Raw genomic sequence first — 144,179 nt, 5'->3', positions numbered from 1 at the left:
TTCAAAATTTCTCTTAGACTTAACTTAGTTCAGGTAGAAAACGGTCTTCAATTTAAAAAATCACAATTCATTGTCAGTTTGTCCCCTGAGAAACCCTACTGTAAGACCGTTAGGACTGGGGCTAATTTTCCATCTCTTGGTCACTTGGAATGTGCAGGGCTGAGGAGAAAAGAATAATAATAAGGGATCCAAGAATCATCTTCTTTTTTATAAGAGTTAGAACTTAGACATAGTTCATAGCCAGCTCTGAGTGGATATCTCCTTGAGGCTGCTCATTAAAATCACCAGACCAATTCAGCTCCGCGGGGGTGGGATAACAACCCCCAGCACAGGGAGTTGCTAGTGACACATCTTTTATATTATCTTCCCGAGAACTTAGCCAAGAGGCTGAGAAGCACTTTCACGCACACTATTTTATTTAATCCTAACTACCTGTTTATGAAGAAGGGTTGAGCCTACGTTGTTTGAAAAGGAAGATGGCAGAATAAATGGAGACCCGCACAGAGAAGAGAGCTGCCGCCCCCAATCTTGTAGGGAACCAGCTCAGAAATCCACGCAGTCAGATGGCAGAGCCCAAGCTTTTCCATAATTAGATTTTTTTTAAGTAGAAAATTCAGTGTATGAAGTTTAAAGAATCAAAGAGTTCACCCAGCCTCAGAACTGAAATGATCAGTCTACCTGTCCCCCTAGGACCAGCCCACAAGCTCTCTAGTCTCCTTATTCTCAAGGCTTTATATGCTTTTATTTTTCCATATTTCCATGTTTATTCCTGGTTTTTTTTTTTTTTTTAGAATGCACCTTTGAGTTGTCCGTGGAAGCACCGGAGCTTGCTCTCTGCCAAGGGGCTGAGGGCCTTGTGTCCGCGGCTCTCGCTGCTTCTCTGGACCCCACACCGTCCCACATCCCATTTCCCCTGAGCCACATGGTAGCTCGCCACATAATTCCATTCTCCTTTCTTAGCTCTCTTCTTTTTTCAAAGTAGTGATAGCTGTTATCTCTCTAGGAGTAATAATGATAGGTTTCTTTCTTTGTTTTAATTTCTAAGGAAGAGGTTTATTCTTGAATCTTTGCATAGTTTCTTCTTCTTTCTCTGTTTGTCGACCCTGGAATCTGCCCTCCACAGCTGAGACCTTCCTCAGACATCCGGCGATCCTTGGCTGTTGGCTCCCAAGTGTCGGTGGGGTCCTGAAACTAGCCCTGGGAAACATGCATGGGCAAGGCTTTGTCTGCACTGGCTGTGATCTCGATAAGACGCTCTGCTGAAACCACATCCATGGAATGAAGGCTAGGAATTCTTCAGCTCATGTTTCAGCCAAGTGACCTCCCCGCCACTGGGTCTGATATTGGTCCACCAGTCTGCTTACCCTCGGTTCTGTCCTCTCTAGAGAATAGCCCTCCAGTCGTTCCTAGTGGGGCGGCTCCAGGACACTCTCCCAGCTGTGCAGACTCAGGGAGGGTCCCTGTGATGTCAATGCTTTGTAAAAAGACCTGCAGCCCATTGTGTCCTTTTTAATAGGAGCCCTGGTGGTGTACTGGGTTACATGCTGGCCTTCTAACCTCAAAGCCAGCAGCTCGCAACCACCACCAGCCACTCCGTGAGAGAAAGCTGAAGCTTTCTACTCCTACAAAGATTGAGAGTCTTGAAAGCCCACAGGGACAGTGATTACGAGTCAGAATGGACTCACTGGCAGTGAGTTGGTGTTTGTTGGAACTCTTCCAAAGGCAGTTTGTGCTAGCAATTCCTCAGGCTCTTCAAGGTTCTGAAAGCCCACCTGGTTAGTCTTCAACTTGCCTCTGATTTATTAGGGCCAATAAAGGCAGTTATTGTTTTAGTGACACACACACACATTAAAAAATTTATTTTCCCCTGTTCCCAATGCCTTTCTTCTCATGACTCCATGTGCTTATGGAAGCAGTCGAGTGAGCATGTCAAAGAGGCATCCAAGCCCTTAATCAACACCTACATTAAAAAGATAGACAATCGGCTACCCACACGCTACTGACTAATGGATAATATATGTCCCAGCACTTTCACAATCCTGTTTCATTGGCTTCCCACACGCTTGCTGGCGAGGTCATGAGTCCTTCATACATGCATTAATTAGAGAAGGACGACAGGGACCATAAGCAAGGGACTGAGCCAGGGCCATGACGACTAACTACCCCTGTGCCATGTCCACATTTCATACTGTGTCCTGGGCTAGGTTGAGAGGACATGTGAGAGCAGGAAGGATGATGGGCTTGGCTCCAGCAGAGATTATGGGAAACCTTGCTTCTGCTTATCACCTGGACTTAAATTTCAGGTTCAGTGCCTGCGTCTGAGAAATACAAGAGGGAAGCCTGGGATAAAGCTCTTCTATTCTGCCCTTGCTTTTCTTTATCTGCTCCTGTGGTTAAGGCTGCTTCACCGTTGGAGCAGATAAAGGTAGAGATGACCACATGGGTAGCTACAAAGGACAACAAAAGGCAGGGCCATTCCCAGGCACTGGGACAATGAGTCAAGCTGAACATTGTTCCCAGGCTGGAGAGCCATACTGTTTTGACATTGAAACTGGCCCACAGAATAGCATTGGGAAGTCCAGTGAACCGCACTCCACAGGGAGTTCAGTGGCCCAGCTCACTGGGAAAATCCTTGAGATCCCACGTGCCCTGGAACTCCTTGCAATTCCTGGAGCCAGGTCACATAGTTTTAAATTATTTTTGCAATTGATCTTTTGCAGGGGGAACAAGTACACATGCCCACTGTGGCTCTCTAATTGATTTAGCCACATCAATAAAATCTGACTTTTTAGTTCAGACAGCAGAACTAAACTCAACAATAAAACGAAAGCCTAGCCAGTGCACTGGACACGCAGAGGCAGAAAGAGAGGTGCATCGAAGGAACGGGAGATGTGGCTCAATGAGCAATTACTACCTGGCCTTGCCGCTTCCTTGTCCAGCTGTCAGAGAACATCTCGTGCTTTAAAAGCACGCCCTAGGGACTATTTTCCGGAGCTATGTCTTGGGGAAGAAACCCTTTTATTTTGTTTCTCTCTGGTGTCTTAGCACCCACTAGACCAGTGTATGCTCCCTCGCTGGATCAAAAGCAGGGAGTGTGAGTTTATGTGTGTGCAAGAAATATGTAGAAAAACAGGAAACAAACTCACTGCCATGGAGCTGATGCCAACTCCAGTGACCCCAGGTCACCCTAGAACTGTCCCTGTGAGTTCCCTGGACCCTAACTCTGTATGGGAGTAGAACCGGAAACCCAAACTCACGGCTATCAAGTTGATGCCGACTCATAGCGGCCCTGTAGGACCCGGGGGAAGCTGCCCAAGTGAGTTTCTGAGACGGTGGCTCTTTATGGGAGTAGAAAGCCCTGTCTTTCTCCCATGGAGCAGCTGGTGGTTTCAAACTGACGACCTTGAAGATCGCACCCCAATACGTGACGACAGTGCCACGAAGATGCCGAAATATAGAAAACCACTGGCCAATCCAACAATGCTTGCATGTACAATGCGGTAACATGGATTCTGTTCATTAGATAGTGCCACCGCCATCACTAGCAATTCCAAAATCATTTCACCACCATTCACAGAAACCCAGTGCACTCAAACTAAGACTCATTTCCCCCTCTCCCACCTCCGAAACCCCCCTGGTCTCACAGCGTTTGCCCATTTCATATAAGGGAGATCATGCAATGTTTGTCCTTTGGGGACTGACTAACTTCACTCAGCATAATATTTCCCTGATATCGAGGCATGTGTCAGGATTTCATCGCTCTTTGGGGTTGAGTAGTAGTCACATGCATGTAGCACCTGTTGTATCTACATCCATCTTTTGATGGACATTTTGGTTGTTCCCACCTTTTGGCTATTGTGAATAATGCTGAAATGTACATTGGTGCCCAGAATCTGTTATGCATTGAATTGCATTCCCTAAAATATGTTATCAATTTATTTTGTTATGTTAATGAAATTAATTTTGTTAATGAAATAAGAATAATCCAGGGTGTGTCTTAAGTCAATCTCTCTTTTTTTTCTTAAAGTCAATCTCTTTTGAGATACAAGAGGTTAAACAAGCAAGTGAGAAAAGCAGAGATGTGGGAAGAGAGCGGCCCAGTCACATGAAGGCCACTCAGGAGCACAAACTCAGAAGACAAGGACCCTTCTCGAAAGCCAACAAAGAGACAAGACTCTCTTGAGAGGAGGGACACTTCCAAGCTTCTAACCTGTGAAAACAAATTCTCTGTGTTAAAACCACTCTCTAGTGTATCCCAAGGTCCAAGGACGTTTTGCCAGAGTTTTTGTTGTTAGGTTCCGTCACTCTGACTCTTAGTGATCCAGCTTCCACAGAACGAGACGCTGTCAGTCCTGGGCGGTCCTCACAGTTTTACTTATGTCTGGGTCCATCAATGCAGCCGCTGTGGTGATCCAGCTTGTTGAAGGCCCTCCTCTTTTTCGCTGCCTCTCCACTTTACCAAGCACGATATCCTCCTCCAAGAACTGGTTTCTCCCAAAAATATGTCAAAAATACATGAGATGAAGTCTTGTCATCTTTGCTTTTAAGAAGCATTCTGGCTGTACTTCTGTTCCAAGATATTACAGAAGGTCAATGTTGTACCCAAGGCCAACTGATTTAATCACATGTGAACTACTCCACAAGAACAACTAGTGTCTCATCAAGTCACTGGTACCCATTCCCTTGATAAGGCGACCCACAAAGTTAACCTTCACACAAGTCAAACTAAAATACTCATACTCTGCTTCTAGCAATAGCGTGCACGGGCAGAAGGGAGAGGGAAAAATCTCTTCCTGGCTGTTTAAAACCAGAGACATATTTTTCTACCACAGTTCTGGTGACCAAAATCCAAAGTCAGTATCACTAGCAGAAACAACAGTGTTAGTAACGACACACTTCCTTGAAGGAAAAGGTTCTTATTTGGGGTGGGAAGGAACACACAGAATACTGATGCCTCTCTCCAACGGTCCTCCCCTTCATCCATCAGCATCTACCCTGGTATAATCACTGAGGTGACGGTGCCTGACTTTTTTTTTTAATGATTTGACCACTTTGGCCATTATATAGATGACCTCATTGACCTGGCACATAATTATTTATTATTGGTTGTAAAATGTTCCCTAAAGATACCGAGTGATGATCTGTGGATTCTAAAAACAGTCTCTGGTAAGAGAGGTGGTTAAACCAAGGATTCTGAGATGGGGAGATTGCGCTGATGCACTCACGAGTGGCCCTTTAAGAGGGAGACAGAGGAGACATGACATCAGGAAGAGAAGCAGTGATGTGTCTGCAGAGACAGAGGTGGAGGGATGTGACATCAAGCCAAGGAACACCAACATTCACCAAAAGCGAAGAGGCCAGGGATGGAATCTTTCCTAGAGCCGCAGAGGAAGTGTGGCCTTCCTGACACAGTCATTGCAGCTCATGAAACTGATTTTGGCCTCTGGCCACCAGAACGGCGATAGGAAAAAAAATGTCTGTGGTTTTACACAATCAAGTGTGGCATAATTTGTTACTCAGAAAACTAATGTGGAAGTCTCAGGAAAAAAAACCCTTCCCTACCCACTCTCATGATCCAAATTCTACCTTACAAAACTGGCTAGACCAGAGGATGTACACTGGTACAGCTAGGAACTGGAAACACAGGGAATCCAGGGCAGATGATCGGTTCAGGACCAGTGGAGAGAGTGGCGATACTGGGAGGGTGGAGGGAAGGGGGATAAAAAGGGGGAACTGATTACAAGGATCTACATATAACCTCCTCCCTGGGGGATGGACAACAGAAAAGTGGGTGGAGACATCGGACAGTGTAAAACATGACAAAATCATAATGATTTATAAGTTATCAAGGGTTCACGAGGGAGGGGGAGTGACGAGCTGATACCAAGGGTTCAAGTAGAAAGCAAATGTTTTGAGAATGATGATGGCAACGAATGTACAAATGTGCTTGACACAATGGATGGATTGTAAGAAGTGTTGTCCAAGCCCCCAATAAAAGGATTTAACAATAAATAAATGACCCAAGATATTCAGGCCTGCATCATGGCGCCAACTCAGAGTCATAGTGTCCCTAAAGGAGACACCCCAGATGGTCAATCGCCACAGGGGCAGACAGTCTGATCTCCGTCCCTCCAAGTGGCTGATGGGTTTCAACGGCCAACCTTCAAGTTTGAAGCCTAGTGCCTAACCCACCCACAGCACCACCAGTTAAAAATAAGCAGAAGAAAATACATTTGAAATCCTATGTTTAAGGAAAGCTTTCAAAAATTCCTGATGCCTTTGACTGGGGCCATTTATCTCCCTTGAAGAATCGTAATGATATAGTTGACTTTTGACCTAGACAGACCAGCTTTGGCATGATTCGACTGTTGGTGTGTGCCCGTTCTCTGCAGTTACTGTTGTCTCGAAACGTGCCACCTGGAGACTTTTCAAGAGGCCTCAGTCACTTGTTAGCTTCCGAAAATCTTTGTCATCATCTTTATTGGAAAACTCTTCTAAAGAGTCCAATTCTCATGTGGGTCCCTGATCCACTCATGCTTCTAAAGAATAGCTGTCTAGACATGTTCGTCTCTTTCCTTAGAGATTTTGTCCTATCTTCCCCCCTACCCTTCAGGGGATTTTCCATAGATAACAGGGAGCCAATAGCCAGGCGCTCTCCCTGGGGAAGGAGGACTCCTTGTTCTAGATAACAGAGGAGATTGGGCTCCTTTGATGGTGGAAGGGCTCCCCATTCTAGCTTCCTCTTTATTGATTCATGAATCATAGGACGACAGAGCTGTACTAGAACTAAGATTTGCATGCCAACCCCTCGAGTTTGCAGACGAGGCCCCTGAGAACTACTGGGTGCATGGGGTGTCTTAGCTTCCTAGTGCTACTTTACCAGAAACCTGGGTCTCCTAGTAGTCCCCGAGGTCAAAAGTTCAAATCAGGCAGTCATTCATGTGGATGTCTTCCTTCTTAGTAGCCTGAGGCATTCCGTGGTTCCTTGTCCTGTAGGCATTCTTCATATGCTATCTGTCTAACCCCTGTGTTTGTGTCTGTGAGTCAGACATGACTCAATGATAGTGAATTGTGTTTGTGCTCAGTGACCTTTTGGCACAGAAGAGAAGCACCTTGGAGGTTTCTGAGGCTATGAATCTTCGTGGCAGCATAAAGTCTCAGCTCTCTCCCATGCAGCCCCTGAAGAGTTTCAACCACGGACATTGTAATTAGCAGCCCAAGATGTAACCATAAGGCCACCAGGGTCAATACGAGTGGCCTCCACTTGATGGCAGTGCATTTGAGTGTGCTCCATTCTGGTCCTTTTTTCAATTCAAAGGGCCTTAGGGTGAGGACCACCCTACACTGGTGTGATAGTTAAGGTTTATTGCGCCAACCTAGCCGATAAATACATGTGGGATTAATTGAAGGGCCGAGAGAGAAATGGCTCAGTGAGCCTAGCCTTTCTTGTTCTCTGGTCTCTTGATTTGTGAGGGTCAGACCAGTGTGCAGCTGCCTTCTAGTTCTCTGCCTCAGCTGGCAAGGCTCACTTCCTGTAAGACATCCCCGAGGAGAAGCCGCATGGACCTACCCTGATGCAGCCCTGGGTGCTGGAGAAGCCACATGAAGACCCCTGCCAGAGCTGAGATGCTTACACGCTCACTGATTTGGCTTTCCTCCTGCAGTTGGCATCATTGTGTGTTTTGTGAGATTGAGGAGGACGTTGTAGATTGGTGTTGGACATATGGGCTAATGTTGGGCTTATGGGCTTGGGATTGCATTCTTAATGTACACTTACCCTTTATATAAAACTCTTTTATGTACATACGGATTTCTGTGGATTTGTTTCTCTAGTCAACCCAGACTAACACAACTGGTACGACCATATAACAAAAGAACCCACTCTTTTCAAACAAGAGAACATCCACAGGTATATATGCCTACGAATTCAGCACATAAACTTCATTGCTTTTGTTGTCAGATATTTCAACTCATAAACACACTATGTACAAAAGATTGAAACACTGACCCATACTCACAATTGTTGTTAGGGGACACAATTCAGTCTATAACACAAGGTTAGTGGCTAAGTCACTTTAGGGCCCTCCTAGGTCTCTGCTTACTACACTCAGAAACCCTGTTTTAAACACATTATAAACATGGCTTGAGACTAGCATCTGACTTCATAAATGAGAAGGAGAATCTAACTCCAGCCATCCATCAGCTCCGTGCACTACCTCCAGCCTTCAGCCTCCAACCTCCTTCACCAGCTCTGACACCAGGCATCTCTCCTACAGCACTGTACTTAGAGTTACACTCAATCATTCATTGCAAGGGGCATACAGAACTCACAGACTAGACGCACAATTGTGGGGTATATCAGGAGAGTAAACAGGTTGCAATTTGGGATCAGTCGTGCTGAGGACATAGGTCTTTAAGTTAGTACAGACTCTTCTTATCCACGCCTACAAGCATGACTGCCTCTGGCCCTGGTCTTTCTGTCAAATGGTCCTTTGGCCTCTGCAACCTCTTGGACAAGGTTACAAAGCCCAGTACTTTAGCACTGCCAGTAAATGCACAACAGGGCATACCACTTGTGTTAGTCTGGGTAGACTAGAGAAACAAATTCATAGGCACTCATATGTGTATAAGAAAGAGCTTCATCACTGGGGGAGTGCAGCGGAACAGCAAGGGAATGGAGCGGCAAGGTCCCCAGGGAATGCTGAAGGTGGACTTTGGGGCCAGGGCGTGGTGCCCAACAGACTGGACTGGAAAACACTCCTAAAGGCCAACAAATGATCCTTGAACTAACTACAAGCTTTTCTTTCCTGTTGTGTTTTGTTTTGTTCTTTGTCAGTGGTTTGTTGTTGTTGTATATTTTTGCTTGGTTTTGCTCTATCTTGTTTTTGTGCATGTTATTGTCTCTGCAGGCCTCTCTAAATAAGATAGGCCAGATGAACAATCTGGAGGAGAAAACAATGGGACCAACAGTTCTGGGGGGACATGGGAGAGGGGAGGTGGGGGGAAAGGAAGTGGTGTTGACAAACCCAGAGACAAGGTAACAACAAGTGATCCAAATCGGTGGTGAGGTGGGTGTGAGAGACCTGGTAGGGCATGATCAAGGGTAATCTAACGAAGAGGTATTACTGAAACCCAGCTGGGGATGGAGCATGATAGTGGGACAGGAGGAAAGTCAAGGGAAATAGAGAAAAGAGCTAGAAGCAAAGGGCATTTATAGAGGTCTAGATAAAGACATGTACATATGCAAATATATTTATATATGAGTATGGGGAAATAGATCTATGTGCCTATATTTATAGGTTTAGTATTAAGGTAGTAGAGGGACATTGGGCCTCCACTTATGTACTCCCTCAATTCAAGCATACTTTCTTCTATTAAATTGGCATTCTATGATGCTCACCCTCTCAAGATAACCCCTGAAGACAAAGCGGGTGAATAAGCAAATGTGGTGAAGAAAGCTGATGGTGCCCAATTATCAAAAGATATAGCATCTGGGTTCTTAAAGGCTTGAAGATAAACAAGTGGCCATCTAGCTCAGAAGCAACAAAGCCCACATGGAAGAACACACCAGCCTGTGTGATCACGAGGTGCTGAAGGGATCAGTGATCCGGCATCAAAGAACAAAAAATCATATCATTGTATGCTTACCTCCATGATACAATTGCTGAAGACAAATGAGTGCATAAGCAAATGTGGTGAAGAAAGCTGATGGTGCCCAGCTATCAAAAGATACAGTGTCTGGGGTCTTAAAGGCTTGAAGGTAAACGAGCGGCCATCTAGCTCAGAAGCAACAAAGCCCACATGGAAGAAGCACACCAGCCTGTGCGATCACGAGGTGTTGAAGGGATCAGATATCAGGCATCATCAGAACAAAAAAAAATCTTACCATAGTGAATGAGGTGGGTAGTGCAGAGTGGAGACCCAAAGCCCATTTGTAGGCCACTGGATATGCCCTTACAGAAGGGTCTCAGGGAGGAGACAAGCCAGTCAGGGTGCGATGTAGCAACGATGAAAAATACAACTTCCCTCTAGTTCTTAAATGTTTCCTCCCCCACCCCCCACTATCATGATCCCAATTCTACCTTGCAACTCTGCTAGACCAGAGGATGTACACTGGTACAGATAGGAACTGGAAATGGAATCCAGGGCAATGATACCTTCAGGACCAGTGGTGTGAGTGGCGATACTGGGAGGGTGGAGGGAGGGTGGGTTGGAAAGGGGGAACCAATTACAAGGATCTACATATGACTTCCTCCCTGGGGGACAGACAACAGAAAAGTGGGTCAAGGGAGACGGTGGACAGGTCAATATATGACAAAATAATAATTTATAAATTATCAAGGGCTCATGAGGGAGGGGGAGTGGGGAGGGAGGGGAAAATGAGAACCGGATGCCAAGGGCTTAAGTGAAAAGCAGATGTTTTGAGAATGATGAGGGCAATGAATGTACAGATGTGCTTTATACAATTGACGTATGTATGGATTGTGAAAAGAGTTGTATGAGCCCCTAATAAAATGATTAAAAAGAAAGAGCTTTATATACAGGAACAATTGAATATTGAGAAAACATCCCAGGGCAGATCAAGTCCATAAGTCTTGTATTAGCCCAAATGTCCAATACAAATCTATACATTCCTCTTCAAACTCACAAAACACATGCAATGACCCTGAATTCAGGAAGATCAGAGGCCAGTGAGTGGGAAGTCTTGTGGACCCAGTGGCAGTGTAAGCATATCAGCGCTAGCAGGGATCTCCATTAGGCTTCTCTAGCTCAGGACTCTGGCTGCATCAGGGTCGCTTCATGTCGCTTCTCATCAGAAATGTCTCGCAGGGAGTGAGCCAAGAGAGAGTGTGTGTCTCCTACCTCCAGAAATTCTTTGAACCTCCAAATGAGGTCATTAATCTACCACATGATTGGCAGGCTAAACTCTGCCTCTTCACTCTTAATCCTCTCAAATTGACAACGTATTATATAACTACCACACCACTCTACCAGGAGCTTCAAACCTGAAAGTACTCAGCTCTAGCTCTGTAGGCCAGCAAATGCAACACTCCAATTAAGTGCCTGAGAGCTCCTCATTCCACAGGCAAGTCTCCTGCTTGAAGGCACTCAGCTTTACTCTCTCCCTGGAACAGGAAGCCCACCGCTCTGTCTCATGCTCCAGCTCTTGGTTCGGCTGCTGCTGCTGCTGCTGCATCCCTGCCACTTCTCAGATCAGACAGTGGTGTGTCCCTGGATCGAGGTTCAATGAGCAGGGATTTCAGAGTCTACAAGACATACTTCACTTCTGGCTCTTCTTCCTGATGGTAGTAAGATTTGCCCTTGCTGCTTCTGCGATGGCTCATTTCATACACAGCATAACGGCAATACCGACCAGTCCCCACAATAACGTTGAACATTTTTACAATCACAATCAACCCTGTTGACTATCACTCTCTACTGAACCATCAAATCCTGTGAGTACCTCCTCACACTTTCTCTTACCCAGATCCACCAGGAAAAAGAGGAAATATATCCAAGCTGTATGTTCCAGTATGTTGTATGGTGGGAATTAAAATCATCATTGCTAAAAGAGCTGTATCAAGCAAATTACTGCAAGACACACACTTCTTCACTCTGTACCCGCCCTGTCTATTTTTCTCACTTACAAGGAAGAAGGGATGCCTGGATTTAGGAGCTTTATTTTCTGATCTCATAAACAATGATTGGGCATCTGCATGTTAGACCTCCAGCTACATGCTAGACTCCTGCCCAATGGAACACCATCTATGTCACTTAGGTCCCTTTTCAAGCAAGACTCGCATGGATTTCTACTGTAGATAAAAGATAAAAGCCAAAATACTGCGGGCATAGGAGAAATCTGGGAAGAAGGATGCTGGGGGAGGTGGAAGGCAGGAGAAGCCCTACAAACTCAGTAGTTCCCATCCTCGTGACAGTTGCTGAGAGGCCTCCAGGGACTTAAAAACTCAACTTGAGAAACACCACCTTAGAGCAGAGCCCAGCTGGTGAGTACAGATGTTATGGACCTGCTATTTTCTTTCTAATCTTGCCTTTGCTGCCTTCAAGTTTTGGACTCTTATTTAAATTACTTGATCCTTCTATGTTTCAATGTGCCCATTAATAAAATGAGGATAACACCCAGCTCTAGTAGCACCTGGCGTTGTGTTTGTCGCAAAGGTTAATGAGTTCATTCACGTAGAATGCTTACAGCAGTGCCTTACATAGAGTAAGCACGTGGAAGGTCAGGTAGTATATGAATTTGTGACTCACCAGCTTTCAACCAACTTTTCACTCTTAGGTGAACGATGTCAACAGAAAATACTTAAAGGTTTAAGAAAATCCACTCAATTTCAAAGCACTTGTATGCACATAGACTGAAGGAATAGAACTGAGAGTCCAGACACACATCTATGGCTAGTGGATTCTTGACAAAGGTGCTAAGTCTTTCCAAAGGAGAGAGAAGAGTCTTTTCATTAAACGGTACTGGGAAAATTAAGTCTTCATATGCAGAAAAGTGAAACAGAATCTATACCTCACACCACAAACAAAAGCAAATTCAAAATGGATGAAAGACAAGTGAGCAAACTAAAGCCACAATATTCTCAGAGGAAAATGCAGGGGCAATGTTGACAGGTCTAGCTTTCAACTATAGATTATTTAATATAAAACAAAATCACAACAGCAAAACCAAACCCAAACAAATAAATAAATGTGACCACTAATAATTTTAAACTTGTTAATCTTATTAATTAATCTTGTTAAACTTGTTTATCAAAAGACATTACCAAAAAGAATCAAAAAGAGAAACTACTGACAGGGAGAATATTTCTGGAAACCATATATCAAATAAGAACCTAACACCACATTATGATAAAATTTCAGCACCCAGGCAACAAAAAGACTAAGAAACTGATCATGAAATGGGAAAGAAACCTGAATAAATATTTCACAAAAGATGACACTCAAATTGTCAACAACACACATGAAAAAATGCAAATCAAAACACATGATGCAAATCAACGCTAAATGTGATCCCATAACACTCACACTAAAGAGGCTAAGATTAAAAAACAAACACAAAAGAACTCAGAAGCAACAAATGTTGATGGAGATTAGAGGAAAGTAAAATGCTTATCAATTGGAAATGCAAAATGATACAGCTATGGAGGAAAGCGGCACGGAAGTTCTAGGCTGAAAGACTGAAACTAGAGCTATCATTTGAGCCCGCAATTCCACCCCTAAATGTACACCCACGAGACTGAAACTAACTATCAAAAGGGACTTGGACACCAATGTTCATTTTTGCATTATTCACAATAGACAATGATTTGGGTTTACTGGTTTGTAGGTCATGGTTTCATAGAACATTCCAGTAATTGCCCTAATAATATCTTTAGTGCTTTTTCTATAACTTCTAGTTCATTACGTAGTACCTGGGGTGTTGCAAGAGTACAAGCACAATCTAAGGCACAATTGGTCTTTATTCACCTGGAAAACAAAGGAAGAAGGTACAAATCAGGAACAGGAGGAGGATTTGCAACATGTACCTAATTGGCTCCATAAACCACTGCCTCTGTTGCCATGGGATCAGAAGAATCATATGATGCCTGGCTATTATTACTGAACATTTTGATCAAAGATTCGATAGAGAGCTGCTTATCCAAATGGGTTAAATTCAGAAGAAAATTTCAAATTTCCCTGGACTCTAGACTTCCTGGAGCCATGGAGAATGGATAGAACCTTGAAATAATTGCCCTAAAATAGTCTTTAAACCTTAAACCAAAAATATTCCCTGAAATCTTCAAAACACTTTGATAAATGATCACATAATTCTTGCCTTCTCAGTTCAGGGTTGAGCCTCCACAAACGTCGAACACTAATTGCAAAAAGCCTAACCAAGGAGATCAGAAGGGAAACCATCTGGGGTTCATTAGATAGCTGCCACTTCAGGAAAGGTGTGTGACATCCTCTCACCACACTTATTCAACCTGTGTACTGACCAGATCATCTGAGTGGGTGAGCTAGATGAAGAAGAACATGGCAGCAGGATGAGAAGGCTTATAAGCAAGTTCTGATATGAAGATGGTCCAATTTTGCTTGCTGAGAGAGAGGAGGACTTAAGGCAGATGCTGATGAAGATCAGACACCGCAGTTTTCAAAAGCATTACAACTCAATGTAAAGAAAATAAAAATCCTGACCAATATATACCATCATGATAAATGGGGGAAAGATTGAACTTGACAAGAATTTTATCTTGCTTGGATCCACAATCTATGTTCTTGGAAGCAGCTAGTCAAAAAAATTAAACCATGAGTTGCATTGAGTGAATCTGCTGCCCAGGACCTTTTCTGAGTGTTGAGGACAAAGGCTTTCACTTTGAGGACTAAAGTGTGTGTGTGTGTGTGTGTGTGTGTGTGTGTGTGTGTGTGTGTCTGGGTAGAATAGGGAAACAAATTCATAGACACTCATATGTGTATAAGAAAGAGCCTTATAATAAGAAAGCATCCCAGCCCAGTCCAGATCAAGTCTAAAAGTCTAATATTAGCCCATATGTACGATACCAATCTATAAAGACCTCTTCGCTCTCACAAAATACATGCAATGACACCAAATGCAGGAAGATCACAGGCCAGTGGGTGGAAGGTCTTGTGGATCCAGTGGCGATATAAACATCTCAGTGTCAGCAGGGGTCTCCATGTGGCTCCTTCAACTCCAGAGCTCTGGCTCCATTAGCCTCTCTCCTGCTTCCAGTGAGCTATTTATCTCCTTAGCGCCTCCAAATGAGGTCATCGTGCTGCAACCTGATAGCAGGCTAACCTCCACCCCTTCACTCCGAATCATCTCAAAGCGACAATATATTATATAACTACCAGAGTATGCCTGACCAACCCATGGTATTTTCAATTGTCTCATATGCATATGAAAGTTGGACATTGAATAAGATAGACTGAAGAAGAATCAATGCATTTCAATTTCAGTGCTGGCGAAGAATATAAAAGAACCAACAGATCTATCTTGGAAGAAGTATTGGCAGAATAGTCCTTAGACTCGAGGATGATGAGACTGGGTCTCAGGTACTGTAACATGCCGTCAGGAAAGACCAGTGGCTAGACAAGGGGACATTCTGCTGGTAAAGGGGAGGGGCAGCAAAACAAAGGAAGGCCCTCAAGAAGATGAAGTGACCCAGTGGCTGCAACAATGGGCTCAACCTAACAATTGTGAGGATGGCACAGGACCGGGTGGTGTTTCGTTCGGTTGTACATCGGGCCACTGTGAGTTGAAACTGACTCGATGCCTCTGAACAACAACTTCTCTTTGTAAGTCGATAACCAAAAAGTCCCAGGCCAGCGGTCATTTGTTTACCTCCAGAAAGAAAGCTTCCCTACTCGTCCAGTTCTTAGTCAAGATTCAGCAGTAATGTAAGGTCTGAAAGAAAAGCGCTGACTTTGGAGCTGGAGTCGATGGAGGGGTTGTCAAGGAGTGTATGAAAAGGAATCGGAAGAGGGGCAGCTCTGGGCAGCGTGTTCAGGGTGGAAGGCAAAGGTGAAGGCAGCGGACTGCATTCTCTCTCTAAGGACAGCTCTTCTTTCCAGCGCAGCAGGGTGAAAGGCCCTCGGGGACTGCATCCTGGATCGTGGCGACAGATGACCCACTTAGTTTAGTGGCAGGTGCAGCTCAGAGACCGGTGACCACCTGTGCTCTGCAGACCACGCTACCCACCTGGCCCATCAGCACTGACTCCGTCTACAGATCGCGTCTGTAAATCTCCAGGGACTCCAGATCGCGTTCCTAAGGAAGGCTGATACCAGGAAGAAGTGCTTCCTTTGTGGTCCATAGTCTAACCAACAATGCAGCATACGGCAGGCCTTCTTGGACTAGGGAAACTATAAGGAGAGTGGGGTTGGACTAATTGTTTCCAGTTCTTGCCTACGCACTCTAGCATCTGCCTATTCTGCAATGGACGTGTGAGGAGGAGGAAGGCGTGGATCAGCTCCAACCTTCGGTCCTGGTGGAGAATAATACAGTACCTCTAGGAGGAGTGTCACTTTCATATATAAAGGGAGAACACAGGCAGTGGTGGTCAGGGCAAAGCAACAAGAAGGAGGTCCGCCTTCTGCAGACTGGCAAACACTGTACCAGGCATTGGATCTGGTCATCTACCTACACTCTCCAGTTGATCCTCCACAGCGACACCGGTCCTGGAGCACTCAGCCGCAGTTTCTAGGTGAAGAGGCACAGGTTCACTCAGTACAGGATCGTGCAGCTCAGATCCAAAGCCAGGCCTGGTCACTCCAGAGGAAGTGCTCTTGGCACTACCCACGCAGTTCCCAACTGCTGCAATTGAACTGCAGTTGGCAAGCTGGCTGGAAGCACTGGTATTTGGTCACATCCCTCAGAATTCTGAATCAGAAATTCTGAGATGAAACTGGAGAATCTGTCTCAGCAGGAACTTTTGGAAGCCCCTGGTGATATTCAATTTGGTCAAGGACCAGAGCTTCACACCACACTGGGCCTTCATGGTAGCACCAATGACAGATGAGGTGGTGCGATTGCCTGTAACAAGGCCTTGACCTCAGGGAACTCGATCCACCAAATCTGCCCTGACAACAGACACCGCCCCTTTCTGGAAAGGCAAGATCTTGGATACAACCAGTGTGCTTCCCAGGGAGTCACATCTACAGCCTCCCTAAAGATCAGTCTTAATTATCTGTAAATGGACTCAGTTTCTTTACAAATTTCTGTAGCAAGGTCAGCAGTTTGGAGGGAAAAAGAGAAAACTTCCTATTCCTGTAAAGAGTTAGAATCTCAAAAACCCACAAGGGCAGGTCTACCCTGCCCTATAGAATGGACTCCCCTGCAGGACAGGGTAGAATTAACTTGATGACAATGAGTTTAGTTTGAGTTTGGTCGAAATTCCAATCCATGAAGACTCCAAGTTCCTCAGAATAGCACTGTTTTATAGGTTTTCAAGAACTGAAATATTGGAAGTATATACCCAGTGTTTTCTTTCCAAGTATCTCTGAGTGGAGTCAACCATCCACTGGTTAACAGCAAGAAAAAATATTCACTAGTCATTTGTACTGCACAGGTATTCGTGTCTATGTGAGACGAGTGAGATGAAAAAGGAAGACAAAAGAAGAATTGGGACAAGTGAATTGTGGTGTTTGGCGAAGAATATGTAATAGTGTGGACTGCGGAAGAGAAAACAAATCAGTCTTATGGAAAATATAAGCAGTTGCTTCATAAAGCGAGGATGGTGAGTCTTCAGCTCACTGTGCTTGGAATATCATCAGGAATTATCAGTCTCTAGAAAAGAACATCATGTGGGATCAAGTGGAAGGCCAGAGGAAACGAGTGTATCACCCAACGAGATGACACAATACACCCCCCAATGGTCAGGGGGCAGTACTCGGGCAGTAAAAGGAAGTACACAGGGGAAGACACTCTACAATATTAGTGGTTGCTCTTGCATCACGCTATTCCTTCATCTCTCTTCTTCCTGACTTATCAGAGATGACAAGAGCTGTGTGGGGACCTTTTTATTTTCCTTCTGATTTTGTTCTCACTTGTTTAGTCCTGTGCAGAAGTCAAAAGAGCAATAGCTAGAGGGGCTGCTGAAATATTCATCAGTTTAATATTACCTTTGGTAAGAAGGGATAGGTATGGGCTTGCTATGCTTTCTGTTGGGCTCCTCTTAAAATATGGAATGCATCGTGATTGTTTCAAAGAAACAGTTATGTGCCACATCAAGGAATCTGTCAAACCAACTACCACCCAAGGTTCCAGGCATCTCAATGCTAGCAGACCTTGGCCTAGCGCCATACAGCCTCGTTGAGGTTATCTGTCCAACCAGCCACCCATCATCGATGTCTTCCATGGCTAAACCATCTCCCTGTGCAGAAGTTTGGGCAAGAATGAATGAAGGAGCACCTTGCAATAATTTGTGAGCATAAACTGAGCCCAAAGATATCTGAACTGTGGTCTCAGATGGAGCTCTCTCATTTACATACTTCTTTCTTTAATAAAGGTAGTGCTCAGGATCATCAAGTTCTGAAAAATCTCTTGCCCAGGTGTGCCTTCGGTAAGATGATCCAATTCAGACAAGGACAATTCAGACCAGTGCTAGGTAATATTAAGGGCCCATTCCTCTCCTCAAGTCTATACATCAAAGATTAAACAAGAAATGCCCATGACTGTGGAGACCCCAGATGGTCCAAACAGTTAGTACACTCAGCTGCTAACTGGAAGTTTCAAGGTTCCAGCCCCCCACCACACACACACACACACACACACACCACCCCTCCCTCTCCCACCAAGACAGCTCAGGAAAAAATATTGGATGGCCTGCTGCAAAGAAGTCAGCCATTGAAGACCGAATAGAGCAAGGTTCTAACTGACAACACAGGACTACCAACGGGTTGTAATCAACTTGAGGGAGAGTGGTTGGTTGCTGTTGGTCATGTGCATATGGAAGCCCACTGGCCCCTTTTTCATTTATGGGCAAATGATTGATTTGGCTCACCCTTGACTTGCTTCTTGGAGCTGGGGAAGCACACTTGTGGTTGTCCCTACAATTCAGGATGAAGGAGAGCGGTAGGGCTCGGGATCTAAGGAAGATACAGTCCAACCAGTGAGCGACTGCTGATTTCAGGGCATTTCTTCAGCCCACGGATGTCTTCTCTGGCAGTCAGAGCTACATTGTGTACAATTATAAGCATAATTCCTGGTTCAAACTCGTGTTACTTCATATTGCTGTCGATTTAAAGGTACAAGTTAAAGCACGTTAAGCGATTCCATCCTCTGAGAGGTATGGATGTAGGTTTTCAGAATTGAGCACTGATACTATGAATAACATTTTTATTTTTAATTTTTAAAAATATCCTTTAATTCCTGATGCCTTGAAAGCAGTGTGAGATTTCCTCACCAGGACTCATCACATGCTTATGTGCAGGCAAGCAGTGACCTCCTTTCGAACTCAGGCGTTCTGCATACTTGGACGGGGAGCTTCCGAGTCTCAAAGACTCTGCATGATCCAATAGCTTTGAGTGGATTAAGAGGGACTCAAACAAAAGTAGATAATTAGCAATTATACGAGTAGATATCAAACTACTTGAAAGAAACTCCATTGGCTTGGATGGCAAAGTAGAACTCCGATTCAAACTATATCCTTCATACATGTGTAAAATGTGCACATATGTATGACAGCATCCAAGTTGTTTTGTTTTGTTTTTGCTTGACAAAAACAAATTGGTGGAACTCTGACTCAATCTCTATAACTAGGCAGAAGGAGCCCAGGTGGAGCTGTCAGGTAAGCATTCAAGCCCACCATCTGCTCCAAGGGAGAAAGATGAGGGTATCTGCTACTGTAATAATTTACAAACTCTTGGAAACCATATATTAGGTTGCTGTGTCTCAGTTGACTACATGGCAATGGGTTTGCTTTTTGTTTTGTTTTGTTGAAGGAGCTTTTCTACTGCAGGATGGAGCCTCGTAGGCTTTGAGGCCCAGGGCAAAGAGGAAATCAAACGGGCCCAGATTACCCAACAAGTGAGAAAGCCATCCTGAAGAGTCCACAGGCCAGGGCTGGTCTGACACCGGCGTGGCAGTGCAGATAGAATTCTCTTGATGGTAACCACACTGACTCGCCCTGAGAAATGCAAATGACACACAAGCGGCACTCTTCAAGGGCAATGACTAGGTTTCATGGTGGGAAAGAAGGGGCAAATGGCTCAAATTAGCAATCCAAAATAAAGTATCCTGGACACACATAACACGGAGCGCTCTATAGATGGTATATATAGCGGATTAAAACAATTTTAAAAACGTTCCAAGGACTTATAGTCCACAATGTCTCATATAAGCAAAAAGAAAATATAGTACACCCAGCTTCTGAGATTAGACATCAAATGTCCAGAGGGGAAATATAGGTGAAATCAGGGGCTTGGAATGTGGGGATTTGCATCCTGTCACTCTTAACGGTGTGAAAGAACGCTGGATGCCAGTTTTCTATTTAGAAAACGGAGAGGGTAATTACGTGCCCTCCCTGTCTCTCCTTCAGCATCTCACGCTCTGATTCTACTGGCTCTCATTTGCTGCGCTGGTTACAGAATTCTGGAGAAATAGAGAGGCATAGCATTCCTTAGGACAGCTAAGCCATCACCACCAAAAGCATCCATCCAGTTTAGAACAGGGCCAGGGCTACTGACAGCATCCAACACATTGGGCTAGAAAAATATCTGTGATAATTGCCAGGCCTTTGAAAATAAAGCACCATAATGGTATAGCTGGTAGATTTCATCATATGTCTTCACCCACAGGCTGAGGAATACAGGAAGGTGTTTACTCCCTCTTGAATTGCGCATTGACTTTAACCAGGAACATTTTTTTTTGGGGGGGGAGGTATTTCCTCACATCTCTCATCTCTTTACTTCAATGATGTGCCTCAAATTTCTGAACTTCAAAAGTTAATAATCATAACAGAAAAAACAATAAATATAGGAACCAAATGAATTTATCTATCTACCTACCTACCTATCATTTATTGATCTGTCTAATTTGTCAATGTTACTAGCAGGTGGTCAACCTTGTTATTCTTTTTAAAGAACCATTGAATTTTCTTTACCCCTCATTTCTAGTGTTAGTTATTTCTGTTCTATATTATTTCATTTTTCGACTTGCTCTGGTTTCATTTAGTCCCCTCCCTCCTCACCCCTGACAGTATTATTGATTGGTGGTGTTCCTTTTTCTAATGTGCACATTTTGTGCTATACCAAATTGCCCTCGGCACTGCTTTAGTTAAGTACTATGAGTTTTGATGTGCAGCATACTTATTTTAATTCAATTCAAAGTAGTTTCTTAAATTTCCCAGGAAACGTTGTCTTCAAACCATGGGTTATTTAGAAGTTTGTGGTTTAATTCCCAAGCATTTGAGGATTTTTCTACTTTATTTGTGTTACTAATTTCTAGTTTTGTTTTATGCATTCCCCAAGAGCACACACTATTATTTCAACTCTTGCAAATTAGTTTAATAGTATAGTCCAGCGTGTAATCCATTCTCATACCTGGTTGGGGGCACTTGGAACTAATGTATTCTACTCTTACTGGGTGGACATTCCATCACTGTTGATTAGATCTCGTGTTGAATGGTGTTGTTGAGTTCTTTCATATATTTGCCTAATTTTTGCCAAGGTGAACGTTGTTATTAGGTGTCCTTGGGTCAGCCGTGACTCATAGGAGCCCACGGCACAACAGAAGGAAACACTATGGGTGTGTCATCTCCACATCTGTTGTCAGGTTGGAGCCTACTGGTATCAACATGCCAACATGGTATCAATCCACTTCACCGAGGCTCTTCGTTTGTGTGTGCTGGTTTTCTACTTTACCCAGCATCATGTCCTTCCCTAGGGACTGTTTGCTGATAACGTATGTGGACAAAGTCTTACCATCTTCCCTCTAGAGAGAAACACACACAACATGGATTTGTTCATTCATCCACGGTACTGCCCATACTCTTGGCCGACACCATAATTCAAATGCATTATTTTTTCTGGTCTTCCTTATTCATTGTCAAGATTTCACATGCTTTTTCTTCAGTTTTCATAAATTTAGTTATGATCTGTTTGGTTTACCCTGTTTGTCATTCATTCCACTTTTTGATCTGTAGATTTACGTGTCCTGTCACACCTTGGAAGTGTTCAGTCATTACTCCTTTTAGTACATTTTCAACCTCTCCCTCATGCTCTTCTTCCGGGAATTTGATGATATGAACACCAGATCTTTTATCATATTCCCACAAGTCCCAGAGGATTGCTTCATTTATTTTCTCGCTTGTCTTCAGATTTGGTCATCTCTATTTTTCTGTCTTCCAATCCACTCTCCCCTCTACCCCCACATGCCTTCCATTCTGCAACAGAGCCCATGAATTAAGCCTCTAATTTCAGCTTTTGTTTTTACTTTTAATATTTCCATTTGATTCTCGTTGATATCTTCTATTCCTTTGCTGAGTTTTTTCCCCCTTCATATTCTTTCCCCCCCCTTTTTTGAATTTGTCTATTTTTTAATTTGTTTCAAGCATGTTGACTAATTCTCACGGAGGCATTTTTATTATGAATTCTTTAAAAGCTTCATTAGATCATTCCAGCAACCCTGTCCTCCCATTGTTGGATACACTGTTTCATTTTCAATATTATTTTAAGGATTTTTCTTGTTTATTGTTTTGATGAGTGATTATTTTAGTTGAAATATAGACAACTTTTATATTGCTTTATGAGGCCCTGGTAGGAAAATGGGATCCTCTTTATTGTCAGGTGGAGGTAGAAGTTCAAGTTCTCTACTAGTCCTTCATTGAAATCCAGTGTTTCAGAGGCTGTTTATTACTGTTGAGTGTGGGGCAGAGCTCCAGTTTCACACATGGAAACAGAATAAGAATGGCCCCTTAACGTTTGTGTTATCTTGAAAGTCCAGCCCTTGAAAGCCATTCCTCTGAGCCCGCAACAGTGGTCTCCATTGGGCATAAGGTTTATCATTACTGGATTTCTATTTGACCTCGAGCACTACCCCTCTGTGCAGTGTGAAGGCACCCAATTATAAACTGTGGGATTGGAAGTTCCTCACTCAGCCCTGGCTGGTGGTGGCCACGTGCTTTCTGGGGTGGTTGGTTAAACTGATTTTTTTTAAAACATACTGACTTGAGAAAGTCGGGTTCTTTTTGTCTGCTGCAATTGGCATGTCTGCATTGCTGGCTCCTTCAGCTTCTATCCTGGGACAGATGAGGCAAAACCACACCGAGAAGTAGGCAAACAAAGTGGAAGGAATCCATCACCCTTATATTACTCAGGCCCTAAGATATGTGGCCTAGCTGTAATATTATTTTCATCCTTTGCACTCTTCTTATACTTGGATTTCGCAGACGAATGGGAAAAGATAACTATTTTGTTTACTTATCTATTTTTGCAAGTGTAAGTCCCTGTGATCGTTTATTTTTAAACGTATTTAATAATACGTTACTGTGCTCTCAGTGAAAACTTCAAAATGAGGTTCCCATCGAACAAGCTCCACGCAGAAAGTCTAGCGACATTGGTGGCATGTTCACGTGGGAGTTGATGGCCTCACTCCCTCCATTCTGGTTATCCCACTTCCAGTCGTCAAATTTCCCAATGGTTGACCACCTTTGTGAAAACTTGAATTTAAAACTGCTCTGTAAGAAGTCAAACTAAACCATCTCTAAACATTGGGCTTTCATTCATTCACTTACTAAGAACATCATTACTGAATGCCTATCATGTCCAACCCTGAATAGGGCAAACCCGCGCTGCCTCCTGGACATGCCAGTCCAGTAGTGAAGACAGACATTAAGCCAGCCATCAGGACGCTATTCTACTGCAGACAGCGCAGTAAAGATCAGCTGGGCCTCACGGGCCAAAGTCGAGATCGCAGACAGGCATTCATCAGTAAGCGCCTTGTTGGAGATGAGACTACTCGGTCCCATATTTGATCATACTCACTTATGTAAGAAGCAGTTTTCAGCATGGCAAGGCACCGCTGACCATTGTCTAGGAAAAGTAATGTCCACGGAGAAAGCTGCAGACTCAGGGTTTAGGACAGAGCTCTAAGAACCACTCGAAGCATGCAGATGCTCCCCGTGCCCCCTCTCTTATGCCCACCACCCTCTGCCTAGCCGTCGGAACAGCTGGATGTCCCAAGACACCACCCCACACCCTGCCCTGTGATTTCTTCACCCGTATTCTGTGTACCCCGTCCATCACTCCAGTGCCAAATCCAAATGCTTCCATCAGGAATTTGTTCCTTTTCAATATGATCCTGGTCTAAATCACTCCTCTCACTGCCCCCCACCCACCCCCCAAAAAAATCACCACTGGTCTCCTGGCTTTAATTCCAGCCCCTCTGCCCAGCCTTTTCTCATGGCAGCCGTGTGTTCTTTGCAAACCCCAAGCATGAGCACATCCCTGCCTTGCTTTGCAGACCCTGATGCCTCCCCATTCCACCAGGCTAGAGCCAAACGTTCTACCCTGGGGATGAAACCTGCATGCCTTGTCTTCTGTTGCTCTCTCTTTCTCCATCATCCAAGACCACCACCCTCTTTGTCCACGACACCCCGGTCATCACAGCCAGCTTTCTGGTTTTTAAACTCCACCATGCTTGCTCCACCTTCGTGCCTTCCCCTGAAAGGTCCTCCTGCTGACCTCCTGCTCATTCCCGCTCATAGATCTCAGCACCAATATTACTTGATCATTGAATCCAAGATCACTACCACCACCCCACTTACTCTCTATAGAGTCGGCTTCAAAGAAATTATGTTCCCAAAGTGGATGCTCGATAAATGTTGATGAAATGAATGAGTCTAATTGCTGCAGACTATCAGATGAAGAAGAGGCTCCAGTGTCCTTTGAACGAATTCTGAATAGGTAATAGAGAGCAATTTCTACAAGCAAACATTCTGGAAGCTATAGCATGTACTATCTGGAAAGGAAAGGAGAGGTCTTTGCTTAGCCAGTTCAAAAGGAAGGATGCCTGCCACCTTTTCAAACTAACTTCTTATGATGGAAAATTTTAAGAACACACAAAAGTAAAGAGATAGTAAAACACACTCCCATGTACCTGTCACCCAATCTCAAGCCAACTTATAGCCAGTTTTGCTTCACATCCCTCCTCCTTTTGCCCCTGTCCATGACTATTTTGAAGCAATTCTAAATAGCATGCATTTCCATTAGTCTATTAGAAACCCATGTTTACTAAAACAGCCTTATTTACAATGCACAGAGGCACTTTAGTATAAAGTTTAAAATATAGATGTGAATCATCCTGCTTACATTCAAATCTTGATTTTGCCACTTATAAGTTTGCCACTGGATAAGTTACTTAAATTCTGTGCCTCAGTTTCCTCATCTCTAAAAAAAACATCAAACCAGACCCATTTTCATCAAGGTGATTCCCCTAGGACAGAGCAAAGCTGCTGTAGTAGTTGCATAATCTGTTGTCAATTTGAGACTTACTAGTGAAGGGGTAGAGTTTAGCCTGTCAATCATGTCACAGAATGATGACCTCATTTGGAGGCACTAAGGAGATAAAAAGCTTGCTGGAAGCAGGACACATGCTCAGTCCCTGCGAGACATCACTGATGACGAGCCTGATGGAGCCCCCAAGCTGGAGGAGCCACGTGGAGACAACACCAGCACTGAGATGCTTCTACCACCACTGGATCCACAAGACTTTCCAAGCACTGACCTGCGATCTTCCTGCATTCGGCATCATTGCACGTGTTTGTGAGTCAGAAGAGGACTTTATAGCTTGGCATTGAACATATGGGCTAATATCAGACCTATGGCCTTGATCTGAACTGGGCTGGGATGTTTCCTCAATATTCAATTATTCTTGTATATAAAACTCTTTTTTATACTCATATGAGTGCCTATGAATTTTGCTTCTCTCCTCTACCCAGACTAACACAGCTGCCTCCTGGGTTTCCCAAGACTGTAGCTCTTTAGGGAAGTAGGCTGCCGCATCCTTCTCGAGGGGAGTGGCTGCAAGTTGGAGTCTCGCAGTTTCTGGGCAGCAGCAGACTGCTTCACCAGAGCTTCACGCGGGCTCCTTCCTCGTCTGTAACATGGGATAATTAAATGAATAGTGCTACCGCAGTTCCTGGGCCACAGTAAATGGTTAAATGGGGGCAGCTCACAAGGTATGTAGAGAGCTGAAAAATAAATGGGAAGAAATATTGGCATGTATATTGTGTAAAAGCCATGGCAGAAGCTGTTCAAAGTTGGTCTCCCCCTGTTTTCACCTCTCTTTCTCCTGGAAGTGTGGGAGGCTTGGGGTACGAATAACTCCAGAGTGGAGACCAGAATGTCTGAGAGGAAAATATGTGGCAAAGATCTGGCAAGGATTTCCTGAACGGAAAACGAACAGACTGTTTCCTCAGAGAGGCCTATCTGCCATCATGAAATCTAGTATCAAGAACCAAAATTAGCAAAAATCAAAATTAGACTCAAAGTTAGCAAAATCCAAGAGCTGAGTTTTGATTCTGGATTGTATCTTCAGTAGTGATGCTAGAAAACCCACATGGAACAAGCCAAATGCTTCAGGGATCTGAATGACTGGGTAGGTGGGGTGGGAGGACAGGGGGGGGGGGTGCTTTACCAGTAATAACAGCCATGGCCATATAACAGCAGCAGTATCTAGCACCTCATGACCACTCCTTTGTGCCAAGCAGTCTTTCTCAGGACTTTGTATAAATTAACATTTATATCATTTTATTAATAATGATGTGAGTTAACATTGATATATTAGCAACAAAAGCAAACCTGCTGCCTTGCAGTCCATTCCAATGCATGGCAACCTCTAGGAGAGGGTCGAGCTGTCTCCTGGGGTTCCCGCAGCTCTAGGTCTTTACCCAGTGGACTGCCCTCCTTTGCTGACGGAGCTGCTTGTGGTCTCCAGCACCAGTCACAGGGGTGGCAGCCAAGTGTTGGCTCATTGTCCCAGCAGGGCTCTTCCATGTTCACAGCAATAGCAAGTAGATAAAAACAGTAAGCAGCTGACCTATGCTCACCTATTATTATGACTGGCTCTCCAAGAACAGGCTGCTGGGTAACACAACATAGGATGACCACCTCCGATCGCAAAATGGAAGTTGCTCATATCATTATGTAACTGCCAAAGTATGTCATCAGATAACTCCCAAACTGCTGAGACTGGCCCAGCCACGTTAACCCCCAACTTCCCCAGCACAGCCAGGGTGCCTCTCCCCTCACACCTCAGCATTCTTCACTTCTAGACACAAGTCATTAATGTGCTAAATTGTCAGATAGTAGATTTTTATGATTGTCTTAAATTCGAAATGGTGGTTCAGGAGATAGTAAGTGAGAAGAAGATGTATGAACAAACTAGCGTGTTACAGTGTAATGCCATTTTGCAAAGATTATCCAATGGCCCTGGACTTGATTCTGACTCCTAGAGTGCCTGGAGGGTCAGGCAGACCTGCTCCTGTGAGTCTCTGAGGCTGTAACTCTATGGAGGCAGCAGCAACAGCTCACTGTCACTGAGTCAATGCCAACTCATAGTGACTCTGTAGGTCAAGGTAGACCTGCCCCCGCGAGTTCTCAAGACTCCAACTCTTTACCGGAAGTAGAAAGCCCAGTCTTTCCCTTTGGAGCAACTGGTGATTTCACGGTTAGCAGCCAACTTTGTCGCCAGATTACGCAAGGAGTATATAAGGTGGGCTAAATGATTGCGCTTATTTTTTTCAACCAATCTACTACAATTATTAAAACTGAGTAGCTCATGCAATCATTCAAAATGTACAATTACTCTGTCCCGGCAAGCGGAGCGTAGGGTCTCGATTGCGCGCAGTCAGCAGCACGGCGGCGGGCTGTGTGGCACGGATAAAAAGGGACCGCCAACAACTCTGAGCAGGTCTTCGTTGCATGGTGAGACCTCCTCCGGTGTCTGAAGGCACAATGAGCTGCGTGGCGAGGTGATTCGCATTGGGCTGTAATATGCAGGCTCGGCAGTTTAAAACCACCAGCTGCTCCTTGGGAGAAAGACTGAACCTCCTTGTTCCAGAGAGTTCCAGTCCCAGTGGCAGTCCTAGCCTGTCCTCTAGCATCCTTGCGAGTCTGTGTGACTCAATGGGAATGTGCTTGGTTTCTTGGAGGGGCTTGGTGAGGAATCTGAGACCATTTGGGATCAGCCAGAAAGAAGGTCTTGGCTACTGAGCAGCGTTGGTCATGGGTAGGAGGTAGACGGCGGACTGCAGTTATGCAGTGCCTGTGTTACATCTTTAACTCTTCAAAGTACTGCCTTGGGCCCTCCCCTAAGGAAAGCAACTTCACCGAAGTTCCCATCAAGTTGCTTGTGACTTGTGGAAACGCCACGTGGTAGATAAAGCAGAGGCGCGCTCCGCCCCTCTGGGCACACTCCAGCCTTCAGCCTTTCAGCGAGAGTGCTCACCAGTCAGACACCCCGGACCCTGCTCCCATGGAAGGAGGGGCCATTTCCATGGGAAACAAAATGCCACGGTGGCAGGAGGAGGTCTAATCTGGTTCTAAGATTAGAACAGTTCTGATGGAACAAAGATGTGTGTGTGTATGTTCTGGTCATCATCTGAAACACCCACATACAGGGGTCGTATTGTTCAAAGCGAAATTCATTACCCGCCGTCCCAGGCCTGAGCTGCTTTCTCAGAATCCTCTTTGTTTCAGCTTTGCTGACTTATTCAGACTGTTTAAAAGCTGAGTGCATGTAAGAGCCCTAAATCAAGTGATCTGTCTAGAATATTTCCTTTGAGAGAAGTTGCTTTTTTTTTTCATTTTCTCTCCCCCTCCCCCCCTTAAATGAAAGGACTTCAAAGGGCGAATTGCTTTCTTTTCCGTCTAATGGTATACTGGAAAGAAGAGGCAGTCTTTTGAAACTCACGTCTCTCTGAAAGCCAGGGAAAGAAAATGCACACCGTCGTTATCAGCGCCTGCCATCAGAATTATTTAATTTAAAAAAGTATTCAGCTGTCTGAAATTGGGTTATAGAGTCGGCTGCTGTGTATCTCACGGGTGGTATTTCTTGGTGATACGAAGCAGCGTTTCTGAACTGAGACGCAAGCCGGGCTGGGAACAGTGCACACAGAGAGGAGACACCTGCTGGGAGAGAGGAGCGTGTAGTCGGTGGTCCCCTTCAAAGTGGTGAGCAGGGGCAGGCCCAGGAGCAGGATCCCAGTGAAGCACATGTTAGATAGGCCGGCCAGCTGCCTCTCTCCATAGATTGGCTACAGCTATCTCGTGTCGTGCTTGGTGTCGTGCTTACACTTTGGATTGTGACCTGCAAGGTCCTCGGTTCCAAACGACCAGCTGCTCCATGGGAGAAAGCGTGGGCTTTCTACTCCCGTAAACAGGTCGTCTCAAACACTCACCGGGCCAGCTCTACCCTGTCCTATAAAGTTGCTATGGGTCAGCCTCGATTCAATGGCAGTGTGTTTGGCTTTTTAATTTTTTTGGGGGGGGGATGGTGATGGTGGTGTCTTGACGTAGGTATGTTTTTAAGTCTTCCCAGTTAAGAGACCAATTTCTAAGAAACTGTTTGTCTCTTTCCATTTAGACCACTGGCCCAGCTTTCCCCTCTAGTCCTTGTTTTAAAAAGAGTATGTCATCCTTCAATACAGGGGTTCTCAGCTATAAGAATGCTGGCATTTTGGACAGGACCGCTCTTTGTGTTGGGGGTGTTTGGGCACGGAAGCACTCTGACTGGCCTCTCCACACCAGAAGCACGAGCGTCCAGTGGTGACAAACTATTCTCTCAGACGTGACCAAATGTCCTTGAGTGGTGGGGTGGGGGAAGGGTGAGCAAAATTGCCCTTGGTTGAGAAATAGTCCTCTAATAAATCATTGTACCACAAACCGCTGAGAAAAGCCAAAGAGGCAGCTTGAAATGATGGCAATCTTGTCCTTTTTTCTTTTATCCTTCCAAGAAGGAACATGATCTCCAATATTTAAGAAAGAAACAGGCCATTCAAGGCAGAGCCTGTCCCTTTAAGAAGTGTGACAAAGCTCTTCCTTCGTGGTCTAGAAGTGAACAGAAGCTAGTCTCAGGTAGTCCATTTTTAGGAAGAGACACAATTTCCAAAAGAAAGTCAGGCTGTTGCTGGCACATACTCTTCTAAATTTACTTCTAGCAGGTTCAAGTTCTCTGTAGGCCTTGCGCCAGAATACAGCCTTGCGTGTGTGTTTTGCGGGGAGATTCCCCTGGATGAAGACAGGTGGAGAATTAAGCCATCTCTTTCGACTTCTGGGAGACCGGCCTGGTGATGCTGAGCACGAAGGCCCATCTGTCATCACCGCACCTGTAGCTGTGTGTTGCCCCTCCCCCCGCCCCGCCTCCCCCCTACCCTGTTCTAAAACACAGGCTTTCTCCACAGAGCCATATCCCCTTGACATCTAAGGTGAGGGCTTTCCTTGGCTAACACAATGCTTTCTACGGCCACCAGCTGCTATCGCCCAGATTCCAACTCAGCGCAACCCTGTAGGTCAGAGTCGAACGGTGCTGAACAAGGTTTTCAGTGGTCGATGCTTCGAAAAATAGATCACCAGAGGCACCTCTGGGTGCAGTCGAGGCTCCAAACATTTGGGTAGCAGCTTAGAGAGTTACTTGTTTCCACCACCAGACTCCAACACTCGAGGTCCTCCATAAATAGTGGCGATGTGATGAACTCATAAGTCCCTGGGTGTCCCAGAGGGCGTGCCCTTGACTACTTCCCGACATGCTGACCGTTTGAAAGCACCAATGGGGCCACAGGCTGTCACGCTTGGTAAAGGAGCGAGGCAAGAAGGCCTTCCGCCGCGTGGACTGACACCCTGGCTGCATCGATGGACTGAGACACAAGAACCGGCGTGAGGATGGCTCAGGAATGGCAATGTCCCTTCTGTTGCACCCAGGGTCGCTGTGGGTCAGGAACGGACTCGACTACCCCTGCCAACAGCAACAGCAGTGGCCTCACCGCGGGCGGGCTCAGCTGTCTGCTGCCCCAGAGATTCCAGCCAAGGAAAGCTGAAGGTGCAGTTATCTTCTGTAGCCTGTGGGGCCACCATGACTCAGCATGAACTGGAAGGTGATGGGTTTTATATGTAAATTCAGGGTCATTTGTGTTTGAGCACTATTCATTTTTTTTGCTCTAATCAATATTTATTATATTTATGAATAATAAAAAGATAGCACAACGAATAATTTCCTTTTTACGCAAGAAAAGACATTTTTGTAGCCCCAAAGAAATTTTTCTTGGGAAAAAAGAATCAACATTTGTAACCTCCTCATTGCGCAGTTACTGACATCTCAAAGAAACCCAGGGAAATAAAGCAACGGACCACTGGGAAATTCCCATCATTTTGCTGGAAGTCTCAGAAGCAAAGGCTCTGGGAAAGCGTAAATATGACAGTTAATTTCAACAGCTACTGTCAACGACTCCGCGTGTTTCATTAACGCGAGAAGCTGAGCTGGGGCTCCGCAAGCCTGTGACAGAATTAATCAGCCAGGCTTCCTTTCATGATAGTTCCCCCAGGGCATGCTCATAATGGGCCCCCGTTCTACTTCAGATAGGGAATGCCAGACAACAGTTATAACAAGACCCAAGATGGGACATGGTGATGTGCGCTCACGTTGTACAGCAAGCCCTTCTGTATAGTCTGAACCTAAATACGCCACTTAAGCATTTCGTGACACACATGGTCAGTATGGCCCTGCCAGCTCCACCCCGAGGGGAGCTAGCAGGTCTACAGCCCCCTCATCTCCAACTCCTAGGGATAGCGTTACAACTCACCTGCAAGTACCAGGCATGCTTCCAAAAATATTCCTTTTGGAGCATGGGGATTCAAGAATCATACCAGCAATGCTCCAGTTGGTATGCCCTGCAAATGCTAAGAGATCTGAGAGTGGAAGACCGGTATCCGTTATCCTCGTGGGATGTTGCGCCCGTTACAGGGCACGTGGACCGTCCCGTACAGAGTGGGGTGGAAACTGAGACCGCTGGCTGAGAAGCGCTGACACGAGATGCAACCTGAGGGCCCAGTGGGCAGAAGGCAGGACTTTCAAGCAGCAAGAGTTTTACAGACACTGGGTGAACAGTGAACGCACACGTTACAGGAAACGCTCCCCTGAGCTTTAGTCAGCTTGCCACAGGAAAACTCAAGCCAACAAATCAAACATTCCTATTTCTAAAAGACACATCTTACGATCCCTTTATGTTGTGTGTTCCCGTTGGTGTTACGTGCCATCAAGAATTTGATTCATCGGCAACTCAGGTGATGGAGTGGAGCTGCCTCAAAGGGGTTTCTAAGGAGCCTGGTGGTGCAGGGGGCTAAACTGCAGATTCAAACCCCTCAGTCACTCGGGGGGTGGGGGGGAGGGGGGACGAGGCTGTTGGCGGAAAGACTGTGTCTCAGAACCCTAGGGACCACTTCCCCCCTATCTGGAAGGATCGCTCTGAGGATGGCCGTGGGTTTACAGCCAGGTCTTTCTCCAGCTGCAGCACTTGGAACCACGAACCTGTGGAGTAGCAGCTGACACCGAACGGTCGCCCCACCAGAGCCCCCGGGTCCCCAGTGACGTTTAACGCAATTGGCAACATCTCGAGGGTCAGCGCTATGAGCTGGGACAGACCCCATGACGGCTCCATTTGGGTTCTTACCCAAAACAGTACGTGGCAAGGTGCCTTCCTGTGCTTCTCTTTCCCTTTGCCCGGGGAAGCAAGTACACACCACTTGCTGCATACGCTCTCTCTCAAAAAGAATTCACTTCATTCCAAAGTTTGACTGCACATCTCTCTCCCAAGGACCGCTGGTGGGTTTGAACCTCTGAATATTGGTGAGTAGCCAAGCACTGAACGACTGCCACACCAGGCCTCCTCCACAAAGCTGACCGGTGGGCAAGTCCCGGCGCAGGTCACTCTGTCCCACAGGTCACTGGGAGTCAGAACGTGCTCTTCAGCAACGGCGTCTGACTCGACCTTGGAGTTCTCCCATGGTCATCAAATCAATTGTGCTGCTTTTGGGGGGACTTTGTGTGGATATATTGGGGGCCTTCAAAAAGTTCATGGTAAAATGGAAAGAAAAGGTCATGGGGTTTTCCCATGAACTTTCTGAAGCCCTCTCATAGATACCCTTACTTAACATATGTGTGACATTATTTAGTACATGCCACACTCCCACCCCATGCATGAGAAGGTACCTGACTCGAAGGCCTGAAACAGTTATAATTGCATTTTTCCTCGGGGAAAAAAACGTCTCCACATTGTATTGTGTATGCCAAAGCTGAGTCTGTAGCAGTATTGTGTAAAACAAATCAATTCACCAACACCTTCCAGCGTTGCGTTCAGGGGACGAGAGCAATTAAGATTTAGAGCAGGCGCTGCTCCGACTGAGTCTTCATTATAAACCCTGCCGAGCACATTGGAATGCATGGTATAATTCTGAGACACATCTTACTTTAAATGGAAAATTGTTCCCTGGTTTTCTTAATGAGAGCGTCTGAAGAAAATTCAAAGGGTAAATGTTTAGATGCAAAAAATTTCTGTGGCCTTCTGAAGTTTAGGTGCAGCAAGGAATCAGTTCCTTCAAAACACTGTAAATGTATCTCAGTTGTACCATTCTCATCACCAAATTAACAAAGCGGATGTTCATAAAAAATTGGGGGAGATTAGCTCACTATGGTTTACAAGTACCTTCTCCAGTTAGCTCTTTCATAAAAAATTCCAAGGAAAAATAGAACACACACACACACACAAATGTGTGTCTCTGGGCTGTTCCCAGCTCCAGGGAATGCAGGAAGTAACAGAGAAGAGTTAACAGCAGACTGACAAGTTAGGATACTACACAATGGCAGATGAGCTTGTCTCCCTTTGGCCCAATGCATTAGCAGGACAGAAGCACACTCAGGCCTGAGAGACAAGGCTATGCCCCAGGAGGCAGGCCATGGCCAGGAATAAGGTGGACTATCCAGGCCCAAAGTGCCAGCTATTAATTAATATAGAACTTTGATAGCGCATTCTACCCTTCCCCTACATCATTGGTACGAGCATGTGGGAAATGTATCACATTCACACATTCTCAAATATAAATGTAAGATAACAATTCAGATGTTATGGATTGAATGCCCCACCCCCTACACATACTCCCAAAACTGGACCTGTGCCTGTAACCTTTCTTGGAAATAAAGTTTTTGAAGATGTTAAGTCATGGGTCATATTGGAGTATACCCATTCTCAGTGAGTTGATTCCAACTCATAGTGACCCTATATAGGATTTCCTCAGATGGAAATATTTACAGGAGCCAAAAACCTCAACCTTTCCCCATAAAATAGCAGGTGGATTTGAACCACCTAGTTCATTAGCAGCCCAAAAGAGCTACCAAGGTTCCTTGGTGTATGGAGTATGGGGGAGGTGTCCTCTGTCTCCTGCCTTTTCTTTTTCACAGGGTCCCCCTATGCTTGAGTTAAGATTCACTATACTGGAGTACAAGAATTCAAGACATAAGAAACTTTAAAAAGAATGAAGAGGGTTTATTTCATATTGTGAAGAGGTACAGTATTCCAGGAAATTATAACATGAACCATACCAATTATCTGTGATATATATATATCTGATAGATTTTTTAAAAAGTACAAAGAAAAGTGGGGGGAAATCGGCCCTAAAGGGGTATTTCAACAACTTTTCCTTGAGAATCTTCCTGCTTTTCACTGCCCTCTCCTTTTGCACAATACCCTTCTCCAAGAACCTGTACCTTCTGATATCAAGTCCAAAGTACATGATACAAAGTCTTCTCCAAGGACGAATCTGGCTGTCTCTCTTTCAAAATTGATTTATGCCTTCCTCCGGAATCTTCATCACAAACAACACAATTCAAATGCATCAATTCCTCTATAGTCTTCCTCTTCCCGTGTCCAGATCTTGCATGCACGTGTGGTGACCGAAAACACCGAGACTTGGGTCAGGTGCACCTTAGTCTTTAAAGTGGCACCTCTGCTCCTCAGTGCTTTAAATAGGCCTTTCCAGCAGGTTTGCCCAGCACAATATGTTGCTCGATTTCTTACCTACTGCTTCCATGAGAATTGATGGTGAATATAAAATATAAGTGAAATGAAATCTTTGACAACTTCCCTCTTTTCCCTGTGATGATGCTGTCTTGTTGCTAGGGTCTTGTCTTCTTTTCACTGAGGTATAATCGATACTGACAATATCTTTGATCATCATTGATATGTACTGAAAGTCCTTTTCACGTTCAGCCATGAAGGCATGTCATCTGCACATGGCAGGTGGTTAACGAGTCTTCCTCCACTCCTGATGCCACATTTTGCCCCATATAGTTGTTTCACAGACTATTTGCTCATTGTTTGATCTTTTCAGATTATTTGAATACATATGGCAAAGGATAAACCACTGATGCAATTTTTCCCTGATTTTAAACCATTCCATGTGTGAGGAATTTGATACCTTTCCCACATATTTGCACATCCTCCTGTTCTGTTTCAATGCCTACCTCTGGTCGCGGTATAGGTTCCACATGAGCACAGGAAAGTGTTCTGGAATTCCCGTTCTTTAAAACGTGTGTTGCGATCTACAAAGTTCGGTGCCTTTGTCTCGTCGACATCACATGTGCATCCCTAAAACAGTCCAGGTGTTAACAAGAGAGAGTACCTTAACCAACTTTGAAATCCCCAATAAAGTGCTATTGGGGCTCTCATTAGGGGCACTCCGGTTGGTTCCAACTCACACTGGCCTCAGCGACAACACAATGAAACACTCTCTGGTCGTGCGCCATACTCAAATTGGTGCTTTGTCTGGTCCTGTTGTTGTGGGCACTGAATATATCCACCCTATGGAGGGTCTTCTTCTGTTTTGTCCACCTTCTACTTCAGCAAGCATGACAATCTTTTCCAAGGACTTGTTTCTCCTGATAGCGTGTCCAAAGCACATGGCACAAAGTCTCTCTACTCTCACTTCCACAGAGCATTCTGGTTGTGCTGCCTCCAAGATAGATGTGTTTGCTTTTCTGGAAGTTCATGGTACTTGCAGTGTTCTTGTCATTACCATAATTCCAATGAATAAATTCTTTTCTGATCTTCATAGTCCTTGTCCAGCTTGCATATGCATATGAGGGGGTTGAAAATACCACGGCATGAGTCAGGCACACCTTCGTCCTCAAGGAACTATCTTGGCTCTTTAACATTTTAAAAAGGTCTTTTGCAGCAGATTTTCCCAATCAATAAATCATGGTCATCTGATTTCTTGACTGCTGCTTCCATGAGTATCAATTTTAGAGTAAAATGAAATCCATAACAGTTTCAATCGTTTCTCCTTTTATCATGATGTCACTCACCTATTGGTCCTAGTTTGAGGACTTTTTCTTCCCCTACACTGAGTTATAATTCATAGAGAAGGCTATGTTCTTTGACCTTCGTCAGTAATGACCTCAAGTCCATCCTACTTTCAACAAGCAAGTTTGCACCGTCTGCACATCGCAGGTTATTAATGACACTTCCTCCAGTTCTGATGTCACACTCTTTTCATGCAGTTCAGCTTCTAGGATTACGTACTTAGCATGCACCTTGAATAAGCATGTCGAAAGGACACGGCCCTCATGCACACCTTTCTGACTTTATAGCACGCATCGTCCTGAGTCCATGTCCATGTTTGAAGGACTGACTCTTGGTCTGCATACATGTTCCACACAAGTGCAACAAAATGTTCTGGAACATTTCTTCACCTTGTTATCCATAGTTTCTTAAGACCTACCCATTCCAATGAAACATCTTTCTGGCACCCTGTGCTTCTAGCCAAGATCCACCTGACTTCAGCAATGATATCCCTTGTTCCACATTTTCTTCTGAAGCCAGTTTGAATTTCTGGGACCTCCTGGCTGATGTACTGCTGCAATGATTTTTTAATGATCTTCACCAAACTTTATTTGTATGCTATTTTAATGTTTTGTTTGATAATCTCCATATTCGGTTGGATCAATTTTCTTTGGAGGGTGCACAAAGATGCTTCTCTTTGAGTTGCTTGGCCGGCTAGCTGTCTTCCAAACTTCCTGGCACAGAGGAGTGGGCGCTTCCAGTGCTGCAGTAGTTCATATACATATTTAATTGGTATTCTGTCGATTCCGGGAATCTTATTTTATACCAGTGCTGTCGGTGCAGCTTGGACTTCTTCCTTCCTAACACTGTTTCTTGATCATATGCTACTTGGTTGTGTTTTGTTTTTTCTGAATGTCAAATTGAACCTTTACTGACACATATTTTTTAGAGTGTTTCCAACCCGCTTTATTAACTGTAAGTAATACAAATATTCCAAAAATATAAACAGACACTTAATGGTGTCCTACGTTTCAAGTTTTTGAATACAACAAATTTATCAAACTGTGAATCTGTAACCAAGTTAGTCAGAATCCCATATCCCAACACGGTGGGAAGCAGATCCCTACCCTCCAAAGGGCACCCTGACAGAGAAAGCATGAGATGGGCGGGGTCATGGGGAGTGGTGGCAGAGAAGCCTGGGGCCAGAGCAGGATCAGCTCCAGGGCAGGCGTACAGCAATAATGGGGTCAGGTGGCTGGCCGGCACCTCCGACCACCCCTCCCCTGGCTGAGCATCCATAATGATCAACTTATTAAGTGTAAAGAAAGGCAGACTAAAGTAAAAGCCCCTTCTGGGCTTCAGCACAAAGCAGCTACTGGGCCAGTTAACCAGAGGTCAGTTTGCATATTTATAAAATGGTCAAAATCTTTGGGAGGCAGGAGGGAGCGAAACAGAAGCTCTCGTGCTAACAAGGCAAATTTCTTATTTGTTCAGCAATTCCACACACACACTTAAGAGTCCAGGGCACCTCTGTGCTCCTCTGGGAGCTAGGGACCCAGGGGTCTAACCCAGTGTCACCTCTACAATGTGCAGAGGGGGCACTCTTACCTGACCCTTTTCCAAACTGGTCCTGTACTGACACATATTTTAAGAAACAATACCAAAGATAATCCTCTATTAGTTTATAATTGACTAGGAGCAATTTAGGACAAATTGGAATTTATGGCTTCTTTAAGAACCCAGCCTTACCAAAGATAAACATTAAAATGTAAAAAACATGGAAGAAGCACACCAGCCTGTGCAATCACGAGGTGCCAAAGGGACCAGGTATAAGGCATCATGCAAAATATATATATATATATATATATATATATATATATATATATATATATATATATATATATATATATATATATATATACCATAGTGAATGAAGGGGGGAGTGCAGAGTGGAGACCCAAAGCCCATTTGTCGGCCACTGGAGATCCCCTCACAGAGGGGTTTAGGAGAAGAGATGGGTCAGTCGGGGTGCGATGTAGTACCGAAGAAGAACACAGCTTTCCCCCAGATCCTGGATGCTTCCTCCCCACAACTACCATGATCCGAATTCTACCTTGCAGGACTGGATAGGGCAGAGGTTGTACACTGGTGCATATGGGAGCTGGAGGCACAGGGAATCCAGGGTGGATGATACCTTCAGGACCAGAGATGTGAGGGGCAGTGCTGGGAGAGTAGAGGGTGAGTGGGTTGGAAAGGGGGAACCGATTGCAAGGATCCACATCTGACCTAATTCCTGGGAGATGGACGGCACAGAAGGGGGGGAAGGGAGACTCTGGATAGGGCAAGATATGACAAAATAACAATCTATAAATTATCAAGGGCTCATGAGTTAGGGGGGAGCGGGGAGGGAGGGGCAAAAAAAAAAGAGGACCTGATGCCAAGGGCTTAAGTGGAGAGAAAATGCTTTGAAAATGATTAGGGCAAAGAATGTACAGATGTGCTTTATGCAATTGATGTATGTATATGTATGGATTGTGATAAGAGTTGTATGTGTCCCTAATAAAATGTCAAAAGCAATCTGGTAACTTGACAAAGGACTAGGCTATCAACTTAACACCAAATGGGCTTGCCCGAGGAGAAACAGCAGCCAAATACATCTCTTGCTGTCTGGTAATCAACAAGTTGATCATGTGCCCAACCAGGTCTCCTGAGTCCATGTTCATGGCAGCCCAGGACCGCTGCACTTCAGATTCTGCCTGTGCTTCGGGGATCTTTCAGGATGAGCTGTGCTGCCCTCTCTCTGACAGCACTGCAGGTCCTGCTTCCTAGCCCTCAGTCAGCCATCCTTACTTCAGGGTGGGTCACACCCACGGCTCATTCCACCCAGACCACGCTGCGTGTTCCAGCCCTTCACATGTTTCACCTCATGATGCCACTCCTGCCTTCCGGCTCCACAGGGGGTCTGTAACCCAGTGCCCTGGAGTGCTCACACTCTGCACAGTGGCCCAGAAGAACTGCGTTTGTGGCCTTAGGGGACCACTAACTACGGCTGGGAGGGTGCTGCCAAACAACAATCTCATCCACTTCAGTCTCTGCAAGCGCTCAGCCTCGGAGAGGCCCTGCATGACCCGCCCCTGGGCTACCATTTGAAGTGGTTGCATGTTGAGCAATTCTTTGCATAGAGTGGCTCTGTATATTCCTTCCATCTTCTTTGATGCTTCCTGAATTGTCCGATGTTTTTCCCTACATCCTTCAGTGTTTCAGCCAAAGCCTTGGACAGTTTCTCTACCTCGTTCAGTTTGGGATCTGCTGAGCACACGCTTCCCTTTGGGTTCCCTCATTCCAGGTCTTTGCACATTTTATCATTATACTGGGCTGTGTCTTTTCCAGCTGCCTTTTGAAGTTTTCTGCCCAGCTCCTTTATCTTATTTCTCTCATCTTCCTTAGCTGCTTACTCGACATTCACGAGCAAGTTTCTTCCGACACAACTTCAGTCTTTTCTTGTTCTCCTGTCTTTGCAATGACCACTTTCTTTCTTTGCATATGATGCTCCTGATGTCATCCAACAAGCCATCAGGTCCTCCTGGGTTGGTTAGTGTTTAACGGGTCGAAACTGTTCTTGGGATAGTCTATTGGGCAGTATATACACAATGCCCCCCCTTTTTTTGGGGTTCTCATCAATTTGCTTTCATTTTCTTCTGCTTCGATCTGAACTTATACATGAGCAATTGATTTCTCCACAGTTGACTCCTGGCATTGTTTTGCCTGATAATATTGAGCTTCTCCATTTTCTCTTCTCACAAATGTAGCAAATTTGATTCGTGTGTATTTCATCTCATGAACTCCATGTATTTAATTTCTGGTTATGTTTTGTCTTAAAAGGTATTTTCAATGAAGAAAGCACTTGTCTTGTGAAATTCTGTCATGCAACCTCATACTTCATTTTTATTACCAAGGCTATGTTTTCCAAATCTTTCCTCTTTGTATCCAACTTTCACATTCCCGTCTTCAATGATTATCAATGCATCTTGATTGTATGTTTCATAAATCAAGATCGTATGTATCTTGATTGTATCAAGAACTTGATAGCGTTCTTTCATTTTTTTTCATCACTAGCCTTAGTGCAGGTGTATAAATTTGAATAATAGTTGCATTAACCAATTTTTCTTTTAGACATTAACCTATCACAGATAGTATTGCGCTTCGATATAGATACTGATATGTTCTTTTAGATGATGAATGACAGCATTCCTCTTGAACTTGTCATTCCTCGTATAGTAGTAAGCCACATGATCACCCATCTCAAAATGGCCAATACAGTCCCTTTCATCTCACGAATGCCTAGGATACAGATCGCTATGGGTTCCATTTCATTGTTAACAACGTCCTATTTCACAGATTCACACTTCAGATAGTCCATGTTCTGATGATGAATGGATGGGCTGTTTCTTCTCACTTTGACTTGTGTTCCGCCAGCAAATCAGGATCCCCACAGCTGGGCACCGTGCACACCATTAAGGCAGACTCAGCAGCGAGGAGGGAGCTCCTCCCTAGTTGCCTTCCCGTTAAGGGTGCTCGTCTTTCCCCCTCCCTAGCAGACAGTTCTTCGCTGTGCCCCATAGATTTAAGTAACAAATTGTCCTTTGTTCTCAGCTGGGAGCTCTGCTGAAACCTGTTGGCCATGGGTGACCTTGCTCGTATTTCAAATACAGTGGCACAGATTCCAGTGTCACAGCAGCATGCCAGGCAGATGAGTGTGGCTCAATAAAGTAGAGGAGGAATATTTCAGAAGCTATGTTCAAGGACCAATCAATCATTCTTCATGTCACTTGATTGCTCCCTTCTCTTTATTTTGGTTACGTCTTTGTTATCTAGTGCTGCTATTGCCTAAATACCATATACAGGTGGCTTTAACAAACAGAAATGTATTCTTTCGGTTTGTTGTTGGTAGGCTCTGACTCATAGTAACCCTACGCAAAATCACAGAACACTGCCCAGTCCTGCAGCACCCACAATTGCTGTTTGGGCCGTAGTTGCAGTCATTGTGCTGCCCTATATAGTCAAGGGCTTTCTTCTCTCTCTCTCTCTCTCTCTCTCTCTCTCTCTCTCTCTCTCTCTCTCTCTCTCTCTCTCTCTCTCTCTCTGTCCCTGTAGTTTATTAAGCATGAAGCCCTTCTCCAGGGACTGATCTTTCAGTTGATACAGCTAGAAGTCCAAAGTCAGAGAGTTGGCTATAGAGGAAGGCTTTCTTGTTGGGTTGGTTCTGAGGGATGATTATTTGACCCCTTTCAACATCTGTGAGCCTGACATCCCTTGGCTATGTGCCTATTAGAATCCATCTTCCCCTGGGTCTAGGAGGTTCTCAGTACAGGGATCCCTAGAATACACCCTGCTCCAGCTCTTCTTTCTTGGGGGTAGTTGGTCCCTCTGATCACCATGGATTTCCTTCTCTGTTTCTGTTTAGCTCTTGTGAAACAATAGGCGATGTAGGCCACACACCTGGGGAAATCCTCTTACCTGAGATCAGGCTTATGACCTGAGTAAAGGTGCTGATTTAAGCAGGTGTGATACATCCTACCCTATTCTTGCTTCATCGGCATAACAAACATAACCTAATCTTTAACAATAACACTCCTTTTCATTAACCACAGGCTAAACTCAACTCAAGTCCCTGTAGTCTATTCAACTCTGACTCCTAGTGACCTTATAAGACAGACAAGAATTGCACCTGTGGGCTTTTTGAGGCTGTAAATCTTCGGGGAAACTTAAAGTCGCATCGTTCTCCCCAAGTGAGGCTGGTGGTTTTGAACTGCAGAGCCTGTGTTTAGCAGTTGAACGTGTAACTCACTACATGCCCAGGGAAGAAATTAAAATGTAAACACATTACCAAGTGCAAGATGATCCCACAGTGCTGCGAATCACCCATCACCCAGGCATATGGACACAGATTTTGGGGAAGGACACAATTTGATCCATGACAGCCTATGTCTGATGATCAGTGAGGAGGCAGGAAAGAGGAAAACATGGGCGGTGCAGGGAAGGGGAGAGCTTAGGTTACTTTGTCACCCTGCAGAGCTCAACGTGAGCAAGGTGCTGCCACTCCATATCTTTGTCCTTCTGTCTACCCCTGCCAGGACACACTGTGTGGGAGGGGAATATGATATTCACGATGGTGGCAACAAGCACCAGCATCTTCTCATCACTGCATTTGGGATCCCTCCGGTCTCAATCGGAGTCTCGCACCTGTCCGACAATCAGTAACAACTGCATTGCATGAGCTGCTTCAATGAAGAAGGAGCTACAATTGGCTGACTTTCACTAAAGAAGCTCTGAGAAACTCAACAGGTCAGAATCGTGCTTTGATTTAAAATAACCACTATGCACCATCATTTTTTTCTCTCTCATTTCCCTCTCTACTTGAGCTTCTCCCTTCTGCCCCGCTTTTCTCAGGGAGTCACCTTTCTTATCTCTCTCACCACTGTCTTCTGGAGATTTCACTGATCCCTGCGCACCTCAGAGCCGCATCTCGCTGTGCTTTGTTTCCATTTGTATTTCACTATCCTCTTTTGTTCTGCACCAGGAGCTACCAACTCCGATTTTGGATTTCAGCCACCAAGGAAGTGCTTTTGCTTTGTTCAGCCGACTTTCCTCTTAGCTGATCCTTGTTCTCCAGCCTCGCCCCCCTTCAGGTACAGCACGTGCTGGAGGCCAGGAGCGAGCACAGGACAAGGGCTGGAGGGGAGGCACAGGGGTTGTCAGCTCCAATACCCACATGGTCCAGGTAACTGATAAAAATGAATGGATGGATGAGCAAGGTGGCAAAATGGAAAGCCCCACTGACCAAACAAAACTCTCCCCACTGATCAAGGAGAGAAGCGTGCTACTCGGCTCCACCGACTGGTGCCTGGTGGAAGGGGGCGGTGGCTGGGGCAGAGCTGGCAGAGTTCTCCATTTACAAGCAGAAACCCAAACTACCTTAGTTATCAGAATCATCTCTGGCTGCTCAGATACTGTAAACTTTGTTAGCTCTTACTTGCAGGAGGTGACTACTGGTGAAAACTCAAGCTTTTAGCTTTCTGCTCACTTAAGGCAGTCTAACAAAGCAGAGAGCAGATGGGAATCCAAAGAGGGAGCTTGCCTTTTCACTATTAATGGGCTCAGTTCAATGGCCGATTATCCGACAGCCAGTCACGGTGTAGCAAACCCTGTGGTAAACGCGGTCCACGTGTTACTCACTCCCCAGAATCCTCACAATAACCATGAACGCAGGATCACGGGATTTAGCAAATAAAAATGCAGGATGTCCTCCCTCGAAGTTAAGTACTGTCTTGGCCCCATTATACAAAAAAAAAACCCCAAAAAACAACAAAAATGCTGGTCATTTGTGGACTGCAGTAAGCAATTACGTTAGGATTCAGTGTTCATTCGGATCTGTTTGATTGAGACGCTCACACTTAACCTCGACACTGCTGGTGTTATGAGATACCTTCTAGTTTGTTCTAACTTACAGCAACCCGGGGACGAAAGCTGGCCCTGCCCATCCTCACAGTCGTTGCTATGTTTCAGTCCTTCGCTGCAGCACTGTGTGCATCTATCTTGCTGACTGTCATCTTCTTTGTCGCCAGCCTGCCTTCTAGTGTTTCGCAAACTGTGGTTCCCGGAATTGCATGAGAATAGAGGCTTGGGGTTAATCCCCATATTAGTGTGTGTTTTCAGTTTCCTATTTTCATTTTAATAGCAAACCTAAACACTTGCTACTAGCTATAGAGGTGAATGCTTGGATCCTGATTTGAACAAACCAATCACACTAAAAAAACCCATGAGGGGAATGTGGCCATTGATTTGATATTCAGCAGCACTGAGATACTGACTATAATACTGAGATTGTTATATTTTAATAGTCCTTATATTTTAGAGATACATGTTGAAATCCTTGCTAATAATGTATGGGTGCTACGCTCCTCTTCAAAATACTACAGTGGGGGTACAGATGAAAGAACCAGATTGATCAAGAGTTGATCGCTGCTGAAGCCAGGAAGAGGGTCTAGATAAGGTATTATTATGTTACCTATATCTCTATGTTGTTGTATAGCTTTGGAGCTTTCTATATTATAAAGAGATCACATTCCTTTCGCAATGAGAATTTGCAACTGAGGATCATTTTCGTGACTCAGTCAACATTCATCAACTCTCCAGCTATTTTGACGCACAGGGGCCCCACTGACAGACTGAAAAGGTCCTGGCAATTCTCTTGGTGGAAATCCTCATGAGAGAAGATGGCCGGCCAGGCCTCTCTCCCGTGGAGCCACCCAGTAGGTTCATTCTTGGAGATTCTTGAGAATTGTATTTTCCTTGGGAAGATGTTTTCTTTGAAAACTCAAATTTGAGAAACACCCTATGCACAGCATGTCATTTTTAAGTGAACACACATTTGCCAGAAATGTGTTCATTGCTTTCTGGATATCGACAATTTCTGTTTCTTTGCCATTTAAAAGGAGAAGGCCCTTTCTTGGAATTTTCACCTCTGTGGGTGGATGAGAACCTCTCCAGTCCATGCAACCAGATGTCAGTGGATCCTCTACCCCACCATGGAGGACAAGCCATGACTGCATTCACTTTCATGACATGTGTTTGTCCTGGGTGTCTCCACTGAAGTACAATGGCCAAGGCTAGGAGATCTCATTCTTACCCAGAAATATTAGGCAGAGTGAGCGTGGCTGCAATGGACTTTGGCTTGTGTGTCATCTGGGAGGAGTTTATGACTACAAGGCTGCCGAGTTAGAACATCTGCTCTTGAAGAGGAACTGCAGGCGTTTTCAATGGCCTCCTTCCAAACAATGCCTCATCGGCAGTCATCTCTGCATGTGCATTCCTGCCTTCAAAGGTGGGAACAACCTTGTTACTTCAAGGACTTCCCACTACCAGGCACAAGCAACAGCAGTGGGGGAGAGGAAGAAGAAAGAAGACAGGCAGTGGGAAAAGAAGGTGCAAATGGGATCTTGCATTAAGTTGCCCTCAGGTGGCACTTGGTGGTATTTGTGTTGCAGGTACTTTGTACTCCAAGGTCCTTAAACCCCTGCTACTAGGTGACCAGGCTGAGCCTGAGTGTCTAGAGACTTATGACTGGTCACCTTAATTGACGGTAACCTGACTCGGGGTTCCAAATTACCTCTAGTTTAGCTCAGTGTACCTTATAAAAGCCAAACCCTTTTTCACTGAGACAACTCCAATGTATTAAGTCCTTATGTATTCCAGAGTGGAACTGCACTGTGAGGTTGTTTTTCAGCTATAAGCTTTACAGAAAGAGAGCACCAGGATTTTCTTCCGCGGTGGCCTCTGAGTGGCAACCTTTAGGCTTGTAGTTGAGTGCAGACCATTTGAACACTCAGAGGGCATGTGGCCATAGAAATGCTGCCATTTCATATGAGGAATAGAACTTAGAGAGAAACGTATTGGCGCTTGGCTTCTAACTCAAAGGTTGTCAGTTTAAATCCACCTGGCAGCTCCTCAGGAAAATCACCTCGTGATCTGCTCCCATAAAAGTGACAGTCCAGAAAGCAATTCTCTTCAAGGCGGGTCGGGTCTGTTATGTATAGTTCCCATGGTTTGAAAATCAGCTCAATTACATTGAACAATAATAGAATGACTTGAAAGGCAGAGTATGGAATGTTTATGCTTTACATTTGTACAAAAAGGAAGAAAAGAAGAAATCAATCTAAAGATGACTTTGATATTCACGGCCCTTTAGTTTAGATTCCAAATAGAGCTTTAAGCTCCAAACTGTAAACCTATCTGGTTCCACAGGTGAAGGACTGATTACTGCGTGTCTATCACCATGGTGAAATAACCATGACAGATGTATTCTGCAAGACACATTTTTGTTTGTTTTTCTCTCCTCAAGTCCTACCCAGTGGATTCACTGTACATATGATGACGTCCTTGCCCTTGCTCCATTTCCTAATACAGGGAGGATCCTGGCAGAGAGATTGTGAGGAGATCATTTTGAAGCTGTTTAAGTAGTTGAAAAGAAGCCATGGTAGCTCCGTGGTTAGGTACTCTGCTGCTAACCCACTGGTCAGCAGTCTAAACCAACCTGCTGTGAGGGAGACAGGGGCAGCAGTCGGCTTATATAGAGTCTCCCAGCCTTGGGAAACCCCATGAAGCAATTCTACTCTGTCCTCCAGAGTCAGTATGAGTCAGAATCAGCTTGGTAGCAGCAAGTTGAGTCTAAGTAGTTTAAAATATTTCAGGGGAGGAAGGAGAGTCATTCCTTTATACAGTAGAATAATTTTAAGAGGTCTAATAGTATTTTAGCAAGAAAAGCATTTCATTGTACAAGTAGACAATTAATCCGCAAATACTCTAATGTGAACTACTTTATGGGAGAGTGAAAAACTAGCTCAGCTGCCTAGGGAAAGGACATTGGGCCTTTGGCAGACAGTGTGTGTCCTCTTATGCTTATATAGGCCCCTTTCTCGTCTAGTATTTGTGTGTGTGTATCTACATAAGAAGCTGTCAGTGATGCTTATAACAGCATTGGATATCAAGGTCAGGAACTTAAAGAAGGACCCTGGCCAGGGATGGTATGGAGAAGAGGCAGCCTGAAATGGATTTAAGATCACAAAACGCACAAATTTCTGGAATGGACCTTCCAGAGGGCAGCCTGACCACATTGTCGCTGCCACTTCCTCTTCGTGAATCAGGACACAAGCCCAAGGCCCTGTACCCTCATTCTGTGGGCAGACAGGCAGCGATGGAGCAAAGTTCACAAGGGTATGCCTAACAGGAGGAGTGAAGGAACACCTAAGCACTAAATCAAGGGCCACCAGTGTGACCTGGGCTTCTACCTGGAATCTAGAAGCTGCAGAGACTGGGGCAGCTTCTTTGTCTGGAGATGAAGCTGACTGTAGCCGGGCGTAGGTTTATGAGATAACAAGGAGCATCTATTCTTTTCACGGGAACGTGGATTCTTCCTTCCAAGATTCAACAAGAGGTGTTTCTGTCCGAATGGGACTAGATGCTGTCTTCCGGAGCATGTCTCCAACATTAACATGCAAAGAAATCACCTGGGGATGACTGACATGCGCATCTGCATTAATGGCTAAAAGCTCCCTGGTAATGCCAGTGCTGGTGAAAACTAAAGTTCCCTGACCAGGAGGGCAAACCAAAAACTGAAAAATCCCACACTTATTTTTGTGCTAAAGAGAAGTTATAGAGATAATTAGCTAATTTTCCCTTGGACCATAGGGTAGCCAGTATTGGATTAAATGATGGGTTTTTGGTACATAGGTTGCAAGTTGTGCCTACGTGCTAGCATTTATTTCTTTAGCATTTTGCCTTAATTATAATAATTTGCTTAAATGGTGCTTAATACTGAGAATTAAAGGCTGAAGAAAAATATACCAAGCACACAGAAATTCAAAAAAAGCAGAGGTAGCAATCTTAATCTCTGACAAAATCTATCTCAAGGAATAAGCCATAACAATAGACAAAGAGGGGCACTCTATAATGCTCAAAGGAACAGTAGACCAAGAGCCAGTGAGCATAATAAATATATACGTGCCCAACGAGAGACCCATGAAATTCGTAAGTCAAAAACTCCAAAAGATGAAAAATGAAGTCACAGGCTCAACAATTATAGTCGGTGGCTTTAATACACCACTCTCTGAAAAAGAGAGATCACAGGGAAAGAGACTTAACAAGGAGGCTACAGATCTAAATAGCACAATTGGACGGCTTCGCCTGATAGATATTTTCAGAGCTTTCCACCCAATACAAAAAAATATTCATATTCTTTTCGAGCTCACATGGCACATATTCAAAGATAGACCACGGGCTGGAACACAAGTTGAAACTGTAAATTCAAGCAACTAGAGATTATAAAGATTTCTCTCTCCAACCATTATGTCATAAGGCTGGAAATCAACAAAACAAGGGCAAACAATTGGAGGATGAATAACTCTCTATTGCAAAAGGAGTGGGTATTGGTCCAGATCAAAGATGAAAGCAGGAAATTTCTAGAACTCAATGAGAATGAAAATATGACACACCAAAACCTTTGGGACACAGCAATGGCATTTATTAGGGAAGCTTGATAGCAATACATGCACACATGGCAAAGGAAGAGAGACTTATGGTTGATATGCTGGCACAAAACTTATAACAATTAAAGCAGAGTCAAGAGGACAATCCTACTAAAAATTAAAGGAAAGAAAAAAATGAAAAATCAGGGCTGAGATACTGGAGCGGGAAAACAGGAATATTGTGGGAAAAATTAATGCAGCTAAAAGTTGGTTCTTTGAAAGGACTAACAAAATTGATAGATGGCTGGCAAACCTAACCAAAGAAAGAAAGGAACAGATTTCAATGAGGGATGAAATGGGACATTACAGTGAACCCTAATTAAATCAAAAGGATAATTACACTGTACTATGAAGGCCTGTACTCTAATGAATTCAACAACTTGGAAGACATGGAAAAATACTTGGGAAAACAATCCTTCCCTAGACTATCCCAGATGGACATCAAGAATCTCAACAGACCCAAAGCAATAGAAGAAATAGATAAGGTAATCAAGGGATTACCATAAAAAATACCCTGGGCCAGATGGCTTCACAGGAGAATTTTACCAAGCATTCAGGGAAGAACTGACACCAACCCTACACAAACTCTTCCAGAACATAGAGAAGACAAAAAACTCCCAAACTCTTTCTATGAAGCTAATATAACTTTGATACCTAAAGCGGGCAAGGATCCCACAAGAATTGAGAATTACAGAACAATATCTCTAATGCACATCGATGCAAAAATCCTTAACAAAATACTGGCCAATAGAATACAAAAGCATATAAAACAAACAATTCATCATGACCAGTGGGATCCATACCAGGGATGCAGGGATGTTTCAATATACGAAAGACTATTAGTATTATTTGCCATATCGACAGGAAAAATTTTGAGAACCACATGATAATATTGATAGATGCGGAAAAAGCATTCGACAATATCCAACACCAATTCCTGTTTAAGACACTCAAGAAGACAGGAATGGAAGGAAAATTCCTCAATATTATACAAGCTATAGATGAAAAACCAACCGCCAATGTGGTAATCAATGGAGAAAAGACAAAAACAATCCACTAATAAAGGGGACCAGACAAGGATGCCCTTTTCCCCACTCTTATTTAACATCATACTAGCGGTCCTAGCTAACAACATAAGGCAAAGAAAAGACATCAGAGATATTTGTCTGGGGAATAAAGAGGCAAAACTATCATTATTTGCAGACCATATGATTTTATATATTGAAAACCCTCAAAACTCCACAAGTGGAGTGTTGGAAGCAATAGAGGAATATGGCAGAGTGACAGGATACAAGATCAACAAAGCGAAGTCTATCAGACGGATATACACATCAGACAAGATCACAAAAAGGTGATTAAAGATGTTGAACCCTTTACAATAGGCAAGCACAAATTGAAATATCTAGGGATATACCCAACTCAAAAAACAGAAGATTTGTACAAGGAATACTACAGAACACTATTACAAGAAACCAAGAGTGACCTCAACAAACGGAAGAATATCCCATGCTCATGGATTGGAAGACTCACTATAGTAAAGATGTCAGTTCTGCCCACTGCACTATATAAGTTTAATGCTATCCCAATATGAATACCACCATCCTTCTTCAAAGAATTGGAAAAACTGATTACCAACTTCATATGGAGAGGGAAGAAGCCCAGAATTAGCAGAGAACTCCTCAAGAAGGACAAAGTGGGAGGGCTTGCTCTACCTGACTTTAGCACATTCTATACAGCCACAGTGGTCAAAACAGTGTGGTACTGGTATAATGACAGATATTCAGACCAATGGAAAAGAGCTGAAAACTCATTTATAAATACATCAGCATACACACAACTGATTTTTTTATTAGGGTCCCAAAATATCAAATGGGAAGCAGAAGCCTTTTTCAATAAGTGGTGCTGGCAATAATGGATATCTACCTGCACAAGAATAAACTCAAGGTGGATCACAGACCTTGAAGTAAAACCCCAAACTATTAAGGCCATTAATTAGGGAATTGGGACAAACCTGAGAATCTTGGCCCATAGAATACATAGGCTATCAGAAATAGGGAAGGACACAAACACAGAGGAGTCCCTAATTGACAAGTAGGATATACTGAAGACAAAATACTTGTGAACATAGAAAGAATTCACCAAGAGAGTAGTAAGAAAGAGCATCCACCAGACTGGGCAAACATCTTTAGCAATGACACATCAGACAAATGCCTGATTACTAAAATCTACAATACTTTCCAAGCTCATAATGAGGGGGAAAAAACCTAACTGCTCACTAAGGAGGTGGGCAAAGGACCTGAACAGAAGTTTCACAAGGGCAGAAATCCCAATGGCCAATAAACATATGAGAAAATGTTCTCGTTCATTAGCCAAAGAGAAATGCAAATTAAAACAACTATGAGATACCACCTAACACCCTCAAAGATAGCCCAATTCAAAAAATCAGAAAGCAACAGGTGTTGGAGGGGCAGTGGTGACATAGGAACTCTCATCCACTGCTGGTGGACCTGTACGTATGTACAGCCACTATGGAAATGGATTTGGCGATTTCTCAAACAGATGGAGATTGAGCTACTATGTGACCCAGTAGTCCCACTACTGGGCATATACCCAGAAGAGGCAAGAAACAAGCCACAGTCAGACATCTGTGCTCCAATGTTCATCAGGGCACAGTTCACAATTGCAAGGAGTTGGAAACAACCCAAATTTTTATCAGTGGACAAATGGATCAAAAAACTGTGGTACCCACAATGTAGTACTACGCATTGGTAAAAAACAGTGATGAATGCATGAAGCACATTGCTGCATGGGAAGAACTGGAGGAAATCATGCTAAGTGAAGTAAGCCAAGCACAAAAGGACAAGTACAACATGAGTCCACTGAGGTAAGCTTAAAAAATGGGATATAGGGGAAAAGCTACTATATACATACACTCCTGGGATGAGGTCCAGGTACTATGGTAGGGGCCAAACCCAATCTAGGGATATATATGGCAGCCAACTAAATAGAAGGGGGAAAGAAAGAAGAGAGAAAAAAAGACATGGGTAGGTGGGGAACAGAGCACTAACCCACTAAAGGTGAGGTACTGTTTATAGCTCCATAGGAGAGGGAGAGAGAGACCAGGCTTCAACCCAATGTGCGAAGACATGAATAAAACATACTTGCATGTACCAGGGAACCAATACAGAGGTCTGCCAGGCCAGCCCTAATTACACCTATGTGGGGACCCCTCCCCACCCCCCAGAAGAAGGCACTTCAGAGGACCTCACTGAAGCTACAGCTTGGAGAGAGGAGCACATCTGATTAAAGCACACAGGAGAAACTAGGAGGGATGGAGAGGGCGGGGAACACATCCTGGCCCACCAAGTCCCAAGGACGATATTCCTGCTCAGAGCAGACAATGCACAGAGAGGACCTTAGGGCTGGATCCACCACGAGACATGATATTCCTCACTGAATCATAGCAGGGGACAACCCTAGAGACACAGTGCGGGTATTGTGCCCAATCTGACCCCATCACACTGGGGCAAATCACTAAGAGCATGCAACAGAACCGCTAGGGGAGCAAAGTGATGAGATCCCCAGGGAATACCAAAAATAGACTTTGGAGACAAAGTGTGACACCCCATCAGATTCGACTGGAAAACACTCATAACGGCCAACAAACAGACCTTGGACTATTTACAGGCTTTTCCAATTTTTCTCCAGTGGTTTTCTTTATGTTGTTGTTATTTTGTTTTAGTTTTGTTGTTCTTGTTTTGTTGGTTTTGACTTCCTTTGTTGTTTGTTTGGCTTTGCCTGGTTTTTGCATTTATTCATGTCTCTGCATGTCTATCTAGATAAGATAGCCAACATAAACAATTTGGAAACGAAAGGAACGGGACCAATGATTCCAGGGGGATTCGGGAGCAGGGGAGGGAGGAGAAAGGAAGTATGGGAGGAAGCATCCCAGGGACAAGGGAACCACAAGTGAACTAAAATCAATGGAGAAAAGGGCATAGGATGCCTAGTGGGGCTTAATCAAGGGCAATGTAACAGCAAGGATTTACTACCCAAATGAAGGTTGAACATGATGGTGGGACAAGAGGAAAGGAAAAGGAAATAGAAGAAAGAACCAGGAGGCAAAGGATATTTAGAGGTCTAAACATAGGCATGTACATATGTAAATATATTTACATATAACAGGAGGGGAATAGATCTATGTACTTTTATCTATAAGTTAAAAATTAAAGTTGCAGGTGGACATTGGGCCTCTATTCAAGTACCCCCTCAATATAAGAATACTTTGTTCTAATAATCCAGCATTCTGTGATGCTCACTTTCCCAACATGATCGCTGAGGACAAAATCGGTACATAAGCAAATGTGGTGAAGAAAGCTGATGGTGCCTGGCTATCAAAAGATATAGCACCTGGGGTCTTAAAGGTTGAAGATAAACAAGTGGCTATCTAGCTAAAAAGGAACAACACCCACATGGAAGAAGCACACCAGTATGTGTGATCATGAGGTGTTGATGGGATCAGGTATCAGACATCTAAGACCCAGAACAAAATCACAAAATCATACCTGATGTTAATTTGGGGGGCGGGGAGGGATTCATGGTGTGGAAACCCAAAGCCTATCTGTAGACAATTGGATAACCCCTTACAAAAGGGTCACAAGGAAGAGCTGAGCCGGTCAGGGTGCAGTATAGCAGCGATGAAACACACAACTTGCCTCTAGTTCGTTAATGCTTCTTTCCACCCCACTCCCCACTATCATGACCTCAATTCTACCTTAAAAACTGGATTAGACCAGAACGTGAATAGTGCTATAGATAAGAGCCCACAACACAGGGAATTCAAGATAGAGAAACCCCACAGGGCCAACAATGAGAGTAGAGATACCAGGAGGATAAGGGGACAAAGAGGGAATCAATCACAAGGATCAACATATAACCCCCTTCCACGGGGACCAACAACAGAAAAATGGGTGAAGGGTGACAGAGGATGATATAAGATATAAAAATAATAATCTATAACTTATCAAGTGTTCATTAGGGAGGACAGGTCAGGGAGGGAGGGGGAAAATGAGCAGCTAATATCAACGGCTCAAGTAGAAAGAAAATGCTTTGAAAATGATGATGGAAGCATATTTAGAAATGTGCTTGATACAATGGATGAATGTATGGATTGTGATGGGAGATGTAAGAGCCCCCAATAAAAGTATTTAATAATAATAGAAGAGAAAATATGCAATAAATACATTACTGAATTGTTTATAAAATGGTACCTAATAAGTGGTCAGTAAACATTTGTTAAATAAATAACAATACATTATACATTCTGACTTAGCTAAACCAATGGGAAGCATATTCCAAGTTGAATTGCAGTTCCCTTAATTTACCATTTCAACTTGATGGCATCTCTCCCCAGCGGGAATATTCCTAGGTTGGAAACACAGCCTGGTTGATGTTTCACCTTCTATAAGAGTTTCAACTTCTTTAGAGAGTTACGCTATCTCTAGGAAATGGACCCACTCCTGATGAAGCTTCTTCCATTGGAATCAGGGCTGTGACCAGAGTAAGAAGTTACACTCCACCCTAATCTTATCACAGATGTGCTCCTCTGCTCACAGCAGATCCATAATAGAGTTGATTACCGTGTGTGAGATCACAGCATCTGGGAGACCTCCACTGTCAAACTCCTGAGAATCCTCACCCAGCTGACTTGGCACAGGCTTGCCACATCCACCAACAAGCACTATATCATGAAAGGAATGAAATTATTTTTGATTTCCTTATAAGATCTAAATGTTTCAACTATCTCAGACATCAAGAACTAAATTACATTGTTCAAGTCAATTCTTTTTACTTACTAATTTTCTAATATAATTTTTTGTGGAAATCCAAATTCAAATGTAAGTTTTATTTGAAAAAAATTGACTTGTTTTATAAATCTTATTTATTTTCAATTATTCAGATTTAGTTGCTTGGTCGAAGCAAATTTTAAAATGATAATTTTATAGGCAAAATAATAAAAAAACAATGACCATGTGGAGCATAAAAACAGAGTCTCACAGAAGATTAGAAGAAAAAATTGATTTATAAGTTTCTAAAGACAATTGCAATATTAACTTCGTTTTAAAAACGTAATAAACCAAAAGCTCCTTCTTCTGTTGAACAGTCAAGCACAGTGGTTTTAAATCACAGTACTAATACCACGAGCATTACAATTACTAACAGCATAGGGAATGTCCTAGAATCTGTTCCAAGTTCTGCATCTACTCTTTACTCTAAATCATTACCACCATGCAGAAAGGGAAATCATTTTTCATTCTGAAATTCCTGCATCTTCAGACCCCATAAATAAAAGAAACACAGATCTTGCTTTGGGGAATAAGTTTTCTTCTAATGATGTAAATTACTGAATCGGAAGAGGGCCAAGTGATTGTCAATATCACCTTGGGCCTTTTGAAATTTCATGGAGAAAAAAAAATTTTAATCATTTTATTGGGGACATATACACCTCATCACCATCCATCCATCCATTGTGTCACACACATTTGTACATTTGCTGTCTTGGAGAAAATTTTGGGATGATAAACAAAAAATGTTCTTTAGCAAGGATATATTTCTAAGGTACAGAGCTAATGGAGAACTTCTTCAGAGGGAGAGCTGGCTGTGTTCTCTACCTTTTGGCTCTGTAGATTGCTTTTTAAAAATTTAAACAAAACAGTAGTTGGCTCTGTAGATTGCTTTTTAAAAATTTAAACAAAGCACTAGTTGGATCTGTAGATTGCTTTTTTATTTTAAACAAAATTGATGCAGTCCTCAATCAATCACTTCTCGATTTGCTGCAGATGGATTTAATGACGGGTGCCATTTGAATCTGAGTGACGAACATAGAGCAGTTCAATTCACAGAGATTTTGGGATAGCATGGTTAAATCCCAAACATGAGCATGGTTAAATCCCAAACATGATTCTTGAACTGGAAGTACAAAATAGAGGTCAGTATACGCCATCTTGCAACTCGCTGTTGCTCTCGTTTCAATAATGGCGGAGTGCAGACTAGCTTCCGGAGGAGGGAATCACAAGGCGGTGCCCCCCACAAAAGGAAACTAAGCAGTTTCCGGGATCTTGTGGCTCAGTTTGAGTCGTTTTCAACGGATCACCTCTCAAAACATAGTAGGGACAACAGCCCATCAGCTCTGTCTAAAACCACATGTGAACAATTAATAAAGTTAACAGGTTAACTTTTCAGTGAAACCATTTTCAGTGAAACGCCTGATCTTTCTCACACAAATTAGCTAACTATTGTTTTAAGATCAATTTCTTGAACCGATAGAAAACCTGTTTGGCAATTCATCACACTTACTAGCTTAGAAAGTTGTGTCTGTGAAGAAATTGCTAATCAAGCACTTCCCTGTTCATGTTCAGGTGGCAAACATGACTTAGTGCAAAGGCCAATCCAATGACAGCGTGGTCAATATGTCAGATCACCGTGAGGACATGCAGCAGAAACATTTAGGATGGAAGAAACATGCTATTTTCATATCGTGGGCTGAACATTCACTTAATCTTACAGGGTGTGGTGCAGCCAGAGGGTTGTCAGGAAGCAGTTGATTTTTTCTACTCAAGTTACTGTACACATTTTTTCCTTGCCAACTTACTCACTGATGAGTAGCTTTTGAAACATATTTAGGCAATGACCAAGTATTAAAATGCCTTCCTAATACACTTTGGGAAACACATACAAAACCACAAGTGCCTGGAATCATACAGTTAGATTCTAGATGCCTTAAAAAATATTACTGCAGAGGAGACAAAAAGTGGAGATACGAAAAGAGAAGCTGGAAACATTGACATCAGAGTGCGGACACTAGGCTATGCATACATGCCATAATATGTTGCTGCACGTTTATTGGACAAGTAAAACTCTCCCCAATGTAGAATTAAATGTAAAGATGTGTCTAAATCTCTACCAGTCATTAGCAGGATAGTCACTTAATTTAAGAGAAGATTTTGAAGAATTTGAAAACATAACAAAACAAATATTGCCAACACACTGTTTATCAAGCAGTTCGCCATCACGGAAGCATTAGAAAGACACAAAGAAGTAATGGAGGTGTTCCAGGAATATTGAGCATCAGGCACCAGTTTTGTGTGACCATACAGGACGCCATTGACACACGTGCATCTTTCATCAAGAGTATGCTGAAAAAGTATGAAGTGCTTTCAAATAGATTTTTCTCCTTATGCATAGATATACCTACTAAAGAATCCATGAAGACATCTGTGGTATTTATATAATTTCATGTCAACTTGATAAATAAGTGTAGAGTCTAACCTGTCAATCAAGTCACAGCCTGATGATGCCTCCTTGTCACTTGGTGGCTTCTCACGAGGACTCTGGGAACTTCCCCTCTCTCTGCTTCACCGGCCTGTTGAAGAGTCACACTCTGAGAGCTGGAGGAGCCACATGGAGACCCGCACCGGAGCTGAGATGCTTCCACTGCCACTGAAACCACAAGATGACAAGTCTTCCTATATTCGGCATCATTGCATGGGCTATGTGAGTCTGAAGAGGAACTTATGGACTAATACCAGGCATATGGGCTAATATCAGACTTGTGGACTTGATCCTGACTGGGCTGGAATGTTTTTTTAATATACAATTACTCTTTGATATAAAGCTCTCTCTTACTAAGGGATCGGTGTTACTTAACTGTAATTGTCTAACCGTAACTGTTAGCTATAGGATTTTTTTGTTTTGTTCACATATAGAATATTATGTTTAAATGAGGGTGGCACATTATGAATTTATGCATTTTAATTTTATCCTGTGAGGTACAGATATTATTTATTACTCTTTGAAAATTATATGTGGCTGCAGTTATGTGAACATGTCAAATTGACAAGGAGTACACTATTGTAGTTATAGAATCATTTGTCAATTTGAGGATTAAGAATGTAGGGGTGGAGTCTAGTCTGTCAATCAGATCATAGCCCATGAGGCCTCTGTGTGGGCATGGTCTTCTCCTGAGAATTCTGGGAAATCTGGTATTTCCTCCTTGGAGGCAGGAGAGTCCCACTGACTACTCCACTCCCTGGGAGACATTGCAGCTGACAAGAAACATGAAACTACTGTCCTGAGCCAGACAAGACACATGGATGAAACCGGACCTGTGAAGCCAGAGAAGCCACAGAGAGACCCTTGCCAGTGCTGAGATGTTTACAACGCCACTGGACCCAAAGACTTTCTACCCACTGGCTGGTGATCATCCTGCATTTGGCTTCATTGCATGTGTTTTGTGAGTCTGAAGAGGACTGTATAGATTGGTATCGGACAGATGGGCTAATAGACTTATGGCCTTGGACTGGACTGGGTTGGGATGTTTTCTTAATATAGAGTTGCTCTTGTATATAAACTTCTTCTTTATACACATATGTGTGTCCTTGGATTTGTTTCTGTAGTCTATCCAGACTAACACATTATACATATATGAATGTCCCTGAATTTGTTTCTCTAGTCAACCCGATCTACGAAATCATTGCAGGTTCATCCCAATTAATTAAATACAAACCTTTATGGAGAAATGTGATAATTTCTCCCTTACATAAGGACTAAGTTTACAGATCCAGAAAGACAAATTTTACTCATGTAGGCATGTATGATTCCATAACAGAAAAAAGAACACAGTATGTGATTCCTCATGTTGAAAATGCCCTACACATATTCTTAACTAAATCACACAAACAACACAAAACATATTCTTAACTAATCATCACACATAATACAGAACATTCCATTTTGGCCTCCAGAGACTAAACAATCCTCAGTGTACCACAATGATTCAAGAAAGACTCAACTAATTACCCTTAGTGTGTGAAGAAGTAGATATTGGTTGGCAGCTTAACTGTAACCAAATAATTGAAGCATTTTTAAGAACACAGTATAGAAAAGATAATTTAGAGGTGAAACATATATCTAAAAATAAAATATACTACCTTATTGTAGAATACGCTTTCTGATCATTATGTTTCCATTTATGACATCTTTTAACTTGTCCCTTTATAATCATAGCATTCGTTAGGAAATAAAGATCAAAACGGAAGTATAAGTCATTTAAAACAAAATGGGTGAAAGTCAAGTTTTATGCTATGGGAAAGGGACCAAGTTTTACATCGATTGATGCAGCAACTGCATCCGCTGACTCATGTCCTTTGCGGATGAACGTGGAATATCTTTTTGTAGAAAATATGGCATATAGTAAAGTTCTTAGTCCTCCACATCCCCTAAAATTTTTATAATTTAGTTAATCTAATTCCGCTAAAATGTCATATACTACTTTTGCTTTTATTCACGAAAATTATAGGAGCATTTAAAATGAAGTTATGTTATGAATAGATAAAAATATATAATAAGTGTAATATTATATGTAATAGCCCATTAGAATGCGTGAATAAGCTGAGAAGGAGGAGTATCAGAGATTACCAATTTGTAGGGCCCTCACTTGCCTTCAGCATCCCTGAATGGAGATACAAAGGAGCTAGTTTGCTAATCAGTGGTTCTGCATGAGATCAAGCAAACAACTGCAGGCCCTCTCATTTGGCTGGTGTCCAGGATTAGGCAACGGCAAGGGGGTAGTGGCTTCTCACCTGCCCTTCCAGCAGACACACTCAGAATCTTAGTTAGGTTGCATGATGCCCAATTTCAGCAAATTAATTAAACAATTAAGTTGCCAGTATGTGAAAACGAGTTGGAATTTAAAATCTAAAGAAAAAGCCCACCATCAAAGGATCGAAATTGGATGCACATGATTAGATTTATTTATCTACAAGACTCGTTCATTGCATCAGTTAGTTGCCTATCAACAGTCTTACCCAGCGTGCATACTAGGTTCTGTCGACTCCGTTTTGAATCACAGTGGCCCATGCACAACAGACATATCACTACCCCGTCCTGCGCAAACTTCCTGGGAGTGGCTCATGGTTGAGCTCACTGTTTCACCCACTGTTTCAATCCGCCGTATTGATGGTCTTTCTCTCCTTCACTGACCTGCTTCACCAAACATTGTCTTCCCCCAGGGCCTGGTCCTTCTTGACAACATGCCTGAAGTATGGCAGGCGACGCCTCGCCATCTTTTCTCCTAAGGAGCACCTGGTTGTACTTCTTCCATGGCAGATATGTTCATTCTTCTGGCTTTACATGGAATGTTTAATTTTTTGTTGGCACCATAATCCAAAGGAATCAAGATATTTGTTCTTGATTCATTACCCAGATTTCACATGCATATAAGGTGATTGAAAATATCATGGTTTGGGTTAAGTGTACCTTAGGTCTTCGAAGTGACTTTTTTTTTTTTTCAAAACATAATCTTTTACAGCAGACTTCTCCAATGCAACATGTTGTTTGTCTTCTTCACTGCTACTTCCGTGGATTTTAATTGTGGATCCAACCAAAATGAAATCCTTAGAAGGTCCACATTTTCTCTAATATGTTTATTGGCCCATTTGTGAAAATTGGTTTTTTTTGTTTTCAATTGTAACCCAGATTGAAGACTCTACATTTGATTTTCTTCAGTACGTGCTTCATGTCCTCCTTGTCTCCAGCAAGCAAAGAACATTGTCAACTGCATATCACAAGTTGTTCACAAGGCTTTTACTGACCTTGTTCTTTTTAAGTGTTGGACTTCTTCCAAACCTGATGACCTATTCTTCATTCGGTCCAGCATCCAGATTGAATAACCTTGTTCGAATGAAAGGACATACTGATGTAGAGTCTGAAATGCTTCCTTTAACAACTTCCACTAGTGATATAAAGATCATGTCCTTGGCCCAATTTACACTTGCCCAGAACCTTACCCCATTCAGAGGTAAAGTTAGCTGGAGTCTGTAACCTACATTGACTACGTTTCAAGACATTACCTGGTATTGTGAATGGTAATTTTTAAAAGTGTCTTGTATTTGTAAGTCAAGCAGCAACAGCAGCAAAGCAAAGGGAATACTTTGAAAAATGTGCACTTTTGATTCAGAGAAAAGAACAGGATATTAATGCAGACAGAGATCTGTTCACCAAATCAACAAACAAACGATGGTGGTAGTGTGCACGAGAGTGGAAAAAGACCACCAATAGTCAAGACCAAAAGGGTCTCCATATCACCTGACCAGCACCCTCATTCTCCCGGCATCATTTGCCTTTTTCCGTCCACAAAGTCACAAAGTCACTAACGAGTCCTTACACAAGGCTATTCTTGGGCACAGTCCACAGTAAGACTTTGGAAACCCTTCCCAAAGAATTTGAACTTGGGACACCGAAGTAAATCATCTTCTCTTTGCTGTTAGATGCACAACTGAAGAGCCTTTCACGGCCAAATTTCTCCTCATGTGAGAGAACAAGTCTGCAGCGAGAGATAACGAGGAGAGCAGGGATGAAGGGAATCTGGGCAGCACTGTAATTTCTAAGGCCCAGCTGCATCCTGTGTCTCCCCTGGGTGGGTTGCTCTATTGTTGGATCCTGTCGACCCAAACGTCCTCCATTTTGCCCGCGTAAACTCAAAGTTTACTTTTGTCACTTGCCATAAAGGTCCTCAAAAGGGATCGGAGACCCTGGGACTAGGAAATTATTTCCATGTGTTTTTTAAGATAGGCCCGGAGTTTCACTCGGGGATAGATGGATGGCAGTGACTCACGGGGAACAGAACATATTGCTGAGGGACAGAACAATGGACATGGAGTGAATCAGAGTCACAGCTCTGCCGGCTAGCGCCTGTAGAGTCATAGGCAGGTTACTTCCCGTAGGTTTCAGCTTCTTCATCCGGAAGATAACATTTTGCTACGTGATAGTAGAGTTAAAAGCGTACTCTTTGGAGCTTGGCAATGAGACATTCACTTTTCGATACGGATTTATCATGTTTCCTGGCATGAGCACGGCACCCATCTGGGCAGTAGTTGAAGTATGGTTGCAAAGCCAGCGGGTGGCCATTGCATCGACAGTCTGGTAGAGCTCCCAGGAGATAACAAGTCACCACACTCACTGGGAGGCTTTGGGAAATGGTCATCATAGCAAGAGCTTAGTGTGGGTCTACGGCATGCCCAACACTTTCCTCAGTGCACATAGTAAAGAAGTGCATTGAACGCCCACGATCACCTGGTCAAATACAGGTCGTAATCACCCCGATGCTACCAATAGGAAGCAAAAGACCGTGCCCACATTCACATAAGCAGTCAAATTCAACCTGATATTTCCAATCCCAAAGTTCATGCTTTTAAGCATCACGTACAATCTCCAAGCATCAGTTTCCTCGTCTGTAAACGAGGGTAAGAACAACTCAAATCATAGGATTGTTGTGACATTGAAATGAAGTTGTATATGTGTTTGGTGAGGAACCCTGGTGGTGTAATTGGCTCTAAAACTCAAAACCAAACTCACTGCCAGCCAGTCAATTCAGACTCGCAGTGACCCTATAGGTAGAACTGTCCATGTGGGTTTCCAAGACCGTAAATCATATGGGGGTCCAAAGCCATGTCTTTCTCTTGTGTCTTGGCAGGTGGTTTCAAACTACTGAGCTTTCACTTAGCATGCCAGCACATCCCCCCACCTACACCATGAGCTAACAATTTGACAGATGGAACCCACCCAGTGGCCACCAGGAAAAAAATATACCCCCTTCCGTACGGTTGATTCCAACTCATGGCAATGCTATCTGGGGCCTCCTTGCTCACTGTGTATCTCTAGGGGAGCAGATAGCCTCATTTTTCTCCTAAGGAGTAGCTGGTGGGTTTGAACCAACCACACTATGGTTAGTATTCCAACCCTTAGCCCACAGCTCTGCCAGGGCTCAGACTTGGAGATTTGCTCCCACAAAGATTTTTTTTAAAACCAAACCTAATCCCATGGAGTCAATTCTGACTCATAGCAAGCACACAGAGCAGAGGACCCCAGCGGGCATCGTGGTTTATGAGCTGGGCTGCTAGTCATAAGGTCAGCACTTTGGAACCACCAGCTGCTCTGTGGGAGGAAGCTGAAGGTTTCTTCTCCTGGAGAGAAATACAGCCCTGAAAAACCACAGGGGACAGTTCTGCTCTGTCCTATTGGGTGGCTCTGAAATAGAATCGACTTGATGGCAATAAGTTTGGTTTGGTTTGGTCACAGAGTCGATCTGCTCCCTAGAGTTTCCAGTGATATGATGTTTATTGAAGTAAAGCAGATTGGCCCTTCTTGCTCCCATGGAGTGACTAGTGGGTTTGAACTACTTACCTTTCAGTTTGCAGCTGAGTGCTTTACCACCAGGGTTCCTGTTTAGATGATAGCCTAGAAACTTTTATGAGGAAGTTACAGCCTGTGACATGGTGTCACCGTGCATCGGACTTGACAATGCCTATCAATAATAGCAGGTTATGAAGTTAGCCCAGCAGCTGCCACCATTCAAGCACTTGGTCAATAGAATTCACCATGATTTCTCCAACCTTTGCCTCAGATCCTCAAAGTTCCCCACGCCATTCTCAGCCTCTCCATGGGACATCTCTCAGCCTCCACATTTGTCATCTCCTCCCAGGGACAGTGTCCAGTGGAGCCGCTGCCAGCGCTGGGGCCCTTTGTGTCCTGGTGTCCTTGGAGCCTCAAGGGGAAAGGGCACCCTTGCATTTAGACACCACGCTGCCTCCCTTACTGCCTGGGGATGGTGCTCCTTTCCCCCATTCGTTTATATCTGACCACACAGAAACTAAAGCGGGGCTGCCTGCCTTTTTCCATCTCACGTGGTAGTTAGAACAAACAGCTCTTTCCGCATTTATTCCCCACCCCTTCTCTCCACTAGAAGCTCAACACCCAGGGGCTCTTCTCACTGCGCCTCTCATCTCCCTCTTCCCCTACAGCTAGCAGTTGGGTTCCCTCCTCCAAGCGCCTCGTTCCCCCCAGCCCCTGAAGCACTTGAGCTTATTTTTTCAGGAACCGTAGCCCCACCTTCTTTTACCTGTTCCTGCTGCAGGAAAGTCACCCCTCCTGGAGGACTCTGCTTGATCTGCAGGCCTGACAAGGGCTGCCGTTTTCTCTCCCAGGCTCCCTCTCCACCTTACACCCTTATGACTCCTTATCCCTTCCTGCTGCTTGCAAGCCTTGGACCCTCCTTTCGAGTCCCTGAGGGTCCTGCCTTTTGAAGCTCCCATCAAGACCTTTTTGCCCTCCTTGTTCCTGGAAGAAGATGACATCTCTAGGATGATGGTCACTGTCCTGGACTGGCACTGGTTTTGCTAAAATTCTTGGTGACTTTAGCATCAATTGATCATTTCAATTGCTGGTCTTTCATTTCCTCAATCATTTCTCCTTCAATGTTCTTATCCTCCCTTCTGCCTCAGCTTCCTACATCAATGGGCATCGTCTCAACCCATAATTTCCATAAACTTCCCATAATTTCCATAACCATCACATCCCTTTTGATTCATCATTATATTAATTTCCTTACTGTTTGGATTGAATTGTGTCCTTTCTCCACTAAAATGCGTCTAAAATCAGAAACCCTCTATCTGTGGGCAAGGAGATCTAGCGGTGCTGACGGGTGAGTGTGGGGCTGCTAACTTCAAGGTGTGTAGTTCAAAGCCATCAGCTTGTCTCAGGGGAAAAGATGAGGCTGTCTGCTCCTGTAAAGATTTACATGCTCATAAGCCCTCAAAGGCTTGCTGTGAGTTGGAACTCACTCCAGAGGTGTGGATAAACCTGTGGGTGTGGTCATGAAGTTCCTTTCCATACTGTAATCTAATATTTCATGATGCAACCAATCAGTTGACAGCATACCGGTATAGTATAACACCGAGAGATTCTTGTCAGTTCCACAAAGAGAAGGATAGTCATAGACACACACTTGGGGGAAGGCAGGTATTTCACAGAGATTATCAGCCAACAGACCAAAGACTACTTAGAGGGGAGGGTTGGCATAGCCAAGAATCTGATTTGAACTTATAGCCTGTAAAACTGTTGAGAAGTAAAATTCTATTCTTTGAAGTGCTATTCGTGTTATAACACCACTGGGTAATTACAACAGTTGAAAAACCAAATCCTGGTTAAATTCAACACTCATTCTACTACCTTCTGCACCTATTGCAGGAACCTGGGAGAGGGTTGCACCACGTACACAAGGAAATATAGCTAGAGAAAGTCTGACAGCTGAATAGACTTTAAATTTCCTGCGTCTTCTGCTTCCAAGGTCTATTCTCAACTCAGCAGCCAGACCTCTCCCTTAACAATAGACCAGTTCATGTGATTCTTCTCTCCAAAGCCTTCTAGTAGCTTGTACTTTACTCAGTAGATACTGACTCCTGACAGTGGCTCACCAGGTCCACCATGGCCATCCCCGCCCCATCCCCCTCTGGCCTCTTGCTGCTCTTTGTAGTTAGTACACATTCTTCATGTGTTGGAGATCTGCTCTCTTGCTTCATACAGATCTCTCTCCCTCTTCCCTTCCTTCACCTTCATCTTTCTCTTTAGCACTTAACCCTTTACATGTTTGCTTGATTGCTTTTCAAAATTTCCCTTAGAATGTGAGTTTCCTGGGGGCAGGGACTTTGTTTTGTTCAATATTGTATCCCCGGTGCTAAGAAGAGTATATCTAGCATGGAACAGGTGTTGAATGAATGACTGCTGCGAGAGTAAAGGGGCTGGGGATGGGCGTCTCTCGCTTCCATGAAAGTGATTGCCCCAGGAGACTTCACAATCTGAATTAAATACATAACTCCCAGGCAGTCTTCTCCTACCAGGGTATCTGTCTTGCCCAGACTTGTCCAAAGCCCAGTGGGGAAAACAACCAGGGCTCAAGCTGGACCCTCTTCTTGGATAGAACCACCCTCTTCTTCTCCATCTCTTCTCCCTACTTTGCAGGCTGCACAGATCCAGCAATGAGGAGCCCTTTCAATGCATTCTTTCTCCATGTTTCCAATAACCAGAGAGTAAGGGGTTTCTATTTTCCACTGCTGTTTTAAATTCAACACAAAAGGATAGAAAAAGAGTAAAGAACCAAAGGGAAAGAAGGGTGGAAAGAAAAAGGAAACCCAATAGTTAAAAAAACCATGCAATTGAGCTGGAGAAGTTGATTGATGAAAATTTCTTGTTCTCTGAGTAGTACAGCACTGTGTGAGAGTTCAGGAGCCAAAGCACTGGGTTGTGAGCTGGGCTGCTAGCTGCTAGGTCAGCAGTTTGAAAGCACCGGTGGTCCTGTGGGAGAAAGAGGAGGCTTTCTCTACCATAAAAATACACAGTCTCGGACACCCACAGTGGCAGCTCTACTCTGTCCTATAGTCAGAAATGACTCAGTGGCAGTGAGTTGGTTGTTTGGTTATTTATGTAGAGAAACCACTATTTTATTTTCTAGATGAATTATTGTTTTTACAGCTAGGATTCAAATCCTTCACATCACCGTATTTCCTTGACTTCATTTATTGAGATTTTATACAGTCTCATCTCCTCTTTATCTCTGTGCACGATGACCTTCATGCACCCACACTTTGTGGAACACCCAATCAGTTGAGAAGCACTTATGTATCTGTCTCTCCCTCCAGTTTCCGTGTGAGGACATCACATGGGGAGACGTTCACATGCCTCTGTACTAATCTGTATCCACAAACATCCAGACTGAAAGTTGCTGAGCTACAACACAAGGACGAATGCTTTTAAAATATATAGATATATGTGATTCCTGGAACACCAAGTGGTTTCCTTCCGTCTACTCCTCCCTCGTTCCATCTGTACCATACATGTTTTCCCCTAGATATGGAAATTTGCTTCACAGATTCCCTAGTTAAGTTTACTTATAAATATGCATCTATTGGCTCAGGGATTTGATTGGGGAAAGTACATCTGTCTTGTGAATAAAAATCTCCAAGTCCTTGCCCAGAAGGAGCAAAAGTCAAGCTGACTTGGTGCTCATGGGAATGCACGCTCTGCATTATTCTGCCTGTACACACTCTGCATCGGCCCCGGGTGCAGTGGGAGCAGGAAGGAGTCTTAGAGATCAGAAGGGGAGGGCCGGAACAGGGCGAGGGACCCGCAGCTGTACTCGCCTGGCACCCAGCCTGTGTGAGGAGCCCCGAGGGAGTGTGTTGACTCATTGAAGGCGTTCTGCAGAGCTATTGCAGCACGGACCACCGCGGCCTTCCTCGTGATCGCTGCCTTGTGTGAGACCATTATTTCTGACTCTTATGTCAATCCATCTCAGCAAGGATTTCCCTGGGTTTCTCTTGATCCTTTGCACAGTACGATGCTCTTTCCTGGTGGTAGCTGTGTTCAAAGTAAGCGAGCACCTAAGTGTTTTTTTTCACATCTGCATTTCCCTTCATATTCCTCGACCCTTCCCACTGACTGTCCACACGGGTAGCAAAGGCCCCACCTGCCACCAAGTGTTGTCATCTAAAGATACGAGTTAGAAGGACAGAGGCTCTTGTCCATCGGTGAGCAGGCAGACTATTGAGTCAAAATTAGCAAGAGCTTTTAGAAATCTTAACTTAGTCCATGAGAAATTTCCCCATGGTCCTGAGGCAAAACAAGTTTAAAGAGTAACACAAAATATTATTTTTAAGGAGTAGAACAATGAGCTATTTTGTGACAAGTATCTTTGCTTTGGCAAGAGATGGTGTTATTTCCATTTGCCTCCAAAGAATGGGAATATTTACTCTAGAATGTATTGTGAATATAATTCAGATACTCCGAGACTGTGGCATAGGCCAACGGCTTGTATACCTGATTGTACTTCAGAATCATCTACTGTGCAACTTCATAGAACCTTCCTATATAAATACACCCCTGTGATTGGGTAAGGATCCACTCTCGTCAGGTGAACCAAACATCTTTGAAGACCCTCTTTCCAAGCAAGCACCAGAGGATCGCATTCAAATGGGGAGCCGGCAAAGAATATTGAATACACCCTGGATTTCCAGACAGACAACCAAATATGTCTTGGAGGAAGTAGAGGCAGAGTGCTCCTTAGAAGCAAGGATGACGTGACTTCTCATTTACTTCAGACTTGCCGTCACAAGGGACCACTTGCTGGAGAGGGACATCATGCCGGGAAAGCAGAGGGTCCGTGTAGAGGGTGGCCCTCAGCAAGACAGACTGAGAGTGGCTGCAACAATGGGCTGAAACCTAACACTGCTGGTTTCAGGCTGTTACAGGACCTCTTGGTCAGAGCGAACCCATGGAAACTAAGAAGAGCAGCCAGAAGTGAGAGCTGGACTATTTATTTGGGGGCAATGCAGTTTAATTCATAACATGTACCATCTTTCTAACCTCTTTCTCCCCAGGTACTCTCAGTCTAGTCCAGGGGACAGCCATTCAGGACTAATGGCCCCCGTTTCCCAGCATCCAGCCGGCGATCTTTCTCAGCGTCTCATACATATTAGTCCTTCAACCTAGGATGATCTTTTTCTGTCCCAATGGTGCCTGTTGACTTCTATTTAACGTTTAGGCCTCAGTTTAACGTGGAGCCGCGGACTGCAAAACGTGGACAGGCGTCCTAATTACATTCCCACATGCCTTGTATAGTAACTGACCCTGTGACCGTGTAAATTCTCTGAAATCAGGTTTATCTGGTTTATCATCATAATTCTCCTAGATTCAATAGAAGCGCTGAACATACATGGAAACTAATCTACTGTTCATTTGCTCAACAAGAAAAGCGAGCCTTCTCTTTCGGTAAGCTCTGCTCTCACTGCCTTTCCGGTTCCACCAGAAGGAAACTGGATTCACCTTTTCCATATGGCTACATGTGCAGGCTCATGGAGTTAAATCACATAACCAAGATATAAAATAGGATACGAGAATGACTCCCGCTCAGAGCCTCTCAGCCATGGGGATGCATGCCAGAGAGCTACTGGGCGGAAAGAAGCAAGGAAACAATCATGACCATCTATTTGGGAGCGAACATTAACATAAGGCTCTTTTCTTCTCAGCTCTAAGCTATGGCTTAAGGTTAAGTATCACTAAATCATATACTAATCACCATATGGTCTTTCATACGAAACACCATTTTAAAAGTGAATCACAGAATTGCTTCCATGCCAATAACAACTTATAAGAATGCAGACGGATGGTCTCAGTGTCCATCTAGGGTGGAGATAATAATGTTCATCCAAGACACTGTCATGTCTGTGTACTTTATGTGGGAGATGGGCAGAGGTTATCAAGAGATGTAAAACAGTATGCTTCCTGCACAGTTATGCCAGAATATCCTTCCTCTCAGGCCTTGTTTTCCCCCACGTTAAAAATATCTACTTGGAAATGTTCAGAAAAAGTTCCTGGATAAGCTCAAGTGCATTTTGAGACCCATCCCAATCTGTGGCTATAATCCTGCATTTCAACTCTGTGCACACCTGATGAGCAGAGTCTGGGAGCTCAGTGTCACTGAGCTACCAGACATCTTTGGGGCCACAATAACAAGCCGAGCATCTACCATGTCTTCAAGAACACCATGCCCCACGTACCTGTTTAATTCAATCGCCACTGTGTGCCCAAACACAGCAATGCCTCTAGGTATCATCACTTCACCTCCATCCTGTCCCATATTTGAACTACATTACCCACCCTTCCTTCCAAACCCTTCACTGCATTCCTTGAACGCCAAGACATCCACTGCATCCTGCGTCCCATGGATGAATCTGCCCTACTCTGCCCTCTAGGGAACTCTGCAGACTCGATGTCCCTGGTGGTCAATCCAATTGATAGTTGTTTCTCTCACATGTGGCTTACCGCAGAATAGGGGGGAGAGCGGATGCTTTGCGTCCTGGCCTGCCACTTTCGGACCATGATTCTTCTTTGTTGGCAACAAACAACAGCAACAGATGGCAATTCAAAGAAACCCTCTAATTCCATTGAACCTCCTAGGAGGTGTCCCTGCTTTGAAAAGGAGAGTACAGGTAGCAAAAGTGGGAGAAAGGAGTTTAAAGTGAATCGTTCCACGTGAGAGTAAGGAGGGTCATTCCCAGCTCCACCTCGCTAATTTCCAGATCTGCATATTCTGGGAGAAATGGCATTATAAATATAGAGACTTCACTGCTTAGTTTATATGGAGTGATGACACTGCTCCGCTTCCCATGCTGGGAAAATCACCACGTGGAGATGAGAGCAGAAGTTAGAGTCATGCTGCCACAAGCCACGAACGGCAGTCCTAACTGAGGCTGGAACCGACAAGAAGGGATCTTCTCTTAGAACCGTCAGGGAGAGCACGGCCCTGCCGACAACTGGTAACTTTCTGGTGTATTAAGTCACCGAGGATAGTGGTGCTATGAACTGGACTAGGCTTGACAGGAGTGAGCTGGGCTTTGAGTGGATGCTGCTTTGGTACAGCAGGCCCAGAAAATGAAGGCAGGCCCTTTGTTGGAAAAACTTAAAGAATTTCAAGAGAGTGACCAAACCACAATGAAAACAAGCCCCCCCACCAACCCCCACTGCCATTGAGTCTATTGTGACTCACGGAAACCTTACGGAGAAGAGTGAGCTGCTCCATAGGGTTTGCAAGGCTGTAAACCTTTATGGAAGCAGACGTCCTCCCGCTCTCCGACCTCTCTCCAGGACCAATCCGGAGCTCAGCCCACTGCACACCAGGGTGCCAAGACACGACAGAAGAGCATTAAACCACGGCAAGGGTTTCCCAGAGCGCAGGGTCCTGCCCGATGGGCCAGATTTCATGCTCACTAAGCTCGTGGTTTCTCAGGCTCACTAGGAAGGTGGGGGATGGCAGACACACAGGCAAGGGTGTCAGAAAGAGGTGGCCCTCCTGTCTTGAGACAGGGCAGATTTACTTCTCATTTGAAAGTACACTGCTGAGGCTTAGAGAGGGACCATTTTCAGTGTTTTAGGTAAAACCATTACGGGGATGACAGTACCTATATCTTCATTTCTGAGAGCTGTTTCACCAGACATATGCAAGTGGGTGGCTTTCAAGAACAGAAATTTATTTTCTCATGGTTCAGTAGGCTGGCAATCCACATTTAGTATGTGGCTCTAAGGCAGCGGTTCTCAACCTGTGGGTTGTGACCCTTTGGGGGTAGAACGACCCTTTCACAGAGGTCACCTAAGACCATCAGAAAACACATATTTCCGATGGTCTTAGGAACTGAGACACAGCCCCTCTATCTGTCTCTAGGCGGGTCCGCCCACATGCAGATACGCCCAAATGGGCGGACCCGGCGTGAAGACTGTTAACCATGCTATGCTGTGCTTCAAGACAACATTTCATTTATTTGTTATTAGAAATAAATACTCACAATATAGAATTACATATTGTTTTTGTGCTGAATCACTATGCTTTAATGATGTTCAGTTTGTTACAATGAAAATACATCCTGCATATCAGATATTTATATTGCAATTCATAACAGTAGCAAAATGACAGTCATGAAGTAGCAACAAAAATAATTTTATGGTTGGGGGTCACCACAACACGAGGAACTGTATGAAAGGGTCACGACATGAGGAAGATTGAGAAGCACTGATCTAAGGGGAGGGCCCTTCCTTGTCTTGCTCAGCTTCTGGAATCCTGCAATCTGGCGTTCCCAGCTCACAGATGCATCGGATAGTGTCTGTCTTCCCCAGGGATCTGACAGTGTCTCAGTGTCAATGCTGCTGCTGTGTAACTTAGAAGTGACTTGGATTTAGCTTACACCCCACCCTGATAAGGCCTCAACCGATTAACGGATTATGTTACATTAGATTTTGTTATGGAAAGTGATTACATTCCATTACATCCACAGGTAAAGGGGTTAGAATTCCAGTATATGTTTCGTGGGACACAATTTAATCCCAGTAGCATGCCTATCCATTGGGTTCATGGTTCTACTGAAGAAAAAGGTTTCTTGTGGAAAGAACACATACATTCTCCCTGGGTCTTTGCATACTGGGAAAGATGTACGTAAGGAAGTACTGAAGAATGGCTTGCGCAAATTGGAGCAGCCTGGGCACTCTTGACTGCACCCATCAAAGGAAACAGCACCTGGTGCCTATGTCCTATAGACATCCAGAAAAATTGTCCGGTCATCAGCGAGGCTGGCAGAACTTGCCACCAGAAAAAACTGAGGCCGGTATTTGCCTTTGCACGTCTTTCCTCCTTCCTGCATTACACTGATCCTCTCTGAACCCTCGCCAAGGAATCAGGAGAGAAAAGGTTGTTCTCAACTGTAAAAATATTTTAAATAATTAAAGGAGTATGTCTTTAATGGTAGATATTTGGATTCTCAAGGTGGTTGAAAATGCCTCTGGGATGCCTGAAGTCTTCTGGCATTCCTAAATCATATCCTGGAGGGAACCACCCATTGCAGAGAGAAAAATGCCAACTTGTTGCCTGGGGAGACTTGCCTGGAACTTGTGGACGTGTTCAAGGTTGGCTGAGTCAGATCAGCCCGTGTGGATCAAGTGACCCAATACACATTACTAAGACATGCTAGAGCTTGGCTGGAAGACGCAGAGCAAATCAGGCAGCCCTTCTTTTTTGGGAATGCCATTAGAATTCCAAAGGAAAAGCAGCTGCAGATGTGGCTGCTGTGGCCGAGCAGATGCATGTCTGTGTGTGGACACTGCAGGAGGCGCATACACTGGGGCTTCGGCTCGCGTTCAAGGAGTCATAGGAGTTTCACGCGTCAGGCATCTGTGGTCTGTGTTTAAAGTTACTGTCACACCCGGAGTGAGTGCCAGGAAGGAAGCTTCATACTTTCCATGCCCTGCAGCTTCTTAGACCTCAAGATCACTTCCTACTCACTGCCTGTGTGTTTGTTGGCTTTAGCCAACACCTAGCCCCATGCCCTTGTCAAATGGCAGGTGCAATCAAGAGTAGATGGTGGACGGATGGGGTGGGGTGGGGTGGATGACTTCACTGTTGTTCTCCATCCACTGCTGGATGGAAATAGAGGAAAATATGTTTCCAAACCAAGTTAGATTTCTCTAGTCTAATACAATATTGACTATAGGAAAGCTCGATTTTTCCACAAGTGCGAACTAGATTGTTCACATTTTTGTACAGTAATAGCCTTATGATCTAGTACCTATTATAGACATTTCAAAAGAGGAATGCTTTAATTAACATATTTATCTATTTTATTATTAATGATATAATGTGCAAAATGCCTTGGGATGTACTAAGATGAAAGCAAGCAATGTAAACGTGAGATATTATTATGCGTCTTATAATGACAGCATACGTATAAAGCAGTTCATTATATGAAATACCCCATCATGCTGCTGTAACAAAGAGCAATTGTGGGAAAGGTTCAACCAGGACATTTTAAAAAGACTGGGTTGGCTCTCTTTTAACAGGCACACTTTAGTGAGTATTAGGTGTCTCAGGTTCCAGTCTTACGCAGAGATTAATTTGAACAAGTTCAAAGATTAAAGATCAACTCGTCCTAGTCTTCTCATCTTCATTGGCCCTCCCGATTCAGTGTACCCCCAGTAAGCAGCATGGGAAAGTTCCCCGTGTTTACTGCCCACTCTCTTAGGTGTGGCTTGAAGGATTTCAAAGCTCTAGGCAGCAGGGAGGACACCCGGCTCCTTTCACTTTCACAGCTTCCTGGGTCAGGCCTACACAGGAATCTTCCCAGAATCCCATTCCCAAAGGGTCAACGATTCGTTGATGGGGGGCAATAGAGACTCCTTTTTATGAAAAATTACCATATATTCATACATGGTATTCTGTGAACTGTCATTGAGTTGATGCTGACTCATACCAACCCGATAGGACAGGTTAGAGCTGCCCCTGTGAGTTTTCAAGATTGTAACTTAAAAATAGTTTCATTGGCACATGATTTACATGTTACACAATTCACTAGTTCAATCATTCAATCATATCCAGGAGAATTGTACAATTATACCACATCAGTTCTTGAACATTCCCTACCCCATGACACAGTTAAATCACCTTTTAAATAATTTGTGCCATAAGATTGTAATTCTCTGTCTTTTTTTTTAAATCTCACTATGCAAAGTGCCCACTGTGCAAGCCCATGGGGCAGGGCCAGGCAATGCCTCAGGGCTAGGGTTTTCTCTGGCATGGGACACGATGAGAGGTCCATGGGGCCGGGCCTGCCATCCGTCCAAACCCATGCACAAGATTGTAATTCTTTACAGGAGTAGAAAATCCTTCTTCTCCTGTGGAGAGGCTGGTGGTTTGAAAGTGCAGGCATTTCTGATCTCAGCCCAATCGTTATCACTGCAACAGGGGTTCCTGACATGTGTACACAAAGGTCTTAGAAAATTTATGGAAATTTCCCCTTATTGTTTAATTCTACTTGTCGGTGAACTTTTTAAAGCCCTTTTTATATATTAACTATCAGTTGCCATTGACCCAGCCTTGACTGAGGGTGAGCCCATGTGTGTCAGAATAGAACCACAGTCCCTAGGGATTTCAAGTATTTTGGACGAAGTTCATCAGGGTTTTTGTTTTTTTTCCTGGTGCCTCTGTGTGGACTCAACCTTTTGGTTAGCAGCCAAGCACATTAACTTTCTGTGACACCCAGGGACAACTCCAACCCCCTCCCCCACTACACACGCACAGCAAGGTATGTCAAAAATTACTGCTAGTTGAGCTCTATTTTGTACATGCGCAGTTTGTTTCTGATCAAAATACGCTTCCACACGTCCCTGCGACCCTGCGATTGGTGAACGACGGTAGACAAATTCTCTCAGCAATATATTTGTCACAGTCTCATTAGAGTGCCTTCAAAGCAAAGAAACAAGCAAGCCAAAACATCCCATCAAAGTGATGGCCATCCATGGGATCTTTGGGGCCAATTAAATTCGAGAGAGACACGCAAGTTCAGAAGGTGATGATAAACTCCTCAGGGGCAGTTTTGATAAATTTTTCACAAATAACTCAGGGTAATCAATTGTGAAGGCTGATTTTAAAGAAGAAAATGACAAACTATGTTGGCAAGCCAAAGACCAAGATGCTGTACCAAGGCCTCTGTTGCCATCACAAGCACGCACATATTCATTAGTTCCAAAGGTGGTGCTAGCCTAGGAGAATCTCAAGGGCAAACCTTATCCCATCGACTGTGCAGCCCCAACTTGGCCTCTTGGTGCTGCTTTTTCTCAATTTAAAGTACTTTTAAGAGGAGCATAATTGGAGTCCCTTAAGGGCGTCAAAGCTGGATTTTGAATGTCATGCCAGTGGAAGTGCACAGACTCAGAGTACTGGAAACACTGTCTTAGAAACATACAGGCCTACGTGGAGGAAATGTCGAGAAACAATTGCATCACAGTTTGATAATCCTGTTTAATAAATGCTTGTATGATTTTGTACTAATATATATTTTAATTAACTTTGGCTATATGTTGGTATAAGAGTTCTGCTTTCTTTTGATTGAGGTTTTCATCTGTTTTAGTTTGGTGTTGCTGTTAGCTTGATTTTTGTTTTAATTTTTTGAAATGTTTTTCTGTATATGAAATCTAGGATCAGTAAATCCATAGAGACAGTAACTGAATTAATGGTTCCTTGGAAGATAAGGCAGGGACGAGGATAGAAAGCTAATGGTGGGTACAAGAATGAAGAAACTGTTCTGAAACGGATGTAGTGATGATTGTACAACTCTTCTTGATTTAACTACTGAATTATATGACAAGTGAGTGATATGCCAATAAAACTGTTTTTTTTTAAACGAGTTTTTTCTGATATCAAATTTTTAGAGGTACAGGAGAGAACGTGAGGATATGGGGGTACTTGATAAAGAAAGGGGGCAAGACTGTGGGAAGAGACGTACAGGAGATAGTGAAAATATACACGGGCCAGTAATGAACCTCCATCTATAAATGTAATGTTCAAGAAATATGTTTATTTTCTAGAACTCTATTTCATTTCCAAGATGCCAGTTTGCTGAGGTGTGAGGGGATAAGAAAATCACCATTAAGTCAAGGTTCCCTCTGCTGCCTGGCATCGGGGTGTGAGATCTAAGGCGCGGGAGATGGCCCGTTGTCAGTATCATTGTCTGCAATCCCCGCTGGACTCTGTCGCCCATACAGGCTTGTCAACTCGGGTCACCCCTGCCGCTGCATGTTCTGGGGAACGCTGGTCTGGTCTAGGGAGATGAGTAGCATCTGCTTTCCATCTCGCTACTTTTCTAGGTTTCTACTCAGGAAGGGAGCAGGCCTTCTCGGCTTTCCAAGAGCTCCCCAAATATCTCCGGGGTTTCATCCTCACCCTCTGCTCCCCACTGAGGAGAGGAATCAGATCTCAAAGGCTGACGGAAGCCACACCCATCTAAAGACTCCTGTCTTCCTTCAAACTTCCGCTTCCCTGCAGCCCAGGGTGTTTGTCAAGTTTCCAGGCCAAGAAGCTCGCTCAATAATTCTTCCTGCAAATGCATAGCTTAAGGAATCTCTGCCCTTTCCCATTCCCCCGAAGGTCATGGTTTCTGCCACTCAAAAGCCACGAATTGGTTCCTCTGTTCTCTGTGCTCTGCTAGTCATCTCTTCCCTGAGGTGGTGTGTGCAGAATGGCCACACGGACAGACAGACAGACCAAAAGAAAGAGGGAAATGCAGAGAGGGCAAGAAGATCCGTTTATATTTCAAAATATTGTAAGTCCTCTTTAAAAATGAACTCTTTTACAATTTGGAGGCAGACCTAATACCCCAATACTTGTTTTTGTAAATTCCATTCTGGACTGTTGAGAAAAATTGCTGAATATGTTAATCAGGCAAGCAACCCTGTGTAATGCTCACCTGCATGGAAGCTCTCTTTGTCCAACTGCTCTCCTGGAATTGCCAGAAGGTAAATTGTTACATGATTCAACAGGGATTAAATCATAAAATTATGAATGTGGTTCCTGGGACTTTGTATCAGGACATCATGTGTGTGGCTAACGTAAGTCTATGTGGTCACCGTTTTTTCAGACACGAACTAAATTCTGTTAAACTGAATTATTTCAGGTATGAACAAGCTACTTTTAGGTATTGCATTGAAGTTGAAAAAAAAACTACCCAGTCTTTCTCAGGGTCTGTGTTAAGAAACCAAAACCCAATGAAACTGATACATGTATAAGAAAGAACTTTACAAAAAATGTATATCAAGGAAGCACCCTGGCCTCGTCCAACTCAAGGCCATGGAGCACAGTTGAGATTCTCGTGCAGCTACAGGTGGAGGAAGCAGGAAGCTGAATTGAGAAGCTAGGAGATCACGTGGGTACAGAGTCATGGGATCCATGGTCCACGGGAACATGGCATGGTGGCATAGCTCCCAGTCAGCAGCCACCGGGTGGCCAACCTCGGACCTGTGTGCATAATTCTGGCAGGCAGGAAGGCAAAGCAGGGCGAGAGAGAGAGAGAAGTTCCCAGTGTCTCTCTTACAAAAAGGCCACATTCCCCAAGAAAGCATCACCTGATCGATGGTGGACTTCACACTTAACCCCTGATCATCAAGTTAACATGAAATCTAACCATCACCTGGTCCGAATGTAACTTTTCTGGCAAAGGAAACTGCTTGCTAGAAGGGACTAGAAATGCCAAGGTCTGTGAATACACTCACCACAAACCCAAACTTTACAACATAGACTAAACTAACCTGACCTGGATTTACTGTACATGCAGGAGCCCTTGCCAGTGCTAAATAAAAAACCCACCGCCTTCGAAAACCCATACTCACTGCCATCGAGTTAATCCTGACAAATAGTGACTCTATAGGACAGGGTAGAGCTGAGTTGCTTCCAGATTACAGCAGCTTTATAGGCTAGAGAAGAACTTCCCTTAGTTTCTGACGTGGCACTCCTCCCTCGCTTCCTCTGCAGAGTGTGCAGTGGTTAGAGGTGCCCAACCTTTCAGTGGGCTGTTGAAAGCTTAGCCACAAGGGCTCCCCTCCCCGCCCTCTCTCTTCCCCTCTCAGGGGCACTTCAGGTAGGAGCGTGCAATGCGTCATGTTTCTGTAGGTACGACAGTGTGATTGCTTGTATTTTCAAGTCACGTGTTCCTAGGAGAAGTCCGAGGCGTTTCCAGACATGTCACCACATTCCTCCCCATGGAGACTTGTGGGAGGGGTAGTGAGGGTCGGAGAAATGAACATGGCATTTAAACAGGAAGAAACTGTAGTGAGGCTACAGCTCTTTCATGGTCACATTATGAAGCACAGCTAAAGTTGCTTGATCTTCTTTTTTTTCTTCCCTTTTTACTCTCACTCCTGAATCTCATAATCCTAAGAATAATAGAAGTTTTTCTGTTTCCTTGTTCCCATCTTAGAGTTTGTCCCCTTACCAAAAAGAACAAAAGACAAAAAAAGAGAAAGAAATCTGCTTATCTGACAACCAAATGATTCTCAAAGTCTAGCTTTCAAAACATTTGCTGAAGCTAAGCAAGTCTCTCAGCCCGAGTGACAAAGGAAACAAAGACGCCGGCGAGTCCTCACCAAGTTTGAACACGTGGAACAGCCACGCACTGAAGCAGAGCCTTGGACGCTCCATAGAGGGAATCAAGCAGTGGAACAGCTGATTTCCATTTTACAAACCGGCCCTGGGAACTCAGATAAGACTTCAGCTTCACAACGGCTACAAATCCGTTTTCCTGAAAGTCCTGGCAGCGATTCAAAGCCATCTCCCGAAACAGACAGGAGGCCTGTTTGTGTCTCAACTCTGGCAGCCAGAGGCCCTGGCAGTCTGAACAATGAGCGTCATCTTCCTGGGTGGTGACTGAACTCTCCCCTAGAACCCATTGTCCATGAAATAATTGCTGGTAACGAGAAACTAGCTACAAACCAACTCCATTATCAGGTATGATAATAATTATAATAACCAGCATTATATATTAAGTACTGTTGTTGGTGTTTTATGTAATGATCTCGTTTAATATTGCAATAACTTATGGCATGGGGACTATATTGGCCCTATTTTAATAAGCAGTTCTTTTTGTGATAATTCCAATCCAGTGACCCCACATATGTCAGAATGCAGCTGCTCCATCTGATTTTCAGTGGCAGGGCTTTCTTCTGAGGTGGCTCTGGGTGGACTCGAATCTCTGACCTCGGTTACCAGTCAAGCAAAGGAACTGTTTCCATCCAGAGGGAAAGCCGCGCTGAGACGATCAGCACTTTCTGTCCAATCCCCTGATGGCCAAGAAACGAGGGGTAGCGGGACCTGCTGCTAGTCCATGTTCTTCATCATGGAAACACGCTGCCTTTTCTCTCACGGCTGCACCATTGGGCTTTGGCATAGAAACAATTCTTTTTTTTAAATTGTAATAAATCACTTTATTGGGGACTCATAGCTATTATAACAACCCAAATATCAATTGTATCAAGTACATTTGTGCATATGTTGCCATCATCGTTACCAAAACATGTTCTTTCTACGTGAGTCTTTGGTATCAGCTCCTCTTTTTGTCCCTCCCTCCCCTCCCTTCCCCCCCTCGTTCACCCTTGATACTTCATAAATTATTTTTAATTTCTTATTTTATCCCGTCTCCCTTCATCCACATTTCTGTTACTCATCCTCCTGGGTATGGGGGGAGGGGCGGCATTGTTGATCTTTGCAATCAGTTCCCCCTTTCTCCCTCTTCTCCCCCTACCTTCCCCCCACCCACATGGTATTGATACTCTCATTATTGGCCCTGAGCGGTTTATCTATCCTGGATTCTGTATGTCAAGAGCTCTTATCTGTGTCAGCATTCATGCTCTGGTCTAGTCAGATGTGTAAGGTAGAACTGGGTCATGTCCCACCACATCAAGGCAAAACACTATGGGTGTGTGTGCAACAGAACAGCAAGGGGAACAGATCAATGAAGTCTCTGGGGAAAACCAGAAATAGACTGTGGGTCCAGGGCATAGCACCCCATTAGACTCGACCAGAAAACCCTTCCAAAGGTCAACAAACAGACTTTCAACTATTTATAGGCTTCTCATTTTTTGTCATTGGCTTTTTTTGGGTTGTTGTTGTTTTGCTTTCTTTTGTTGCTTTGTTTTGCTCTGTCTTGTTTTTGTGCATATTATCATCTCTGCATGTCTGTCTGGATAAGATAGGTGGGATAAACAATCTGAAGGAGAAAACAATGGGACCAGGAAGACATGGAAGAGGGGGACGTGGGGGAAAGGATGTGGGTGTTAACAAACCCAGGGACAAAGGAACAACAAGTGATCTAAAATCGATGGTGAGGAGGGTGTAGGAGGTCTGGTAGAACTTGATCAAAGGCAATGTAACCAAAAGGAATTACTGAAACCCAAATGAAGGTTGAACATGATAGTGGGACAAGAGGAAAGTAAAAGGAAAAACAGGAAAGAACTAGGAGATAAAAGGCATTTATAGAGTCTGAATACAGGCATGTACATATGTAAATATATTTAAATATGACAATAGGGAAATAGATCTATGTACATATATTTATAGCTTTAGTTTTAAAGTAGCAGATGGACATTGGGCCTCTACTCAAATACTCCCTCGGTGTAAGAATACTTTGTTCTATTAACCTTGCATTCCATGATGCTCACTTTCCCGACATGATCGCTGAAGACAAAGCAGGCGCATAAGCAAATGTACTTAGCTATCAAAAGATATAGCATCTGGGGTCTTAAAGGCTTGAAGATAAACAAGCAGCTAGCTAGCTGACAAGCAACAAAGCCCACATGGAAGAAGCACACCAGTCTGTGTGATCATGAGGTGTCGATAGGATCAGGTATCAGACATCAAAGACCCAGAACAAAAAATCGTATCATTGTGAATGAGAGGGAGTGAGGAGTGGAGACCAATGCCCATCTGTAGGCAGCTGAAAATCCCCTTACAGAAGGGTTGCAGGAAAGAAATGAGCCAGTCAGGGTGCAGTAGAACCAGTTAAACATACAACTTTCCTCAAGTTCTTTTAGGCTCCCCTTCAAACCTCCCCCCAGTATCATGACCTGACCAGAGCATGTACACAGGTACAGATAAGAGCTGGAAACACATGAAATCCAGGACAGATAAACTCCTCAGTAGAGTAGTGATATCAGGAGGGTAAGGTAAAGGTTGGGGGAGAACTGATCACAATGATCTACATATAAGCCCTGCCAGGAGGATGGACAACAGAGAAGTGGGTGAAGGGAGACATTGGTCAATGTAAGACATGAGATGATAATAATAATTTATACATTATCAGGGGTTCATGGGGGACGGAGGGTGGGGGGAGAAGGGGAAAAAGAGAAGTTTATACCAAGGGCTCAAGTATAAAGAATAGGTTTTGAAAGAATGATGACAAAAACTGTACAAATGTACGTGACACATTGGATGGATGGATTGTGATAAGAGTTGTACGAGCCCCCCATAAAATGATTTAAAAAAATAAACAAACAGTGAAACTGTCAGGAGGAAAAAAACCAGAACTGGGTCATGATAGTGTGGGGAGGAAGCTTTAAAGAAATAGAGGAACGTTGCATTTTGTCTGTGCTGTCCTGCACCCTGGCTGACTTGTCACTTCCTTGTGACCCTTCCGCGAGGGGATGCATAGGCGCCCTTCTGAAGGTGCTTCCTTCAGTTGGGCATAGGGTCGCTGTGGGTCAGAGATGACTGGAGGCCACCAGCACCACCACCACACACAACAACAACTAATATTTTCTATCACCTAATAAGGATTTCCATTTCAGCCCACAGGTGTTCCTGAAGAGAAGCTCAAGACATTTGCAGGCATGCTACGTCATTTCTTCTGTGTATGCTGCATGATTAGATATGGAAAGGACCGTTATTAATAAGTTACGTAGGATTTACTACTCTTCCCTCTATGTTACAGTGAGTGTGGCACAGTGACATGTAAGAAACACTTAAAGGCTGCTTTTTAAACATATTTGAATACGTTTGAATTATTGTTGTAAATTAATGTTAAAATATGGAGGAAGCAAGAAGTAAGGAAAACATTAGCTAAATTTTTGTTTGGAAAATGCAATGCCGATGTCTAACCTTCAAAGGGTTACAAACTGTGACGTTCGTGTTGTAAGCACGTGTCAACGTGTTTTCATGATTAATGAGGGCACTAGGAAGATGTTAAAAGTAGCGCTTTCCAAAGTGCTTTCTTTCGGAAAGCTGGATGGACACAGATGGCTTACTACATTTCTAGGCTAGATACAAAAAAACTGGTTAATTCCCATTCAGCCATAAATTGTAGCCTTTGGGGTTTTTGTCCCACCAGGAGGAATTATTTGCATCCCCACTGGACGAGCATTTCCAAGTTTATCTCTGCCCTCACAAAGTGGTAAACTGCGCAGTGAACAGCCCAGGAAGCCCAGTTCCACATTAGAAACAAAACAGCATAAACAGACAAAGCCCTGCTGTTCGCTTTCACCTATCTGTAAGTTAAGGTTATGTGTTGGATAATCCTCACAGGGCCTGATGCCGAGCAACTGAAAACCAGCAATGAAACGTCCGGAAGGTAGAAAGCAAGCCTGCTTTGGCCACCCTCAACAGAGAGGTACAGTCTCAGAACCCCACAGGACCAGCTCAACCCGGCCTCAGAGGCACCGCCAGGAGTCAGAATTGCTTCACTGGCAGTGAGTTTGATTTTTCAGGTCTGGTTTAGTAGAGATGGTGTTGCCTAGTGATCAAAAGAGCGAGTAAGCTACCTGGGCAGTGGAGAGGGGGGCAGGTAAAGAGTGGAGAGGACAGAAACCCCAATCTCTGTCTTCTCTTTTACATCGGCATAAATTACAAGCCTGATTGGGCTTGTGCTTGGGGCAAAAGGTTCTTACTAAAAACGGAGAACAAATGCTAAGAAGTAAATATGCTTCTAACTTCCCATCTGTTCTTCCAGTCCCGGCTCTGACACCTCAGATACCCTCCACTCCTCTAATTAAAGTAGGCCTTAGTTTTTGGTCATTTCAACAGCATGGAATTAAACAGGTTGATTTGTTCAGGGTGGTCTAAGCTGATAGTATTTCTAAATACCTGGGTTTTTTTCTTGAACTGGTTCTTTCTCTTGTTTGTCTTTGAGGGTAGGAAGAAGTTTGAGGTCCTTTAGGAAGGAGGTCCATATTGGCTGATCGTAAGGGTTTAACATCATGGACTGCTGATGTTCAATACTGAGCTCCGGCTGAACTCTTCTGAGATTCCAGGAGTGTTTTGAGGGTGAGCTTTTCCAGTTTCAGTTGTTACCTCCTGTCCTCATGATTATAACTTATCGACATTGGTCCTGTTTTTATTTAAGTAAGAAGGCAAAGAGAGTAGGGCCCCACTTTTTCCCCACTAAGTAAATGACAAAAAAATGACAATATTTTACACCCCACAAAATAAAACCCAACCATCTGAACATAGAAAACAATAAGTGGATTCAATTCAACAAGATTCAGTTCAACTCAACTGGATAAAATTCACCATTTCAACAAGACTGAGTACTCTTAACTTGTTGGACATCAAATGTTCCTCACTCAATCTTCTACACTTTCTTCCCCCTTGTTATGTAAGATCTGGAAGCTAACGTAGGAAAATAATAGCTAGTCAGTTCAGCTGCTTTCATGCCCCCATCTGTGTTTGCCTGTCTGTACTTCTCTGTGCCTAATCGCTCTTTTATATCTCAAACTGATGGCTTCAAAACACACTCTACATTGATATTACCTCATTAACACAACAAAGACACACTTCTTACCAAATGGATGTTGAGATGTTGGTAGCTGTTGATGCATAGTGGCCCTTCAGGACAGAGTATAACTTACCCACAGAGTTTCCTTGGCTGAGATCTTTACCAGGAGTTCTGGTGATGCAGTGGTTAAGCACTAACTGCTGACTGACAGGTTGGTGGTTTCAAACCACCATCATGTCCACAGGAGAAAGAAGTGGTGATCTGGGATGATGGCCTGGATTGGCCCCACACACTGTGGACATGTTATCAGGAGGGAACAATCCCCGGGGAAGGATAGCATCCTGTACAAAAGCAAGTGTGGTGAGGAAGGGGCAGGACCAAGCAGTGCTGCATTCTGTTGTACAAAGGGTCCTTATCATTTGGAACTGACGGACTGGACGTTATACAATGATGCTTGCAATTCCAAAGTATTGCTGCTGTCCCCAAGCCCATTGGTTTTGAGTTTCTCTTGATTCATAGCAACCCCTAAATAAGGTTTCCAAAACTATAAATCTTTATAGGAGCAGACAGACTAACGTCTCAATTGGTGGTTTTGAGTCTCTGACCATTTGGTTATCAGCCCAATCCCTATCTAAAAGTGCAAGCGTTACTGCAGTTATTGTAATACAAATACAGGGGAAATCAATAGAAATATTGATAGCAATATCCAAAAACCAAACCCACTGCCATCAAGTCGATTCCGACTCACAGCAACCTTACAGGACAAGGTCGAACTACCGCTGTGGGTTTCTGAGGCTGTCACTCTTTACGGGAGTAGGGAGTCTCATCTTTCTACTGTAGAGTGGCCGGTGATTTCACACTGCCGACCCCTCGTTGGTAGCCTACCACGTAATCACTGTGATAATTTCCTGCTTGCTTATTTCAAGCCACTCCTTCTACCAGGGAGATATTCTTAATCCACTGTCAACATTAAGAAAACGAGGCCCAGCAGTTGAAAGTAACTTCCCTAAAGTCATCCAGCTAATACGATTCAACATTAGAGTCTGAATTTGAATTATTTAAAACTATCACCCTGTGATCTTCCCTGTTGCATGTTCCTTAGCCAGTCAGGAGGAATGGATGGCGGTCCCAGGCAGCTGATCCCCATCTCTGCTTTAAGTGTCAGCTTGTGTCTGAAGCCAGCAGTGAGAGAAGCAGGGAGAATGGTTTCCGAGGACCGTCTGAAATGGATCCCCAGAATCCCAGAGGATCTGGCAGCAAGGTTTACATATCAAACACCAAAAATAAGCCAATTTCTTATACTTGACTGAAAGGATAGGAATAGATTGGTGAATATACAAGAGATCGATTCACCTTGGCATCAAATGCAGTGTTCAACAATCAAAGGCATCTTCCGTTTCTTTTGCTCCCCCAGGCAAGGCCCACCGGCGAGCACCTAGGATTCTCAGTGAAAACTAGGTAAGCCCTGATCAAAGCGTGGATTTCAGGAAATCAGAGGTAGTGTTTACCCGGGAAGCCTTGAGGCATTTAATCAATGGACAGGTATTTTGAAAGACACGCTTCTCTATGGGGAATGCAACATTTTCTCTCATGGAGGTTACAGGAAAATCCAAAGGAATTAGCAAAACTCCAGCAGCTAATAAAGAATTCAAGGAAAAGAAAGAAGCCTATCCATGAAACACCACGCCCCTGAGAATTAAGTTTGTTCAAAAGCAGGAGAGTGGTTTTGTCAGCACACATGAATGAGTCCCAAACCTGGACTTGGGATACGCCTGGCAGTACAAGGAGAACAAAGCACGCAGAAGACAATCAAGTGAAAAAGCAACAACAAAAATGCATTCTTATTCCTCACTGCCAGGACAGAGTGGGAACATAAAGCAAACGGAGGAGGCAATAGTAAGATCTTGCAAAAGATGTTAAAAGATAGGATTTGAGATATGTGTGGATGTCTATGTATTTATACATACGCATACACACATCCTACACATACATTGGCATGTATACCTAGGTAGATACACATATAAAGTTCCTGGGGGACACAAATGGTTTGCACTGGACTACTAGTCTTCAGAGGCGCTCTGCCTTATCAGTTGCTAACCACAAGGTCAGCAGTTTGAAACCACCAGTTTCTCTGCGGGAGAAAGATGAGACTTTCTACTCCCATAAAGAGTTGCAGTCTCAGAAACCCACAGGAGCCATTCTACCCTGTCCTGTAAGGTCTCTGTGAATTGGAGTCGACTCGATGGGAGTGAGTGACTAATCTTAAAGTTGGCAACATGAACCCACCCACCAACACCACAACAGGAAAGCTTTCAGCATGCAAGGTTCCCTCAGCTACCTATCACAGGCTGTTAATCAGCCTTCCTTCAAGCCTGATGTCACATCCAGCTTCCCTGATATCTGCTCAGCATACATATTGAAAGAGTAGGTGTGGGGATACAACCTGGACACTAACCTTTCCTTATTTCGAATCTCATTGGGTATCTCCGTCTGCTCAAACGGGCACCTCTTGGTGTGTGTACAGTGCAGCTGGGACATCTTTTGATATCACTGGTGCTTTGAGCATATGACAGCTCTTGAAATGATATCATGTTCTGTGTATTCCTTCCTTCTTTGGATGCTTCCTGTGTTATTTTATATTCTGCCCGCAGAAGCCTTCACTATCACAACTCGAGGCTTGAATGTTTTCCCTCAGTTCTTTCTGCTTGACAAATACTGCGAGTGCCCTTCCCTTTTCGCTTTCTAACGTAAGAAAAGCAAACCACCAGTCCAATCCTAACATGGGAAAAGACTCTGGATGGGCACTGCACCACAAAGGACTTACAAACGGCCAAGAAACACATAGAAAGATGATCAATGTCAGCCTTTGGACATGTGTAAATCAAAACTGCACTGAAACACCACACCACTGACACTGGAAAACCAACCCAAACCAGGAAAATCAATGGTTGGTTAGGAGCCCTCGGCTACTGACTGAGCAGTGGAAATCCACCCAGAGTGCCATGGAAGAAAGTCCTGGTGATGCAGGTTTGAGAACTAATAGCCATTGGAAAGCATATGGAACGGTTCTGTTGTGACACACACGAGTGCAACTGGCTTGGACTTTTCTTTGTCTTGATTTTGTCCGTTTCGTTCTCTTTCTCACTTCTTCTATTCCCATGCTAATGACTTCTGCATTTTGCGGATCAAATGTTCATTTACTTGCATGGTGAAAAAGCACACGCATTAAGTTATTCCTAGCTGAGCTCTTCCCTCCATTTGATCAGATGTGAAATGTCTGGAATCTAAATTAGCATTGCAACTATGGGAAAGAATTTCCATGGAACCTTGACCCACAGTTTAAAAGTTAATGTATCTGAGCATTCCTTTGGACTATGAAAATGAAAATATTTCTGTTCCCCTAGGAGCAAAGAGGATCAAAGTCACCACATTTTCTAAAAGATACACACACAATTATGCACACAATGTCATCCGAATTGGATCGTGGTGAGTATTTTGAATGGAGGAGGGGGGATGAAAATTGCATGCACCAGCCTTTCCTGGAAGCCCCGTTCTTTTGTTTCTGAGGATTTGCAGCTGCAAAAAGGATGCACATGCTCACATGCTCAAAACTGACACATCGATTTGAAAGCAAGGACAAGAAGAGAGAAGGCCCATTTGGAGGGAGCGTGGTGGGTTCTAGCAGCGCTGCGTGTCCTACTCTACATTGTTGGTAGCTTTAGCGTGGGCATGGGGCTGTGGACAAAGCTGTTGTAGGCAGAACGTACAGTGCAGCGGATTATTTAATATGACTCTCTGGCCAGAATCTTTGTTACTCCTACCAAGTGACTTTTCTTTGACGGGTCTGGGTGAGAAGAGGGGCCATGATTCCGCCATGAGTGCTTGTTCAGGGGTGTATGATTGCTGCCATATTAGAAGAGAGAGAAGGTGGGTGGTCCCAGCCACCAGCAGGGAGAAGAGCCAGGAGTGGGCACATTCTTGGTGCCCTGTGTGAGGCTGGGTTGTCTAGAGGAACAAATCCAGTGGCCTTATCTCTCTATAGGAACGAGCTTTATATGAAGAAGCAACTCTGTCTCTAGAAGGCATCCCAGGCCAGTCCAACTCAAGCCTCTAAGTTGAATGCTAGTCTCTAAGTCGCACTTCAGTAGCTGATGCCAAAAGGTGAAGTGGGAAGCAGGGAGACCACAGTGGGTATAGAGATGCATGGATCCAGGGTTGCTGGAAGCTTGGCAGGGAGCAGGCAGCAATCAAAGTTGGGTGGTGCTCATGGGGTCACCCTCGAGGCAGACAGGATTCCAGAAGGCAGGGAGGTGGAGGGTGGAGGGTGGAGGGTGGAGGGTGGAGGGTGGAGGGTGGAGGGTGGAGGGTGGAGGGTGGAGGGTGGAGGGGGAGAGGGAGAGAGGGAGAGAGGGAGGGGGAGAGGGAGAGGGAGAGGGAGAGGGAGAGGGAGAGGGAGAGAGAGAGAGAGAGAGAGAGAGAGAGAGAGAGAGAGAGAGAGAGAGAGAGAGAGAGAGAGAGAGAGAACGTATCATCAGACTGTGACTTGATTGACAGGTTTAACTGTACTCCTATCTGGGAGTATCTAGTGGACATTACCCCTAACTACCCCAGACACCAAGCTCCCTGAGGATTGACTAGCCTTAACCCAGGAGCCAGCTTTGACAGTAGGACAGCAGAAGTGCAGCAGCAACAGCAGAATTAAGAGCCAGAGCGTGAGACTGAGAGGTGGACTTCCCAGCCCACAGAGCAAGGAAAGGTGAGTGCCTTCTGGGAGATGGATGGATTGTGCTGTGGGAGTGCCTCTAGGCACTTAGTTGGGGGAGCCACCAATGAGGGTCTTAGGCTTGAGATTTATGGCAAAGTCAAAGCCCCCTTGGGAATTTCCCAGTAGCCTTAAAAGAACTGTGTAATATGGAACAAGTAGGGCAGAGACAACATGCAATCAATGAAAGTAGAGACCCATATATGACTCCAGGCTTCCCCTATTGCCATGAAGCAGGGTCACACAAGCCCCCGTGGTCCATCCTTCTTTTCCCATTCTGGCACCAAGGCTCCTCCCACGTCCCGGGGTTCAATAACTCATTACAATGGCCATACTGAATTCACAGACAAAACTCACAATTATAGGGAAGTATAAGTGGGAGAGTTAATAGGCTGTCATGTTAGGATCAGCAGACAGTGAGGGTAGAGCCATTGGTCTCCTCGGCCAGCTCTCAAGTCTCTCACTGGTTCACAGCCCCTCAGCCACATGGTAAGCAAGTCTCTCTCCAGTTCTTAGTCTCTCAGCCCTTGGCCGTTGCCTTCATGGGCGAGGGAGCAGCCCACCTGTCCTTCTGTCCCACAGTGCCACGGGCCAGAGAAGCAGAAGGTACCTCATCGTCACAGTGCTGCTGCTGAGTCTCAGGCCACAGTCTGTGATGCATCTGGCATCTGCGGCTTCCACCACTTCAGATGGAGACTTAGAACGTGCACGTACAAGGTCGTCCAGGTCTTGCCCTCCTCCACCTCTGCTTCACAGATGGCTCCTCCTTTGAGCTGGGGGCTGGTAAGGAAAATTGGCCACTCCTCTCTACTAGTGTTCCCCAGGCCTGGTCTGCATCGATGTTGTTGTCAGGTACCATGGAGTCAGTCCTGGCTCACAGTGACCCCAGGTACAGCAGAATCAATCACTGTCCAGTCCTGTGCTCTCCTCCCCATTCTTCTCCTGTTTGAGCCCATCAATGCAGCCATGGTGTCATGGGCCTTCCTCGTTTTCACTGCCCCTCTACTTGTCCAGCCGTGATGTCCTTCCCCAGAGATCTGCCTCTCCTGACAGCATGTCCAAAGCACAGGAGATGAGTTTCTCCATCCTTGCGCTGTCTGTATGGCTCCACCCAATCCTTCGGTGGGAGGTCGAGAGACTTGGGTAGCATAGCCATATAAAGAAATCCGACTCTACCACATGGCCAGATGGCTTCAAGGCCGAGGACCAGGGAGAGGCCTCCTAGAGGGCACGGCTGAGAAGAGGCTGTCCCCTTGGAGTAAACACCACAAACATTGCCAGGGAGTTCTGTGCGGCCATTGCAATGAATCCTCGAAGCCAGCTCAAAAGTAGAGCGTACTATGGGAGGCACTTTGCTGTCAGAATTGGAAGGAAGGTTGGATGGTGGGCCATAGCTGACCCTTAGTCTCATAGAAATCGACCTTGGGAGATGCTTATATGGCGGTGGTCGACTATCAGCCCCACGTCACTTGTTTTAACAGAGTGGTCAGGTACAGGAGGCCAGCTCTCCCTCCGAAGACAGCTCTTGCTGGTTCTGCTTGCTGCTGGCCCCAGAGCTATCCCTCTCTCTTCCAGCCTCAGCTCCCGGGTCAGCTTTCTTCAGGCCCCTCAAGCTTCATCAGTCATTTACATGCAAAGGTGGCTTGGAGCAGAAGGATCTCCCGAGATGCTGTACCGGAAGTCCCTCTGTTGCCTCCCCTAGTCCTTTCCTAGCTGTTTGAAGCGTAGGATGCACTACATCAAGCATTCCCAGGGTTGGGGTTTTCTTTTATAAATTGTCTTTCTCTGGCATTACCCTCTCTGTGGAGAACTCACAGATATAAAATTTCCTTTAAAACTCTTCACATTGGTACAGCCTGCTTGGAATCGTGAGCTAGATTTTCCACACCTTCATCAACCATCCTCGGCTTCTTCCTTCCCAGTTTCTTTGCCTCCCCTAAAAATACATTGTCAGTGTGTTTTAAGTATTATAGAACGTTAAGTATTGACTCACTCATTAATTCCAATATTTATTAGCATCGCTTAAGTATCAGGCTTCCTGACTCCATCTGCTGTCTAATGGCCTGCCGCTAGATTGGACAAGTTGTCGTGGTTAGCTGCCACTGAGTGGATCCCAACTCATAGCAACCTTGTGTACACCTCAGTGAGGCACCGCCTGGTCTGTAGCCAGCCTCGCAGTGGCTGCCGTGGTGGGCCCGTTCTTGCAGCCATCTCATTGAGGGACGACCTCCTTTTCTCTGCACTTTAAGAGCACAGTGTCTTTCTCCAGGGACTGGTCTCTCTTGGCAATGCGTCCAAAGTATGTGAGGAGACAAAGTCTCGCCATCCTTGCCTCTATGGTGCATTCTGGCTATTCTTCTTCCAAGACAGATTTGTTTGGGTGTTTTGGGCCATTCAGGGAACTTTCAATATCTCTTACCCATACCACAATTCAAATGCATCAATTCTTCTGCAGTCTTCCTAACTTACAGTCCAGTTTTCACCTGCATATGAGGTGACCGAAATGCCATGCTTGGGTCAGACCCTTAGTCCTGGAAGCCATAGCTTTACCTTCCAACACTTTAAAGAGGCCCCCTGTGCAGCAGATTTACCCAATCCATGGTGCTGCTCGATCTCTCTCTTTTCAAGAAACATTTTATTGGAGCCTTTTACAAAAATCCATCCATCCATTGTGTCAAGCACATCTGTACATATGTTGCCATCATCCTTTTCAAAACATTTTCCTTCTACTTAAGCCCTTGGTATCAGCTCCTCATTTTTCCCTCCCTCCCAACCCTCTCACCCTCCTAAACCCTTGATAAATTATCGATTATTATTATTTTCATATATTACACCATCTGCTGTTGCTCCCATGATCACTGACTATGAATCCAAGTGAGATGGAATCCTTAACTTGAATCTTTTCTTCATTTGTGATGATGCGACCTATCGGTCCAATTGGGAAGATTTTGATTTTCTTTGCCTTGAGTTATAAACTGCCGTCCTTGATCTTCATCAGCAAGTACTTCAAGTAGGGGTTATGAAGTACAATTACAATAACTTTATTGTGTTTTCTTAGCACAGTTGTCTCCCTTTGGTCCTAGGTGAACGCGTCTTTTTGGATCTGCCCTAAGTGCTCATCAGAGGCTGAATGTACAAACAAAGGGTGGTAAGGACAGACGCAGACTACTGCACCCTGCTAAAGAAGAGCCAAGACTGTGCAACAGCTCGCTGCGTGGACAAACCTGGAGGACGTTAAGTTGACCTCAATTGGATGGATATTCTATGAGACCATAAATCTGCCAAGTCAGAAAATGTATGCACACAAAGAGAAAGAGTCTCGGATGGTTACCAGGCATGGAGAGGTGGGAAGGGAAAACACTGACTAGACAGTAGACATGCGCTGACTTTGGAAAAGGTAAAGACGCTGTATTCTCTAGGCAAGTCAGCACGGCAAGTCAAAGGGAGACAGCCAAAGATACACAAGAGTAAAAGTCAATAGCGATCGATACTGTGATTGCTACCCAGTGCCACAGCCATCAAGCTGATTCGGACTCATGGTGACTTTATAGAGTGTAGTAGAAGTGCTCTTAGTGTTTCTGAGACGGTGCGTATTTATGGGAGAAGACTGTCAATCTTTCTCTCTCAGAGTGAATGACAGGTTTGAACCACTGACCTTGTGGTTAGCAGTCCAATGCTTAGTCGATTGCAAACACAGTAATAAAAACCATGATGTATACACCTCCAGGGACTGAAGAAGTAGGAGGGCTGCGAACCATAAAGACACCAGTCTCCATTCTACTTTGGGGAGTAGTGAAGGGATCTTAACGTTTCTGAGCAGTTATCCAAGCTACGCTGCCACGCTCTTTTTGTCTGGAGCAAAGAACAGTGAATAAAAATCAATGCAAGCAATGCCTCCAAAGGACTAATGGACTACAGTGTCCATAACCTGAGACCAAGACCAGCTGGTGCCAGGCCCCCTCCCCCAGCAGGCTTCACTGGGACACCGCAGGAGGTATGAGAGTGGGAAGGAAAAGTGAAACAAACTTCAGATTCGTACAAGTGGCCAAGCTTCCTTGTCTGCCAGAGACTGATGGGATGCTGAGACGATGGTTTTTGGATACCGTTGTAAGTCACAATGAAGTAACTCCCAGAGATCACCTTTCAAGCACATAGACATAGGACTATAATGGGAAAAACAACACCCGTACGAATATGCTTCTCAGAACGATCAACTCTATGAGACCAAAAGGGCAGCGTTGGTTCAAAAGCAAAGTTACAAAGGCCGGAAGAGGGTGGAAAAGTGGGTTAGAGGAAATAGGTACCCAAGGTAGAAAAGGGGAGAATGCTGGCACTTTGTGATGATGGCCACTAGTACCACCAAGCAATATGCCTCTAAATCGCTGAATGGGAAACCAATTTGCTTTGTCAATTTTCACCTAAACCCCAATAAACAAACAAACAAAGGTAAGTAAAGATGGGGGCTAAGGGGAGGCTGACTCAAGCCATGCTATTTTCAATGGCCTCATAGACAAGAGCCCTGGAAAGGGAGACTGGAGACGGATTGTGCTGTTGGCAAAGAATAAACCATGGTCTGGCCGAAGGACAAACCACTCTATGTTGGAGGAAGGACAGGGAGACTGCTCTTTAGATATGAGGATGATGAGACTTGGTCTCCATTATTTGGGGCACATTATTAGGAGGGCCACTTAAAAGAGAGAGACCTCGTGCTTGGTAAAATAGAGGCTCAACAACACATGCACAACCCTCAGTGAGATGGACGGACACAGTGGCTGCAACTCTGGGCTCGGCAAGGCAATGACTGTGAGGATGGCGCGCGGCCAGGCATTGCTTCAAAAAGCCCTAGAAAAAATGGAAGGAAAAGACAATGAGTTTTTCTTCATGAGATTCTCGATGCTTTCTCATGTTTATATAGGCTTGACAGGATTTATACATATGAATTTAAATGTGCTAAAAATGTATTTATGAATATAGTAGAACATCTATGAGGCACACTTATGAAAACTTTTAACATATAAACAAATACCTGGTGGAAATGAGTCGATAGGCCTGGGGTAAGTGGGTGGAGAAGCTCAGGACCAGTCTAAAAGAACACTAGGGTCAATTGGCCTAATATAATCCACAAAGGCCAAAATGAAACGAGCCCTTAAGTGCTCACAGTAGGCACAGTGATCAAAGTGTGTGCTGTTAATGGAATATTTACTATGCAGCTCTTAGGTATTGGGGAGCTTACAGATAAATTAAGACAACTTAGCCTGAGTTAGCTAGTTCTCCTTTCTGTTATTGTTGATGTTTGAATCAATTATTAATTTAGAGAAAACTTATAGGTACAGCATTGTGATGGTTAATTGTATATGTCAATTGACTAGACTAGGTTTCCTCAAACTACGGCCCGTGGGCCACATGCGGCCCCCCGAGGACATTTATCAGGCCCACTGGGTGTTTTTGCCCCATTTGTTTTTTTTACTTCAAAATAAGATATGTGCACTGTGCATAGGAATTTGTTAATAGTTTTTTTTAAACTATAGTCCAGCCCTCCAATGGGTCTGAGGGACAGTGAACTGGCCCCCTGTTTAAAAGTTTGAGGATGCCCGGACTAGACTATGGTGATCCATTGTTGGTTAAAGATTAGTCCAGCTATGATTACTATTTAAATCAAGTTGACCTTGAGTGAACCAGATTAACTCCATAATGTTGTTGGGCCTCATTTGATCATTCAAAAACTTTAAAACCAAACCCACGTTTCCGGAAAGAGAAAACTTCTGCCTCAAGACTGTAAAGAGACATTCTGCTACCATTTTCACTCTGATTTATAGATTTTTGGACTGGTCAGTCCCCAGAATCATGTGTATCAAGTCCTTAAATCAATCAATCGATCGTTATCCATCTATCCGTCACTGATCTATCTTATCTGTTCTATTTCTCTATTGAACTGTAAGGCAACTACAAAGAATCATTTTTCTGCCATAAGAAAGTTGCTGCCAGAATCATGTTGAGAGAAAGATGCTGATGTATTGTCATATCATTCTTAAAGAACTTAGTATACATTTCTGGAAAAATAAAATTCTGTCCTGTAACTAAGATGAACAAAATTAAAAAATCAGTTTTGATACATAACGCCCATCTAATCTTCATGTCCTGTGCATGTGTTTACAGTTGGCCCAATAATGGTCTCTACAGTGAAAGACCCTTCTTGATGAGTTTAGCTGTGGTGTTTCTTTACTTTGCTTCAGTCTGGAATATTTCCTCGGCCTTCCATCGACTCTCCTGACTTTACCAGGTTTGACGATCACAGACAGGTTGCTTTGTAGAATGTCTCTCTGTTTGGATTTGGCTGGTACTTCCTCGTGATTAGGTGCAGTTTATGTGTCTTTGGCAGGAACGTCCCATTAGGTGTCCTATGACGTACCACTGCTGGTGACATTTACTTTAACCATATTATCGAGAATATGTCTGTGTGGCATCTCTTGTAATCAATATGAATTTGAGCTGGGGAAGTACATTGAGACCCCGGGAATTGACAGAATAGCAATTGAGATATTTCAACGTGCAGCCGCAACACCGGAAGCACTCACTGGTCTATGTCAAGAAATTCATGAGACATCTGCCTGGCCAACCAACTGGAAGAGGTCCATATTTGTGCCCATTCAAAGGAATTCCAAAGAATTCGCTATCTTTGAATTATGATATAAGTGAAGAACATTGAGTCTACCATAGACTGCCAGAAGGCTGAAGCCAGCTGCCTGTTTCCATGCAGAAGGAAGCACATCTAGAACACACGTTAGAAGTAGAGATGAAGAGTCTTTGCCTGAAGCACTTTGGGCGTGCTCCCCAGGAGGGCCTGATTCTTGGCGAAAGATCTGATCTGAAGATGGCCAGCGAAAATGAAAACCGCCCTCAATGAGGTGGATTGACAGAGTGGATTAGCAATGAGCTCAAACCCAGCAACAATGGTGAGGATGGCACAGGATTGGGCAATGTTTCATTCAATGGGACATGTGGTCACTATGGATTGTAACCAGCTTGATTGGCCCCTAACAGCAACACAACACTGCCTTTAGAACTATGGAAATGCCCCTCCTTCACAAACACTCAGTGCATCCATTCACACATTTATATCAGTGTGAACTCATAATTTCCTATTGCATTCAATTGGTTATGGCCTGTGTTAGCATTTTATCTTGATACTGAAATTGGTTCTGATGTTACCAGCGAAGCCCTATTCGAACCAGCTTCTGCATTGTTTTGATGTCCCATCATTGTTGGACAAGTCCTTTGCTTTCTGTCATAATAAGGCATGGGACCCTCAACGAGCACGTCCTCTGTCCCCGTCCTGGGCCCAATCCTAGCTTGTTCTAGGACAAAACGGCACCTAAGAGACAAGATTTGGGCAGTAGGGCTACTCATTTGTATTGGGATGCGCTCTCAGTGGACTGAACTAGGTTACACACACACACACACACACACACACACACAATGCAATCACCGTTGTTTATGTCTATTTCTATATCTGCATTTATTGAAAACCATGAGTCGGTTTTCATACCTCCGAGGCCCACACAGGCCACAGCACTCAGCTGGGTTTTCATTCTTTCTGCATTTACAACATTCTTCTCAGACAGTGAGAGAGCTGGGTGCAATTATCCTTAGGAAGTTTACTGACCACATCCGTTTTCCTAGATGTCAACCACTTCTTGTAGTAGCTGCCGTATCCTCTTCTGTGCTTGGGGTCTGACCCTTAAGCAGATTCTGACCCTGAAGCTGGCCTGTCCGCTACCCCACACATCGCCCTTCTGACTCGACTGGGTTTCTACCTGCACACCAGGTCGCCCTCTGTTTGCACTTTCACAGCCCGCTAAGGACCATGGTCTCCTTTTCGCTTCTGCACACGGACACTGTCCTTGCTCGCCCCCCCCCCCCCCCGCCGTGACTGTAGGTGGGACTTGTTCAAGAATGGAAGTGAAGGGAAAGTGGAAGAGTGTGATCTCTAATTGTATTTGATATTTTAAAAATCATCCTCTGACTCCAATGTAAATTGCTTCTGACCAAGGAAAATGACTCCCTAATTAAAAATGAAACAGTCCTTCTCAATTGAGAAATACAATAATAAGGAACAAGTTCCTGTCAAGTCCATTCTGATTTGTGATGAGTCCAGGGTTGGCAGAGCAGAACTGTGCTCCCTGCAGTTTTCAGTGACTAATTTTTCAGAAATAGATCGCCAGGCCCTTTCTTGGGAGGTACCTCTGGGTGGACTCAGCCGCTGACCTTTGTGTTAGCTACCAGCGAGCTGTAACAGCTTAGAGCACACAGGAACTACAAATAAGACAAGAACAGTTCTTAAAGGTATCTTACATATCTCTGCTACTCCTAATGCACAATGTAACTTTTAAAAAATAAGGGGTAGAGAGAAAAATGAACCCCCTCCCCACCAGCACCACCACCACACACCAGTCACGGAAGGAAAAGAGATGTGCACTTGAAATGCAGAGAATTAATGGCATGACATTAAAGAAAGGACAGACGCACTCTAGTCTCAAGCACGGCAGAAATCTGACATTTTCAGTTGATTGCTGAAGAGTCACAAAGAATCACATAGGAAGGAACTTCAGAAACTTGAGGGGAGAGTCCGTTAACTTTAATCCCATCTTTCTGGGAACTTCTTGTGAAGCCCCCTTGTATAGAAGCCTCTGTGCAGGAGCATCATTTGAGCTTTGCCAGAGCAGTTCCACCAGGCCTGTTCCCCTGCCGAACCTGGAGGTCAGACATGCAGCCCTGTGTTCTTGGCTGTGTGGCTGGACTGGCTTTCCCTGGCTCTCTCTCTTTCTAACTGATCATTTTACTGGGGGCTCTTGCAGATATCATAACCATCCATAAGTCAATTGCATCAGGTGAACTTGTGCAGCTGCTGCCATCATCTTTTCCAAATCATTTTCTTGCTACTTGAGCCGGGGCTCTCTTTGACCATAGTAGGAAGTATTATTGTTTCCCAGGCGCCATCTGCCCAGGAGAAGGAATTCTTGCATGTTTCCATCTAATTAGAGATGGCTTTACAGGTTCCCAGTGTGGATGCGTCCTTCTACTCGGGCCTCTCCTGCCGCCCAGCCTCAGGCCTTCCTTCTCAAAGCTGAATTCAGAGGCGCTGGCCTGGAACAGCTCCCACTACAAGCGGGTCAAAGTTTACAAGTGAGCGCCTTTTTAAAACCGAGTTTGGCCAAGTTCAGCTATCAATGCATAACAGTATGGGCCTCTAAAAATAAACCAAGCAGAGGAAGCTTCAAAGACTTCGTGAAAGGCGAAAGGGAGCCAGAGGTTAGAGAGGGCAAGGGGATGACTTTTCATGGGCTCCTGGAAGCGGTCAGGAATTCTCAAATTGTCAGGAATGTCGTTGAGTATTGTACCCAGCTGCCTTGAATGGAGGCAAAATCGACATAATACATCTGAAGTGTTCAGAACGGAAGTTGGGGCAGGGTTGTCCTGGGCAGCCTCTGGGCACGGAGGGCAGATGTCAGCAGCACACACCAGGCGCTGGCATCCTTTGCGGTCCATCCCATCAAGGAATGACTCGCCCCGTACTTCATAGTCAGCAAAGATTTTATACCACACTTGCCATGCAACCACTCCTGCCTACTAATGTCTTAAGGAGCCCAGGTAGGTCTGTGGGCTAGACCTTGAGTTGCTAACTACAAGGCCAACAGTTCAAAACTACCAACCACTCCTCAGGAGAATGATGAAGCTGTTGGTTTCTATAAAGATTTACAGTCTTGGAACCAATAAGAAGCAGTCTGTCCTTGTAGCCCACTCTTTTCATGAGTTGCTCTAGAGCCAAACAGACCCCCTCCCTAGAAGTATGTCCTACAGAGGACAGTAAACCTACAGGTTTAGGAGAGGGGCTGGCATGCCATGCCTACATAGAAGAAAACCAAGAATAAAAAGAGAGAGTGAGGGTCTGGACCCCATATCTGCACACCAAGCCTGGAGGATGACGTCCCAGCACAGAGCTGCTAAGGCACAGAGAGGACAGTAGGGCCAACAACAGCTCAAGACACGACATCCCCTCACTGGAGCACACTGCGACAGAGGACAATACTGGGGACACACGGTGGGGATTTAGTCCAGTCTGAACCCCCCACATCGGGGTGATCCAAGAAGGGTACATAACAGATCAGTAATGGGAGTAAAGCAAAGCCACAAAGCCCCTGAGAAGCCCCCAAAATAGACTCAGGCTAGGAGGGGCAGTTCCTGGAATGCCCCCAAGACCAGTGGAGAGAGAGTCATAAAAGTCAGCAGACAGATCTGGAATTATGTGTGGTTCTTTTTTGGGCTAGTTATTTTTCTCTCTCTTTTTATTCAATCTTTTGTTTTGTCTCATTATTGTTGGTTTTCCTACCTATATAAGATAGGCATGGGAAGCAAGCTCGAGGAGAACGCAATGGGAACAAGGGTTTCAGAGGGACTTAGGGGGAAGGGAGTAGTTAGCAAACAAGCCATAGACAGGGGAACAACTAGGGAATTAAAATCAACAACAAGGAGGATGCAGAGATCCTGGGGGTGCTGGAACAACAACAATCTAGCTGAGAGAAATTACTAAAAGGAAGAAGGGTGAGTGTGATGGTGGGCAGGAGGAAGGTAAAAGGAAACTGAGGTAGTAGACAGACTTTGGTCCTCTGCTCAAGCCCTGCCTCAAGTCAAGAACACTTTGTTTTTTTGGGTTATTTTTGTTTTGTTTTACTTCCCCACTTGCTGGCCAATATAAGCTGTAACTCTTTGTTCATTAAAAAAGGACTTGATCAGGATACTGTCTTGTCCTTATTCTCTGTGCCTCTTGTACCCCCCCCCCCCAATTCCCACTCTCTCCTCCAGGATCCACGTTGAATGTCCCGCGGGACAGGACACAGCAGAACTGCAGATATTAAAATAAACCAGGACAATAGAGACAACACCGAGTAAAACTCTTCTCCTAAAGCAAGTTGTCTGTCTTTAGACTTCTAGCCTTTGAAACTTTGAGATAATACATTGAACTGCTTCTTTTAGAGCAACACTAGCTATCTAAGGCACTTCGAACACTTTGTTTTAACAACCTGGAATTCTGTGATGCTTACCCTTCCAGTACATTCACTGAAAACAACATGGGTACACAAGCAATTTTGGTAAAGAGAGCTGATGGTGCCCAGCTAACAAAAGATATAGAATCTAGGGTCTTAACGGCTTGAAGTTTAACAGTGGCCATTTAGAAGAGAAGCAACAAGCTCACATGGAAGAAGCACACCAGCCTATGTGATCATGAGATGTTGATGGGTTTGAGTAACAGGCATTAGAAGATCCAAAAACAAACAAACAAACAAGACATATTGTTGAGAACAAGGGAGCAGAGACCCAAAACTCATCTGTAAACAATGGGACATCCCTTCACAGAAGGGTCACAAGGAAGGGATGAATCAACCAGGACTCAGTATAGCAACGATGAAACACACAACATTCCTCTGGTTCCTTGAGGCTTCCTCGCCTCCCACTATCATGACCCCAGTCCTGCCTTTCACTTCAGACTAGACTGGAGTATGTACACAGGCACAGATAAGAGCTCATGACACCTGGAACCCAGGTCAGATAAACCGCTCAGGAACAGAAATGGGAGTAGCAATACCAGGAGGTTCGGGGGAAGGTGGGAAGCATGTACTCCACTCCTGGATCTCCATTCTTAAAGGTACCAAGGTCCCTTTCCACCTCTTCCCACTTGTCTCTCCTTTAATGCCCTGTAAGATACAAGGCGATGAGGGTTGCACCCCAGGGAAACTCCCCTTCAGGCTGTGACCTGAGTGAGGGCATCCCATCCCATCCCAATCCTGCTGCCTTACATAATTCAGATACCATCATATAGAAATCCCATCAACATAATCAATCCTGAGTCACAACACAGAGAGGTCAGCATTTACCACACACCACAAGTGGAGGATAACTAAACCAAGTCACAAATGGGTGATCATTACATCAGCGTATCACTGCCAACTTATACCATTAGATAACTACCCAAACGCATCATTACCTAACTGCCACACGACTGTCCATCATAAGCCTGTCAAGTTGGCATATATTTGAGGAGGGGGTTGGTGGGGATGATTGGATCCACAACAGTCACCCAAAGAAATTCCTTAAAATACCACTATCATCCGGGAGGGTGGAGAGAAGGGGTGTAGAAAGGGGGAGCCGATTATAAGGATCTACATATAACCCCCTCCCTGGGGAACGGACAACAAAAAAAGTTGGTGAAGGTAGATGTTGGACAGTGTAAGACATGACAAAATACTAATAATTTATAAGTTATCAAGGGTTCGTGAGGGAGGGGGCGGGGGGAGGGAGGGGAAAAATGAGGAGTTGATACTAAGGCTCAGTGGAAAGAAAATGTTTTCAGAATGATGATGGCAATACATGCACAAGTGTGCTTGACACAATGGATGTATATATGGATTGTGAGAAGAGTTTTATGAACCCCCAATAAAATGATTTTTAAAAATAGCAGTATCATCAATCCCTTCATTTTCTATTGCTTTGTTCTTAGTTCACACACTAGCTGTGTGTGTCACAGCGCACTGTCCTGATTTAGTCTCATGCTTAGAATATTTTACTTTCTTTTGTAGCACAATTCAAGTTTATTCCATTTGTTCTCGCAACACAAAGCTTAAACACAGTATTACTTAGCATTCAGATGTACCAGTAGTATGAGAACCCCATGGTGTCAAAAGTATTGCAGGGTGGGAAAAAGAAACTCAAAGCATATCAAGATACACCAGTCTCTACCCATTACTGCTTAGACAGATATGATTGTTTTCTCATTGGCAAATAGAATCAGGACAATTTGAAGTCTTGAAATCCTGCATGCAAAACACTGGAACCACTTTTGTATGAGCGCTCTTTCCCAAGCTAGAAAACTTTAAAAATTTAATACATATACATTTATTTATTAGAAAAATACTATATATCAGTGAGTATCACCAAGGGCTCATTGTGGGTAAATTCTCTAGAAATTAGCAACAGCAATTAGCATTAAACTTTTCTTTCCCATTAGTTGGTGACGTGTCGTATTCTAAAGTTGGCACGAAAATTAATGCTCGTTTTAAACCCTAGGAAAATACAAGAATGCAAAGTTTTCCTGCACTGCCAGCGGCAGGATCAAAGGCTCTCTTAGCACGTGGATACCAGAAACTGAAAAGGAGGTGGAAAGTGAGGGAGATTTCCAGTGATGGGTTTTATTCACACGACCCTGACTCATATCTTCACAGTTGCAGGCTGCTGGGAGTCACCGAGATAATCATAATATTGAAGTCTGGCAATATTTGCCATAAATGGTGTTTGTGCCATACATTCTATTCATAAAATGACGTCTTTCCCTCCAAAACAAGATTTAACTTTACAAACGAGTTAGCCATTTGGGAAGAATATGCTGAAACCGAATTGTTAAGGTAAATGAGGCTACTTTAGACACACGGGACTAGGTACACGTTTCCTCTTCTTGCCCTTCTGCTGATGCTGAGCTACCTAATCTTCCCAGTGTAATCTCCTTACCTGCTTCTCTGATCCTGTGGCTTTCTTGTTGTGACAAGAGTTGATCTAGTCTCCCATCACCATCAACTTCTTGAGTTGGGGCTTCCACTTCAGTTGAGGATTCATCTGTTGGAAGGAGAAATGACATATTTTGTCATTAAAATTGTTTTTCTGGTGGCACTCCTTCCTACTCCCTTAGCTTTTGATTCCTTCAGGACCAGGGTCAAGCATTCAGCCACATCTGTGACTTTCCCTTCACTTTGTCTAGAGTCACAGTGAAGCCCTCAAGGCAAGAGAAACTTCTATTTTTTATTCATTTATTTATTTAAATACTTTTATTGGGGGATCTTACATCTCTTATCACAATCCATACATTCCTCCAGTGTGTCAAGCACATTTGCACATAGGCCGCCATCCTCATTTTCAAAGCATTCTCTTCCCACTTGAGCTCCTGATATTAGCTCCCCATTTCTTCCCCCTCCCCTGCCCTCCTTCCCTCCCTCACAGTTGATAAGCTATAGATTATTATTTCCATATCTTACATTGTCTCCCATCACCTCTCACCTATTTTTCCATTATTTGTCCCACTGGGAGGGGGTTCTAGGTTGATCCTTGTGATTGATTCCCCCTTTCTCCCCCCTCCCCTGATCCTCCTGGTATCTCTGCTCTCATTGTTGGCCCTGAGGGGTTTATCTCTCCTGGATTCCCTGTGTTGCAGGCTCTTATCTTAGCAGTGTGCATGCTCTGGTCTAATGCAATTTGTAAGGCAGAATTGACGTCATGATAGTGGGGTGAAGGAAGCCCCAAAGAACGAGAGGAACGTTGTGTGTTTCATCGGTGCTATACTGCACCCTGACTCATCTCTTCCCTGTGACCCCTCTGTGAGGGGATGTCCAATTGTCTACAGATGGGCATTGGGTCTCCTTTCCATGATCCTCCACATCCACCCCATACACTATGAATATGGTTTTGTTCTGGGTCTTAGATGCTTGATACCTGATCCCATCAACACCTCATGATCAGACAGGCTGGTGAGCTTCTTCCCTGTGGGCTTTGTTGCTTCTCAGCTAGATGGTTGCTTGTTTATCTTCAAGCCTTTAAGACCCCAGATGCTGTATCTTTTGATAGCCTGGCACCATAAGTGCATCAGATTAGAGCACAAGGGAGAAATTCAAAGGGATGGAGAAAGAGAAGAGGTCATCCTGTCCAAGCAAGCCCCGAGGACGATGTTCCTGTGGGCTGGCCCCACCACAAGACACAATGTCCCTCACTGAACCATGGTGCTGTGGGGACAGCACTGGAGACACCGTGCAGGAATAGTGCCCGGTCTGGCCCCATCACACAGGGGCGAGGCAGGCACTGAGGGCGTGCAGCGGAGCAGCGGGGGGAGCAGAGTGATGAACCCCCCAGGGAATACCAAAAATAGACTTGGGAGACAGAGTGTGGCACCTCATCAGATTTGACAGGAAATACTCTTAAAGGCCAACAAACAGACCTTAAACCATTTATAGGCTTTTCCATTTTTGTCAGTGGTTTTCTTTTTGTTGCTGTTATTTAGATTTTGCTTTTTTGTTGTTATTGCTTTGTTGGTTTTGACTTCCTTTGTTCTTTTATTGGGCTCTTCCTGGTTTTTGCACTTATTAATGTATCTGCCTGTCTATCTAGAAAAGATAGGCGGGATAAATAATTTGGAGATGAGAAACGTTGTCTTTTGTCCTTTGTGTCTCAAGCCTCCTCATTTGCCTTCAGGGAGAAGTTGAGTTCCCAGTGGTTGTGGGAAGATCGGGAGCCGTGCTCCAGCGCAGTGGTGCAGCTGCTGGGTGGTAATCACAGAGAAAGCCAGGTCAGAGTGAACATCGCTTTTACCAAAACGTGCATGACAGAGGACCCAATCGTTCTCCAGCCTACTCCCGTTTGTAAAACAAGCTGCAACCTCAAGCCCTGCCAAAGGTGCTTAAGGAGGACTTCACTTATTACAGGAGGTAAGAGAACCATCCCCTCGTGGGTGTTCCCATTGCCAGAGCTCCCGTTCTCTTCAAACTGTCTGCAAACCGTGCCTGTTAAAGAAGCCCCATTCTGTAGACCGAATGGTTGGCAACACGAAGCACCCTCTGCATCCATCGTTCATCCTAGCGTTCGAGTGGGTGTGCCATGGAAGGACCTGCAGGGCTTCACTCAGCAACTTCATATGTCTGTTGACCATTTGGATATCCTCTTTGGGGAAGGTCCTGCTGGACAGGCTACCCATGGGTTACAGATGCTCTCTGATCCTATGTCTTTAAGGTGAACTTTTAAGTTGAAATAGGTGCAAATGATTGGCATATAGCCTTCCTTTAGTGCAAGAATTACATGTTGGTCTGTGATACCCAAGGTCAGCAGTTCGAAACCTCCAGCTGCTCTGTGCGAGAAAGGCAAGGCTTTCTATTTTTGCAGAGTCAACCGTCTTGGAAACTCACAGGGGTGGTTTTACCCTGTCCCAGAGGGTCGCTTTAAGTCAGTATTAGCTTGATGGCAGTGGGTTTGGTTTGAGTCAGTGCAAGAAAGGCGTCCTAGTGACACAGTGGTTAAAGCGCCCTGCTGGTAACCCAAAGGTCAGTGGTTCAAACCCACCAGCTCCTTCATCCGAGTAAGATGAGGCCATCAGCGTAAAGGTTTACAGCCCTGGAAACCTCAGGGTGCAATTCCACTCCGCCCCACAGGGTCACCGTGAGGCAGCCTGGCCTCTGTGGCAGTCGATTTGGTTCAGTTTAGTGGAAAGAAAGGACGTGCCAATGATTTCACAGTGTGCAGGCAGCAAGGAAAGCAAGTATGATGAAACATGTGTCGGGAGCAAGGGCTGGTTCCACCATTTCAAAGTGAGCACACACTGCTGAAGCGCTCGAGCTAAGTATGAGTGGCTGGTAAGCCGGGGATGGTCTGTATCTGTGTGCATCCTTTCTATGGTCGATCCCACGGACTCTTCACAAAGGGAAGGATCTATGTGCCAATACAGCAAAACCACTAAATCTATATGTATTCATTAGAATATTCTTAAGTTAAATTATAGTCTTTAGGATCATGTGTGTGAACCTGTGTTTTTTCAATTATGACAGACTATGTATTAAGAAGTATGGAGATAAATTATGGGTGGTTTTAAACTTATTTTATATACATATATACTCGTGTATAAGCCAAGCTTTTCAGCACCAAAAATGTGCTGAAAAACTTGGGTTCGGCTTATACACGGGTCAGTGGTACCACAGTGAGGTGTAACATCTCACGGGTGTTTGCCGTTCCTCCGCTGTTCATTCAAAGCCCCGCTGACACTGTAGGGCTTTGAATGTTTGTTTACTCACATCTGACCAGTCAGAGCCGTCCTATGACGTGGATGGCTCCAATTCGCAGAAGCACCTGCAGTGATTCACTTACGCCAGCAGCTGAACTGGTAAGGATGTGTCTGTGGCTGCGCTCCGTCTCTCCCCTCTGGTCTCTGTTAATTCACATCCTGCATTTCCCACCCTAGGCTTATACTCTAGTCAATCAGTTTTTCTGGTTTCCTGGGTAATAATTAGGAACCTCGGCTTATACTCGGGTCGGTTTATATTCCAATATATTCAGTACTTTAAAATGTGTCCCCGAATCTCTACAATGAATATATATTGCTTTTATACGTAGGAATAAAGCATCTGCTTTTAAAATCTTTTAGCTTGTGATTTAGGTGAAGATTTACAAAGTAGAATTTTACATTTAATAAAGCACACACGTTTCGTTCCATCCATTTCATCCTTTCAAGGTACCATAAATAATTGCCTTTCCTCCTCGTGTTTCTTATCTCCAGCCTCCTTCTTTCCTAACCCTCTCTCCTTGGGTAAATACGGCTCCTTATCTTACCGTGACTGGTTCTTCTCGCATGGACTGGGTGAATTTAGTCCCCGATCAGAAGGGTAACTAAGGAAACTAAGTAGAAACTAAGTCAGTTTCTATCTAACTAAGTGATCTCTTCTCTGATTTTGAGTTTTGTTGGCCTGACTTCTAGTTCCACTTCTACACTTCCTAGGATTATAACTTTCCACAAACCAACTAACTTCTCGAAGCATATGCTTCCTTTGTTCAAGGGGATTAGTGGTGTCTATCTTTGTCCAGTTGTGAAGATTTGGGTCTTCTTTACATTGAGTCCTAATCCATACACTCCTTGATCTCCATCAGCGAGTCCTCCATACTTTCAGCAAGCAGGGTCGTGACAGCTGCCTCCCACAGGTTGTGAATCAGCCTTCCCCCGGTCCTGATGCCACACCCTTCTTCCTATAATCCAGCTTCTCGGATGATTTGCTCAGCCTACAGGTTGAACAAGCGTGGTGAGAGGACGCAACCCTGACATGCAGCTTGTCTGATGTGAAGCCATGTAGCATTCCCTTGTTCAGTTAGTGCAACTGCCTCTTGATCCACGTACAAGGATTGATTCTTGTTTCGACTCAAAATCAATGCTCATGGAAGCAGCGGCCAAGAGACCAAAAGACGCACTGCACTTGGGGAAATCTTTGGCACAAGACTTCTTTAAATGCTGAAAATCAAGGATGCTATTTTGAGAACTAAGGTGTGCCTGATCCCATCTACGGCATTTACAAATTGCCTCATATGCACATGAAAGTTAGCCATTGACTGCGGAAGGCCAGAGAAGCAGCAGCGTGTTTGAGTTGTGGTGCTGGCAGGAATATTGAAAGTACCGTGGGACTACCAAAATGACCAATGAGTCTATCTTGGAAATGGCACAGCCAGAGTTCTCCTGAGAGGCAAAGATGGTGAGACTTTGTGTTGCAAACTTTATATGTTGTCAGGTGAGACCAGTGCCTGGAGAAGGGCATTATGCTTAGTAAAGTAAAGGGGTAGCAGGAAAGAGGTAGGCCCTCGAGGAGATGGATTGACACAGTGGTTGCAACAGTGGGCTCAGGTACAAATTGTGGGGCTGGCGCAGGACTGGGCGGTATTTCCTTCTGTTGTGCACAGGGTCGCCATAGGTTGGAACCAGCTCAATGGCACCTAATGGCAGCAATGTTTCTTCAGGAGCCCTGGTGGTGTAATGGTTACTAGTTGGGCTGTTAACTTCAAGGTCAGAAGTTGGAAACCACCAGACTCTCATAGGGAGCAAGACTGGGCTTTCTACTCCTGTAAAGAACTACAGGCTCAGACTCACAGGGGATCCACGCAGGGACTGTGCAGGCGGATTTTAGACTCTCACTGTCGTCCATAGCAAGCCATGATGTTTTAATGATTCACAGGATTTCATTTATCTTTGTGGGGGAGTAATATTCTGTTCTATGAAAAAATCGTAGGTTGCTTATCATTCATCTATTGGTGGGCATTTATAGGGTTGTTATTCTTACTTTTAATCTTTAAGGCTAAACCTTACTTGTTCCTTTCACTTAATAATATCTCGTAGAGCGGGTGGGAAGCGTCACTGGGGTTTAACAATACTTCCACGTCTACTGGGTCCCACGGCTGTAGGAATGCACTGCTTCTTGCAGTCTTTGAAGGTAAGTGGTCATCTGACATGTTTGGGCCACTGAAATGCAATCAGAAGTGGTGTGTCACTCTTGGGTGGAAGCACTTGAGAGCATTATTCTCCATTTTCCTCTTCCTCCTTCCTTATGATTATACAATTCCTGGTGACGATCTCAGGTCCCTAGTAAGGAGACTATGAAGTAGAGTCACCTGATGTTCCATGATCACTATGCTATATGATTGAGAAACAAGGTTTTATTGTTTTATGCTACTGAAACAAAGAAATGAATAAAAAAGAAATCCACAGGGCAGTGCTACTCTAACTTGTGGGGTTGCCGTGATACAGAACTGACTCTATGGCAGTGAGTTTGGTATTGTTGATAGCTTTGTCTACATCGCATAATTCTTAAAAACAATAAAGTTTCTTCTCTAATTGAATGCAAGATCCATTAACAACATATGCTATGGAGATGACACGACCTTGCTTGCTAAAGGTAAAGATGAAAGATTATAGCCTTTATTGTGGATTACAATTCAATGTAAAGAAAACGAAAATCCTCACAACTGGACCGATAGGCAGCATAATAAACAGAGAAAAGATTGAAGTTGTCAAGAATTTCATTTGACTTGGATCCACAAACAACACTCATGGAAGTTGCAGTCAAGAAACAAAAGATTGCATTTAGCAAATGTGCAGTGCCAGACTCCTGTAAAGTGCTGCGCAGTAAAGATGGCCCCTTGAAGATGAAAGTGTGTGCGACCCAAGCCATGCTATCTTCCGCCCCTTATGAGAGCTGAGCCAGAATACTCCTTAGAAGTGAAGATGACCGAACTTTGACTTCGTTTGAACAAATTATCAGGAGGGATCAACCCTGGGGGAAAGACAGCAGGCCCGGCAAGGAGCAGGTCAGTGATCAAGAGGAAAGACCGGACAAGGTAGATTGACACAGGGGATGCACCAATGAGTTCCAACCAGTGGTGAGATTTGAATAATGTGATAACTGGCTCACTGCCTTAATGACCATTTTAAGTATAAAGGAGAATATGCCCAAGCAGGTTATCGTTCCATACAGTTAATACTCAGGAACAATAAAAGAGGGGCACAAAACTAGATTATATTTTAAGAAAGAGTTTTAAAATATTCATGAAAAATGTTAATAACTGACAAAACAATGAAGCTGTTAGTTAAGATATTCCCATGCCGCATTCTGTACGATGCAGCCTAGTTAGACAACAGTCACTGTGTCTGATACGTTCGAAGCAGGCCGCCCCTCTCCTCTGAACATACTGTGTTCATCTTTGAAAAACACCTTTCTGATTCTGCCGAACTGACAGCAATGGTTCTGCCAATGCTTTTAGCTCTTTGAACACTTTGGAGAACTGCATAATTCACTCGTAATACCTCAGGGAAATGTGGGGCGTAACAAAAGCTGAAAGAAATGACAAGGTGACATGCTCTGGTTGTGGCACTTTCCCCCTCTTTGTTCTATTGGTTTACTGGGGTAACAAAAGCAAGGGAATACAAATGCAGCATCTCATCAAAAGCATGAGCTTTATGAAATGGATAAATGAGTATTACAAGCATCACTCTGTCTACTTTTTTATACCCACTGCCGGAGTAAGCATGACTCCGGCACTTTAATAAGATGTGACATGGATGAGCATTCGGAAGAGTAGGGAAAAAAGAGTAAGGAATGTGCATTTGTGATCTCCACATTGGGTGGCAGCCCAGCCACCCACCTCCTTGGAACCCGATTCCAAGTGCCATTTAAAAAACCGGTTCTCCAAGCCCAGCAAAAATCAGGCTTTGTTCTGCTGAAGTGGTGAGAGCCCACTGAATGGCATGACTTTAAGCACAGCAGAGGGGAGGATGGTGCCGAAGTGGGCGGGGTTTCCGTTTGTGTCCACCGGTGCCCACCAGTCAGAGCTGACCTGACAGTATCTAACCACCACGGCCACTTTCGAAGGAGTCCACTGGTTCAAAGGTCAAGCCTCAGCTTGCTAACTTCAACACCAGCAATCTGCACCCACCAGAGGCTTCTAGGAGAAAGATGAAAGCAATCGGCTTTGTTTCCCCCAAAAATCGAAACAAGGAAAATATAATGGCAACTTCACTGTTTGATCTGTATTTATTCAAAATCATTTTTACTGCGAGCTCTTACAGCCCTTATCACAATCCATACATATATCCATTGTGTCGAGCACATTTGTACATTTATTGCCATCATCATTTTCAAAACATTTTCTTTCTACTGAGCTCTTGGTATCAGCTCACTCCCTTTCCCCCATGAACCCTTGAATATATATATATATATATTTGATGTCTTACACTGACCACTGTCTCCCTTCATCTACTTTCTATTGTTCCTCCCCCTGGGAGTGGAGTTATATGTCAATCATTGTAATCAGTTCCCCCTTTCTCCCCTACCTTCTCCTTACCCTCCTGGTATCGCTATTCTCATTATTGGCCCTGAGGGGTTTATCTGTCTTGGATTCCCTGTGGTTCCAGCTCTTATTGTACCAGTGTACATGCTCTGGTCTAGCTGGATTTGTAAAGTAGAAAATGATAGTGGGGGGAAGAAGCATTAAGGAGCTAGAGGACAGTTGTGTGTTTCATCGGTGCTATACTGCACCCTGGCTGGCTCATTTCTTCCTTGTGACCCTTCCTTATGTACAATCGTCTACACTGCACCTTGGGTCTCCACTCCACCTTCCCTCTTTTTCACAATGATATGATTTTTTGTTCTGGGTCTTTGATGCCTGATACCTGATTCCATCAACACCTCATGATCACACAGGCTGGTGTGCTTTTGCTTCTCAGCCAGATGACTGCTTGATTATCTTCAAGTCTTTAAGACCCCCGATGCTATCTCTTTAGTTACCCAGGAACCATCAGCTTTTTCACCACATTTGCTATGCACACATTTTGTCTTTAGTGATTGTGTTGGGAAGGTGAGCATCACAGAATGCCGGGTTATTAGAACAAAGTGCATTGAGGGAGTACTTGAGTAGAGGCCGGATGTCTGTCTGCTACATTAATACTTAACATATAAACATATGTACATAGATCTATTTCCCTGTCATTATATATAAATATACTTGCATATATGCCTGTATTTAGACTTCTATTAATGTCTTTTGCCAACTAGTTATTTCTGTCGTTTCAGTGGTTCTGAACCTTGCTAATGCCACAACCCTTCAATGCAGTTCCTCATGTTGTGGTGACCCCCAATGATAAAATTATTTTCATTGCTACTTCACAACTGTAATTTTGCTACTGTTATGGACTGTAATTAATATAAATATCTGCTATGCTGGATGTATTTCATTGTTACAAATTGAACATAATGAAAGCACAGTGACTCATCACAGAAACAATATGGAATTATATATTTTGAAATATTTATCTCTAATGAAAAATTAATGAAATTTTGTCTCGAAGCATGGTGTAGCATGGGTAACAGTCTTAACATAACAATAGTAAACTACATTGCTACATTTGAAACCGTATGTAAAAAGCCAACATCAGTGCGAAGGTTGAGATAGTTTCTATCTCATCAGATGAGAAATTCTCGGGGAAGTCTTTGCAAGAGCACAATAAAGATCATCTTCCACAACAAGTCTACTCCTGTATTTAGACTTGGTAACTAACAAGCTGGAAAACCCTGTTTCTCAAAGATAGGTTGTTGGACATGGAAGAAGAAGGTACACACAGCCTCAGATAGAACAGGATATGACTGCAAACACTTGATCCAGAATTTTGTAACTGGCATTGTAGAGAAATCAGTTCTTGTTACATCGCTGTTAATAAGTTCTTTAGTTGTAGTTATTGTTTTGTTTAGTTTTTGAGCTTATTATTGCATATCTATCTAGATAGGATAGGCAAGAAAGACAATCCAGAAGAGAAAGGAATTGAACCGATGATTGGGGAGCAGGTGACATGGAACACGGGACAGTGGGAGGTGGGGGGAAAGGAAGCAGGGTGCCAACAAACCCAGGGACAAGGGAACAAATGATATAAAATTGATGGCAAGGAGGGTATAGGATGCCTGGTGGGGCTTGATCAAATGCAATGTAACCAAAAGGAACTACTGAAAGCCAAATGAAGGTCAAAGATGATAATGGGACAAGAGGAAAGGAAAGAAAATAGAGTAGCATTTCTCAACCTGTGGGTCACAACCCTTTTGGGAGTCACCTAAGACCATCAGAAAACATGTGTTTCTGATGGTCTTAGGAACCAAGACACCACTCCTCTATATGTCTCCAGGCAGATCTGCCTACATGCAGATACGCCCACGTACAAGTACCCAGCGTGATGACATCATCATGCTAACCTGATCACATACACCACGTACAAAAGCAGGTAAATGTGACAGGGTTGGCGCCATAATGTACTTATGCAGACCAGTCACACATGTGTAGACAGCAGTTACTGTGTAGAGAGCAGCTCCTGTGTCGAAAGCAGCTACTCTGTTAACAGCAGCTACTATGTTGAAAGCAACAACATTGGAGGTAAAATGACACTTCATGAATTATAATTACTGGGTAAATGTAAAATCATGTACTGTAAAACCATCAACTACTGAAAAAAAAAATCTGCACCATGGGAAATTAAGCTGGATGTTGATCAGTCATTTTATATTTAGCTGTGGTTGATGTGAATACTGCCCTCTTGTGATAGTAACAAATATGTTATAAAAAAACAACACAATAACAAACCCAGGGATAAGGGAAAAACATGGGACCCCAAATGGTAGAGAAGTGGGAGTGGCAGGCCTGGTGGGAAATGATCAAGGGTAAGGTTGCTTAGAGAAGAGGTATACTCTAGCCCAGGTGGCGATGAAGCATGGTAGTAGGGCAGGAGGAAAGTCAAGGGAGATGGAGGAAAGAGCTAGGAGTCAAAGGGCATTCATGGAGGTCTAGACAAAGACATGTACATGCAAATATATATAGGAGGATGGGGAAATAGATCTATGTGTCTATATTTATAGGTCAAGTATTAAGGTGGCGGAAGGACCTTGGGCCTCTACTCAAACACTCCCTCAATGCACGAATACCTTCTTTTATTAAATTGGAACTCTATGATGCTCACTCTCCCGACACAACGGCTGGAGCCAAAGTGTGTGAACAAGTAAATGTGGTGAAGAAAGCTGATGGTGCCCGGCTATCAAAAGAGATAGTGACTGGGGTCTTAAAGGCTTGAAGATAAACAAGCGGCCATCTAGCTCAGAAGCAACAAAGTCCACATGGAAGAACACACCAGCCTGAGTGAGCGAGTGGTCCCAAAGGGATCAGTTACCAGGCATCAAAGAACAAAAATCATATCATTGACTGCACACCTCCATGATAGGATCGCTGAAGACAAATGGGTGCATAAGCAAATGTGGTGAAGAAAGCTGATGGTGCCCGGCTATCAAAAGAGATAGTGTCTGGGGTCTTAAAGGCTTGAAGGTGAACAAGCAGCCATCTAGCTCAGAAGCAAATAAGCCCACATGGAAGAAGCACACCAGCCAGTGCGATCACGAGGTGCCCAAGGGACCAGGTATAAGGCATCATGCAAAAAAAAAAAAAGATGTAAGTGTGTGTATGTATGTGTATATATGTGTATATGTATATATGTATGTATATATATGTATATATATATCATATTAAATGAAGGGGGAAGTGCAGAGTGGAGACCCAAGGCCCAAGTGTCGACCAATGGAGATCCCCTCATAGAGGGGTTTAGGAGAGGAGATGGGTTAATTAGGGTGTGAGGTAGTATCGATGAAGAACACAGCTTTCCCCCGGATCCTGGATGCTTCCTCCCCCCAACTACCATGATCCGAATTCTACCTTGCAGGGCTGGATAGGACAGAGGCTGTACACTGGTGCATATGAGGGTTGGAGGTACAGGGAATCCAGGGTGGATGATACCTTCAGGACCAAGGGTGTGAGGGACGATGCTGGGAGAGTGGAGGGTGAGTGGGTTGGAAAGGGGGAACTGATTACAAGGATCCACATGTGACCTCTTCCCTGGGAGAGGGACAGCAGAGAAGGGGGGAAGGGAGACTCCGGATAGGGCAAGATATGACAAAACAACGATGTATAAATTACCAAGGGCATATGAGGGAGGGGGGAATGGGGAGGGAGGAGGGGAAAAAAAAGAGGACCTGATGCAAGGGGCTTAAGTGGAGAGCAAATGCCTTGAGAATGATTGGGGCAGGGAATGTATGGATGTGCTTTATACAATTGATGTATGTATATGTATGGATTGTGGTAAGAGTTGTATGAGTCCCTAATAAAATGTAAAAGAAGAAAAGAGAAAAAAATGATTAGGGCAAAGACTGTACAGATGTGCTTTATACAATTGATGTATGTATATATATGAACTGTGAAAAGAATTGTTTGAGCCCCAATAAATTGTTAAAATTAAAAAAAAAAAAAGAAAGAAAAATTCAATGTGATTAGCCAAGCAAAGCAAAGACGAAGGTACTCACCCAAATAAAGCATTAAGAGGGTGTTGAAATTGTGTGAACTCAAACTTTTACCATTCTCAGTTTGGGCATGAGCATTTTCTCCATAAGGCTTGCTAACTATCATTGACTTGTTAATCACTTATTATAATAGTAAATAATCATTTATTATTATATCTTGTATAAATATATATACACACAAGATATACGTGTATATTTTATCTATCTATATATGTATATAATTGTATTTGTAATTATAATGTATATGCAAAATTATAATATGTCTGCAAAATTTCTATGTAAGTGTATATATACAAGATATAATTGTATAATGTGTATATTTATACAGTATTTGAATAAATAATTTTTAATCATAAAAAAAACAACACAAAATAATAGTAACAAATACAAAATAATAATAACAATATATAATTGATATATTAAGGAGTTCCAAAGATGGGAGGGGAAAAACAAGGAGCTGATACCAAGGGCTGAAGGAGAAAATGTTTTGGAAATGATGATGGCAACATTTGTACAAACATGCTCGATACAACTGACGTATGGAATGTTATAAGAGTTTAAGATCCCCCAATAAAATGATTTAATAAAAAATATGGCAAAAGGATAAAAAACAGAGAATGGTAAATCACAGGAAACTTTAATGAACTGTATTGACTATACTATGTCATGTATCATCTTTTGTATTATTAAAACTATTGTTATATATTATTTCATTAGCAAACCATCCCATGACAATGGATTGTGTAGAGATGAATGCTAAGAAAAGAAAACATAGTGAGAATTGTTTACAGTATGGTTTTACCTCAGAAATTGAGAAACCACAATGTTATTTGTTGTGAAGTTCTATCAGCCAAAACCTATGAAGCCAAACAAACTAAAACGCCATTTTGACAGCAAGCTTCTGAATTTTGCCAATAAGGATACCAACTATTTTAGAAGCAAAGCTGACGGACTCAAGAAAGGACACTGGTGGCAAGTACCACAAGCGTAACATAGCAGCCATTAAAGCTTCATGTTTGGTGGCAGACAGAATCACCAGAGCTATGAAACCTCACACCATTGCTGAGGATTTACCAGGGGCCAAGGACACTGTTCGAGTTATGAATGGAGATGAATTTGTTACAACATTGAGCACAATTTCCTTAACTAAGGACACTGTCTGCAGAAGAACAGATGACATGTCTGCTGATATTCTTGATCAGGTAATCAAGGAAATTAAACCTGCTCCACTTCCAATATTTAGTATCCAGCTGGACGAATCTACAGACGTTGAAAACTGTTCAGTTACTGGTTTACGTGAGGTATATTAATGATGGCAACTTTAAAGATGCGTTTCTTTTTGCAAACCTCTTGAAACTACAACTACTGCATGTGATGTATTTGACACAGTTGGTTCATTTCTGAAAGAGCATAAGATCTCTTGGGAAAAGGTTTGGTGTTTCAGATGGTGTTGCATCTATGATAGGATGTTTATCTGGACTTCAGCATTTGGTACTGAATGAGTCACCAAAACTCATCAGAACTCACTGTATGATTCAAAAGCATCATAAGTTTTGTCACTTTTGTAAAGGTGAGCACTTTAAAGAGTTGACTGTTTTCACAACTGTGCAACAAGTTGCATGTGCTGAATAATGCTCTGTTATTTCACACTGAAGTGAGATGGTTGTCAAGAAGCATTTTAAAACGTGTCTTTGAGCTTCATGATGAACTCAAAACATTTTTTAATCAGAAAGCAAGACCACAGTTCTAAGCACCTTTCAACAATAAAAGCAAACTGCAGAAAATAGCATGCCATATATACTCAAGTAGTAGCCGACCCGAATATAAGCCAAGGCACCTAATTTTACCACAAAAACTGGACATTGGCAACGGACAACATAAGAAACCAATAGTTGTGTCAGAGAAGCATTCACACAGAAAAGAACATTTACACTGAAGTAGCTCTTAGCTGGAAGAAGCCTCTATATGGGATGGAGCAAGCGAGAAGGAAGTCTTCCAGCAGGGAAAACAGGATGGACAGGGCTAAGCCAAAAACCCGGGGAGGCTAAGGCTTGAAGGGGGGAGGAGAGTGGCATGTGAAGACAGCAGAAAGGGAGATCTTGCAGAACCAATGGTTTTTGATTTTACCCAAAGGGAAGCAGGAGGCCACCAGAATGTTCTAAGCCAGCGGTTCTCAACCTGTGGGTCGTGACTCCTTTGGAGGTCGAACAACCTTTCACAAGGGTCACCCAATTCATAACAGTAGCAAAATTATAGTTATGAAGCAGCAACAAAAATAATGTTATGGTTGGGGGGGTCACAACAACACGAGGAACTGTATTAAAGGGTAGTGACATTAGGAAGATTGAGAACAAGTGTTCTAAGCAGTGAAGTAATGGTCTTCAATGTTTCTTTGAAAGAGAGGACTTTTGTCTGAGAGGTGGACAATGGATGGAAGGAGACGAAGGAGGAAGTAGAGAGCACATTTGAGAGGCACTGCCAGTGGGCCAGCAGGAGAGAATATTTTGTGGAGCCTGAAAGCAATGAGAGCCGATTAAAGTGTAGCTGAGGCAGAATTACAAGACTGATGATGGAAAAAGTGTATGAACGACCAAAGTATAACTAATTTTTATTTATATTTTAATATGAAAAATATTCATAATAGGAAATTTTTTGTAAATCATTCAACTATTTCAGGCACTTGAATTATGTATCCAAAAAATTAGTCCTCCTAGCTGTACTACTCCATGTACCTTTGGGAAAATAAGTCTATTTTCTTATTTAAAAATTAGATATTTTGATTGCCACCAGATATTTTTTAACAATTCTTTGTCACTACTTGTGAAAAATACTAGGGAAGTACAAAACAATGAAACATCCTATCATTCAAACTAGCAAACTACTAAAAAGAAGCAACAATACATACCTTTAAAAGGTAGTCACCAATGCACTGGGAAAAATTAGAATAATACAACAATCGCAGTAGCATTTTGTTAGGGGGCATCCAAAAGAGGGGAAAAGTGAACCCCTTTTGTTTTATGTACTTTATTTAAAGACAATATGTTACATATAATGGAAATGTTATAGTAAGTGCTTTTTAAAAGTTGTTTTTATATGTTCGCTAAATATTGTTGATACTTATCTAGTTGTATTTCTAAGTGTCCAGGATAAAAATTGCCTTGACCTTTTGGTATATTGTTTTGAATTTAGTTATCAGCAGTGAACTTTAAGGGTGTGTTTTTTTACCCGCGTTATCAAATACCTCCTTTCTCCAGCTTTACAATAAAAAGTCACAATTTTCAATTCTACTACCCACAAGAATAAATATGACTCTACTTTCACATACAGCGTGAACAGCAAGGTCACGTTTTAAAAGCCACATGGAGATTAGATTGGCATAATGAATGCATGTTTATTATATTCAATTGAATGGAGGAGAAATATATATATATCGTATATGCATATTACTGGGTACTTTAGGGAAGCTGCTCTTTTAGATAGGAACTGCTGCGGCTGGCTGGGTTTGCAAAGTAGAGCAAGGTTATTAAGCACAATCTAGTAAGACATTCCACTTCACCCAGATCATAAATGAAATCAGCTGTCGGCTGCTCATGCCTGTGACGGGGAAGGTGAAAACCACCTCTCGCTTCACAAATCTACTGATAGAAAGGAGATGCATACAAAGCGGCCATTTCTAAGCATGCACTTTCAAATCATCCTACGTGAGGGGGGGGGAGGAGAGAGAGAGGAGAAACTGGCTGCCTAACAGCCTGGCTAACAGAGAACTGTGCCTTGGCTTGGGTCAGCTCAATGTTATTTCTTGGGGCTCCGCTCCCAGCAGGCAGGCGTCCACGCTGAGAGTGAAGTGCAGCTGAACCATCTGGGCAGCCTCGCTGGACTCTGGCAGGCCCAGTTCTACGCTTGCGCCCTGTTCGTTTGCAGAACGTATGCTAAAATGTGGCTGCCTAAACGGGTGAGGGTATTGTTGCCAAGGGGATATGAATATAACCAAATGACCGATGCACCCTGGAGACCTTTGGTTTTATCCTCTCAGAAGCGCCCGTTTTCTTCTGTTCAGGAAAAACAAAATGGAAGCACTTCCTCAGAAGATTCAGAAGTCAACAATCTTGGAACCTGGACGTAGACCCTGGCTCTACATCTGGGGTACCAAGTGAAGGAGATATCTCAACAATGGTGGGCAGTTGGGTAAGCCTGGGATGCAAACCAGTAGGTCAGGAGTTCAAATCCACCAGCTGCTCCTGGGCCGAAAGACGAGGCCATGTGCTCTCCTGAAAATGTGCAGTCTCTGAAACGCTGTGTAGGGTTACTATGGATCCAAATTGACTTTGTGGCCGTGGTTTTTCTGTATCTCAGTACGTTCACATTCAGCCTGAGACTCTTGTGTTAGCCCTCTAAAAATTGGAGTCTATAAACCTTTAAATAGCACATGCAGACCGAAGTGTGGGGCAAACAAACAAACAGGCTAAGTGAACTTGTCATCGGAGAGATATTTGAAGCAAAAGATGGAAGTCTACTGACATCTGTGGTGGCTTATAACTGATTTCCTGCTTGGACAGAGTCCAGCCTAACATCTGTTTTGATTGGTTGATTCTTGTCTTCGTTACCTAGGGTGGCTGTATCAAACCGCCAAACGGGAGTGACTTTAAAGAGACAGATTTCTTTTTTTTATTCTTCCACGTATGGAGGTCTGATGTCCAAATTCAGTCGGACCGTGTTCTCCTGAAAGATCCTCTTTGGCCTTCCTCAGCTTCCAGCCGTTGCGGAATTCCTTAGCTAGTGGCTGCTCCCGAAAGACGCAGGCTCGGATGGTTTGCCCCTGGGTCTTCCTGTGCCAGTAAACCGTTGTCCTTAACTTGTCGTTGTTAGTCACCACTGTGGAGTCAGTGCAAGTCCTGACTTAGTACAAGCACATGCACAACAGAATACAACCTTGTCTGGGCCTGTCCTCTGTGCCGCTCCATGATGGGTATTCAATATGCTGCATTTCACCATTAGCTCCCGTTTCCAAGTGTGTACAAGTCCTCAGAGGCAGGGAGAGCCCACACCACGAACATTTATATGTATATGTAACGGCTTCAAAAAGTTCATGGAAAATGGAATTTAAAGATCATTTAATTTTCCCACGACTTCTAAAAATCCGTGGTGCGTATGTGTGCATGTGCATTCCTAGTGATTCTGTGAGTTAGGCATTGGGTTTCTGACCACAAAGTTGATAGTTCAAACCCATCAGCCAGACGTCGGGAGAAAGATGAGACTGTTCCACTTAAGATTCAAAGGCTCAGAAACTCTATATAGGCTTGTTATAAGTCAGAATCAAGATGGCAGCGAGGGGGGGGGGGGGAGAGAGAGAGAGAGAGAGAGAGAGAGAGAAAGAAAAGGAACAGGGTTGTATTGAGTCAGAGAAGTTCTGGCCTTCCAGGTGACCATGAATCTGAATCAATTCACTCACCGTGAGTTTCATTGATCTGTTGTCCCTCGTACCATGTCTTGCATGTTGAGTAACATCTTACTGGCTGATAAGTTATGAGCAAGCGTGGCTTTGCTCCATATGAATATTCAATCGTCTCTGCTCTAAGTGAAGTACCTGAGAGTCCTACGAAAAGCCTGCCCCTTTTGTCCCATTCTTTAATTGCCCACTTTTTCCTGAAAGGGCAAGTCTCAGCCCGAGCCTCAGCAGACTCTCCAGTGTGTGGGTCTGTGGTCCTCCATGGTCAGCCACAATCCATGTGGGAAAGCCATGGGAGGCAGCAGGGCTGTTGACTCATGGTCCCCAGCAGGATGACGCTTATTTCCGGGCAGAGAATCGGGCGGGTGATCAGTCTTTGCTTAAATATTTTCAGGGAAAGAAAGAGGACGGATGTCCTTGTGCAAGAAGCTATTTTAGTTGTTAATAAATCTTTTATACAGGAAGTTCTTTTTCATGTTCAATCAAAATCTTTCTGACATAAAGATATTAGAAGACACATCCATTCATGGCGGTTACATAAAATGGTGCAGCTGTTGTGGGAAGCAGTTTGGTTGTTCTTCAAATAGCTAAATATCCACGTTACCATATGACGCAGCAATTAGACAGATCTGTGTACACTGACATTTGTGGCAGCCTTGCTTACAACAGCCCAAAGGTGCAATCCCCTCAAATGCTCATCCACGGAGGGATGGGGACAGGAAACCTAGTACCGGCAGACAACCGAGTGTTATTCAGCTTGCAGAAGAAATGAAGTCACGACATACAAGCCCTGCAAGGAGGCACCCTGAACACATCATGCTGAGTTACGTAAGGCACAACACACAAAAGGACCAACCAATCCTGGTTGCCAACTATTCAGAGCAGGAAAATTCCATGCTGACAAAAGAAGAATGGTGGCTACGTGGGCTGGGGGCAGAAAAGATGGAGAGCGAAAAAAACACAGGGAGAGTAAAAGAAATTCTCTGCCACAAATTAAATCCGCTTTATCTGATGCTCATACAGATGGATTCGAGGGAGAACTCTAGGTTTAACAACCTTTTATTAAAATGAACATGTTACTAGAAATCCCACTCAGAGTCCTCAGGACCTCGAGAAAGAGATGGGCTTAGCATCTTGCTGTGGAAGGGTTTTCGGTTCACAAAGGCAGAGCAGGGAGGTGCCAAGGGACCATCTTTCCTCCCTGCAGTCTCGTCTTTCACATTGTGCTGTGTGTGTGGCTTGGGGAGGCTCTGTGGTGATAAGATGGCTCTGTTCAGCTGGTTCTGGATACATCAGAGATTAGGTGCAGATCCCTGTGACAAGGACAAAGTCTGTGCACGCTGCCCATTCCTCTACCTGCCTGCATTGGAACTAACAACACTCCATCCCACTGTCATCTCTGAAATAGACAGGAATGATATGAACTATTTACACAAAATTTTCTGTGTGAAATCTGTGGAAACCAGACCACCCTTCCTATGGTCTGCTGCCAGATCCTGAAATAGCTCTGGAGGTCAGGACCTTCTCACTATGGTATTGTTTTCCCGTCTACGTTCATAGGCCTGGGGCGGGATGGGGGAAGAACATCATGTGCACCCTGCTTTATGGTAGCCCATCTTGACCCACTCCCACATCTGTCCACCCATGTAAATCTGTTATGAGGGGAGGGGAAGGAAGGTCAACCAGGACAAGCTGTTGATCGACAAGGCCACTGCCCCCCAAACTGTACTATCAGTGGCTGCAAGCCTTCCTGGGGCGTCTCCAAAGACCTTTTCCAAATGCTTGCCAATAGAGAAAATTCCACTGCATTCCCTCCCAAGTCCAGATTTCCACAGTGGATTTTGACAGTCCTGCTTCTTTCTCATATGCAATGAATTTTACTTCCTCCAGTTCCCTGCTGTCCAAACACTCCCCACCCACAAACAACCAAGCAAGCCAAACCCAAGCAACCCGTCAAATGGCTGATCAATCTATATCTTAGAATTCGAACAGGAAGGTATAGCCCTTCAATGAGCACTACTTTGGAATAATGGGACCTTAGAAAGAATCCAGCCCCCAAACTCATTTGGTAATCTGGAAAGCAGAGATGCAGGGAGGTACAGGGCAACCAGTGAGAGGGCCAAAGTGAACAACTGATATGAATGCTTTGTGTAGGAGGATGCTCGGGAAGATGTGCCTCATTCAATAGATCAATGACCAAGGAAAGCCACTGTGATGTGACTTTGAAACAAGGAATTAAAACTCTCTGATAAATAAGAATGATGAAGATGAAGAGAATTGCCACCCGCGAAGGCTCACTGTGCGAAGTTACATCTATTGAAACCCCAAGGATTATAAATCATGAGAACACGCTCCCCCCACCCCTTTCTCGGGGCAGAAAGCACAGAGATAGCGGTTATAGTCGAGACAAACTTCTGACCTTTTGGTCTGTCAAGTTTTACTGCCATGATTTAAGCACAATGGAGCTTGTGAAAGCCGTTATCTGCATTTCTCATTGTTATAAATTACATTCAGAATGTTCCACTGCATTATAAAAAGAAATGGAGAAAGCTACCAGAGGCGCATACTGAGTCTCGTTTGGGCCCAGCGATCATTTAACAATGGGTGAAATTTCACTCTCCCTCCAACTACAGGCAGCCTTGCTATTGTGCCCCATTGCCTCCTGCCCTCCCTGTGTTCAGTGGGCTTCCCGACAGTGACAACCAAGCATGGCATGTTGAGATCCGGGGCACAGAGCGCATGTGATTTTGCAGAGGCAGGATGTTGGGGGAGATGCCTGTTGGTCGGTGCTACTCTCTTTAGAACGCCAGCGAGAAAGCTTATGTGCCAACAATACTTTTCAAACACTCTACTCACTAAAAAAGGCATGCCTAGCTCCTGACACGATGGCGAAGACAAAGCGGGTGCGTGAGCAAATGTGGTGAAGAAAGCTAATGGTGCCCGGCTATCAAAAGATATAGCCTCTGGGGTCTTAAAGGTTTGAAGATAAACAAGCGGCCATTTAAATGAGAAGCACACCAACCTGTGTGATCACGAGGGGTCAATAGGATCAGGTATCAGGCATGAAAGAACAAAAAATTCAATATCATTGTGAATGAGGGGGAGTACGGAGTAGAGACCCAAAGCCCATCTGTAGGCAAATGGACATCCTCTTACAGAAAGGTCTCAGGGAGGAGACAAGCCAGTCATGGTACAATATAGCACTGATAAAACATACAACTTTCCTCTAGTTCTTTAATTCTTCCTCCCCATCCACTATCATGATCCCAATTCTACCCTACAAATCCAGCTAGACCAGAGCATGTACACTCATACAGATAAGACCTGGAAACACAGGGAATCCAGGACAGAAAAACCCCTCAGGACCGATAATGAGAGTAGTGATACCAGGAGGGTAAAGGAAAGGTGGGGGGCACAAGGGGGGACTGATCACAAGGATCTACATATAACCCCCTACCTGGGGGACAGACAATAGAAAAGTAGGTGAAGGGAGGCATCGGTCAGTGTAAGACATGACAACATAATAATAATTTATAAATTATCAAGGATTCATGAATGAGGGAGGGTGAAGGGTAGGAATGAGAAACTGATACCAAGGGCGCAAATAGAAAGAAATGTTTTGAGAATGATGATGGTAACAAATGTGCAAATGTGCTTGACACAGTGGATGGATGTATGGATTGTGATGAGTTATACGAGCCCCCAATAAAATGATTTTTTTAAAAAAATGCATACTTAGCAACTCAATGATAGTGCATTTCTTTGCGACTATAAGGTACACAGGTGTGAACTTGGGTGCAGTGGGGGATGGTGGTCCACAAGAGGGAGAAGGGAAACCAAGGAGTGAGGGATAAACTATTGCAGCATTTGATTGGTGGTTTACATGTTGAATGCAAAGTTGATGATCTGAAATGTAAGCCTGTACCTAATTCACAATTTGAAAGGGAAAAAAAGCGAAAGCAAATTACACTAAACTCTTTCATTTTTCAACAATGGTTTGAAAACACCCTTGAACTTAAGACAGCTACATAAAAATGCTCCTTTACCTTGATGATCCGAGACATGGCTGTGTGGTGAAAGGTCACTCCTTTCAGAGATGGAGCTCATTTGCCAGTGTTAGCGCATGTTCTGGGGCAGCGTCGGCTCAGACCACAGGGACAGTCTTTTGTAAAGGGCTGAGTCGAACAGACACAGTGGCAACCAAGAGCAACGAGCGTGGAAACCCTCTGTCTGTATCATCACATGCGATCTGCACACCTTCCCGGGGCTGGCTCTGCTCTGGGAAGTGTGAATGGGGTGTGTGTAGGGTCTCCCTTGAGTTGGGGCGACTTGATATCAGCTAGCAACTACCACCAGGGGTAATTAAAATCCCCACTTTCCCCACCCACCTTTCTTACAGGGCCTTCTAAATGAACGCATCAGTCCTGGAAAATCACATCTCTGCCCATTACTCCAAATCGGTAAATCTGACTGATCTGACTTTATGTTAAACTCTCTTACTCACCTTTTGCCAGCAGCAGCATGTCACAGATAAGATAGCATTTTGGAACCAGGGCACACAGGTTCAGGTTTAACGTTGGAATTTCCGAGGGATCTCTGCCAAGTGACTTCGTCTGTAAAATGAAAGCGATGGATTAGACAAATGATAAGGTCTCTTCTGCTTCGTGATTTTTTTTTCCTGGTCCCAAATAGTCAAGAAAAGAGCAAGAGAAAGGAAGGACTGGTCTTAAAGGGCCAGCATATGGCTAGTTCATCTCAGGAGGGTTTACACTCAGCCACATCAGAGAAATGAAGCCCTGCCTGCTGGGATCCTCTTAAACTGGCCTGGAAATGCTCACTTCCTTACTGGGACAGTCTCATGTCATACCACAGAGTAAGCTCACTGAAGAGCCAACCTTGGATTAGTCATCGTGCTAGAAGCCCAAGATTGGCTCGCAAATCAATTACAAAGTGAATCCCTGTACAGAACTTCTTCTAAGATTATTTTCTGGTCTAACCCACAAATTCTTATCGCCATTAGTCATTCTTTCTAAGCCATCATTTAACCAGGCTTCAAAATAAAGATAAAAGGCGAACTCGCCTACTGTTATTGCATACTGTACTACGGGGTACGATTTAGCTAAAGGCAATTTTTCTAATCATTTAGCACTCCAGTAAATTGTGCTCATGCATATTTATATATACACGCTCAGTCGTTTTACACTAAGGAGTCCATACCTAGCCTCTTCCCCTGGTGTGTGTCTCATGAAATCAATTTCCACATTAGCTGTATTTCCGGCAACCCAGCCCAAAATAGAAAAGCTCCTTTGCAGAAAACGAAGACAGTGTAAGGCAGGCAGTATCTTAGAGGATGTCAGAATCATCGCCATCCGGGGACGCCCAGGAGAGACCTTGCATTTCTATCAGCGGCCCTGGGTCCTTTCAATCATGGAGCCTGACTGAGGGAGGTTGTGAGAATTACAACAAGAGTCACAATGTGGCTCCTTTGCTGCGAGTGGAGTGACTAAACTCCCTTGGGGGAGGGGGTTGTGAGACAAGCCTGGCAGTTAATTTTGCTCCACAGCAGGCTATGAAATGGTGAGCCTCAGCGCATCTACAGTCCCATTTCCCAGCAAACCATCCTCCGGCCAATGGCAATGATTCCGGTGCTGTTTGTAAGAGCATCATGTCATACGGACCCAGCGAGCATTCCCGGGGAGTTGTTTTGTGTCCGGCTGTGTAGGCTCGGAGAGCACCAGGTTAATGACGCAGAGTCCTGCCCTCTCAAGAGTACTTGGTTCAACCTGGGGGTCTGAAACCACGTTCCCGGAGCAAGTCATGCATGTGTACCCCACTGCCATCAAGTCTATTTCGGCTTCTCGGGACCCTCTAGGACAGAGTGGGGCTGCTCCTCAGGATCGCAAGGCTGTGAATTCATGACAGGACACTGCCACACCGTTCTCCACAGTGTCCGTAGTTTCCAAGCCAAGGTTCTGTTGGCAGCCCAGCGATGACCCCACTGCACCATCGCAGCTCTCTCCAGTGCCCTCACCGAGCCCTGCAGGGCAGGGAAGCGTTCACCAGTAAGAGAGGCGAGGAGACTGGGGCAAGCTTAGTCTCTGTCAGGAAGTGCAAGAAGGTTGGCATGAGCACAGTGTGAGTTGGTCTCTCTCTCTTTTTTTCCTCTGCAAAAGCAAGGAATTAATAGCTTAGACTTTGTGGTCATCTTAGTCTCCAACACTTAAATCTGTCCTTGTTAAAAGAAACGGGTGTGGCTGGAGGGGGGCTAAAGGGGTGGTGGTGGAAACACACAAAAAACAGTTGTATGCCACACAGAAATAATTGAGCAAGTCTGTATTGCAATAAAACTTTATTTACAAAAACAGGTGGCTTAGTGGTTATGCGTGTTAAGCTGGCTAATGGAAAGGTCCACAGTGTGAAACCACTAGCCACGCTATAGGCGAAAGTTGAGGCTTTCTTCTCCCGTGAAGAGTGACTGTGGGAAACAAAATGATATCTACCAGTCGCCTCCCCCAAATATGTTAGACTTAGGACACTGTGCTTACAGCTAATGATAAAAATTATTTCCCTTGAGGCAATCAGCTACCAGACTGCTGTCTCTCCTCACCACTGGGTGGGCCTGCTCCCTGCTGCTGGGGACAATGGATTACTTCTCCCTAGGGCTTGCGGCCATTAGCTTGGCTCCTATAGGTGGGGTTTACATCCTACTGCTAATAGATCTTATGGAGATCCAGAGAACAGATCAAACCCACTTCAGGACATCCAAAGTTAAGCTGCCATCCTGAATCTAGGATCTTCCCGTCTTATCACATTCATACCCCAATCCCTCTTCCTAATTGCATGGATACCCCTAGACTACCCCCTTCTATTACTGTATTACCTATATCACAACCCTTTCCTGTGACGTATGTCTTCATCTATAATTAGGGGGCTTGCATGTCCCCAAGAGAATACAAAAGCCTTGATGGATCTCTCTCTCCACGTGGACCACCAAGCAGGGCTGAGGTGAGCGTGCTACTATGAAATGTGCCTGACTCCATTATTTCTCTCTCATGTCTATCTCGCATGCTCTCTATAATTCTACTATAATCTTTACTTATTATCGCTGTACAATTGCGCCTACCGGACCCGTGAGGATGTGTTAGGGGCTGGCTTCCCCTGGCAAGAGACAGTCAGGAAGCCCACAGGGGCAGTTCCACCCTGTCTTACAGGGCGGCTATGAGGCATCACCGGCTTGGTGACAGTGAGTTCTTTCCTAACGCGTCTCAACTCTGCCCTGGGGTAAAGGCTGCCCTTCTTTTCCTCAAAAGGTTGGTTTTTCTAAGGTGTGCATACTTCCCTAGGATTGTAATTCCCTTTACAGGGGGAGTTCATTTCCAGGCCTGTCAAGGGACAAAGGGACACCGCCTTAGGGGTTCTGCTAGTCTAGTGAGATCCCTTTAGAGTTGTTCTTAAGAAGCCAAAAGGCAGATGTTCTGAAAACTTCTTGGGAAAATAGTAAGGAAAAACCTACTCCAATTAAAAAGCATTGGAAATTAAAAAATAGTTTTGATTGGCATGTAATACATAGATCATGCGATTTAATAGCTCAGTCATACCACGGAGACTGGTGCCACCATCACCACGGCCGCTCTTCGATCTGTTCATTGTTATCAGGTCTCCATTCCCTCCAGCCTCCCTCGCCACACTCCCAAACCAACTGCCATCCTGCCATGCCAACTCCTAGCCACCCTGTAGGACAGTGTAGAACGGTCCCTGGGAGTTGCTGAGCCTATAACTCTTTATGGGAGTGGAGAGCCCCGTCTTTCCCCCAAGGAGTGGCTAGTGGTTTCAAACTGCTGACCCTGTTAATAGCAGCCCAATCAATGCATAGCACTCCACTACCAGAGCTCCTAGGTGATTATTTAATCCTGTTACCGACTCGATAGACTTACTGTAAGATCTCTCTCCCCGGGCTAGCATTACACCTCGGTCCTTGGCTCCGCACGAGAAAGAATTCACGCCGAAGCCTGGCTCATGATCCAAGTGAGTTTAATGAGAGTTAAAAGAAGCAGCACCCATAGGATTCCTCCCGACCATGCAGCCTGGCAGAGACTGCTCGGGGTCACGCAAAGATCTCTCTCCCAAGTTTTCCTCCAAAAAGCCCCCTCTCCCTCTCGGCATGAGTGACCCCAGGGTGATCCCATTGGCTGAATTGCAATCAGCTGGCCCAGGTGGGCTGATCCAGGTTGAACGCCCATCCATTCCCACCTTCGGGAAAACCTAGGCCTTTGTTCTCTGCTTGGCGCTCCTGGGCATGCATCAATGGACATCCCATCCCTGCCGATCTGCCTAACATTACCTATCCTGGAGTTCACATACAGAAAAATCACAGAAAACAAAATCAAGAGACTAAAAACCCACAACAACGACAACATAAAACAGAGAACAACCTCAACTTAAAAAATATATTAAAAACTGAAACGAATTTAAAATGAGTTAAAGGGGAGATCAAATGATAAGATGTTACATTTTAAGCTAACTGCATCAGTCATAATCGACGTGACCATGCTGCCTATCTGATAGTAAGTCTAGCCACATTGGTGGACCATGATCAGAGACTTAATCCATGTGGGGACCCTGCAGATGGATTTGGGGCATCCGCTGTCATCCACAGACTTCTGCAAAGTTGGTGTTCAGAATTTAAGCTCTGAAACTGCTCTCTGCTCTGGATTTGGATTTTATTTCTAATTCTTGGGTGACTCGGGCTAGTGTGCCTCTTCCATGTGGACTGAGATGCTGCCCCACTTAGAGGACTGCTTGTTTTGAGACAATCTTTCAAGACCCCATGAGCGATTCTTTATGATAGCCAGGCACTATATGAGTCATTAACCACACTTCAAAGCGCTGGCAATGTAATCTTCTCCTCAAATTCCCAGTTGTTCCTGGGCCCTACCTAAACAACTGGCAAATCAGGAGATTTCATGATGGGCTGGGCTAGCTTATATAATGTAAGCATCAGCTGTCTCTCCCGACCTCTTCCCAGGCTCCTGGGGACGCAGGCATTCCGAAGCTGTTTTCATCGTTGTTACTGTTTCCCTAAGATTTGCTCAGCAGCGGCAGAAGAAGAGGGCTCTAGATAGCACCAGGATTCTTCTCCTCCCAGTACACATGGTCCTTCCATTCACAGAGAGATGAACTATGGTAACCAGCAGCTATGCAAATATGTTTTCCATTAAATTACCATTTCCTGTCTCCCTTATTTCCAGACTCCCACTCCAACAGCATTTGCTGTGAACGCAAATGAGAATAACTTGGCTGGTTGCTGCCATTGTACGACAGTTTGGCAGCCCCTCCCCGCCCCCGCCCACACATCCAATGGGTTCTCTTTAGTGAAACTGTGTCTCTGCTCTTCCTGCTGCCCGGTGAGAAGGCAAACCTTGGGTTGCCAGCCTTTGGAGGAGCACACCAGGGCTAGACACAAACAGGTCAGGAGGAAGCAACTGAGTCTTTCGGTGACTAGAGTCTTTTCAAAAGCCAAGGCTCCTGCAGCCATATTGGCTTTGTTGTTGCTGGGTGCTCTCGAGCCGGTGCCCACATACAACGGAACGAAGCGCTGTCCTGTGCCGTGCCATCCTCACCGCCACAGCTGTCTGAGTCCATCACTGCCGCCCCTAGGACAATCCACTTTGTTGAGGGTCTTCTGACCCTCCTTGACCCAGCAGGATGCCCTTCTCAAGGAGATGATGGCTCGCCACCTTCCATGCCAGGGAGCACTCTGGACGGAATGCTTCCAAGACAGACAGTTATTCCTCTGACATCCAATATGTGTCTCCTGGACCATAATCCAGATGCATCCGTTCGTCACCAGTCTTCCTCATTCAATGTCCGGCTTTCATATGCTAGGAATTCATTGACAGTACCTTGCTCGCCTTGGTCCTCTAAGCGGCATCTTTGTGGTTTTTTGTTTTTTAACACTCTAAAGCTCTCTTTTGTAGCAGATTTGACTGATGCTTCCATAAGTCATTTGCTTTCTTGACTGCTGGAGCAAAGGGGACACCAGCACTCTCCTAAAGGACTTTCCTGCTCTGTGCAATTTGATACTCCTGACCACCGTGGAAGGAAGTGGGCAAATACCCTGCTTTCTTAGGCCTTGAAGAGGCTATGTGGCTAAATTAGGCTTCCCAACTCGGCCAGCACAGTGATCTTTTCTGTATACATTCCTGCTTTCACAAATGAAGAGAATTATTATTAAATGTGTGAGTAAGCACCAGGAGGCCGGAGATCATATCTAAAGGCTATTGGCATGCAATTTCCTAGAAGTCATGACTGAATTCCAGCTCCTGGATTGTTATCTCAGCTACACTTTTATCTGTAGGACCCCACCCACACTGGTGGGTATGAAATAGTGAGCCCTGAGCTCTTCTACAGCTAGAAAGACAAAGTGACGACACGGAGGCAGTCTGGAATTCTTCCAGAGTCTGAAAAACAGAAACTGAGCTGTGCCCATCTCAAAAGATGATCTTCCCGCGATGTGCAAAAGATGCGATGTTTTCAACAGGCAGGTGTGTCACCTCCGACATCCGGGGAGCCAAAGAACAATCAACCTCGAAACTCCCTGCAGTTCCCCAACAACTTGGTGCCTAAGAAAGATTAGCTCTAAGATGAAACACTCCTATCCCGAGTCTTCACACAAGACATTTCTCTCTAGAGGGGAGGAATGCTGACCCAAAGGTGAATTCGATCTTTAGCAAACCCACAACACTTCAACTTGAGCCAAACTATTGTGGCTAAAGAGAGGGAGAGGGTCTAAGTGTAACTGCTGTGAAAGAAGGTGGAGTAGGAAACCAGTGGAGAGGTCTGGGGGGCCGACCCCAATCCCAGCTACTAAGTGGACACCTGCCCCTCACCCCAGAAGAATTTGTTTCAAAGGACAGCATTGAATCTGCAGCTCCGGGAGAGGGACATATCTGATCAGAGCACAAGGGAGCAGATGAAGGGGGAAGAGGAGAGAGTGGAGAACAACATCCTGGCCCACCAGGCCATGAGGACGATGATCCCAATTAGAGCAGCCAGTCTACAGAGAGGACCACATGGCCAGCCCCACTATGAAACATGACACCCCTCACTGACCCATAGCCCTACAGGGGACAACACCGGAGACACAGTGTGGGAATTTCCCGATCTGATCCCGCCACACCGAGACAAAACACTAAGGGGGAGCAACAGAACAACAATGGAATGGAGCAGCGAGGTCCCCAGGGAATGCTGAAGGTAGACTTTGGGGCCAGGGCGTGGTGCCCCAGCAGACTGGACTGGAAAACACTCCCAAAGGACAACAAGCAATCTTTGAACTAACTACAAGTTTTTCTTCTTGTTGTGTTGTTTTGTTTTGTTGTCATTAGTATGTTGTTGTTGTTTTGTTGTCTATTGTTGCTTGTTTTGTACATGCTATTATCTCTGCAAGTCTTTCTAAATAAGATAGGCTGGATGAACAATCTGGAGGAGAAAACAACAAGACTGACAGTTCCAGGGGGACATGGGAGATGGGGAGAAGGGAATAAAGGTAGTGGTGTTAACAAACCCAGGGACAAGGGAACAACAAGTGATCCAAATTGGTGGTGAGGTGGGTGTGAGAGACCTGGTAGGGCATGATCAAGGGTAATGCAACCAAGAGGAATTGCTGAAACCCAGGTGGGGATTGAGCATGATAGTGGGACAGGAGGAAGGTCAAGTGAAATAGAGGAAAGAGCTGGGAGGCAAAGGGCATTTATAGAGGTCCAGATAAAGACATGTACATATGTAAATATATTTATATATGAGAATGGGGAAATAGATCTATGTGCATATATTTATAGGTTTAGTGTTAATGTAGCAGAAGGATATTGGGCCTTCACTCAAGTACTCCCTCAATGCAAGAATACTTTCTTTTATTAAATTGGCATTCTATTATGCTCACCTTCCCAACACAACCGCTGAAGACAAAGTGGATGAACAAACAAATGTGGTGAAAAAAGTTGATGGTGCTCAGCTATCAAAAGATATAGCATCTGGAGTCTTAAAGACTTGAAGGTAAATAAGCGGCCATCTAGCTCAGAAGCAACAAAGCCCACATTGAAGAAGCACACCAGCCTGTGTGATCACGAGGTGCTGAAGGGATCAGTTATCAGGCATCAAAGAACAAAAAAATCATATCATTGTGTGCTCATATCCATGAGAAGATCGCTAAAGACAAATAGGTACGTAAGCAAATGTGATGAAGAAAGCTGATGGTACCCAGCTATCAAAAGATATAGTATCTGGGGTCTTAAAGGCTTGAAGATAAACAAGCAGCCTTCTAGCTCAGAAGCAACAAAGCCCACATGGGAAAAAGTACACCAGCCCATGCGATCACAAGGCGTCAAAGGGACCAGGTATCAGGCATCATCGGAACAAAAAATCTTACCATAGTGAATGAGGGGGGTAGTACGGAGTGGAGACCCAAAGCCCATTTGTAGGCCACTGGATATCCCCTTACAGAAGGGTGTCAGGGCAGAGACAAGCCAGTCGGTGCGATTTAGCAACGATGAAAAATACAACTTTCCTCTAGTTCCAAAATGCTTCTTCCCCCCCCCCCCACTACCATGATCCCAATTCTACCTTGCAAGTCTGGATGAACCAGAGCATGTACACTGGTACAGATAGGAACTGGAAACACAGGAAATCCAGGGCAGATGAGCCCTTCAGGACCAGTGGTGTGAGTGGCGATACTGGGAGGGTAGAGGGAGTGTGGGTTGGAAAGGGGGAACCGATTACAAGGGTCTACATGCGACCTCCTCCCTGGGGGATGGACAACAGAAAAGTGGGTGAAGGGAGATGTCGGACAGGGCAAGATATGACAAAATAATAATTTATAAATTATCAAGGGCTCATGAGGGAGGGGGAGCAGGGATGGAGGGGGGAAAATGAGGATCTGATACCAGGGGCTTAAGTGGAGAGCAAATATTTTGAGAATGATGAGGGCAATGAATGTACAAATGTGCTTTACACAATTTATGTATGTGTGGATTGTGATAAGAGTTGTATGAGCGAGCCCCCAATAAAATGATTTTTTTAAAAAATAGGTGAGGGGTCCACAAACAGTGAGAGTTCTCCAAAAGAACAGACAGATGTCTCTCGAATGGAAAGTTGGCTTTTGGCTGCTTCCATCAAATCAGTGGCTATCGAGCCAACTCTGACTCACGATGGCCCCATGATCATGAGTAGAACTCAATAGCATACACATATACAAAACCCAACTTAAAATGAATCAACAACCTCAAAGTACAAACTAAAACAAAGATGTAAGTCTTCAGGCCCCTTTGTGCTAGATCAGCAGCTCTCAACCTATGGGTCGCAACCCCTTTGGGGGCCGAATGACCCTTTCACAGGGGTCACCTTCATAACAGTGGCAAAATGACAGTGATAAAGTAGCAATGAAAATAATTTTACAGTTGGGGGTCACCACAACATGAGGAACTCTATGAAAGGGTCGTGGCATTAGGCAGGTAGAGAGCCACTGCCCTAGACAGTGGCTTATTAGACATGACAGCAAAAACACAGACAACCAAGGAGCCAATAGACAAATTGGACTTCATTAAATTTGTTTTAAGTTATGCTTTAAAAGACACCATCAAGTAAGTAAACTGAGAACCCATCGAATAGCCAATCAAAAAACTTACATCTAAAATACAGAATGTAGAAAAATAATAAAAAGACAAATTACCCAATTGATACATAGACAAGGGGAGGAGCTTGAGTGGAATTTCTTGAAAGAAGATACATAAGTAAGGACATGAAAGATGTTTGATGTCACTAGAGCTCATCAAAACCACACTGACATAATACATCACCCCCACTAGGATGGCTTTAATCATTTTTTAATAGAGAATAAGAAGTGCTGGTGAAGATAGAGGGAAGTTGGTGCCCCTTCACTGACCCACAGCACCACAGGGAACAGTCTGCCGCCCCCCCAACACGCACGCACTGAAGTGAAACATGAAGGGGGCATATCAAGGGGAGCAAAGCAAGGCTGAAAACAGACCTAGAAATCGGTGGGCAGGGCGTGACGCGGCATCAACTCTGATTAGAAAACATTCAGAAGGGTCAGCAGACAGACCTGGAACTATTTATAGGCTTCCCCACCACACACCCTTTCTTGTTTCTTTTTCTTTTTCACATGTCTAGCCATACAGGATAGGCAGGATAACAAAGCCCAACGAGAAAGCCAGGAGGCCAACTGATCCAGGGGGACATGGGAGAGGAGGAGATGGGATAAAGAGAGGGGAGCCAACAAACCCAGGGACAAGGGAACAAAAAGACATCTAAAATCAATACCGAGGAGGGCATAGAATGCCTGAAGGGGCTTGATCAAGTCCATTGTAGCCCAGAGAAAGTACTGAGAGTCGAGTGAAGGTTGAACTTGACAGTGGGACAGGAGGAAAGTAACAATAAATAGAGGGAAAAACTATGAGGCAAAAGTCATTTATAGAGGTATTAATATAGGCATGCACATATGTAGATATATTAATATATAATAATAGAGATATAGGTCTATGTATATACATATGAATGTTAAGTATTAAGGTAGCAGACAGGCATTGGGTCTCTACTCAAGTACTCCCTTAATGCAAGAGCACTTTGTTCTAATAAACTGGCATTTTGTGATGTTCACCTTCCTGACACAACCACTGGGTACATAAGCAAATTCGGTGAAGAAGGCTGATGATACCTGATTATTCACAGTTTTATCATCTGGAGTCTTAAAGTTAAACAAGCGACTCTCTAGCAGAGCAGCAACAAAGCCCAATGTGAAGAAGCACACCAGCCTGTATGATCACAAAGTGTTGACGGGATGATGTATCAGAAGACCCAAAACAAATATACCAATGCAAATGATGGGGGTCAGAGTGGAGACACAAAGCCCATCTGTAATTGACATTCCCTCACAGAAGGTTCGCAAGGAAAGAATGAGGCAGCCAGGGTGCAGCACGGCACCCACGGGACACACAGCTTCTCTAGTTCTTTAACGCTACCCCCCCCCCCACCACCAGCATAACCCCAGTTCTACCTCACAGATATGGCTAGACTGGAGCATGCACACTGGTACAGATATAAGCCTTCAACACAAGGAATCCAGGACAGATAAACCCCTCTACAACAGTAATGGAAGTAGTGATACCATAAGGGTACAGACAAAGTGGGGGGAGAAGGGGAAGAAATGGGGAACAGACTATAATGATCCATGAATAAACAGTCCCCCCTCCAGGGGATGAACAACAAAAACATGGGGGAAGGGAGACATTGGATGGTGTAAGATCTGAAAGTAACATTAACTGATAATTTATCAGGGGAGGGGAAAGAAGGGGAAAAGAGGAGCCCATACCAAGGGTTCAAGCAGAAAGAAAATGTTTTCATAAGGATGATGATGGCAACGTATGTACAAATGCGCTGGGTACAATTCATGTACGGATTGTTCTAAGAGCTATAAGAACCCCAATGAAATGACTTATTAATAATAAAAAAGAAATTCTCGTGCATTGCTAAAGGAATGTAAAATTATATGCCCAGTGTAGAAAGCCGTTCTATAGAACCCCAAGAAGTCAAACAGAGTTCCCATGAGACAGCACATGTCCCCACCAAACATGTGCACAAATGTTTGCAGCAGTGCCATTCACAATAACCATGTAGTGCAAGGAACCTCAGAGCTCATTAACTGACCAGACAGATAAATAAAATGTAGTACATTAATACCATGAAATTGGATTTAGTCATTAAAAAGAATGAAAACTGACGTCTCAATATGGACAAATTTTGACAACATTATGCTAAGTGAAAGAAGCCAGGCACAAAAGGCCACAGGATTTTCAGCTCTGTTTATATGAAACACCCCAATAGGCAAACCCATGAGATTGGAAAGAGATGAGAGTTCTCCAGGGAGTGAGGAAGAGTGGAAGGAGGAGGGACTCCTTAATGGGCAAGGAGGTTTTTGTGGGAGAACGGATGAGCTGTTCTGGGACTCAGTCATGTTGACCTTGGCATATTTTGATGATAACAAAATCCACTGAGTTGTAAGCTTCAAATGAGTCAGTGTTGAGTCTTATGTAATATGACTGAATCTCAATAAAAATCTTTTTGAAGTGCATAACTCTGCAGGGATGCTATTCATTGATAAATAATGAAGACTCAAAACTAAGGCATTTTCATTTTTGATGATTGCACTTGGAGGTCATTTCATTTCATCTCCCTGCCTGCCCTGGCTCCCCACTCAGAGGCTCATCAAACAGTTGTGCCCAATCTATGGATGCAGAAGAGGATCTATCCCTCCTGCTCCTGGAAGCCAAGAATTTAAATCTTAGGAGCATGACAAAGAATTAAATCTTAGGGGCATGACTTGGTTAATTAGTCCCAGAGACTGAGGTATTTCCATCAGGTCTCTACGAGGGGCATTACCCCATCACTGGAGTTCCATAGCCTTACTAGTATCCAGGTGTCCAGCTTTCCTTTGTCTTGGAGCTGTCGATCCAGATGCAGACACGACTGCCCGCCCACAACTTGATTTGTATGTTTAGTCTGCTGTCACAACCACTCACCAGTGAGTAAGAGTGACACCTGGGTTGTACACAGAAGCAGCTAGGGATTCTGAAGAAGGTGAAGCTTGTGTGGGGTTCAATGAGAGGGTGACCAGAAGTATGCAGGTGTTTCTGTGGCTTCGACTGGGGTGGAGTTTCAACTACACTGTTGGAAATTCCTTGTCACCAGCAGAGGTCTGCTGCTGTGTGTCCTCAAGTGGATTCCAACTCATAGCAACGCTATCGGGCAGAGCAGAAGTGACCCACAGGATTTCCTCCAAAACTTACTGCCACTGAGTCCATTCTAAGCCATGGTGATGCTGTCGGGCTATGTAGAACAGCTCCACGGGTTTCTGAAACAGTAACTCGGTACAGAGTAGAACGCTTTGTCCTTCTCCTGCAGGGTTTACTAGGCGATCTTTATGGAAGCAGGTCCCCAACTCTTCTTCATGCTTGAGTTGTATATAGGGTCAGGTTCGAACCACCAGCCTTCTGGTTAACCCCTATGGCAACAGGGTTCCTTCCGTAGAGGCACAAAGTCAACAAGTGCTTCGGCGGATGTAGAGTGGGCAGGCAGAAGTGAGGGTATCTGGAAGCTGGCAACAGTGAAACATCGAAAATTTAGTCCTCCTCTTTATTACATGTCCCCTTCTCTGATGAGAGTTGCATCTTTGTGATTTTAAAGAAAGTCTTCCAATAGATTTCTTTTACATTCGGTTAGCCAGACAACATTTCTGTTGCTTGCGATCAAGAATCTTGGTATACCAATAGGGTCAACAATCTCAAAAACAGCTGTCACGTGTCACTTCAGATTAGACAGACGTAAAACCTTGAACACAGGAGCATGGTGGGCTCAATTCCAAGGCTGTGAACCTACTTGCATAGATTGTCTTATTGACTGATTGTTTTTCCTTTCTCTCTGCAGGGATTATAGTTAAGTCTCAGAGGTCACAGTGCTTGAAAGGTCATTTAGTTCAGTCTTGGGTGTCAATATGCTTCAGCTGCATGGAATTCTGGAACATGAAGAGGCCCCAGAGATTATAAGGAAAAACAGTAACTAAACCTTTACTGATGAGGAAATGACTGCCAAGATCAAAGTGCTTTTTCTAGTTGTGTGAGGAGTTAGTGGAGAATTAGAACTCTGGGACCCTTTCATCAGACACAGTTGGTAGTTTCACAGAATTCAATACAATAGAAATTTTCCTGTCTTGGTCTTAGAAAGAACGGCACTGTTCTTCAAACACGGTGCAGGGAGACTTCCTCAGAGGTCAAGTCCAAGTGTCCAGAGGCTGTTTAGGGAAATGTGCTGAACAAGCCAAGGTCATAGGCTTGAGCCTGGAATCAGCCGTGAATCCGGCTACAGTTTCATAGGACAGATGCTGGCTAGCCAGGCTGGCAAACCACAACCACAACTCACACTTGAGCAAAACGGTGTGACTGGCCAAGAGATAGATACACAGTGTGGAGGTTCTCAAGACCCGGTCATTTGCATGCTTTCTTGTAGGACTGAGCTAAGTCAAAGTCACCAACACACATACAAAATATGTAAGATGAAAGATATACTCTAATTAAAAAACCTTATTCTCGCAAACCAAGTGGACTGGACAGGACACAGTCAAGAGTAAACAAAATAAGCATGCTCTTCAAAAACATCTTTCATCGTAAGGAAATGCCAGATCTTTCTTTACATGAGAGCTTCCTTATCCCACCTCTACTCCTTACTCCTGGTCCATGCCTGTTCTTTACAGGGAGAAGGAACCCTCTCAGGTACATCCTATTGCTGAGCCCGGCAGTTGCCAATGGGCACTCAGAGATGTACTTTCAGTTGGATAAATTTGGAGAAAATGAAGAACATCCAATGGAACAGAATTTAATGAGATTCCAAATAAACAGAACAACCTGTCACCCTGTCTGTCAAATGAAGAACTGGCTGGTGAGGCAGCTGGGCTTTGAGAACAAGAAGGGGGTTTCCAAAGAGGAAGAAGAGCCCAGGACAGCCCCATTCTCGGAGGGGTCATTTGTAAGCAAGGAGAGGGCCGCTGGGCACTCTCTGGGTGCCCTGTAAAGACAGAATTGGCTGACGGGAGGGTTCCGGCAGGAAAGAAGTCGTTTAGAGTCCAATTGTGGAGCGCGGTGATGACAGGCTAGGGAGTGGTGTTGTCTGGACTCTGTAGGCAGCGATAATGATTCAGAGCTTTCTGAGCAGGGGGAAATGACAGTCCAAGTGGTATTTAAGGAAGAGAATCAGACGGCAGTGTGCAGGCTGCCCTGGAGAGATGGGGGGCCGTGAGGCCACCCATCACATGAGTTTAGTAGAATCATGGGGACCGGAAGTGGAGGCTCAGTGATCCTAGATCTCCCTCCCCTAAGGGGTCTTGAACAGAGAAGGGGACCTGCTCTTCCTTGTTGGGAAGCTGCTCAGTGTCCCGAACAAGTCTCTGAAGGTATGGCTTTGCCTGGGCCCAGGTATTAAGGGCCACTCCTCTTGTGTTCAATGAGGCTGGCTCTCTTGCCACAGAGAGGAGTCAGCCAGTCTCACCAGGAGCCCGTAATGACACCACCCCCACCCCCTGGGCAATGGCATAGGCTTGATGAATCTTTTTGTTTTTTGAGATTGTTGTGTTTTATTATTTATTTTATTTTGACTTATTTTAAATGAATGTTTTATTGCGAGTTAAGAGGAGGACTGTTTATGTTTCAGATCAGACTCTACATTCAACAGTTCAAATCCCTCACCAATACCTCTATGCCCCACCCCTCTCTCCTCCCCTGAGTCCCCTTCTCCCTCTTAGGGACCTACATTCTCCCTTTTGCCCAAGCCAAGCAACCTTCTAGTCTATTGCTTCCCACTGATGAGTATCTGCTAGACCAGAGGTGAGAACAGATCTGCATTTGTGATCAGGAAAGAATCAAAGCATTCCCCAGGGTCATCATCTGCCTTGTTCCATATCCTTCGCCTGATATAATCTGAGACCCACAATAGTTCGTCTTCCTTGCAGTAGAGTGGGCTGGTGGTCCTTGAACATCTGGCCACATTGAGCCTTGGATCCCTAACCTGCTTTTTACCTTCAAGATGAGAAGCTGAATGCACCACTTCCTCAGCCTTCAGGACCTGCCCAAGCTCATCACCCACCTCTCACACAGGGAGCTGGGGCTGGGAGGGAAGGGGAAGGTGTCAGAGACATGCAGATGCTATTGTCATGTCTTTACATGAGACTTCACAGAAGGTAAGGACCTATGTCATCTCTGGTCCATATTCATTAGGGACACTGGTGTATTAGACAGGGTTCTCTAAAGAGATAAAACCAGATTGCTGATTTTATTTATATATATACACACACACATACATAGATACATAACACAAGAAAAGAACTGTTAAATTAAACACAGATAGATATATAATACCAGAAATGAACAGTTAAATTATAAAGCAGTACAAATGGCTCAGTGTAACTCCCTCCCATGAGAGAGTTGTGAGACACTGGCAGTCCTTCAAGTCTTGAGGGCTGCCAGGTACTCCTTTGTAGAGAGAACCAGGCTATCGTAGCACAGGCAGCAAACAGCAAGGCAGGTCACCAGTAGTCAGTCCCCAGCTCAAGAGATGAAAATTTAAATGCTGTGGTGTTAAAGGGACCTCAACTTACAGCGGCACAGTCCACAGGCTAGGTGTCCCAGAACACAGGCTAGGCACAGAACAAGCAAGGCAGCCGCACACTGGTCCGATGATCAAAGAGCAAGAGACAGGAAAGGCTAGGCTCACCGAGCCATTTATCTCTCCACCCTTCAATCAATCCCACTTGTGTTTATCAGCCAGGCTGGCACAATAAACAAGCTCAAATGGTAAGGCTTCTTTGCCTGAAATAAATCATCTACTAAATCAAACGCGTCATATAAGTAATATTTTAAAGGACTGTCCTATTCGTTCAGTTCATGTAAGTTCCAGACACCCACACTCTGCCCTCCTGAAACTCTGGAGGAAGACGGATTCACAGACTCTGCCTTCTTACCGTCACATTTTGAATAAGCGTTGTTATAGCTTTTGTTTCCTCCTACAGCCAATACATTTATATGTGACAATGAAGTTTCCCTTGTCACAGATATTCACTGGGCTATAAGCACAAAAACAGGCAAGAGCAAACCTTCAAGGGAACAAAAAAGAGTAAGAGAAAGAAAATGCAAATACATTCGTGATATAGAAGTACAATTACAACCAGCGTCCATTTATGACTCTGGAAACAGATCAAGTCAATCCTGGGGGCACTGGATCCCAGACTCCAGACCAGAAGTTAAGAGAGCAGGAGACCTAGGAGGGCAAAGGGCCCCCTTTGTTGTGAAGACACAGTCCCTGCTTAGGCTCAGCATTGTCTTTGCTCTTTCCCCTCTTTTTTTTAAAATCATTTTATTAGGGGCACATGCAACTCTTATCACAATCCTTACATGCATCAATTGTGTAAAGCACATTTGTACATTCATTGCCCTTATCATTCTCAAAACATTTGCTCATCAGCTCATTTTCCCCCTCCCTTCCCACTACCCCCTCCCTCATAAACCGTTGATAATTTATCCTTTTTTGTCATTTCTTACACAGTCTGATGTCTCCCTTCACCCACTTTTCTGTTGTCCACCCTCCAGGGAGGAGGTATTGTGTAGATCCTTGTAATCAGATCCCCCTCTCGACCCCACCCTCCCTCCACCTTCCCAGCATCGCCATCCTCATCACTGATCCTGAAGGATCATCCGCCCTGGATTCCCTATGCTTCCAAATCCTTTCTGTACCAGTGCACATCCTTTGCTTGAGCCAGATATGTAAGGTAGAATTGGGATCATCATAGTGGTGGGGGGGAAAAGCATTCATGAACTAGAGGAATGTTTCATCATTTCTACCCTGCACCATGACTGGCTCGTCTCCTCCCCACAACCCTTGTGTAAGGGGATGTCCAATTACCTACAGATGGGCTTTGGGTCTCCACTCTGCACTCCCCCTTATTCACAATGATATGATTTTTTGTTCTGATGATGCCTGATACCTGATCCCTTGACACCTTGTGATCGCACAGGCTGGTGTGCTTCTTCCATGTGGGCTTGGCTGCTTCTGAGCTAGATGTCCACTTGTTTTCCTTCAAGCCTTTAAGACCCCAGATGCTGTATCTTTTGATAGCCGGGCACCATCAGCTTTCTTTCTTTGCCACATTTGCTTATGTACCCGCTTTGTCCTCAGCGATCGTCAGGAAGGTGAGCATCATGGAATGCCAGTTTAATAGAACAAAGTATTCTTGCATTGAGGGAGTACTTGAGTGGAGGCCCAATGTCCATCTGCTACCTTAATATTGAACCTATACATATATGCACATAGATCTACTTCCACATCCTCATATATATTTACATATGTACATGCCTTTATTTAGACCTCTATAAACGCCCTTTGCCTCCGAGCTCTTTCCTCTATTTCCTTTTACATTCCTCATGTCCCACTATCATGTTCAGCCTTCATTTGGGTTTCAGTAATTTCTCTCGGTTACTTTACACTTGGCCTCCTACACCCTCCTCACCACCAATTTGGAGGAATCATCTGCTTATTAAAAATTCTTCCCTTAATCCGCCATTGAAAACTCCAAAGGCTTAGTCACGAAGCACATGGATGGCAGGGGCATGGCGTCAGGGGAAATCAGTGCTTTTGCTGGAATGTTCAAGAGGCTGGTTTCATTTGATTAAAAAACCCATCCTCCAGCAAAGAAGGCGGGTCAATTGGGATGCTGATTACTAGCGGAATCTCAGAGAGAATATTAAGACAAGTAACGAGTCAGGCTGTGCACCTACCACACCTAGGGCTGTATTCAAACACCGGGGACTCGGAGCCTTTCTCCAATGGTGCTGGGTTCTCCGATGGTGCTCTGGGTGCAACCCTATGGGGTTCTCAAGTCCAAGTCCGAACTGATGGACTGAGTGTGAGATCTGGGGGATTCTTTCCTGGCATTTTAGACATATGTCGAGAAAGAACTGTGCTGGGTTGTGTGTTATGGGATGTAATTATTACATTGTAGGAAAGTGGATTGCACACTGTGTTCCTGAGCCAGTGGGGTGGAGAGTGAAGAGGGACGTCATCTAGATAGGGCAACTCACCCTGTTCTTCCTCAAATAGGGCCGTTCCATAAGGAACTCAGGTGACCTCAGGGCCCTCCCAGCTTGAATTGTCAGAGGTGGGTGGATCTCCAATTCCACAACTTCTGGCAGTTCCTTCAGATCCTTGAGTGACTTTCACAATCTACTCCAAACACAAACTCAAACTCACTGCCATTGAGTGGATTCCAATTCCAAGTGGCCCGACAGGCCTGGGTAGAATTGCTCATGTAGATTTCTGAGACTGTAACTCTTTAAGGGGGAAGAAATCCTTATCTTCCTTTCGTGGAGCTGCTTGTGGCTTTGAACTGGCTGACCTTGGGTTAGGAGCCCACATGTAACCCTCTACACCACCAACAAAATCTTATCTGAAGTCAAGGCACTAAGCTACTTCCCTGATTTCCAAGGAAAAATAAAATAAAATGGAACCAAGCACTCTAGCCACGAGCAGCACATGTGAACCCAGACTAACCAAGAACTGGACATGACGAGGAAGGGCGGCAGGATGCTCCACGCTGCACGAACTCCCGGACGTCTGTATCCGCCATACCTGCTCTCTAGCAGCTGGGCGTCTCCCCGGTGCTAGGCTCCTTGTTTGAAGCCCTTCGCTGCAGTAGAGGAAGATGATGTCCCTTCCTCCCTGTGGCTCCTCTCTCCTTTCTCTTCAGTTCTCTCCCTGTTCTCCCTTCTTGCCTTCTCCACCACATCTATGTTCTAGCAGTGTCAACATCTAACTCAAGCCAGGCATTTTTCCTAACGATAGGTCCCTTTCTAAGCAGCACAATGGCACCAACTGTTAGTATAATCTGTTTGCTTTTTCTTCTTGTCTCATGGGCATTATTGGCTCTTGCATATAATGTCAGCTGAAAACCACTGCTTTGGGAAGCCTGATCCCTGGCACAATCAAGTTGTGATGCCAGTGCTGTACAGCAGCTGCAAGGTCAGCAGTTCTAACCCATCCCCCAGGAGGACGAAGGGGCTGGTGCTCCCGTAAGCATCTGCTGCTGTGGTTTTTAGGGACTATTGTCAGTTCCGACCCATAGCTAGTTACCCTATGCCCCACAGAATGAAACACTGCACCAGCTTCATAATTGTTCCTATGATTGATCCCATTGCTGCAGCCATTGTGCCAAGCACTATTGTGGAGGGTCCGGCTGTCCATGCACGTTACCAAGCATGAAGTCCTTCTCCGGGGACTGATCTCTCCCGACAATACATCCGAAGCAAGTGAGACGAAGCCTTGCCATCCTTGCCTCTAAGGAGCACTCTGGTCATATGTCTTCCAAAACAGATTGGCAGCTTCATACACCCTGAGTCAGAATCAACTCGATGGCAGTGGGTAGGTTTAACAGTCACTGGGAGTTGGTGACACTCGATAACCAGACCAAGTTCTTTGTTTAGAAAGCATAAGGTTTGTCCTGGGTGGAGAGAGGAGTCTGAGGGTGAGGTGGTGGCAGCTAAGGGCAACCCTAGGAGTTAAACTTTTCTTCCCGAAACCGAAGACTCTTCAGACCTTTCGGTGGCTCCAGGAATGCCCTGCCTGTTATTGCAAACTGTGCCATGTTCTGCTATTTCAAGTACAAGGTGAGAAAGCCTGTACTATACTCAGGTGTCCCTGTTGAACAGAAATGCTAGTTTCCTCTTGATGTGAGGCCCCGGGACCAGGATAAGGTAAACCCAGGTCAACACACAGCCAGGACAGGGTTTCCTGTAAAGGTTTTGCATTTTTGGAGACTCACCAAGGCTCCCAGGCGGGATGCTTACTGCGCTCACAGCTCTCCTCAGTTCATGTGCAGACAGCAGAGATAACTGGAGGCCACTTGTGTGGATGTGGCGTGTGTGTGGAGTCTCTGGATGGTGCAAATAGTTCACAAGCCCAAAGGTTGGTAGTCTGAGTCTGCTCAGCATTGCTCAGAAGAAAGGCCTGGCGATCAACTTCCCCAGGTTAGTCATCGGAATTCTTTGGAGCACGGTTCGACTCTCATAATTGTGGGGTGCCCATGAGTCAGAATTGACGTGGCAGCCACGATGGGCATGTGTGTATGTTTGTGCATTTATATTTTCCAGGTTAGTTATTTGAAACCACCAGCACTCGGCAGCACAAGAACACGAAACATTGAGGTTGGTGGACTCCGTTCTACTCATACTGCCCCCTAGGAGTGGAGGCCTGGTGGCACCGGGGTTACGAGTTGGGCTGAGAACTGCAAGGTCAGCTGTTTGAAACCACCAGTGGGACTGTTCTGTCCCATCCTAGAGGGTCACAGTAAGTCATCACTGGCCTGATGGCAGGAAGTTTTGTAAAAACTTCATGGAAGCAGACTGTCAGTTAAACCCCCCACTTTGGGGCTTAACCACTGAACTGCCAGGAGTCCGCATACAGGTCGGACCTGAGGTCAATGAATGGAGCTCCTGGGTGGGCGTGCCTCTCAGTCACTGAGAAGGGAGGGGCTCAGACTCTGCTCGCGTCTCATCTGCGCTCTGCTACCTGATCGTGGTGTGCCCTGGGGTACCTCCTCCGAAAGTTTTGCTTTTTCCACCTGAAATCCGCCCTGCTGGCATCCCACGGGATGCTGAGAGACACGTTGCCCATGGAGAGGTTAGCCAGAGTCTGGCACCGTGGCAGAGCTCAATTTCAGTGTCGCCCCGAGAGCCGGATGGAATTGTTCACCAGTGGCTGCCAGCAGCAGCTCCCACACTCTCCCCTACCTCTGAGAGTTTCAATGACACTTGTGACTGTTGTGTTTCAACGACAGCAGCAGCAAGCCAGGGCCCTCTGCCATGGATTCAATTCCAACTTGAGGCGACATTATACAAGGTTTTGGGGGCTGTAAATCTGTACCATAGCCGGTAGCCTCAACTTTCCCCAATGAAGCAGCCAGTAGATTTGAACAGGCAACCTTGGGGTTAGCAGTCCTACGCTTCTCTGATACACCAGCAGGACTCCTCACACACAGAGGTGGAGGCATGGAAAGAACACGAAATGGCTGAAAGCATTAATTTGCTTCCCTGAGGATGTAACTTTTGACTTCGTAGCGATTCCCACCCAAGGCAGAAGCTGACTCAGTGGGTTGTGCCCCGAGGTAGCCTGCTGGGCTTGTCAAGCTAATGGCCTTGTTTCACGCTGAGGATAAGATGCCTCTGTTAGCCTGCTCTACCTTTGACATTTCTGCCACTCAGGCACGCTCCCCCGGAGACCCTAGGCCCGGCTTCAAATTACACCCTGTGGCACTTCGTGGGAATAATGGGCTTTGTTTCCTTTCCAGTAATTATCTCTCAACATGGCATAAAGAAATGGCACTGTTTACAGATTTTTAAAAAAAGACTGGCCACACAGGATTAGCAGCAAAGGCCGGATTCGTTCCTCCCCTGTCCTTTGCCAGGCTCCCTGTGACAGAATGGACACA

At 44.5% G+C, this 144,179-nt stretch overlaps 1 long non-coding RNA gene and 1 other non-coding gene across 2 annotated transcripts; both read right to left on the bottom strand.

Annotated features, from left to right (window-relative positions):
* Window positions 1–56,266: 56,266 nt before the first annotated feature.
* Window positions 56,267–122,822, bottom strand: LOC142454455 (uncharacterized). Its single transcript, XR_012785698.1, has 3 exons — window positions 122,595–122,822; window positions 100,712–100,816; window positions 56,267–56,431 (listed from the first exon to the last, which is right to left on the bottom strand). It is a non-coding gene; the product is annotated as an uncharacterized LOC142454455 (long non-coding RNA).
* On the bottom strand, window positions 72,859–72,990 carry LOC142455862 (small nucleolar RNA SNORA42/SNORA80 family). The gene has a single exon (XR_012785974.1). It is a non-coding gene; the product is annotated as a small nucleolar RNA SNORA42/SNORA80 family (small nucleolar RNA).
* Window positions 122,823–144,179: the final 21,357 nt, after the last annotated feature.

Source organism: Tenrec ecaudatus, chromosome 8 (genome assembly GCF_050624435.1).
Source record: "Tenrec ecaudatus isolate mTenEca1 chromosome 8, mTenEca1.hap1, whole genome shotgun sequence".
Classification (NCBI taxonomy): Eukaryota; Metazoa; Chordata; class Mammalia; order Afrosoricida; family Tenrecidae; genus Tenrec; species Tenrec ecaudatus.
This window is presented reverse-complemented; position numbering and strand designations above follow the sequence as displayed.